The sequence below is a fragment of the Prunus persica genome, chromosome G3, assembly GCF_000346465.2.
Source record: "Prunus persica cultivar Lovell chromosome G3, Prunus_persica_NCBIv2, whole genome shotgun sequence".
NCBI lineage: Eukaryota > Viridiplantae > Streptophyta > Magnoliopsida > Rosales > Rosaceae > Prunus > Prunus persica.
In genome coordinates this window covers 1956884-2083893 of record NC_034011.1, presented here as the reverse complement: position 1 = coordinate 2083893, position 127010 = coordinate 1956884, and the positions used below count along the sequence as shown (strand labels likewise).

The following is a 127010-nucleotide window of genomic DNA, read 5'->3' as shown; positions in this document are numbered from 1 at the left end:
ACAATGGGTTTAAAATAAACTTCTTTTATAAAAATAGCTCCCAAAATCTTACAACTTTACAATAAATAAATACAACTCTATTACTCTCATCTAATTCAACCTCAACTGGTTTAGTCATTGTCTTGCCCACTAATTCATCTGAAAAATTAAATAGGGTGAGGGATGAGCAACCACAGCTTAGTAGGGACATGAGACCTTACCACAGTAGATTGATATAACTAAATTAAGTGACATGCAATCACACAACCAAATATCACATTAATAATAATAATAATAATAATAATAATAATAATAATAATAATAATAATAATAATAATGCATGAATGCTCTTCAAATATAATCCCGTTAATTCATATAACTGGACAAGCAGACCTGCACGTCCCATACCATGCTTATACCACTTGGTCCCGAATGCCCATTTATATGAACTAACACCCATTTCAACTATCCCGTAATTCCCCTTTTGTTAGTCATCTTGTCTAACTCCCTTTCACCAGTCCCGAATCACCCAATAAAAATCATGTGTACTGTGGGATCCCTGAAACCTGGTACATGCCAAGAGTTAGACTCAACTACACAAAAGATCCTTCCCATTACCCTCTTTTCCATACTTTCTTTATCAACCCAAGAATTCCAGCCATCACCAATAACATATAATCATATCACGCATAATATAGTGCTCACAAAATTTAATTAGATCAATCCCCATAAAGGCTCCCAAGAAATCCCTACCTCGATTCCAAAGCATTTCTCCAAGTTAAGAAAATACAAGCCAAGTCCTATATCTCTTCCAAAAATTTCATGCAATGTTAAATGCTTTCAAAACCAAAGGAAACATCCTATTTATACAAGTACCAAGTCGGCAGGACGTGATTTCCTATTGAATGGTTTATCGGCGGTTGATACAAACTTACTGTCCAAGTAATAGTTATCAATGTAGTTGCAGATAAGGAAGAATGTTTTTGTGACTCTTCCAATCCCTCTAATCCTATTCTTATCTTCTTGGTGAGTTGATAGCCTTGATACTCAATAGGTTTTGTACTTTGACACGTATTAACAAGATCTATTTTAAAACAAATACATATATATAATAGGATAAGTATATATGTAATATGATGATATTAATATTTATTAGAGCAGTATATAAAACAATATATATATATATTTATATATTTAACCAAGATAATTATATATTAAAAATACAGGGTTTCACATCAAGTCCTCCAAGAAAATCACAAACTCGATCGACTTCAATCTCTTTCTAACGAGCCACATCAATAGAACAACTAAGTTCATTTGGATGCAGACAATTAATCTCCTGTCATATCGCATGGAGTTTTTCATAAAACACTTTTACAGATTTACCATTATGACATGTAAGTATGGACTGCCGTCAGAGTTGAAACAACTGAGAACTATTCTGAGTCACAATATAGGTCTTCCTAGCAGCCTCCCATATATCAAAAGCAGTAGTACCATGTTTGAACAAGGCACAAATGGGTTTAGTCATGGAATTGAGAAGCCATGACTGCACCGAGCTGTAACATCACACATCGACTAACGGAGAAGGGGTGATGTACCTTATATGTACATGCCTACTTCCATCTAGCATGGGGCCTTTTGGGAGCTTATTGGCTTCGAAGTCATGGGAAATCCAAAGTTAAGCGAGTTGAGGCTAGAGCAATCCCAGGATGAGTGACCCACTGGGAAGTTGCTCTTGAGTTCCTAAAAACAAAACCGTGATGGCATAGAGGGGGGCCCAAAACGGACAATATCGTGCTACGGCGAAGCCGATCTCGAGATGTAACAATTTGGTATCAGAGCCACTCTGTCGTGTGGTGCGAGTGTGCTGATGAGGACGTCAAGCTCCTAAGGGGGGTGGATTGTAACATCCCACATCAACCAACGGAGAAGGGGTGATGTACCTTATATGTACATGCCCGCCTCCATCTAGCATGAGGCCTTTTGGGAGCTCACTGGCTTCGGAGTCATGGGAACTCCAAAGTTAAGCTAGTTGAGGCTACAGCAGATGGGTGACCCACTAGGAAGTTGCTCGTGAGTTCCCAAAAATAAAACCGTGATGACAGAAAGGGGGCCCAAAGCAGACAATATCGTGCTACGACTGAGCCAATCCCAGAATGTGACAGAAGCAGTTATCTTTTTCCCATTCGACATAGGTAGCGGAGTTTGGAGACGGAGCTGTCTTTTTTCCATTAATTCAATCTACTTCGTTTCAGAAGAACTAGAACGCGCCACAAGTTTGGAATCATCACCTATGATAGCAGTGGAAACACAACGCGAAGTAGATACGACAAACACGACACAGGCACAGGCACAGGCACGGGCACAAGAGAAAACCCTTAAAAAAATTAAGGCATACAGTAGAACACGAGTGGGCACAATACATAGGTTACCAGAAACTCGGCTATGATACCAAGTCAAACAATATGGGTATAATATTTTCATGTTGTATTTCATTCTCCAAAATGAGGTATTTAATACAAGGATGTAACCCTAGTATGGTCAAACTAGGAAATAAGATAAAATACTAATTATACAATATCTGTACAAAAAGAAAGAAATAGAGTCCTAATTAGTTTAGGATCTCGCTAACAAAACTTGCTTTTTCTTTTTCTTTTCTTTTTTAAAATGGAAATGTGGGGATATTATGCCACCTGCATTTTTTTTAGTAAATTTGGATATTGTTACCAAGCACCGCTGGCCATGACTTTTTCTAGTGTATGGACATGGTACATTAAACATTGTATTTCAATAATAAAAACCGTCTAGTTTTTAGATGTTCCTACAAAAATAATCTATGCAAATCATCACTTGAATCCAAAATCATTTAACCATTCAATTAGATGGTTGTTATTATAGTCTTTTCTTGAATTACCGTGTTAGTCTATTTTGTTTGTCCAAATTAGATGTCTTAATTTTCAATTTGCCTCATTTTTTGCAAGGATGATTTAAGAATGAACACTTGAAAAATAGATATTTTGGAACATTGAAAAAAAAATTGTACAGAACCCTAAAAGGTGTCCCTCAAATAAAATTATTTTAGGAATCCCTAGATAAAAGGGGATACATATATAGGGAGCGGATCTGTGGCACTATATTTTTGACACAAAATTTCAACCATTAGATTATAATGAATTAAATGATTGAGATTATATTTCATTAATTACTTAAATTAAATTAAATCTCTAATGCCAAGTAAATTTCACTTTTATTCATTAGTTATGATAATCATGAAAATCACTCAATTATCTTTCCTCCTTTTGTTTTCTTATCATTTTCTCACTTCTCAATTAATATCCTGGGAAACCTCACAATTACCTTCCCCTTGTCATTGACATCTACACCAACCGAGCATTCTCCCACGACATAGAAAAACGGTCTCAATAAGCCTACCAATATTGAAGAGAAAATATGATATTAGTATTTAACCAAAAAAGAAAAAGCCCACATTTGTTGCAATATTTCTTCTCTAAGGTTTGGTTGGTCTAACTCTGTGTTGCTCTCTCTCTCTCTCTCTCTCTCTCTCTCTCTCTCTCTCTCTCTCTCTCTCTCTCTCTCTCTCTCTCTCTCTCTCTCTCTCTCTCTCTGTTTTTTTTTTCTAACATCTTAATGGCTTACAAGATTTAGCTTTTATTCAATATGATTAATAATAATATTAAAAAATATATGGAAAAGACAGTTTACCTTTAGGCCCCGTTTGATTCATAGGAAAGAAGGCTTGGGAATGGGAATTCAATTGCTTTCCCATGTTTGGTAAGTCCAGACATGGGAAATGGTTGCCTGGCACATGGGAAAGTAGGGGGGAAAGTGAAGCCCTCCTCTTAACTTGGGTTTTGTTTTCCTTCCTCATGGGAAAGTTTGGAAAAATGAGCCAACATTCAATGCACAATTTTCATGACTATTTTGTCCCTATGAACAATTTATAATTACAACGTATCATTAAATGCATTTTTTTTATTTGATTTAATATGGGTATAATTGAAAAATTATACAAACTTTATTTTTCATTCCTACTCAAAACAAACATGAGAAAGGAAATAAAGTGAAATCTCCCGGTTATTTTCTCGACATTACTAAACATGGGAAAGGAATCTTTCATTCTCATTCTTTGGGAAATGACATGGGAAATTATTTCCCCTCAAATCCATTCCGTGAACCAAATGGGGCCTTAGAAGAAAGAGGAGGATGATGGAAAAGTCATTACCTGAAGAATTGTAGAGGATAGAGAACGACGAAATAGGAAGATTTGATCAAACAATAATTGAGAATAGAGAAATAAGAAAGAAAAAGTCAATTAATAATTATTTTTAATATATATATTTTAAAAATATATAATTAATTTAGTTAATCTTAGCCATTCAATCCATTTCAATCTAATGATTGAAAATTTATGTCAACAATATAGTGAAACGGATCCGTACATTACTAAAAGGATATTAATTAAGATATTCTCAAATTTAAGCTTGTCAACTATGAGCTGAGGTTTGCATGTTCGGGCAGTTTTGGATTTAAATTTGGTGAGAGAATATTATTCTGTGTATTTATAAATTAGCGTCCAATAATGTCTACAAAATAACATACTAATAGTCTACTTTTCTTTATGCGAAGAGTCATTCAAGTCAGCGAGTAACATGCGTCAAGGCCTTGTGCTTGTCGTCAATTCATTGCGTCTTTTTCTACTCTGGGAAAGGCCTATATATGCCAATCCTTAATTCTTTTTTTGGTCGAAATCCTTAGTCCTTTGTCATTGACCTGCATGAGATCGTTTGAAAACCACCTTCTAGATTCTAGAGTGTAAATTTTTTTAGAAAATAGAAACTTCATGTTATATTTACGGAAGTTCATCCTATATTCGGTGGAAATTATTCTATTCTATTTCAGTAAAACTTAACTCATTCCACAGCTTTAAAGAAGAAAAAAAAAAGGGCTCATTCCGCTTAAGCAACTTTCAAAAATAAAAACCAGCTAAACCATTCGCAGATAATAAACGAGGCACTTATGAAAATTTTTGATTCCGCTTTTGAAAAGTACTTGTCAAATTCTCCTTCTTTTTCTTCTTACTTCTTGTTTTTACATTCAATCTAACTTTCTTTATGTTTTGGGACAAAAGCCAACTTGTTTTATTAATTGAAGAAAGTTGCTCCTTTTCAATTTAGGGCATGCGCGCGTCCGAAAGTAATTAGCCAAGTGCCTTGCACTTCCCTAATAAATCAAAATGTTAATAACGTTTTTAACGTTGGAGGTAACATATACAAGGACTTTCTCGGTTACGAAGTGCAACTGTGCAGAGTTCTATTTGTGGCCGTCAGAATACTTTTACGCTGTAGATTTGAAACTTGATTGAGAGAACTCGTTTTCACATCGTGGTAAATATCAAAACTTTTCAGTCTTTTTGTCAGAGCCAAAATTTCCAGCGCTTACACCTCCAATCCACTAAGCTCTATTTATTTTTTTCACCATAACACCTTCTCTTCCCTATGATTTCATCCGATGCTCTCATCATTTGCTATACGTGACTCTGCATATGCAATACGTCATTTCCCTTCTTGTCTACATTGATTTTCTATTTCTTTTTATAGGGATATCCTCGCCGCCGATTTGGGTTTGGCTTTTACTTGGTCTTCGTATAAACTTGGCTCATTTTTGTTTCGTTTTCAGTTCGGTGAGGTGTTGTAGTGCTGGGTAGGATTTTTTTATATGACCTTGGGTGATCTGTTATTTACCTGATGTTTACAATTACTGACTATATTTCATTTGCAGATGGGGGATACTGAAGCTAACTATGATCTCCTGATATGATTCGAAGAGTCATGCCTTCTTTGGATGATTTGCAAAGTCTGTATATAGGATATCTTCAAAAGTTTGGAAAAGATATGAACAGAGAAATGATTGAAATAGATGATCCCAAGACTCCATTACAAGACAAAGGAATTTAAGCTACAACAATAATTGATGTTGTGGGTACAACTTACAAGTACAAAATTTCAGCTTCATAAGAAATAAGAAATTATATATTTTCTAGTAGAACTTTACTTGCCTCTTGAGATACCAAGGAACCATCAATAAGCTCAAAAGCAAGTTTAGACAATCTTCCACACTCAGTTATTTCCCCTCCACCCTCTTCCACAACTACGTCAGATTTTGCAGCTCTTGTCCATCTCTTTAATATATATTTATTTGGCAAATACTCAATTTGTTTCATTTTCATGTATGTCAACACATGCCTGCACAAGATTTCTTCAAATTCAAATTTCTTACATATACATGAAGAATAGTTTGCAACTTTGTCAACCATGACTTCTCGCACCTTTACCATCTTTTTTCCTCTCCATTACCTTATAAAAGCATAAATTGTCATCCACTTTCGCAAGTTGAAGTACACATGCCAAACATTTCCACAACTCTTTTTGAAACTTGTAGACATCACAGTCATTTGCTTCTCCATTATCAATGGAGATTCAACATAGGCTGCTCATTAATATCAACAGCAATTATCTCTTCATGACGTTGCTGGGCAAGCGTCCTATTAAACTGTAGTATGAAATATATAGCTTGAAAAATGCATGAACACCCTCTACTCATTGGCTACTCGACATTCCTGCTAAAAAAAATATCTTTCACATATATTGACACCCATCTTGAACGTATTCTATAGATTGAAGATAGCCACTCATCATCATTTAGTTTACCTTTGTGGACCACATCCATCCACTTTGACTCAAATTCTTCCTTTGTGTATGATTTCCACACACAACTTTGAAGTTCTCTATTTTCATCCTAAAAAATGCAAGTGTTTATCTTTTGAGAAAATTTATCCAAAATGTGCCAAATGCAATATCTATGAAACACACCTGGAAAAGCTTGTGAAATAGCATTTCCATGGCTGAATCCTGATCTGTGGGTGGACCAGTAGGCATAGCTTTCTTAAATTGCTCAAACAACCAAAGAAAAGACTTAGTGGTCTCATTGCACAAGGACCCACAACCAAAAAGAATAGTTTGACCATGGTTATTAACCCCTACCAATGGGGCAAATACCATACCATATCGATTAGTATTGTATGTGGTATCAAATACAATCAACATAAAACTTATAGGCTCTTTTAGATGTTGGATCAGCCCAAAAACAATGTTTAAGCCTATCATCATCGTCAGCCTCTATCAGAAAAAAGAATGATTTATTTTTTGCTTGCTCAACAATAAAATGCTCACGCAACATCTCTGCATCATGCCCCTTCATCTTTCTCTCCAATTGTCTTTTGTAGTTATATAAATCTTTCTTTGTATATCCAATCTGCTTGCATTTCAAGAAGACTAAATTGTTGATGTGTTGTTCCTTCTTTTGTCTTCAGAACCGCAATCTTAACCTTACACCCACTTCGTACTACACCTCACCACCTTTCACTTCCATTAGAAACTTCTTTGGAATATACTCCGTCTTTGTAGCACACATATTCTTTTCTTAAGATCTCATTAGCAGTTTTACTCCTTTGCTGACAATAACTTCAAACACTAAATCCCGCTTGTTTTGCATAGTTGTTATAGAAGTTATAGGCATCCTCAAGTGATTCAAACTCTTGACCAATTTTTGGTACATGCTGGTTTTCTACTTGAGGATTGAAAACTAATTCTGAATTATTTTCATTATTATCTTCCATAAATTCATATGTCTCGAGTCCTTATGGGCTTTCCATCTCTAAATTTTCATCTATTAAAGCAAAAAATAACAAAAATATTGGTCAATGGGATATTGGTAAACAATAGCAAAGAACACTGCAGCAATGCTTAAACCAAAAGCCAAACTCGTAAGTACATATCAAACCTAAATTAGATAAACTTTCAACCAAAAAACAAAATAGAATAACTTAGCCAAAACTATACAAAACAAAGACCATCGCTTTCTGTTTTTCCGATTCCAACCTTTGTGATTTTCAACGAAACCCAAATCTTTTTAGTAAACAATCACATACCATAAGAAAATCAGAAAACGTTGTATAAACAAAATGGAAATACCCATATATCATAAAGCAAAAAAATAATAATAAGAAGAAGAGATAAAAAAATTTCTAACCTGGAGGAGCAGCTATGATATTGCCAGGGATGAAAGCACACGGAAGAGAAGGTGTTCAAAAGAAGAAATAAAAATATTATAACCTAGAGGAGCAGCTATGATATTGCCAGGGATGAAAGCACAATGAAGAGAAGGTGTTGTGGTGGAAGAAAGAAATAGAGGTTAATGGATTGGAGGTGTAAGCGCGGGAAATTTTGGCTATGACGGAAAGACTGAAAAACTTTGAAATTTACCGCGATGAGAAAATGAGTTTCCTCAGTCAAGTTTTAAACCTGTAGCGTAAAAGTAATCTAACGGTCACAAATAGAACTCCGCATCGACTCTGCACAGTTTCACTTCGTAATGGAAAAAGTCCCAGATATACATATGCTGAAAGTGATCTTTGTCATATGCCGAAAATGATCTTTTAACACTAAGCTCAAAGAAATTAGTTTATTGGAAAAAAAGAAAGAGTAATTACATGTTTTGACCTTCTTTTAAAAAAAAAACAAAACAAAAAACAAGCAATAATTAATTCAAGAAAGTTGCTCTTTTCTACTTTTACTTGGTTTTGCATATATATATATATATAGATATATATATAAATATAATAACTGTACACAAAAATTTTCCTATGCGGATGTTTGGACGTTTGGACGTTATTATCATGTGAACGCCATGTATTTTTTATTATCCCTCCCTACTTTTCCTTGCTGCCTTTAAATGCTTGGCACTCAACAATACTATTCTCATTAGCATCGCTTCAATACATGTAGAGATATGTTGGCGTGACTTGTGGATATTGACTTACTTTCCTTACACACCAAGAATTCCTATTATAATTGTAATTGATTTACTTTAAATCCTGATTTCCTACTGTAAATAGATTTAGGAATTTATTATTTACTTGCCTATTCAGGTTTCATTGTATTATAAATATGACCTCCTACAAGGAGAAGAATACACAAAAAATTCTCACAAACAAATATTCTCTCATAGTTTTCATATTTTAGCATGGTATCAGAGCGGCAATCTTGGAATTGCTGACTCTAGTTTCAAACCCCCGCCGTCGCTATGGGGGTTGATGATTTTTTCAACCCTCATGGAAGTAGCACCACCGACTCCTTATCTCATTCTCAACCAACCATCATTAAGTTGAGTGCCCAGATGGCTCCGCTCCTACATATACAAACTTTGACCCCGAACCCAATCCAGAATCAGGATCCTCTTGTGACGACCCCGACCCCAACCCCGACTATGACGACAACGACCCCGACCCCGACTTCGAAAACGACCCCGACCCCCACTTCGATAATGGCCCCAACCCCGAATTTGTCTCTGATTCAGACCCCAATCCCGATTTCGACTCCGACTCCGGCCCCGACTCAGGCTCAGATTCCGATCCAAATTTCTACTCAACCTGAATCATATGCATCTTCCGCTACACAGATTATGACTTTTAGACTAACGACCCCGACACGTGGACCAGATTGCTCATATTGTGGTGATCCGAGACACACTTGTGAGACTTGTTTTAAATCGCATGGCTACCCCGATTGGTGGGCTACTCTTACAGATTTAGGACAATGCACCAGTAATGGTACTAGTTATGGATTCCATACTTCCAATAAGATTAATTCCAGGAGCTGGATAATTGATTCCGGTGTAACTGATCATATGACGTTTGATCCTGATGATTTTCTGAATACTACACAACCTCGACGAACCTGTATTGCAAATGCCAATGGTGTTACTTATCCTGTGACAGGGGCTGGCACTGTTACACTCTCATCCTCTCTCACACTGTCTAATACTTTACTTGTTCCATCTTTATCCACTAAATTGTTGCCAGTTAGTCAGCTTACTGAACAATTGAATTGTTGTGTACTTATTTACCCGAGTTTTTGTTTGCTTCAGGATATTCACACTAAGGAGATTCTTGGTCGTGGTACTAAGAAAGAAGGGCTATATTATGTCGATGACTTCAGTCCCGGCGTGGCTAACAGTGTGACACATCCCTTTGATAGCAAACAAAAGCAAATCTAGTTGTGGCACCGTCGATTGGGACATCCGTCTTTTAGTTATATGAAGCATCTTATACCAAATTTATTCTTAGGTTTCAAGGACTCCGACTTCACATGTAATACTTGTATTTTGGCCAAAAGTCATGGTGTGCCCTACCCGTTGAGTACGAACAAGTGTACTACTCCATTTACGTTAATTCACTCTGATGTTTGGGGACCTTCGCCTATCACTACTCCTTCTGGTATTCGATGGTTTGTCACATTCATTCGATGATTGTACACGGATGACATGACATTATTTGCTGAAGAATAAAAACAAAGTGTTTTTCAGTTTTCAGTCCTTCCACAAATAGATGAAAACTCAGTTTAATGCTCAAATCCAAATTCTTCGCTCAGACAATGGTGGAGAATTTGTCAATCATGACTTTCAGACTTACTTCCAACAACATGGAATTATCCATGAAACGACTTGTCCTCAGACACCGCAACAAAATGGTGTTGCTGAACCAAAGAATCGACATCTTCTTGAAACCGCCCGAGCACTTCTGATTGGCACTCATGTTCCTCGCCATCACTGGGATGACGCTATTGTCACCGTAGTTCACCTGATCAACCGCATGCCTTCTTGTGTATTGACCTTTAAAACTCCCTTACAGGTGCTTGCGCAACACAGACCTCTGCCCTCTATTTTGGTACTCGCACCCCGAATCCTTAGATGTGTGACTTTCGTTCATCTCCACAAAAATATACGTAGCAAACTTGATCCCTGTGCGCTTCGTTGTGTTTTTGTGAGTTATGCCACTCATCAGAAGGGTTACCGCTATTATCACCCTCCTACTCATCGAACCTATATCACTTTGGATGTGACCTTTCTGGAATCTGAGTTGTTCTTCCATGACCCATCATCCAATTCTACACTTCAGGGAGAGATATGAAGTGAAAAGCAGAATTGGAGCAACTTGGAAAATAAAGAAATTCTCCTCTGTACAGAAATGATTGATATCCTAAGTCTGGAGCACGAGATTACTCTATGTTGAAAAGCGACCAATGGCCCATTCATAGCGATCAATTGCCTGACCCACCTGATCCATGCGAAGATATTTCTGATCCGAGTCTCACACCTACAAACAATACAGAACAACAACAAGAAGACCCCCCTCTAACTCAACAGTACCAACAAACCAATCTCCTGAGAATATCCTTGAGGTAACTACTCCTACTAGACTTGTGCATTTAGATGATAAAACTATTGGATATCAATTACCTTTCAGGCAAAATCGTGGGAAGCCACTAAACCGTTATTCACCTGATATTGGCAAGACATCCAAGTATCCAATTACAAATCATGTATCTACTGAGAAGCTGTCTGAACCACTCAAGGCTTTTGTACATCAGTTGTCTGCTATCCATATTCCAACCAAGGTCTCTGAAGCATTGAAAGATCCTAAGTGGGTCCAAGTTATAAAAGAGGAGATGAAACCTTTTGAGAAAAATCAAACTTGGACATTGGAGACTATACCCTGAGGAAAAAAGACTATCGGATGTAGATAGGTGTTTACTATAAAACACAATGCAGATGGATCTATCGAGCGATACAAGGCAAGACTTGTTGCAAAAAGGTACACACAGACCTATGGTATAGACTATGAAGAAACTTTTGCTCTAGTTGCAAAGTTAAACACCGTCAGAGTCTTATTGTCCCTTGAAGCTAATTTGGATTGGCCACTACACCAGTTTGATGTAAAGAATGCTTTTCTACATGGCGAACTCACGGAGGAGGTGTACATGGACATTCCTCCTGGATATAATACTACTCAGATTGTAACAGTTTGCAGGTTACGAAAAGCATTGTATGGATTGAAACAGTCACCACGTGCATGGTTTGGACGGTTCACCATGGCAATGAAGAACAATGGTTTCAAACAGTGCAACTCAGATCATACTCTGTTCTTGAAACATCGAAAAGGGAAGGTAATAACATTAATAATCTATGTTGATGATATGATTATTACTGGGAATGATAAACAGGAAATATCACAGCTACCAGACTATCTAGCTACGGAGTTTGAGATTAAGGATTTAGGTGGACTCAAATATTTCTTGGGAATTGAGGTGGCTCGATCGCAGCAAGGCATATTTCTCTCTCAAAAAAAAATATGTCTTGGATTTGTTGACAGACACAGGAATGCTAGATTGTAAACCTGCGGACACTCCTATTGTTCAGAATCATCATCTTGGAGAATATCCGGATCAAGTTCCAACTAACAAAGAAAGATACCAAAGGTTAGTGGGAAGATTGATCTATTTGTCACATACTCGACCAGACATTGCTTATGCGGTGAGCGTTGTCAGTCAATTTATGCACTCTCCAAGTGAAGACCACATGAATGCAGTTCTTCGGATACTTAGATATTTGAAGTCTGCACCTGGAAAAGGACTTATGTTCTCAAAATATGGTCATCTAAATATTGATGGTTATTCAGATGCAGATTGGGCAGGTAATGTAACAGATAGAAAATCCACATCGGGTTACTTCACATTCGTGGGAGGTAATTTGGTGACACGGAGGAGCAAGAAACAGAATGTAGTAGCTTTATCCAGTGCAGAAGCCGAGTTCAGAGGCATGACTAAAGGGATTTGTGAACTTCTTTGGTTAAGAAAGTTGCTTGCTGAACTTGGGTATAAACCTACATCCACAATGAATCTCTTTTGTGACAACAAGGCTGCTATAGCCATTGCACAGAATCCGGTTCAGCATGATCGTACTAAACATGTTGAGGTGGATCGACACTTCATCAAACAGAAGCTTGAGGCTAAAGTGTTTCAGTTTCCTTTTGTGAAATCCGAGGATCAATTGGCGAATATTTTGACAAAGGCGATTTCCAGTAAAGCATTCCACAATTCACTGGATCAGTTGGGCATTGGCGACATCTATGCACTAACGTGAGGGGGAGTGTTGGTGTGACTTGTGGATATTGACTTACTTTCCTTACACACCAAGAATTCCTATTATAATTGTAATTGATTTACTTTAAATCCTGATTTCCTACTGTAAATAGATTTAGGAATTTATTATTTACTTGCCCATTCAGGTTTCGTTGTATTATAAATATGACCTCCTACAAAAAGAAGAATACACAGAAAATTCCCACAAAACAAATATTCTCTCATAGTTTTCATATTTTAGCAAGATACTTGTTCAAAAATCAATTACAAGCCAAGTTGATGCACAACCATTGAATTTGTCCTTGTATATGCAACATGCTGCTTGCTCATTCTTCTGAGATGCCACTGGCCACAGATATATAGTTTTGTTCTTATCCCAAATGTCACTTGAGAAGCAGAGCTTCTCTTATTTCTGTTTTCTTTCTATTTTGGCATAATAGTTTCCTTGCATTGTTGACATAATATTTATATTTTACTTGAGTTGCAACTCTGAATTCTCAATTCTGTTTTCTTCACTCTGATTCTTTGAGAAATTGGATTTCTTGCAGTTTGGTGGAGTGCTAAGATATTTGCAATTTGATTAAGGATGGTAACGACGGGCCTTGATTGTCTTTTTTTATTTTTTTTAAAGATCTTTTTGTAACCAGAAATTGTATAGCCTTCAGTTTGATTTCTTGTACAGAAAGCAAGAGATGTTCAAATATTGTAAATTTAACCTTACCATGAAACTGCATGTGTAGGTTGGAAAGTGTACATTGCTATATATTTTGAGATTTTAAATGGACACATAAATTTAAAATAAAATATTATAAAATAAAAAAGCATCGACCAAAAAAACGAAACAAAAATAAAAAAAACAAAAGGGTTCAGTTTATGCAGCACAGGGAGACTTGAACTTTGTACCAAGAGAGGTGGAATTAAAGCCTTGATGTAGAAAACAAAGATGAAGTGGGAGAGGCGTAGGGGACCTTTCCAATTCCACTACTTTTATGCCCTTCTCCTTCATCTCTTTCGCCCTTCCTATCATCTTTCCCCCTCCATTCTCATCAATCTGCCTCATCCACCATCTATCATCATTTAAATGAAATTACTCTTTAAATATAGGGAGTTGATTTTCTCACTCCTCTTTTATCCACTTACATACCCTTTGTTGGAAGTTGTATGTTCTCACTTCACTTTTGTCCACTTCACACTCCCATAATGTTATAGTAAAAAGTATTAAAAAACGAAAGGCAGTGTAAGTGGACAAAAGGGGAGTGGAAAAATCAACACCCTATACATAGAAATGTACATACTAGTATAATTGAATTTTATCATGTATGAATGGTTTAAGTAGTCATATATTCAAATACTCGCAACATCATGAGTTGATATAAAACTATTTATACCATTTCAACTGACCGTCTTTTATACTTTTAACGGAAGCAACACTCAAAATCAATGACTAAGATGTTACAAATGCCAGTGTATTCATCTAAATTTACTTAAGACTTTTTCTCTTTTTCTTTTTCTTGGATTTGTTGAGAGGTTATGAGCTTTGATGGTGACTGTAATTAGAACAAAATGTCACGTAAAATAAATGAAGGGGTTGTGTTTTGAAATCAAGACAATAAATTATAATATACCCTTTGAACCCCTTCTTTTTTAAAAAAAAAAAAAAAAACCTATTTATTCTTTTAAAATGAAGGGGCTGTGTTTTGAATTATTATTATTACTATTATTTTGGTCAAGAACCTTTATTTATTTGCATGAATTTATGCCCAGATAGGTTGGGCCAAATTTCTTGCCTTGGTTAGTCTGGGCTGAACCGCCCACCCAATTAGCCATTGTTGGCAGATCCAAATTGCCCATCCCTTTGTCTGCTCTTGATTGATTCTCTCTCTTCTGACTTCATAGTAGTGTTTGTAGGTGGAAGAATGATAGGGTTAGTTGCGAGGCCTCATCCAGGAATTTTACTAGGGGTTGCTTTAAGCAAAAAATTTAGTCCACCCCTACCGGGAGCGCGGGAGACTTTTTTCCTATTATGTGTGTAGCATGATTTACAATTTTTTAAAAATAATTTCCTATCACGCGTGTAGCGAAACTCAAAATTTAACAAATAAATCCTAAATCTTAAATCTTAACAATAACAATTTAAATTTAAATATAAATAAAAATAAAGAGACAAACTTACTATGATTGAAGAACCCATTGAAAATATGTTGATACAATTTTAGAGAGGAAGAGAGTCACTTCTTTTTTGGTTCTCTTGTGCTTTTAGGTTTTTTTTTTTTTTTTTTTTTTTTTTTTTTAAGTTTGGCTTGGCTTGCTTCCTAGTTGGAGGCTTGTTTTTTTTGGGTTAGATGGTTGGAGATTTTTGTTCTATTATTTTCGTTGGTTTTTTTGGGCTTAGTGGATTCCTTATCCATTCCTTGTGTGTAAAGATGGCTAAGTGGGTAGCCTTCTTTTTATATAGAGTGATAGGTTGACTTATGTATAGAGGGGTAGAATGGTTTCTAAAATTCCTAAGTTAGACTGCAACTTTAAGCCTATTTACTAAAGCAGGAATGGGCTGGAGTGTAGATCAATCCTTGGTTAGTTGTATTGGAATGGACGAATTCTAACCTTCGATGTATTGTGGGAGACTAATTTTAGCACCGCTCGTGTTAGGTACATGTATGCTTTGTTGTTTGATCCTATTTTATCACTATAAACATATTATTAGTTTTGTGTTTGTTAGAGTTTTCTCGGTTGTAAAAACTATGCAAAAATAGACACATTCTTGTTAATAAAAGCATACAATGCGGGAATGCCAAATATCGGCATCGATTATTACATAAAAACCAAATTATGCAACATTACCCTCAAATATACCTAATAATAATAATAATATCATCCCTTTACTATGCTAAGTTACCTAATTTTATGCATTAATTTTCCTAGTATCACAAATTTAGCACCGCTCGTGTTAGGTACATGTCATACTTTGTTGTTTGACCTTATTTGATCACTATAAACATTTGATTAGTCTTGTGTTTGTTGGAGTTTTCTCAGTTGTAAAAACTATGCAAAAATGGACACATTCTTGTTGATAAAAGCACACAATGCGGGAATGCCAAATATCGGCATTGATTATTATATTCTTGTTAGAGTTTTCTCGGTTGTAAAAATTTACAAAAATAGACACATTCTTGTTGATAAAAGCACAAAATAGAGTTTTCTCGGTTTAAATTGCTCACAATGTTAATTATCCCATTATGTGAACCAATTTGTTTCACAACTGTCCTTTTTTTTTTTACAGCAAAAATTAGTACCTGTTTTATGGTTGGTTGGAAAATGGGCATTGCCTTGTTGATGGACGCACCAAGGTTAACTAGTGGAGTGGAAATTCATGAAAATGAAGTAGCAACATCAATGGCTACTTTTACTTTGGATGCATGCATGTGCAGTGCTACCCACTCTCTAAGGATGTACTGATGAACCAATTCAATTTCATACCGTCTTTGGATTTGGAAAGAAGCTTCTCCTTTCCGTACTGCTAAAAGCTCGAGGTCAAGTTATTTGACAGGTTTATTGATTTGGACTTGTGTCAAATGTTATTTCAATAAATGATCAACTACATCGTCTTGGGTTCGAGTTCTAGTATCCGTGTTGTGTGTGTGAGTTTAATATGCTATCGCCCCTTTCAATAGGAAAGGACCTCAAAAAAAAAAAAATGATCAACTACATCATTATAATACAATGAATCTTTGTAGAATTCATTATACATTATATTATGATGATCCGAATCGTCTATTCATTAAGTATTTTCTCATATTAGTTCATGACGTGTGTGGCACTCTTTCTTTCTCTGGGATTTGTCCCATAAGGTTGTCCTAGGAAGGTTTTAACGAGGCCACTATATCATGTTGCTTTTTGTACGTCTGTGATTTTATGAATGAATTCTCCTTCTCAAAATATATTATTTATGCAAAAATTCACTTGAATTCGATTTAATCACTCAATTAAATGGTTGTTATTTTAATGTTTTCTTGAAGCATTGTTTTTGGAGTAATGCTATTTAGACACATAAAATTGACCAAATTAGCTGACCACCTTATGTGACAGCTAATGTGGTCATGTCATGTCAATTAATGAATATTATTATGTGGATTTTATTTTTATTTCTTTATTTTTTAATAATTATTAAAAACAAAGATAAAAGTGAAATTATAAAAAATAAATAATAAAACAAAACAAAACAAAAAGTTGGACTTTTTTTGTCTCCGGCACACCCTTCTTCCTCCATCAAGTTTACCTATCCCCATCAAAACCAGAGAAGAGATATAGATATACTCTAACACTCCCTTCTTCCTAATCAAATTTACCTATCCCTTCAAAATCAGGGAAGAGATATGGATATACTAGAGAAGAGATCGAATTCAAGAAAAACAACAAAATTACAAAAAGAGAGAACCCAATCAAAACCAGAGGATTTTGATTTTGAATTTGAATTTTGGTGGTCAATTTTGTGTATCTAAATAGCATTACTCTTGTTTTTGTCTATTTTACTGATCACAATTGAATGTCTTAATAATTTTTAATTTAACTAACTATATGAATGAACATTTGAAAACATACAGTTCGGTTTGTTGAAATAAAATCTATAGGCCATGTTTGGTAGGGCTCACTAGATAGGACTGTGCTAAATTAGACCTGAAGCCCATGTTTGGTTAGAAAGGGGACTAATTTAAACGGGATTATATAGCCCAATAGTAAAAAATACCCTTCACTCATTCTCCTTATACAGAGACACTGAAAATCGCAAAATAAGCCTTCGCTATATTGAACACGCCTCTCGATGTGGTTCGCGACTCCGCATCTACGACTCCACCTCTCCTTCGTTCAACATCGACTCATCTTCTTCGAATCTTGACCCAGGCAAGTTTTTCTTCTCTTTCCCTTTAGAACCTCTCTTATTCCCTTCTTCCACCTCTTTGAATTTTGCAATTGTCCTCAACAATGTTGACCTAAACCTTTGAATCTCTCCTTCCTTTTCTCTGTTATTTTCTTCTTCTCTTCTCTAATTTTCGTAGATACCATATCTACTGTAGCAATATGTATATACTTGATGTTAATTGGCCATTAATTTGTAATTAGGTATTTAAGAAAACCTAGAAATTCATAAGTAGACTAGACTTTTGGCATGAATCCTGAGTTTATTGAACTTACTGGTTCATGTGAGATGATGCATCCTTGTGGTTCAGTTTTTCTTGGTTGGTGATTTAGTGCTAAAAGATCACACATAGGAAGATTTGTAGTTTTGGAGTTTGCCAAATTTTTTTTCTTGGTTGATGATTTGGTGATTCAATTTGTACTGCATCTATTTATCCTTTGCCTGTTGGTTTCAATACCTTGCTTCTGTTGGGTTTTGATAGTGAACTATTTTTGCTTCTGTTGGTAGCATTTTAAAGTAATCTAGTTCTGATGATTTTCCTAAATATCTATTACAAATGGTTGTATTAGCTCTGTAGAAATTGCAATTTTTGTTCTAGTTATCAAACAAGTGTTAGATATTCAAAATTATGAATCCCGTAAGTAATTATCTATTTTGCAGAAGGATTTAAAATTCACGAGTGTATTTTTTCTAGTGTGATAGTTTTATTTGGGTTTGTATAGGCATATACTTATTTTCTGTTGTTGTAGGCTGTTGTATTCACTGACATTAGTCTTGAGAAAGCCATTGAATTCAATGATTAATTATTGTCGTAATCATCAACCTCCAATCGCCTTCATTAAAACTGAAGCTAGAGGCCTCTTTGGTTTTCTTCTTTTTTCGTTGGCCATGTCAAAGCAAAGTCATGCTCTTTTTTTTTCTTTTTCTTTTGGAGAAAGATTTGTAGTTTTGGAGTTTGCAATTGTCGGTGATTGATTGTATCTGTCATTTGACAAAGCAATTTGCGTCCTATGTTTTCTCTCCCGGATCCCACCATTTCTTGTAATAAGCTTCTTGCTAAACCAGACTTTCCAGCCTTGCCCATTGCCTCTAACAAAGTATTGTACACAACCAAATTAGGCTGCACACCAATACCAGCCATTTCCTGCAAGACGTACCTAATGCCATCATAGTCCCCAACTTCACCAAACATCTTACCCAAGATAGAAAATGCAATGGGGTCTGGTTTCCACCCACTAGCTCTCCCTCTCTCATATAAACTAAGAACCTCCTCAACCTTTCCCAATTTGGCATTGGTTTAGGCCTCTCAAATAAGAAAATGTAATAAATAACATGGTGTTAATCAGCAGCAGCAGCATCTTTTGGCCAGCTGTGAAATAATCCTACAACTTTTTTCTTCATATTTGTTGTGATATTAGGCACAGTTGTTGATAATTTTTGGTCCATTTGAGGTGAATTTTCCATACTTTGCAAATGGTATTAATTATGGCTTTGCATTAATTGTTATGTTTCTATTTGCATATGAAACTATTTGTTTTCAATTTGGGGTTATTTCACTTTCAGTAAGATTGATTAAGTGCAATAATTCTTTTCTTTTTTGATTAATAGATATGGATCAAAGACGAATGTTTTTTTATTAATAAATAAAATTGAAGAGACAGAAAATGTGATAGAAGGTGATATGGTTGGCACCATTGGAGCATCAGATGAATGGACTACTTGGAGGAATGACTTGGCTTTCCAAATGTATAATGAGTGGCAAGGAAATGCGAATAACTAGCCAACTCTTGTTATTTATGTTTGAGTTCTTAAGGTGTTTTCTTTTTTATGTGATTGTAATTTGTATTTCAGGCATGATAATTTAGCCTTAACAATGTATTGATTGTGGTATTGTAGTCAATTTATCAATTTGTTTGTTGATTTTATTTCTCCTTTTGTTTTTAAGGTTATGTGATGTACTAGAGAAGAGTCATGCTTTGAAACAATGTTATATTTTCTTTGTAAATTCCAATTATTGATTGTGGTATTATTTTATTTGTGTTGATTATTCTTAGGGATGGAAAGTGAAGGTAACAGTCAAAACTTTGAACAAGGAAAGAAAGGAACTAGGCTGTCATGGTCCAAGTTTGAGAAATATGCATATATGAAATGTACATGCCAATTTGGTTTGGAGGAAAAGAAATGTATATGTCAATTTGGTAATTCTAAAAGCAAAAAAACTTACATTTAATTATTTAAAAATTATTTTTTTTAAATATAAATTTTTTTTTTAGTCCGACACAACACCAAATATAGGTCTTCACTATTTTTATAATCCAGCTTCTTAGTCCGACGCAGCACCAAACGTAGTCAGTACTTAATCCAGCTTAGTCTAATCTAAGCTAATCTAAAACAATTCCAAAATTTAATCTAGTTTATAACAATCCGTCATACCAAACGACCCCATAATGTACTCCGCAACATGAATCACCAAAAAGGTTATACCCTTACACGTGCACACACGAGGCACACGCCACAGTCCTCGAGGCCCAATTTCCTAAAGCAAGAATCTACAGCACATTGACTTTGTTCTAATAGTCCAATAAACAGTGGTAGGCAAGAGCAGGCTACCAATAAACAGTGGTAGTCTAATAGTGTCATTTATGCAAGAATATACTCAAATACTTTGTCATCTGACCATTTTTCCGCCGTCCAATACCAAAACATCTTCCAGGTTTTGAGGGCTTTTATTGTCTTTTTGGTCCGCATAGGAGAGTAGTTGGCTAGCTAGTCTTGCTAGAAATTTCCCTCGTCTTGAGCCTATTGGCTGCTTATAAATTGCCTCCCTCTCTTCCTTATGCTCACAAAAATATCAAACCATATAGCAATCAAATAATCAGACATGGAGAGAGGAGAGTTCAAGGTGACCATGATCAAGCAGGAAGTGGTGGCTGCTGCCTTGCCATTGCAAGAGCACTGGCTGCCACTCTCCAACCTTGACTTGCTTCTGCCTCCTGTGGACGTGGGGGTGTTTTTCTGCTACAAAAATGAGCAGAGCATGAGCTTCTGGTCTATGGTTGGGGTTCTGAGAAAGGCCATGGCCCAAGCTTTGGTCACTTTCTATGCCTTCTCAGGTGAGGTGGTGCAAAACTCTGTTGGGGAGCCTGAGATCTTGTGCAACAACCGTGGTGTCGATTTTTTTGAAGCCTTTGCAGATGTTGAGCTTAAGGACCTTAACCTTTATGACCCCGATGAGAGCATAGAGGGCAAATTGGTTCCCAAGAAGAAGCATGGGGTGTTGGCTGTCCAGGTATCTGTCAGACTGTCTCTCTAGATAGGTCATGTTATGTCGACATAGATAAAATCTGGACCAGCTAGAACTTGACTTTGGGAACCTTAGTTATATCGAATGCCACGAGAAAAACTTGACTCATTAATTGCAAACACAAAACCTTATTTTAAATCATATTTACGTTATAACAAAATATCCTAACATTATGGAAACAAAATGAATTGCAGGCAACTGAGCTCAAGTGTGGAGGAATGGTGGTGGCATGCTCGTTTGATCATCGCATAGCAGACGCCTACTCGACCAACATGTTTCTGGTCTCATGGGCTGAGATGGCTCAGTCGAAATCACTCTCTCTGCTACCAACTTTTCGTCGTTCTTTGCTCAACCCTCGTCGTCCTGGTCACATTGATCCATCCCTAAACGAAATGTACGTGCCCATCACAGCTCTGCCACCTCCCAAAAACGACACTGATGTTGACCAAGACCATCTCATCAGTCGCATTTACTACGTCACAGCAGAGCAACTTGATAATCTGCAAGCCCTTGCAAGCTCCAATGGGTTCAAAAGGACCAAGCTCGAGTCGTTTTGTGCATTCTTGTGGAAGATGGTGGCTAAATCTGACACTAAAATTGGTTGTGCCCAAAAATTATGCAAAATGGGCATTGTTGTTGATGGACGAACGAGATTAAATGAGCGAGGAAATTACCAAAGTCACCAAGCCTCACATATGGCTACATACTTTGGAAATGTGCTATCCATTCCATTTGGTGAGGAAAAAGTGGAAGACCTAGTTGAAAAGTCGTTGAACTGGGTAGCTGAGGAAGTCCACGATTTTTTGAAATGTGCTGTAACAAAGGAGCATTTTTTGGGGTTAATAGATTGGGTTGAGGCTCATAGACCGGTGCCAGCCTTGGCCAAGATATACAGCAGTGGAAGTGAAGAAGGGCCCGCTTTTGTCGTGTCATCGGGGCAAAGATTTCCTGTTTCGAAGGTGGATTTCGGGTGGGGACTGCCGGTTTTCGGGTCATACCATTTCCCGTGGGGCGGCAATGCCGGGTATGTGATGCCAATGCCGAGTCCGGCTAGGAAAGGTGACTGGATTGTGTACATGCACATCTTCAAAGGGCAGTTGGAGTTAATAGAGAAGGAGGCTGCTCATGTGTTCAGACCCTTGACTTTTGATTATCTTAGTCAAATTTGAATATTAGTGTTACCACATCCATTACCTATGTCATTATCTTTAATATTATCTTGTTTGTATCAAAAACATGCAAGCATATGGTTCATATCATATGTTAGCAAATTATTATATATCCAAGTGTTTCGCCTATTTACTATTTAACTGAGTGTTCATTGGTCATATCAATCTCATTCTCCTTTTCGTACAACTCAAATAATCCATGTATAACTGTGACGACCCAAAAAATAAGCAATGAAAAAAAGCCAAAAACAAAGTTAGGGATGGAGAAGAAAAATAATCAAACATCTGTAAAGTTTTAGAAGAAAAAGGAGGAGGTGGGAAAGTCATTACTTGAAGAATTCTAGAGAATAGAGAACGACGAAATAGGAAGATAAAACATTGATTGAGGATAGAGAAATAAGAAAGAGAAAGTGAATTAATAATTATTTTTAATATATATTTTTCTTAAAAAAAAATATATAATTAGTTTAGTTAATCTTAGTCATTCAATCCATTTCAATCTAATGGTTGAAAATTTGTGTTAAAAATATAATGCCATGAATCCATACATTACTAAGAGGATATTAGTTAAGATATTCTCAAATTAGGTTTGCATGTTCGGGCAATTTTGGATTTAAGCTTGGTGAGAGAATATTATTAGCGTCCAATAATGTCCACAAAATAACATACTTAAAGGTCTACTTTTCTTTATGCAAAGAGTCATTCAAGTCAGCAAGTGACATGCGTCAAGGCCTTGTGCTTGTCGTCAATTCATTGCGTCTTTTTCTACTCTGGGAAAGACGTATGCCAATCCTTAATCCCTTTTTTTTCCGTCGAAATCCTTAATCCTTTGTCATTGACCTCCATGAGATCGAGTGAAATTTGAAAACCACCTTCTAGATTCTAGAGTGTAGAGTTTTTTGATGTTAAATTTACGGAAGTTCATTCTATATTTGGTGAAAATTATTCTATCTTATTTCGTTAAAACTTAACTCGTTCTACAGCTTTTAAGAAAATAAATTGACTCATTCTACTTAAGCAACTTCCAAGAAAAAACCAACTAAACTATTCGCAGATAATAAACAACAAACTTAAGAAAATTCTTGATTCCACTTTTAGAAAGTACTTGTCAAATTCTCCTTCTTTTTCTTCTTACTTGTTGCTTTTACATTCAATCTAACTTTTTTTTATCCCCCCATTTCATCCAAAAAATAAAATAAAAGTTGCTCCTGTTCAATTTACGGCAAGCACGCGTCCGAAAGTAAGAAGCCAAGTGCCTTGCACTTCCCTAATAAATCAAAATGTTAATAACGTTTTTAACGCGGCTCAAAGAAAGAGCAATGACTTGTTTTGACATATTTGCAATCATTATTTCAAGAAAGTTGTTTTTGTTTTTACTTTTATTTAGTTTTGCATGTGCATGCACCCAAACCTAATTGGCAGTCCGTTGACCTAGTCCACGGGGACAGGGGCCCTGTCCATATTTGTGTACACTGTACACAGTCCAAATACACTTTCATACGTGTTGAATTTTTTTTCCTCCAACTCATCTCCATCCTTATCACCCTTCCACAATCATGACATTTCTTCATTGACCAAAAAAAATCACGACATTTCTTTCGGGCTTTATACAAATAGGTACTCATTCTAACATAAAATATTATACAAAAATTTTTATAAAATCTATTTGAAGAGAAAATTCTAAAATAAACCACTTGTCATTTTCTAATGACTTATTTGTTCATATGCCCTCTGTGGTTTCCAAACAGTCTCAATTTGCCTGCTGTAGGAGTCTTTTTATATTTTTTGGGCCTCAACACCTACTAATATTTTAAGGGCACGTTTACGTATCAGTAATGGGTATGAGAGGAAAGGGAATGATTTCTATTCCTGACTTCCCCTGCTTTTACTTGCAATCAGAAATGAAAAAAATAAGTGGGTCCCACCTGAAAATCTATAATCACATCCCCTCATAACTAGGTATCAAATCAACTAAGGGGAAGTAGTCGATACAATTCTCATTCCTGTTTTCTCTTAGTAACTTCCAAAAATACCATTACCACTTTACCATAATTTCAAAATACCCCAAACCCTAAAAAAAATAAAAACTCACGCGAAGAAGTTCCAAGACGCTCCAACCCTAAAAATAAAAAAATAAAAACTCATTTCCAAGAAGTTCTATGTATTTAATGTATGAAGATTATGCAGGTTATTATTATTTGATTGTTTACTAGTTACGTAGGTGAAACATATATATATTTATTGTGGTTTATTTTTTCGTTTGAAATTGGCTCTGGACAAAAGTGCTATTAACATTATCATTGAACTGAGCTCTTGTTATTCATCTTGTTTAGCATATTGATTCCTCATGTTTGCACCTCCTTACTGGTTTGCTGCAGAATTAGTTTGGTCTTCTTAGCCAATTTGAGAATTATATATGTGCTGTGCTGAAACTGTGAAGGGCATTTTAGTAATCAAATTAATTTGGATTCTGATTCATGAAAATTAGTAAACAATAACAATAGAAATCAACCTCATTCCTTTGCTAATTCCATATGTTTAGTAAACAGTTTAATGGGAATGATTCTTCCTATAACGATTCAGTAGTTCTTCAATTCCTAAATTCTCTGATTCCTTACTTTCTCTATTACTGATACGTAAACATGCCCTAAATGACTCATCTCCCCCCTCAACTTCCATTCTGTGACCAAGGTTGCCTTATTCCGTTAGTTTTTAGATAAAAATAATTAAATCAGCTGACGTGGCATAGATAATTTTAAAATAAATATTTTTTCTTTGAAGAAATTATTTTAAATGTTTTTTAAAAATTGACTTTTTAAAAAAACTTAAAAACCTAGCAGCCCCTCCCAACTCCTTTCTCTTTCCGATCTCTGCTACTTGCCACAACAGTCGGCCTCGGAGTCAACGTTAACTGCCATCCTTTATCCTCTGCGTCACCTTCCCCTCCTCCATCGTCATCGGGATCATCTCTCTCCTTCTCACTGGCTCTCTCCTCTTCATTCCTCGTTCTCTTTGCAATCACTCCTTCTCCGTCATCATCACCCACACACCCCTTCCTCTTTTCCGTTTCAATCACTCATCATTCATCACCCACATGGTAGGTGTTGATTTCTCTCCCTTTTTATTTTTAATTTTATTGAGTTATTTATTGGGGAGTTCTATAAATTTTTGGATATGGTGGACTTTGGCTTGGCTTCGGTTCTGTGGAAGAACAATAGTACAGTTTGGGGGAGATATTTCTCTGGCGTCACTCTCTCCTCCAGATCTGAGTTGCAGGGGAAGAGAGGAGAGATGAGAGAGATAGCATGAGAGTAGATGGGGAAATGAGAGAGAGATAGTCGTTGAGAATAGAGAGAAGATGAGGGGTTTAATGGTACCATCGAGCTTGGGGGTTGGGAGGGGCTGCTGGGTATTGTTAAAAAGTTATTCCTAATTTATTAATTTTTATTTTATATATTTTTAAATATTTTAAATAATTTCAAGTATTTTTTTATTTTTAATAGTTAAATTTATCAAAATACCCATACCACGTCAGCTGATTTAACGATTTATATGAAAACTAACGAAATGGGTAATCTTGGTCACATAATGGAAGTTCAAGGGGGGGTGGAGATTGAGTCATTTCAATCGTCATAGGGCAAACTGAGACTATTTGGAACCCACATAGGACATTTCAACAAATAAGCCTTTTCTAATTGGTTCTTAGAAAATTTTAACATACAAAGAACTAATTAAAAAAATGACAAGTGGTTAGTTTTGAGTTTTTCTCTTCAAATAGACTCTATATGAGTTTTTTTATAATATGTCATCTTAAATTGGGCTTATTTATAAGAACCTACTTCAACCCTACTTGTTGTAAATTCTTTTTTATTTATTTATTTATTTTTATTTGGTTCTTACAAAATCTATGCCTATCCTCAAATTGATAGCTCCATTAGCAGAGTAAAAAAAAACCAAATACTTATAAAGAAATGAAAAAAAGAGTGTGATAATTCTTTTGTTGGTCGAAAAAAGTTTGATAATTGATAAAAACCAAATTAGCGAAAGGCAATCCTAAAAGCAAATTGGCCACCTTTTTTATTTCTACAAAGCAAAACCACACCCGTTTCTACTTTTTCTTTGGAGAATCTACCTCGAGAGGAAATGTAAAGATGCCTCATCACGCACCACCCTCACTAAGCTTGAAAAAGGGAGAGAACTACAAGCATGAATGAGAGATTTTCAAGTTGAAAAAAAATCGACCAACTCTTGCTAGAGAAAAAAATGGCATATGGGAGAGTCTGGAATTTTAAAGGGATGAAATTGAAGAAACGTGTGAAAGTATATTTATGTATATCAGTCTTGATCTCTTGGACTACAGGGGTCCAAGAGATTTGTGGTCACTCACCGTTGAATGTAAATTCAACGGTTCACTCACTCTTGCACTCATTTTAAGAAACTTTTTTGAACTATTGGATTAATATCCAACGGTGGGTGACCACAATCTCTTGAACTCCTGTGGTCCAAGAGATCGGAACTGTTATATATATATATATTTACCCAAAATAAATTGCATTAAAATTATAAAATGGGCTAAGGCCCCTTCAGTAAGTTCTCAAAAAGACCTCTAAACTTTTTTTCAAAAAAGAAAAAAAAAAGGTGATTTTAGCATAACTTTTCTGAATGCTAATCAAACTTTTTTTTTTTACTAGAAGCTCAAAGGGATTGCTTTATTTATTTTTTTAAAAAAAACACAAGAAGGGTGATTAGGTACAGTGACAAAATTTGAAAAGTACAGAAAGAGAATATGGAACAAAGTGGATTTTTTTGTTATTATTTGGCCGTCACATCACAACCTATGGATCTGAATGAAGGCTATATATTCGTAGGCATCTGAAACATAGGAGACTTTGTGTTATTGAAGGTTAAACTAATAGCATCATCACCAACCCTTTAATTATGGTGTATTAGCTGTGCTCAACAAATAATTATTGGATTTGGAAGAAGCACACGAAGTAGTTCACCTTCACCATATAGGTTTTTTTTTTTTTTTTTTTTTTTTCTATTTGGGTTTTTTTTTGTCCAAATTAAAAATTCATCCAATAAACCATTTTAAGTATTAATAATTAATAGCCAACGAGGTTTAACTCAGTAAAAAATGATCTTAATTTGCATATTAGTGGTCTCATATTCGAACCGTGTGTGAAAAAATTTGATCCCCTTCTAATTTAGACTAACACTTGTATTTAAAAAAAATAGTAATAACCAATATGATAAAATTAAAGGGACTTAGGAGGGGCCAAGTAGTTTACCTATGATCAGCCAACCACTATTACCACAGTTGGCATGACATTAGAAAGACCAAACCCATAAATTACATCACATAATCTACTTATTTAAATTCGCCTACTTAATTAAAAAAATTAATTAAATAAATAAATAAAATATACCCAAAAAAAAAGGGGTCCCTAATAATGTTGGGTTGCTACTGTGGCTGTGGATGGCCAACAGAACGGATTAAATATATACATCAGCTTAACAACTCTAGACTTTTGACTACATAATATTTTGTGTCACTAAATTAGGTCAATGCTAACTCCTTGAGGAGCAAAACCTACCTCTATAAAGATAAGAATTTTATATCTTGATTAGATTAATATAGAGATTAGTATAAGGAGAAGATACTAATTAAGCAGCTTTCACTGGTACTATTCTATGCTCATGATTGCTATGGCTTGTGGTCACTGTCATCAACCGCCAAATGGAAGAAACTTTCAATTATTAATAATAATAATAATCATAAGTATATTCTATTGACTAAATATATAGTTTCATGAAAATGCTTAGTATGAAATTACACTTTAGCCCCTGCATAACATTAGTCGTTTTGTTTGGTACTTCATTATCAAAACCTTACCATGTAGATCTTAATGTTTGCACGTTGTTTCAATTTTGGTTTCGCTTATGAAGGGAATTAAGAAACTAATTGAATTTTTAGCAGACAAGGGAGGGAGAGAGAGAGAGAGAGAGAGAGAGAGAGAGAGAGGCCCACAACGCAACAGTGGGCCCATGTAGCTTATCTATTTGTTATTCTTAATTAACTTAATCCAAATTAAACGAAGCTTCCCAGGTTTTCCATTCATAGTTGTTATCGACGGCTTAAACAACTTCAAGTTTGGTCTGAACTCGTCACTGTGGTTAGGTACTCCTAAAACTATGATTTTCATAGGGAGTTGCTCATCAACTTGGTGACAACAACCCCGCGACAGGGATTTGCTCATCAACTTAAATAGCTAAATTATATTCAATTCGAATTCGCAATCTGCCAACCGAACATGTTAGATATCATTTTTTCGTGTTTCTTATAATTCAGCACTCATATAAAACAATAGAACTTCATAACTTTTTTTTTAAAAAAATTCAGAAATTTGTGGTGCACCTGGGTGAGCTTCACCTATCCGGTATTACACCGCGGTGCAGAGACTTGGAATTAAACCTGAAAAATCTTATGCAAATCTAGGCAGTTGTATGTTAATGTAGCACATTGTCAAATAAGAGTTTGATGTTACTGGATTGAAGAGCAAGACCAACTTTACAAGAACTTGAACAACCAAAATTCCTCGAAGGCTTATAATGCAATGAACACTTATTTCCAACTCTTATTATTGAAACACAACCAAAAACATACACATCAGTTAGCTACAAGCACTCTATCTTCAACTCCTGTTATCCATGAACAAAATGTACAATACCCCCATTAGGGGTAGAGGTCTATGAGGTGAAAGACCCTAACTGCCACCATCTGGTTTTTCTTCAAGGAGGCTTATACTCACATCGAGGCTAAACTCATCCAATCTTTTTAACCGTCGCATCATTTAGGATCAAGATAACTTTAGCTCGATGTCACAGATTAATCCGAGGTATTTAGCAGTGCAGTATAACTAAGCCTCGTCATAAAGGAATTTTGTCAGGCAGAAATAGGTACCGGAACCGTGAATCAAATGGCAGAATGCCACAGTTGCGCGAACCAAGCAGACTTTGTCGCCGCTGTGATATGCACTGTTCAACAAAGGTGGCTTGGTGGGGTGGAAGGTAATGTGATATCCATACAGCCAAATTTGAATCATCAACAATGCCCTTGGCAAAGCAGTGCAGCATTTTTGGCACCAACAACCTCCCCTTGCTGCTAACCCCAACTGAAGCTCTAACGAAATCACGCTGTGCTTCCTGAAGCTCGTCCCTCACATTTTTAGCAGTGTAGATCCTTACCTGTGTTTATTTATTCCATGTCAAAACATGTAAAATACCGCTCAACTTCCAAATGGAAATAAAAATTAAATGATCCTTCAGGAGATAGCTGAAGTGTAGATATTACCGCTGGTGAAGAGTACATTCCACAGCTTAATGCAAAGGTTATGAGTGGTTCATACGCATCAATTGCAGATTTCCGTTGCTCATCTGATACCTTCAGCTTGTGAAGGGCAAGAAGCAAAGCCTGATAATTTATCACTAGAATTGTCAGTCAGGGAATGAAGTATATTACGGTAATAAATTCAAAGTTAGTTGGATGAGATTGTTAGGCAAAGTTCATACAATTTGTGGTCTATGGAGTGGTGGTTTCATCTTCAGAATTACATACTCAATGGCAGCCGCGCTGAAAGAATGACCGCCAACAGTGTAAGCAGCCTGTAAAAGTACAAGACCAATTAATACAGTCTAAGCATGAAAGCCAGTAATTCTTTGTTGAGAAGTAGATTTGAAATAACAATCTTTTACATAATAGTTTCATTGACGTCCAGAACTTGAGAAATGCAAAACTATAGAAAGAATAATTTAAGAAATCAGACCTTTTGCATCAAAGAGAAAAGCTTCAAGTCACTTCTAGGGACTCCATAAGCTAAGTAAGCCTGTTTACAGGAAGACATATTCAACTCCACAATTTTGCATGCATGCTTTGCAAAGTTGACCAATGCGACATATACTACACATGTTAGAAAATAAAGGAAACTTACATGCATAATTAGTGCATTGTATAAGTTAATCCAGAAAGCAAGCTTCTCATTGCAACTCAAATGGATAGGATTTACTTTCGCCAGTTGCTCGACCAGTATTCTGTTATCACAATAATTATTCCGAAACAAAAAAACAAAGAAACAAAGAAATTTTTTTCAGAACAGCTCTATATTCAAACAACAATTTAACAATTCCCAGAAAAAGGTAAGCGTTAATAAAGTTCAAAAATTGTTTATACAGTTATACTTGTCTGACCTATCTACAATCAGAGGCTTAGATGCCTACATCAAGTGTGTTGCAATAGAACCTTAATTGACACTGAAATTGACAGAATATTAACTGCAGCAAATGCAAGTAAGCTATTTAGGAATTATGAATCAACATCTTTATGACTTCATATCTACATATAAATTTTTTTGAGAATCACGTGGGATCTATCAATAACTTGGGGATTGCTTCGAATTAATACTTTACTCAACCAGGAAGGGGGAAATGGCCAATATGAGCTAAAGGTAAAGCCTGCAAATTTCCTAGAACATTTTGATATAATGACCATTTGAAGTATATTTTATATTTTTCACAATAGCAGTTTCTTGATAATTTCATATAGTTTGCCAAAGAGAGAGTACAAATTCAAAACAAGAGCTTAATAAAATTTTACCTGAACCTCCTCAGTGCTCCTGCAGCATATTCTAATTGCTTCTTCCCAACTGACATCCAAGAAACTTCATTTGCTAATCCATAGTTCCCAATGTCAGCCCAACTCAGTTTCCCTCGAACTCTGTAGGGATCACAGGCATTCTCTGAGGCCAATACTTCAGAGTTACTCTGTATATCAACCTGTGGGCTCTGCACCCATGATGAAATCATTGACCGTTCAGATGATGACCACCATGAGGAATTGGAAAGATGCCCGCGTGGTGACAATGAAGAGGAGTAGCTCTCTTGTGCAGGAGATTTTGATGGTATAGCTGAATCAGCCAAAGATATGAATATATTTTTCATGCATCTGACCATATCCTCTGACAGTTGATTTGGATGATCCCAGAGGCCCTTGGAGGGCATCCCTTTAGGAATTTTCCTGTACTCAGCAAGTTGAAAAGATTTGGGATCCATCTTCCAAGACATTTTCATATCATGGCAACTTGCAACCGAGTCCTCTGCATACTGATAATCATAATAAAATGTTATGCCATGGGTTTACCATTTAAGCTCTTCAAACATTAAATACTATCTGAACATTAAACACTAACAGATACCTCAGTTGCCGACTGTCTAGAAGATGCTTGGCCGCTAAGTTCTGATGGTTGATCCTTGGTCTCCTGGCATGAGCCATCTTCAGAGGAATGATGTATTTCAGGACTGGAATGATCTGAAGACCTCAAAGAAGATGAAATCTGGATGAAGTAAAAAGGAAGTTCATTACGCTGCAAGCCATTTGGCAAAGACAAGATGTTATGTCAACACTTTACTACTAAAAAAAATAAAAAATAAAAAGTATTCAGTTAAAACCTGAAATAATAGCTGCTAATGGATGTTCGATCATCCAGAAAAAAATCCTATAAGCTGCTCATGGGGTTTTTTTAAAAAATAAAACTCCCTCGTGCTCAAAAAGACTAGTATGTGAATGAGTTCACCTTTTAAAGCATCATTTCGGGAGTTGGAATAATTCCACATTTTACTTTTTGATATCATTTTATCATCTAAACTTGAATATAAAACTTTTGACTTGATTAAAACATAAATGTTACTTTGAAACTTAAGCAGCTGGTTTCAACTTAGAACTTTATCTGAATTGAAGTATCTTACACGCAAACTTCATGACATTAACTAAGGATATTTTCAATTCTAAGGAGGAAAAAAAAAAATCTTGCAAAGTAAACAACATGATATCTGCAAAGCAAGTAGAAGGTATACGTTCATAAGCTCAAAGAATAATAGCAATGCCATCAACATCAGCAACCTCCTTACTCTTTTTCTTTGAAGACATTGGACAATCTTGGAACAATTTAAGAAGAAATCGAAAGGTGTCCAAAACAAGGAGGGAAAGAATAACAGCAGAAAATATACCGGTAGTTTCATAATGTCAGAGGAGTTAGGAGACGTTGACTGAGGAGATGGATGCCTCAGACGATATTCTGCAAGCCTTCGTTCATTTCTTTCTTGACTAAGTTGGAAATGCAAAGCAACCAACTCCTGTTCAAGTTTTGAAACTGTAACCTCAAGTGCAGAAATATTGCTTAGGAGCTCTTGAGCCTGTACAAGTGGGACAAAAGACTACATCACAATCTAAAATCCCAATTTGAAACCTGGCCAATGGTTAAAATGGGAATAGGGATGGGATATCGAAAAGAGGAGTTAAGGAAATCATTCAAGCTCAGAAGAAAACAAACACTTAGGTTTCCCCATTTCATGTAACTGTAGCTCTAAGAAAAAGTTAATCATAAAAGTGACAAGTTATACTCTATCAAACGGTGTAGATCCCACATCATTCACAAACCATGCCCTAGCATGGTATATGAGTTTGATGTTGCCTCTTTCCAATAGCCTATGCTTTCAGGACTGGCCTGAGAGAATTATAGTTGGTATCAAAGCCATTACTAGGCTGCATCAATTTGCACGGAGTGGAGCATTAACCAACCAACAAGGTTCTGTTGTTCTGTACAAAAGGGCCCGACATAGTGTGGCGAACATAGAATCCAACTAAGTCCTGGTTCAGGAAATGAGTTTGATTTTGCCTCTTCCCAATTATTTGGGCTTCTGTGAGAGGCTTGGATACGTTACATTTGGAAACATCTTAGATTCTTTCATGTCATCATTCCACAGTTGATTTATTATAGTTAGCTTTCATTTAACTTCTATAGCAATGGCGTATATAGCATGCCTCATAAAGCAGTTAAATTTTCTGGAGGGATTCCTGGGCTAACTAGTGATCAACCCAACCAATAAATAGTTTAGAATAAGCGATTACACAGAATTACCCTTCCCACTCTACCTAAATGCAACAACAAAGGGGAAAGACAAGAAATACTAGTGACAAGATCAAAGAGCTTGAACAATAGATATATCCTCTACAAAGAAATGTAGCATATAGAAGTAATGTAGCGTGCGTTAAGGAAATGTAGAGCTTCAACAATATATCCTCAAAATTTCCCTCCCCATGTCAATAGTATGTAGAAGAAATGTAGTTGGCATTGAATTACCCTGAACTCCATGATTGAAATGTCTCATAGAAGGTTAGTTTTAGGACTTTCACTAGAATGTTCAGCTGATGATTTATGAAAAGGTGAAGTTAAATAAAGAAAATATAAATTAACAAACAGGACAAAAAGGAAAACATACATAGTAAGGAAGGCCTGACCAACTGGAGCATTTAATAGCATTTTGTTCAATTGCATTTTCCAGAATAGCATGTAGCTCTAGTTCTTCTCGCAGCTGTTGTTGCAACCTTTGTACCTATAACAGAAGCAATTACATTGGTGAATTGTAATTTGTGACTATGAAAAGGATGTCCTTTTAAAAGGTTAAATATTGGCTCTTTGACATTACGGAAGATATTTAAACAATTAGATGTGCCCTAGCTGCGACATTCCTATCCAGAAATCATATTCATATTTTTTAATTCCTATCTGCAAAATTCTGTCATGATATCATCAGTGTAATCCATCAATTCAACAATTAGATACACCGAATTCAAACTTTCGGGCATCTTCCAAGTCCAAATTTGGCATGACATTGCAGAGGACCTTCACAAGTTACCAACAATTCTCAGTGGCTTGACACTTGGGGAGATCCACTTTCTATGGAAATTCTTTTAGCATGCCATTAGAACTATGACGTTACCTATAGGTTAACCTAAACTAGGAATTTAGCAAGAGTTGAAGAAATGTTATCTACTGCAGTAAAACAGAAATCCCTGGAGATGGAAATAGACATAGAGAACAAGCCTACTAAAATCCACGTCCATATGGATAATTAAGCATCCAGGACACAATCGGAAATTTTATACATTCTCTCACTGGTTGATAATGTTATACATCTATCTCCTAAGTCACAAGTCTTACTGAAAGTCAAAAGCAATTTTTCGATACCTACTCTGCTCCCAACACTTTTGCACTGAACCCCATAGAAGATGCATAAAGAATAGTTGTACAGAGACACAATTAGTTGTTTTTTGCTTCTTGGTACGAAGAAAACTTACATCCTGTTCAAGCTGAAATCTGTAAGGGTAAGTATCAATGTCTTTAGTGCACGATCCAAATCTTCCAATACCTTCAACAGGATTGCTCACCTAAAGAGAAAAACAAGCAGTGAAATATTTGAAGCAATTGACCTCAACCATGGAGCCCAAAAGGAAAAGGAGGAGAAAGTGAAGACAAAAGAAAACTATCTAAATAGCATAAATTCAACTAAATATAATTTCCAAAAATGTCTCTATTTGCTGAAACACAAATCAAGTTTACCCGCATGGAAGATAAGTCCACCAGTTCTTACCTGTGAAATTGTGTTATCACTCTGAAGTTCTTTCACAGAATCTAACTGAATTTCTGAATTACATGTGATGCTAGAATGCGAATATTTGCAAAGAGAAACACTTCTGTAAAATGCAACCAAAGAAAAAATAAGAAAGCATTATTAAAGAAATAGCTTAGAGATCCACTCCATATATGAAACAAAAAACAAAAAACAAAAAATGAAAGGTAGAGTAACTACAAAGAACAAGAATAAACTTACTGGTTCAAGCCAGTTTGCACAAATGGTGAGTCACACATCCTGCGATCATAGACTTTGGCGTTTATCACATAAGGCTCATCCTGCAATCACCCAAAACAGATTGGCTTCTGGTACTAGAAGCTATATGCACGTACATACAAACAAGCATCCCCAATCCTGCAAATCCACTTCAAATGTAAAACATCTGGCTCTTTTGCATTTTCAAAAATGAGGAATTTCAAGACTGTTTTCTGGTAGAGTATCTGAGTGTAGCTTGGAGGCATGCCTAAGTGAGATGTATAATTTTTTTTAAAAAAACACTGTACACCTGTGAGCCATATAAAGACAAACAAACTCATGAATGCACAGCTACCAGTCATTTTCAACACAACCACACAAATATTATCAGGACAGATTTATTAGCCTAAATTTCGGTTTCGAATTAAGACAGAACCAACCAAAACCCTGAAAGATTATGAAAAAATGGGAAAATTTGGCAAACAACCTTCTGCACTTCCATCATACAGCAATCAATTACAATTTACATTTCATGAAATTCAGAGCTGCTAAAAAAGCAGTTATTTACAGAGATCATGAGAATATGATATCTCCGACAAGAAACAGGCAGAATGATTAGATTAGAGTAAAGGGGCAGTTGATAGGACACGAAATGCAAAATATAAAAAAATGCTAAAGAACAGAAGTGGGGCACTCGCTAACCCTTGTGCAAGTCAAAAGTCGCTTCCATTTTGAGTTAATAAGACGGCAATCTCAAACCTACCCTCTGAAAGTTTTCTAAAGTTCATTTGGAGAGAGGAAGTGGTTGCTTTTTGCCCCATTTCTTTCCTTTCTATGGTATTAAAGAAAAAAAATTCTTTTTGATTGATGCCCCTGCCCATACCCCGTTTCTTTCCTTAAAAAAATTCTTTTTCATTTCACACATATCTTAATCTGACTGAGAAGGGTACTGGTTGTATCACTGTGTTTTCAAAAGTGCAAGTCAAAAAAGGCAAAGGGGTTTGCTTTGCAAAAGCTTCCGAACTATAGGATATGATGAACTAAATTACTCAAAACAAAGAAGCAGCAGAAGATACAATTCCAGAGGACGGATCTCAGTGGTCCCTGTTGCCCAAAAGACCCCTCCTTTCATTTTTGACACTGATCACAATCTGACCCATGAAAAATTAAAAGATCCCTCTTTTTCTGAATGTTCAACAAGACAAGAAGTAAAACAAAACAGGACCATGCAGGACCGTTTTTCAGCTGCTAACCTCTCTTTGATTCAATTGGGTTTTGAAGATAGCTAGCTAGCTATATATTTTTTAGGGGAAAATGAAAAAAAAAAAAAAAAGGCTCCAGAAATGAAAAGGGGTTGTTACTTGTTAGCTCAAAAATAAGTAGAAAAGCAGAAAAGGAGCATACATATAGCCTAGAGGAAGATTCACCAACTAGCAAAAGATCCTCTGCTTCTTGAGAGAAATGCACAAAGACCCTGAATCTGAAAAGACCCCAACTTCAACTCAAAAGCTTCTCTCTCGGGATCCCTCTCTAAAACGCCAACGAGGTAGAATGCCACAGTGTTGCATCAACCATATTCTCCCTCCAGAAATTCAAATCTTGTACACCTCAAAAGTGACAAAGATGCGGCTAAGCAGCCAAGACTTTGATTATAAGCAGGATTTCGTGTAAACAAAGAAACAAAAAGTTTGGAGAATATGGCACTACCTCCAAACAGCTAAACACTAAAATAGTACCTGCCCTTTGACTAACAGTGACAACATATCCAATAAAATAGATAGGATAATGGGCTTCTTGTTTCTTGTTTGCTCTTGTTTTTCTGTCTGTTTATGCACAGAGCCTAGTGCAGCCAAAGAGAGATATTGGGTTCAAATTTGGTCATGGAAAAAATGGTTTTGCATAGAGAGAGAAACACACACACAAATAACTAGATATTTTCAGAAGAGTGTTTGAAATTTGAAATTAGGAGAAAAAAAAATCCCATTTGCCAGAAAACCATGCTGATTATGTTACATGGGTATTTGAGCTCTCGAGTGAAATTGCACTCTCCATCTCCATCTGGTCTAGAGATGCGTGAAGTAACGCATTTATTTGATACTTCGGTACAGTAACAGACCTACAATTAACACAGCACGAGGAATATAATATAAGGCACGGGCATATTGGGTAATTTAAATGTTCCCGTTTTAAAGCTTTTGTGTTTGACTTGGGGATATTTGACTTAACTTACCATCTATAATCATATTCTTTATTTTTAAGTTAAAATTTTACTAAAAATATACAAAAATTATTTTAAGAGCTCTCTATAAAATTTGAATTCTAATCATACTCTGTAATTTAGGAAGTCATAAATACTATAGTTATTTTTTAATTCAATATGATTGGTCCATCTTTACAAAAAATAATATATATAAAAATTTAACATTAATTAAAAATTTAAAAACTACGCATAAAACAAAGCAGCATTATATTATGAATAATGCTACTCTTACCATATTTGTATACCACATTCTTATATCATCTTATGTGGCAGCTAAGGTGGACAGCCACATCAATTAAAATTATTTAATATTTTCTCTTCTTTTATGATTTATTTTAGTATTTTTTTTTCTAATTGTCTTAATTAAAATACACTTCATTGATTTAATTGATGTGGCATATAATATGTGGACATGCCACATCATATGGTATAAAAATATGGGGTAAAAATGTGATAAGTGTAGCATTACTCTTAAATTATAGGGAGTCACTATGAGTATTTTCTCTCCCCTCAGATTTAGGAGCTCCTAGAGGTCTCCCTATTTTAGGAAGATGCTCATTGTGGATGCTCTTATTTACCAAAATAGATAAATTGACTTAAACAATTTTTTTTTTTATACAAGCGACATTAGGGGAGGGAAAATTGAATCTAGGACATCGGGTGCATGGATAAATGTTCATAAGCACTTGAGCTACAAAACCCTTGTCAGCTTCTTTTTGTTTAGGTTTTTTTTTTTTTATATAAAAATGATATTATACTTTAATCTAATATAAATTACAGGAATGGGGTTTTGAACTCGGATGCAGAGTGGGAAACATATTCGCTCTAGTCAACTTGACTAAACCTATATATGCTCTTTTTGTTTAATTTTAATTTTGTGTGAGTTGAGTTTTGTTTTTTAATGAAGATTTTTTTATCAGTTTTAATTTCTAGAAATTCTTAGAAATAAAATTGAACACTTTAAAGTTTGGAAATTAGGGGTTCAAGGCAACAACGATAGTTTTGTGTGTCCATAAAATAACCCTTGGGCTATTATCTTCAAGGCAATCATTGGTCTGCAACAGAATGGCCCGTTGATACTTTTTTTATTTTTATTTCCTGAAAATCACTGCATGAAGCCCAGAGAGAGGCATAAGACCAAACAACCTAGGCCCGTTGAGCCTTTAGTCACTCACTGATCCATGAAATTTCCGTTCTAGTTGTTTATGCAACTGCTAGCTCCTTCTCTTCCAAATGCTTTTCAGACTCCAGACATATGCATCTCATGCAATATGTACATTGCTGGTTATACATACGCTTAAGTGGTGGAGCGTGAAATTATCATTTGTTCTTATCAATTCATATGTGGCGTTAATTTTTATGATGAGTACATGTTTATATTAGGTGTACAACACATTTACTTGATAGAAAGAAACAAACATGTGTGATTAGTTTTTGACAGATGCCTCTCATGCAATGTGCACAAGGTTGGCTTCACAAACGCTTGAGTGGAATTATCTTTTATTCTTACTAATTTATATGTGGTGTTAATTTTTATGAGTTTCCTACATGTATATATATTATAAGTGATTGGCGACGCAAACGCTTGAGTGGTGGCAACATAGACAATGCTTCACATTGTCAATGCCACCATTTTCCTTGGCGAACTCCCAAGAAACTTTTGTTAGACCAGAACTTATTTAAGTTGGTAAGAACATTTTACAGATTGAGTTGCTGACATAAATCACATATATGTCCTACCAACATACACACACTAAAGGTGAGAAAACATAAACATAAAAGATGTTCTGGCTTTTTCCACCCAAAGAAAAAAAAAAACAAAAGATGTTCTGGTTTTGATCCTGTCCAAAATTTACTCATCTTTTTCAGAATCTTACATGAACTCTGTCTTTGCTCGAGTTCTGGGAAGTCCTTCCTCATCGATAGCTCCTCGAGTGTAGTCCAAGTTCATCCATGAAACTGAAGTTTGAGGCTCAATATCTGGTGCTTCATCAATGATCCAATCATCCATTGGATCAATTTCCTCAGCCACAATGCCAGTCTTCACGCCCGAGCAAAACTGCTGCAGGTGCAAATTATAGTGAACAAATGCGAGATCTTTCAGCCGTTGTTGCTCGATAGGATTCCTTCCATTTGTAACCAGCTTCTCAGCCAGAGTCCTTTTGAGCCCATATTTTGAAGCGCCATCACAGTTTTGGCTCAGAATTCGAATGGCAAACCGCTGCAGTTCAGGACATTGGTGTCCATAACAAGACCACCATATAGCTGCAGTCAATTTAACATAAAAACTTAGTTTCAAATCTTGGTTTTTGACTGACCTCAAAACTACTGGCTTAGTGCCTAATTGTAACAGAATAAGAAAACATACAACAGAACTTCCCTTATTCATTTGTTTATATTGATATCTTCGTTTACCTGGAGGAATGTTTCTTCCTTGATTTCTGTCTCTCCCCTCTTGAAAACTCCCTTTAGCAAGTCTATACTTACTGAATTGACGCGATATTAAGACTTGAGTTTGATAATGCTGCACCATTTGTACAAGAGAGTACAGAAGGGCAAATGCAACCTCAGGATCACCATTGAAATCCTTTGTATAGAAGAGACTTGGATTAAGATAATAAGCAGCCCCATGGAGAGGACTATGGAGATGATTGTCCCAAATCTCATCAATAACTATCCAGAAAGGCATGTACTTGGATTTTTCGTTTTTAAATTCTTCTTGAATGGTCTCCTTCACTTGATCCATGGTTTCATATATGTACCCCACAAGTGGCTTGTCAGCCTTAAAGATCAGATCAAGAATGCGGATGAGTGGCATAGCTGCTTTCAAGACCATCCGAGCTCCAGTCCAGAAAGAGTGATCCTCCACCAAATCTGCAACCCTCTTGCCCTCTGCTCTTGAGGCCCAGGGTGACATGTTCCACTCAGATGAGGAGAACATGTCTTTCAGATTCTGCTTTTCTGATAAAATATTCTTTAAAGTCATAACCGGCATTGCTGACCTTATCTTGGAGGGCTGAATTAGGTCCCTACCAAGGTTATGTTTCTTCAAAAGCTTCAAAACTGTTGAATGTCCATGAATGAACTTTGTAATAACCTTGGCCTTATCTAATATCCTTTTAACAGAGCCCATCATGCCAATCTTCTCTAATATCAGCTCAATGCAGTGAGATGCACTCACTCCCCAAAATACACCTTTGAACCTATTGTTGAAGTCCTCCTCCCCAATACCAGCCCAGCCTGTTGTAGAATCTGCCACTACCTGGACCACATTTTCTACCCCCACATCCTTCATAATTTCCTCCAAAAGTGAATATATGGCATCAATATCGAAGGATGAAATATCATGGGTGCAAAGATAAATTGCGCCTTCAGGGCAATTCACCAAAAAGTTAACAAGCTTTCGTCCCTTTTCATCGATCCAACTGTCCAACAAGATGCTGCACCCAGTGGTAGCCCATGATTTTCTAATCTTTGTCACATATTCTGTAACCTCCTTTACTTCATCCTCAAGTATCCAACCTCTGAGCTCTTCATAGCTGGGGATCTTGAACTCCCCCAGACCAGGACCAAGGGTAGAATGTATCATGTTTTTGAAGCTAGGTGAATTTGCAGCAGCAAATTCTAATCCTGTTTCATATAAGAATCTCCCGATGCACTTCCCGGCTTTCCTTGATGCTGTATCATCTATTGTTTCCTCATTGCCACCTCTTTTTGAGCCTCTACTTCCATTGGAAACAAAGACATTTCCTGTTTCACCATCTTCCAACGAAAATTCCATCTCTTCTTGTTCTTGGCTTCCATTCTGAGAGCCAGAAGTCTGAGAAGTTTGAGGCTTATTATGCTTAATGCCATTCGAGCTAGGACTGCTATTCATCCTCCGGGGAAGATCAGGGAAATGCAGCTCCATATGTTCCATGCCAAATGTTTCTCTTTTTCTCTCCATCAACCGGTTTCTCATCAGCTCCCTCACATCAGCAGGAGTAGTTGGACATGGCACTACATCCCCCCGGATTCCTCCTACATGGCACTTCAAACGGAATGAACCACTCACCACCTTACCGCAGTAGTTGCACGCCACTCTACCCTTTTTTCTATCAACAACGGTACAATGCTCATAAACGTTGATGGCTTCACTACCGCTACCATCCATTTTTCTTTTCAAATAAAACCCCCCAATTTCACCTCAAGATCTTTATGTCCAATGTGTACATCTAGTGTTTCAGCAAGCTAGGCCTGCAAATTCACCTCAAACACTACTAAATCATATAATCAGTATGTATACATCATAAACATAATGCATGTAACTGATATGAGTTTGTGATCACAAAGCAAATAATTAGACTAACAAAAAAAAAGGGATTCAAACAGAAAAATTATTCCTTTTGCCCACCACTTAGCCACCACAAGAAGAGGAAAGAAAGAAAAAAAAAAACCCATCTTTTTCTGGCTCATAAGGGAAAAAAGAACCATCTTTTGGGCCTTCTTTGTTATTTATTTTCTCATTCTCTCACAGAGAACCAAAACACTAAGAACTGGAACCAAAAATAATTTTGTTATGTAGAATGCCGTACATGGTATCATGGTAAGCAATAAGCATCAACAAAAATGGCACTCAACAGTCACACATACATGCACACACAAACAAATAAATTTTGAAAAAAAAAATAACAAAAACAAAAAGAAGAACAGAGGAAGAGAGCCAAGAGACATTGGTATACATACCTTGACGAAGTTAAGAGTGAAGATGGAGCTGCCATGACTGTGATCAGGAAGAGAGATTAGATTAGAGAGCAAAAGGGTAGAAGAAAGCCAGAGTCTTGATCAGGTGTGGCCTAGCTTGCAGGGGCAGTTATGAAGAGTCAAGAGGATCAAAAGGGTGGTGCACAGTCTATGACACGCGCTCTCTGTATCAGTCGCCTCGTCGTCTCGTCTCTCCTCTCTCTCATGCATTTTTTAGCCCAGTAGTGTTTGTGATTTCTCAGCCCCACGCGCAGATGTAATGTGCCTGTGACACAACGCTCCACCCAAAATTGAATTGGTTCTTTTTTTGGTCTCAAGAAATTCGAATTGGTTTGAGAGCATTGCTTTGTACAATTTTTTCTTGTGCTTTGAATTTGTAATTAGCAATATGGAATTTTTTTTTCAATTAGGAGTTTATCAAGCAAACCAAATTGTAGCCTATTCAGTTTGTCCTCCTCATTAGAGAAAATGAGAAGGATGATACTCGAATTCTTATTGTAAGTGGTGTGGAGTTGGTGTTTATATTAATTGAACTCTAGAATTTTTCTTACTTTTCTTTTGATTAGTTTTTCCTTCTTTCATTACAATGCATAAAATTTGCATGTATTCTACATTATTTAATTAGATTTTCATTGTTTGATGTTAAGTATATCAAAGTAAGTGTGCACATTAGATGCATGTAATACGCGTGAAATTTGATGTCAAATGATGAATCTCACATATTAGTGCCAAATATACCACTATTATTATGTAAGTTAGACGCATGTAAGACACATAAATTCAATATATGTTTAGTAGTCAGTTAAACACATATATTGTATACGTTATGTGCATGTAATACACGTGGAATCTACTGTCAGATAATGGATCTGATGATACTAGATGTGTTATGTTAGCATGCGATATACCATTGTTAATGTGTACGTTAAGTGCATGTAATACGCGTGGAATGTATCCAGCCAAACAACAATAAATTATTACTTTAGACTTCGGATTTTGATGCTGAGCTCTAACTCTTTTTAATATGATTTTCTTTTAATTAATGTGGACCCTAAATCTTTAGTTAACAAAAAAGGAATTGAATTCAATTTTGGAAACCCTCCTCAATACAAGAAGTGTATTGCCACCAACATGAAACACGAGCCCTTCCATAACTCTCCCTTCTCCATCTCCTCAATTTGTATCCCCAAACGTTCCTTCTCGAATAACCAGAGATTCATCCCAAAACTGTTTTTCCAGTTCTTCCATCGATCGCACCACGTCGTAAGCTTTCTGCCCAAGCAAATAAAGGGTTACATGAGCTAGAATGCCCAAAACCCTAGCTGCCGCTCAGAAAACCCTAACCCCTCACTCCTTGCAAGAGACATGTTCTTACTTTCATTACAATGTTTAAATTTTCATTATAATGTACAAAATTTCCATGTATTCTACTTTATTTAATTAGATTTTCATTGTTTGATGTTAAGGGCATCCACAATAGGCTCTCTAAACCACCTTCTTAGACTAATTTTAGGAAGGAATTGAAAAAATACAACTCTAACCATGCTCCCAGTCCACCTCCTAAAATAAGGAGACCTCTAGGAGCTCCTAAATCTAAGGACAGATAAAGAACTCCTAGAGATGGACCAATCATATTGAATTAAAAAATATTTATAGTATTTATGACTCCCCAAACTAGGGAGTATAATTGTAGTTCAAATTTTATAAATAGTTCCTAAAATAACTTTTGTGTGTTTTTAGCTAAAATTTAACTACAAAATATGGAGCATGATTGTAAATGCAGTATACCAAAGTTAGTGTGCATATTAAATGCATGTAATACGCGTGAAATTTGGTATAAGATGATGAATCTTGCCAAGTATACCACAATTATTAGGCTTTTTATCACAAAACGTCCCTGACGTTTACGAAACTATCAGATTGCATCCTTAAAGTTTTTTTGTATCACTCATGGTCCCTAACGTTAATATAGGTGCTCTTAAATAATCATTCTGTCAAGAAAATATTAAATCCAGGGATATAATCGTCAAATCAATCCAAAATTATAAAATGTATATATTTTATTTCCTTCCCTTCTCTCTTTCTTTCTTCTTCTTCTTTCTCTCTTTCTTTTCTTCTTTTTTCTCCCTGCCAGATTCCTTATCTCTTCTCTCTCTGTTTGTCATTTTTTCCCCTATCCATAGTCACTCTCTCCTTTTTCTTCTTTCAATCGTGTGCATTCAATACCAAAATGAAAAAAATGCAACTTATAGAGAATCACATATCGATCTCTTATTCTTGTAACTTTTCTATCTAAACAAAACCCCTCAACCAACAAGAAAAAGCCTCTATACATACATATATTTTTTTCATTCATTCAGTCTCTTTATCATATGTAGAAGGCATGTCTTTCAACTCGTGCTTGTAGATTTTGGAGGTGTTCTTGGAGCTAATCCAACTGCCTCAGAGCTTTTCATTAACCAGAGCCGCTTGCATGATTCCACAAACATTCTGTTCAAAGACAAAAAAGAAAGGATTGATGTTAAGTAAATATGCACGATCTAGTAAAACAAAGAAAAATTTAAATCCCCAGGCATATATATTTGGCCGAAAATTTTCTCATACAACATGTTGTCATATTATGAATAAGAATCAAACCATTAATGTTTGAGTGTGAGGTCTTAGTTCACAGAAAAAAGAGAGAGTGACAAAGGATAGGGGGAAAATAAGAGAAACGGAGAGAGAATAGATAAGGAATTTGGCGGAGAGAAAGAAGAAGAAGAAGAAAGAAAGAAAGAGAGAAGGGAAGGAAATACAATATATATATATATATTATAATTTTGGATTGATTTGACGATTATATCCCTGGATTTAACAGTTTTTAAACAAAGGGACTATTTAAGAGCACCCATATTAACGTTAGGGACCATGAGTGATACAAAAAAACTTTAAGGATGCAATCTAATAATTTTGTAAACGTCAGGGACGTTTTATGATAAAAAGCCCAATTATTATGTAAGGTAGACATATGTAAGACACGTAAGTCCAATATGTGTTTTGTGTTTAGTAGTCAGTTAAACACATATATTGTATACGTTAGGCGATGTAATAAGTGTGGAATCTAATGTCAGATAATGAATCCTATGATACGATTTGTTATATTAACATGCGATATCATTGTTACTATATATAAGGGCGGCCCTGGCATGATGCAAGTGGCGCCACTACACAGAGCCCTCTATATTTTAGGGCCCCAAATTTTTTTTACTTTATATTAATATTATACAAACTTTATATATACTCAAGCGTACAACACATTGACACAAAAGTGTATTTGATGGAGATGGTTTCTAGTGCATATCCCTTAGTACAAGGCCCATGTTTTTGTCTTAGTGATGTTATTTTGTTCGTAAAAAATAAAGGGGAAAGATCCAACTAAACTAACAACAGTATATATCACATCCATATGATTTCTCCTTTAAAAAAAAAAAGTACTTTCTTCCACTCAAAACAAAAATTCATGCCTTCTTTTTTTTCTTGAACTCTTATTTTTTTACCAAATATTTATGAATATGATTTGTGATTGTTATTACATGCTAATTGATGATGAAATTTAGTTATAAAAAAATTGTTTTATGACATTAAGTAATGGCAATTTTATTTTTTTAGTATTTTCATATTAGATTATGTAAAGGCTCCAGTTAAAATTTCGCACAGAACCCTCAAAATCTCAAAACCAACTTTAACTGTATACGTTAAATACATGTAATACGCGTGAAATGTATCCAGCCAAACAACAATAAATTATGACTTTCGACTTCGTATTTGATGCTGAGCTCTAACTCTTTTTCACTGATGTGCACCCAAACTCTGCGGTTAACAAAAAGGAATTGAATTTTCAATTAAATCAGTTTTAGGAAACCCCTCAATACAAGCCCGCATTTTTAGAAACCCTCAGTTTTGATGTCAATTTGTGCTATCATAGAGAGGTGAAGAGTCAAATATTCAATAATTAACACCAAGGCTTCGTGGATTGGGAATTTGGGATTATTTTTTTTTTGTAAATGGGCTTTTCGATTTGGTTTGAGGTTTCAAACCATTCGGATTCTGGATCGGTTTTTGTCCTAATGCAATTCTGGTTTGACATGCTTTAAGATTAAATACTAAAAGAAAAAACAATTGTGTTGTATTTTTGTTAGGTGTAATGTAATTAGCTCACAGAAGAAAAAAAAAATCTAATAAATAAAGCAAACAAAGAATTTCAACTTCAAATTTAGACGTTTAATGTTAACTTTAGATTTAATTATATGCCAAAAACTATTTAGTTTAACGACATTTAGTCTTCACTTTGTTCGAGTCAGTAGAGTTTTAAGAAGTGTGAAGGCGGTGGCTAACACAAATCCAGAACAATTGACAACAATTTGGTTTCAATACTTGAGTTATTTGCTTTGATGTCAATTTTCGCCATCACTTTGGAAGAGAGTGAAGAGTCAAATTATTGAAAACCAAGGCTTCATTGCTGTATGTTGATGATTAAAACAGTTTCTTCTAGTTTTCAGACCCTGCTAGCTGCATCTCCAAATCACATTGATACGCATGGTTTCAATAAATAATTACCCCATGTTTTTTTTATCAGAAAAGATACTTCTAATTACCCCATGTTAACATATGGATTCTTAAACAAAAAGATGAAGGACAATTCAGACAAAAGTTTATGGAAAATAGAATTGCTGATTTCCTCTTTCATTAAACTACTATTAGCTGTCAAGAGAGAGAGATACAAATCAAGCAATCTCAATTCAATTTCTAGTTTTACCTACAAAACCTTGGAAGTTCTATACAAGATACAAACAATGGACTTTGGAGTAGTGCTGGAAAGGTAGAAGTTATTGCTGAGGATTTTCAACAACACCCTCATCTGGTTTCTCTTCAAGACGTTGCTTTTTGGTGCATGCTGGTGGCTCAGATTCACTGCTATCAGTAGCTTTATGCTTCAATGATTGAGGTGATGATGAGTCAGACTCAGCAGGTTGCGTCGGCGATACACCAGCTGATGATGAAGGTTGTTGTTCAGGCTCTTGGATGGAATTAGTCGTCAGCGATGACAAGGCTTGTGGAGAAAGTAAGGCGCTGCCAGCTTTCTGTTGCTCCTCCAAGATCTTCTGCAAGTACTTTGCATGATCTTCTATGCGTAGCTGAAGGGCCCTTTGAACCTATGCATGGATATAGAATAGAACCATAAAAGATTGAAACCAAAAGTTGTTAATGGGGCTCAAAACCTGAATTACCATGAAACAGAAAATGCAGCCAAAAGCAAAAAGAAGGAAGATACAAAAACAAACAATCTCACCTCAAGCTGCTCATGCAGTTGCTTCTGAACTTCCATTTGCATGCGCAGAGCCTCGGTGATTTGAATGCTCCTAAGACAAGAAAGATAACGGTTCACAAAACAAAACAACAGTAAACAGCATTTATTGACAACGATGAAATATATCAAAAGAAATATTCACCCTTTTCTTCTTCCGTCACTTTCGCTGCTGCTTGAAGCTGCTTTCTTTTCTTCAGAACTAGAGGCCGCCTTATCTAAAGAGAGAAAGGGAAAAGTGCAAGTCAACAATTTGTCAGACCATTCAACTACCATAGTCCATAATACTAAAGCACATCTAATCTTCTATCCATCATGTCAAACAAGCTGCAAAAAGATGATAGTGGGATGACCATAAGCATGTTTCTAATTTCATCATCTCTTCCTTACCTTCTCTTTTCTCTGGCATATACTTGGCAAGTCGGTATTTCTGCAGATGCCATGAAAATAACAATATGTAGTCAAATAGCTTGAAGTAACACAAGATTTAGTCTCAAATCACCAAATAAATTAAAGATGAATACCTGTAAGTGGCTTTTCACATGATAAATGGTTAAGCCCTCAACATTCATGACCTTTAATACACCTTTTGGAGTAGCCTCTACAATTCAAAGTAAACTGATGAGCGTTTTATAAAAAAATTTACTAATGTTGGCATCTTTCCTAATGGTTCACTTGATTAACTGAGAAATTTGTGAATTGATAAATAGACTAACTTATAGAACTAGGACTCTGACTGAAAGGGGACTAAACCCCATTACAATAGAACAGAGGTTGTTGTATTTACTTTCAGCACCATCAAGCTTGTTAACAGCCTCTACAAAACGCTCATGGAGCTCAGGTGTCCATCGCATTCGTGGTCTATGTGCAGGCGAAGGTCCAGGAGAGGGGTGACTTGAAAGAGCATCAACAGGTAGTGTTGTCAAGCGACAACTCTTACTATATGTCAATCCTATGGCCGGTTTTGGTGAGGCTTGAGGAATTTCATATATTTCCTGTACAAACAACATATTCAAACGCAAAGTACTAGTAAGTATATGACAAGCAACATATCCCCAAGAAATTCGAAATTGGCTAAAAAAGAAATCATTTGTAATTGCTTCATTCTTCTAAGGATTGTATTGATATGCAAAGTGAGAGCAAACAAATTATTTTTTGGAAGGCCAAACATTTGGTTCTCACACCACTCTGGATTTTATAACATAATATGTCAAAGCTTACACTTTATGTGGTTGAAAATACAAACCAGTAATATCTTGAATTCTTTTTTTATGCAAATCACATTTGATCAAAATGTAACTAAAGATGACCACATTGTACTTACGTCAAGCCCGGGATTTTCTCCATTGTCCGTGATAGCCATGTCAAGTTGATCTGACAAAAACTGTAACTCTAATTGCTCTGTAAGTGCTAGAGTGTCACTTCCACAACTAATACCATGAAAGCTACCATGAGAGCCATCTCCATGCAAATTAAGAAAGTCTTTCATGAGATCCTCTGATTGTTCGTCATCATATTGATTGCTCATATTGTCACTTAAGAGAAATGGCGATTTGGAATCAACAGCAGAAATGGACTGGCTGTATGTTGGAGGATGTGGAAGAAATGGCAAATTTCCAAGCTGCCGAGAGGTTTCAGAACTCGATGAAGATGACTGATACAAACTGGTACAGAAAACAGAAGACCGCGAAAATGTGTTCTGGGAATGTTGAACACTAGATCCTCGAATATTTGTAGGAGAACCAAGAGATTCTGCCCGTATGAAAGGTGACAGGCGTGCAGATGAGCATTCACTGGCCGCTAAACTCCTGCCTTCTGATTTACTACCCAAAAAATCATGCATCTGGGATTTGGGAGTACAATATGATTGTGTCACTTCTTTGGTAGTCTCACTTTGAGGTACAGAGATTATATCATGGCGACTCATTATTGTAGATGGAAGCCCAACCTTCATCAATCTATCAAGTAGATGGTGCAATATACCACAATTTGGTAGCGGACTTGTACGGGTTGAAATCTATATATCTAGACTGAGATAGAATGAATTAGAATCAAAGCTTCAAATGAGTGAAATCCATATATGGTTGCATAACAACGAAGACCAGACAAGCAAAGTTTGAGTTTCATTTAAGTTCAAATTCCACCCAAGGAATCAGCAGAACCAAGAAGCTACATTTCAACTACAAAAGTTTTCTTCAACACAACCTACAGGCTAATATTTCCCACACCATATGCTTATTTCACTAATGACAGACCCCGAACCAATAATTCGGTTACATTTAAATCGAGGGAGAAATTAGACCACCAACTTAGAGGCCAAAGGAACTAACTCAAATCTAACCCACCAGTAAGTTGTGTAAGGACACACATTGAGCATGGTCTTCTCAGGTGAAAGACCATCTTCTAAGGTAGAAGATCTGCAGAAAAGACCACCAAAACAGGTGATCAGCATTGTGGCATCTAATAGCAATTTGAAAAAATATATATAACCAAATAGAATCAATCCAGTCACTGATTGACACGCTAACCAAGTAAAAGCAGAAAACCATTCATGAATACTTCACAATCATCTGATAGGTAATGTACATAGCATAGAGTAGATGACTAACTGTAAATGGATCACCACAAAAGTGAGTCAAAATTATCCTAAAAGGCTACTTAGACACTCCCATTTACATTGTTCTACAACTCAATAGTTTTTTAAAAGAATATTCCCCCATTTATACTCACAATTTAAACATATCAGACTATTTGTGCCACAACTTCATTTTTTGCTAAATGCCCCCCATATGATTCTTAAGGTCACAAAACTTTCAAGCCAAAAAAGTTTTAATTCTTTTTTCCTTCTTGGGTCGTCAAGATTTTCTGCCTTTTCCTAATGAGAAGAAGCATTCCGCCGTAACTTGAACCCTTCTATTGTTCAATCCTTATATGCAGGATTTAATCACAAATTTTGGGTGCAATACCAAAAGACATTACCGATAAACCAGCTCACTTTATACAACAAACATTAGATTTTAACAGTTCACACTTATACCTTTATCAAAACGAGACATACAGACAAAATTTAATTGCTACAAAAATCACATTGACCATAAACACAAAAGTTTCGCATTCATTAGTCAAAAAAAGGTTTGCAACTTTATTTCTTCAATAAATAAATTTTAAAAAACAATGGTATAGGGTTCAACAATTACTCGGTCAGAATTTTTCCAACCTTCACCTAAGAGTCAAAGAACGTTTAAACAGCACATGGAACCCTTTAGTCACTTGAACAAGGTTAAAAAAACAGTCAAACAGAATAAAGCCCTTTTACCTAAACCAATAGGACGATTCACACAGCAATCATATCTTTCCAAAATAGGCAAGTCTTCAATCTATTACTAATTTTGAAAATCACCTTCAAGATTAATTTGTGTATTAGAAGCTCTACACTCATAGCTTCATTGAGTTGTTGATGTGAACTGGTTTCTCATTTATTTTTAATTGAGATTCCATCAAAAAATTAAATTTTTTAAGAAAACTTGTTCAAATTCAAAGAAAGAAGAAGACTAGAGCATGGCAACAGCTGCTAGCAATTTGAAAATATTCCTTCATATTATAAATAATTGCACAAAAAACCATCTGATTCCCCACAGAGAAAGAAAAAAAAATCACTGATTTGGGAAAAAGCTACCAAATTGATAAAAGTGTGGTGACAATAACTGAAAAAAATCTAACTTGATAAATAAAACATATATAGAGATATAAATATACCGGAAAGAGAAAAAAGATGAAATCTTAGCTTAATCAAGAGAAAGAGAGAGAGAGAGAGAGAGAGAGAGAGAGAGAGAGAGAGATGAGATTTAGAAAAATACTGACCTGAGAAAGAGATCTTGTACTCTGAAAGAATTCTGAGACAGAATAAATGAAATGCTGACTCACAGAGACAGGTATAAATAAATATCTCACAAAGCAAACCCAACCAACAGAACGTTGTAGTAAAACAACGTTATAAGAACTAAAATCTTATAAAATCTTGGCTCATGGGCAATTGGGTTTGCAAAGGTTGAAGCTTTGTAGTTGGCGTCTTTGCTCTTTGCTCTTCGCTCTTTGGCTGCGCGCAAATGATTGAGTTTTGAGCATGTGAAGACAAGATGATGAAGAAGATGGTGTCTTTCTTCACGCGCTCTTTTGGTGGAGGTAAGTGCACGCGCCAATGGGAGGTGCCGAGGTGGGTAGAGCCTCTTCATTTGTCGGATGTGTCAAGTGGTGATTTGTGCCGCTAGCAATTTTGATGTCGTCACCTTTGGTTTATTCCATTTTTGTAATTATTACAGAAAGCACTAATAATCTTTAATTAGAGTACCATAATCATTTCTATGACGTATTACTTTTTTTTTTGCTTTGACAAATTTCTATGCGTATATAATCCTACTTTCCTATCTTATTGGCGCATGCGGACCCTACTTATCCATGTCATTGAATGTCAATTTCGTATCACATGTTATACGTGAATAAACGACTATCAATTGTTAATAAATACGATTAATCTTACGTGTATAAACAAAATTTTGGCATTGAATTCTCAAAAGTAAGGAACAGATTTGAATAAATAATAGGCATATGCATGTGATGATTTAAAACGCTCACTTGTGATTTGAAACATTTCTACTATTGGTGTATGAAAAATTAAATCTTATAATTTACAACGATCAAGCATTTTTTTTTAATTATAAATCATTTAGTGCTTATTTATTAAATTTGGTCAAATCAATATCACTAATATCTAAGAATTCATCCACCTGGCTAGTTAGTCCAAAAGGCATATACTTTGACTATACAGAAATGAACCATTTCTTGATTGTGGGGGGCTTAATCTACCATGTTGTTGGATAAGGAATACACCTCTACAAGCAAGTGAAGATTTTGGTTTGCTTGTATATCTTTATAAATTCATATACAATACTCTTTGTATAATACCTTATATTGTTCTTAAAGACATAACGTATTGAGAAAATCATCATTTAGAGCTCAAATTTTATGTTTCTCCTGTGTTGATTTTAAGTTTTAAATATCCCAAAATTTGATACTTAAAACATGAGATCAAAGCTCTAAATTTGAGTATCCAAAGCTAGCCATAGCCAGCTTACAAGAAAAAAAAAAAAAACTAGGGTTACATACACTTTAGTGTAACTTGTGAGAACAAGAAAAAAAATGATGGATTTATAAATTATAGTACTTTGTGTGTGTGTGTGATATTAAGGAACTAATTTCAGGTAGACCCTATAAAAATGTCACAATAGATCCTCTCAGCTAAGAAGGCAAATGTTAAAATAATGTGATTAAGAACTTGAAAAAACAGCAACTATGATTTAATTAAAGATAAGGAAAGTGGGCCTCTTAGGCATCTCAGATGAATTTTCTTGGTTCTTCAGCCCCCCATCCATGGTCTCTACCATTTCAATCATTCTCTCGTCACCTCATCCACCCACTAGGGTTTCACCCTTACAATTTGCAGCTGTCAATCAAAGGGTTATTTATTTTTATGCATTGTTTTTATACTTGACGTATGGTATAGGAATTTTGAGATAAAAGTATAGCTAGGCAGGCTAATAGATACCAAAATGATCACAACTTTGTGTTTCCATTTCCAAAATTGTTACTATAACTCCAATAATAATTTATTCCTAGCCTTAGCTACAACTTAGTTAAATAATACAAATACGTGGAGTACAATGCATAAAATAGACTCGACATGTTCTTTTTCTTCTTCTTCTTTTTGTGAGTATCTTGTTGCTAGTTTCTAATTAGTCATCTCCTAATTTTGTGTGTGTTAAAACTTATGATTTCATGGTGTCGTAACGTGTTTGGGGTTTAAGAACTTAGTATTTAAAATACATTGAGAGATACTTTAATTGAAATTATAAAATTCTATCGTCTTTTTATCAAAAATAAAAATGAAAATGCTAAAATGATGTATTTTTAGATTCTTATATTAGAAAATTAAATGATTCTAAAGGGACCTTTGGTTTTTTTGTAGCTTTACTAGAAAATGAATCAACATGTTCTAATACGGTTAAGAGTCTTCTAGATTACACCTCCACCACTTCAACAATTAATGGACCAAATCGCCAGTCTAAACCAAGTGCCAATATTTAAACAACAATCGGTACCTCTCTTTATCTAACACACAATTTTGCTTTTAAATAAAGAAAGAGACCAAGCGTAATCCTGTTTTATTACGACGTTATTTAATAGAGACGACACTCATACATGTTTTGGTGAATTTTAAATTTATTAAAAATATAGTGCATAATGTGGTATAGTAATATGATTCCCTTAACATATCCGTCGTTTTATAATGACAATGTGATATGATACTGGACTACAACCTATATTAACAAACGTACATAAATAATTTATACAACGTAACTGTATTTCAGTATGTAAATCAAATCACAAACAGAACACAGACAATTTTATGCGACTATCATAGTAATTGATGTTATATATATCCCAATCAACTCTCTGCAAAACTAGTGTTATAGTCAAAACCATTTATAGCATTCAAATAATTAACCCTAAAAACCACCAATAAAAACAAGTTGCTTGAATTGGTTCATTCAGATTCCACTATCTATAATTACTCTAACCAATTAGGCAAAAGTACATCATTTGACAGAATGCATGAATAGACTTTACATTTTGGATGTTGCAATTATTTTTAAATTTTTCTTTCCAACGTCACTGGTAGTCCCCACTGTGTGCAGTACTGAGTGGTACAGATTAGTCAAATATGATCTAACAACGTGGTTATCACACATATAAACCGAATATCAATTAAACTTTAGACTATATTCCCAATATTAAAGAACGGATGGTATTTTTCTTCAGTTTATTATAAAATATCTGAAATTTGAATCTCTTTTGGTTTGATATGACAATCGCATGAATGATGCTTGAAGCGAGAATAGCCCTTGATACGCATTATTGGTACACATGAAATTACTCAATGTTGTTTTGATATTCTCGTTGATCATGACTTCCATGGGGGCAAACTGTCCCACAAAATGTCTCAAAGAAGCTGAGGTAGGGTAGGCAATAAAGTGACTTGTGTGCTTCATCTTGTTTTCAAACAAAGTTCTCGTGTTGCATATCTTCTTTTTATAACAAAAATAAAAATAAAAATTTATAAATTCTTCACTGTATATGACGATGCGTTCAAAAAGAAAATCAATAGTACTTCGAGTTTTTCTTATGTCTTGTGAGTCCCTAACATTATTAGCATTAGACTGATGCGATGCCATGGATATATCAAACTTAAGAGCCACTACATCCGCAAGATTGGTGAGATATATAACAATGTTGTAAATAATTAGTTGTGGAGCCCACATGTTCCCTAGGCTTTGCCGATAAAAGGGTTCATCCCTTCATTATTCAATACACATAGAAATGAGAATAAGAAACTCAGTTTCTCTACTTTCTCTCTCTCTCTCTCAATTTCCTCTCCAAATTCTCCAGTTTTATAACACGTTATCAGCACGATTTCTCTACCTCCAAAATTCAGAGCCTCAACGCTCTCTCTCTCTTTCTCTGCCAAGCCTCAAACCTTAACAACCGACCTCTGCTTTGTTTCCCAGCATGTAGATCACAATAAAACAAGCAAGCAAGCAACCATGGGTTTGTAAATCACAGATCCAGATTTGTAAAACCAATCACTCTTCACTGGATACATAAAAGCGGTAACAAATTACCTACCCAACAGCGTCTCTCTCACACCGATCATCTTCCCCACCAACTGGCCTGAGCCTTAACATAAGAAAAATAAAAGAGCTCTCATTTCAGATCAGAATTATCAATCCAAAGCAGAGAAAAGGGCTACGGCAGATAAGTTCTCATACTTTTCTTTATCCTAATTGTTTATCACATTATTATATCTATAATATTATATAATCATAATAGAAGGCTAGCGGCAGGTTGAAGAAGTGAACCTAAGCTTCGAAGATGTCTGGCCATGGAAACAAAATATCAGACCAGTTTCCGGCAGGTATCGGCCGGCTACACCAGCTCACAGTCCTCAACTTCGCCGACCAACCTCTCCAGCCTCATGTACCTCGACCTCCGAAACAACAAAATCTCAGGGGAGCTGCCCCGAGACTTCGGCCTGAGTAGAAACACTCTTCTTCTTCTTCCTCCACCTACTCCTCCGAACACAACCACCACAACCATCACCAGAGCAACAGCAACAGCTCGAGACCACGACCATGGGTTCGGACCCCATAGCCAGCACCAGAGCAACAGCTCGAGCTCTGCCGCCGCCTCCGCCGAGGGTCATGTTTCAGAGCCTGACTGGTAAGCCTCTGCAGGGACTGACCATGATTGATCTGAACGACCTCGGGTGGCTCGTTTGACCAGAACTTGAAGGAGCTGGCTCAGAGAAATCCAGTCCCAGTCCCACCAACTCCAGCAGCTGTGCCTGCAGCTGGAGACCATGCCCTGAACCTGAACATGCAAGCAACAATGGAGAGACAAGCTTTCGGGCTTAGCAACATAGTGAAGAAGCAGCAGAGCTTCTAATGGCCTCATCTCTTGCCTCTGCCGCTGGGGTGTTTTCCGGCCAGAATCCCCACCAGGAACACGCCGTGGTTGCGGACGTAGTGGAGCGGCACCGGTGTGTTCTCCCTCACCGGGTTTGCTTTTGTTACTGTTGGTAGCAGTAAGTACGAAGGCTTCGCAGTTGCGGCAGCAGCAACAGCAGACGGAGGCTGAGGGCTGACGGAGAGTCTGGCCTTCCACCACTAGCTGTGCTTTGTGGTGTGGACGTGCAGTGGGTTTGCATTCTGAGGTGATGAGATGTTGAAGCAGAGAGATAGCAGCTGAAGCAAGAAGCAGCAAATTGGTATGAGGAGATGGCGGCTAGCCCCTCCCACTGACTCTGAAACTCGTCGTCTCTCTCTCCTAACAATAGGAGAGTGGAGTGAGCGTGGGGAGTGAGGCAGACCATCGGCTTCACCTGGGGCCCCGCCGGATTCTCCATCTACATAATCAACCAGCCTCATGTCCAAGTCATTTTCTTCATGGAAAAGGTTTTTGCAATGGCCGCCAGCCATGACAAGGCAACTTGGTCGTTGCTGTCTTTGGAGGCCTGCCAGAAAATCGAATAAATAAAAAAATAAAAAAAAAGAAAAAAAATAAAAAAAAAAGCAAGAGAGAGGCAGAAGATGAGAAGTAGTGGAAGAAGAAATTTGGTGCCGTCTGACTGGGTTAAAGAAATTGAGTGAGTGGGTGAGGTTGTAGTACAAACGTGGTGGGACTATTTGCGTCCCATGGATAAGCACAGATTGGCTGGCTTTTGAGGAAAATATTGTTAACAAATCTCACGCGGAGCTCCATAAAAGCACAGCAGCTCAGGCACACGAGATGCTGTCGGGTGGAAAGAAGAAAAGACAAGGAGAGGGTGAAAGAGAAAGCAACAGGCAAAAGTGGCCAACTTGATTTTTGCATTGTGGGCGGCATTATTGGTGCTGGGCAACTTGATTTTTGCATTGTGGGCGGCATTATTGGTGCTGGCCAACTTGCTTCAGGCATAAGTTTTGAAGTTTTCTTTAAAGCCCCATTGATTGTGCCGCTATCGAAATTACACATGCACACTAAATGATTGCCAGGCTTTACTGATTGACAGCCACCCACTTGGTCTCTTGGTTTTGGAATCTTAACGTGAACTTCGGTCGGGGTAAATATGACTTCTACTTTATAAATTGATTTAATATAATATCATACTATTTGATTGTGGTGTTGATATGAACCCACAAATAATTGCCTTTACTTTATCGCAAATTTACTTTCACTTAAAGCATGATGTGGAATTAACCCTCATACTTTATATTTCCTTTTATTTAAAGTATGGTGTGGGTTTATCGTCCATCCAATAATTTATTTACCAGCAATTTATTTTATGGATTAAATGTACTGTATGATGAGTTTTTACAGTATGCAGATCAGGACCAGAAGTTCCTTGATCCTCATCATACAATTATATCAGGACTTGAAAATCCTTGATGATGATATTAAAATGAGAGATGGCAGTCTCTCCGGTACTATATTTGTAAACATGTGATCGGACTTAAGGGTCCTTGATCCCTGACATGTAAATAAGGACCTAGAGTTCCTTAATGATGTAACAGTACCGTATTGGTTCATAGTGCCGTACACATGGATGATAACTATACTGGCAAATGTACTGTACACATGAATAGTGCCGTATACATGAATAGTGATGTATGCATAAATATTTACCATTTTGGGTAAACTATCACTATTCAAAAAGGGAACCTGCAGTTCCTTAAACTCATGGATGAGCAATTAAATGAGATGCCAGAAGTTCCTCATGATATGGACAATTATGTCAGGGCTTGAAGTCCAGAAATATGTACAGAAAATTGTAAATATGTCCATACCATTTGAACAGGGGCGAAAAAAATTCTGAGTTTGTGTTTAGCCCAGGCCAAAAGTTCCGGGTTCCCATACGTTGAAATATGAAATTTGGGAGAGTCGATGTGGTTATTTGAATCTATAAGGCACAAGGTTCCAAACCGTCATTTTGAAAAGACGTAAAAACCACAGGTGCAAGTTTAAGAATGTGCGCAATTATTATTACAGGAACATACAACTGATAGATTTTTCCACCTGCAATGAAGGTGCAGGTCCTGTAAAAATCTATAAAAATACATTATGTTCTGGAAGCCTCTGAAGGAAATTCCGAAACTTCACGCGGCCTCCATTAATGTTTGTCGGCACTTTCGGCGTTTTCAAGTATTATTTTCAAAGCCGATCTTGCTTTACGGATTTCACGAAGCTACTTTTTCAAAAGTAACCCGAGACTCTCGCAATTTTCCTATGGTTAATTTGAAATTCACCAGTTCTACCTATTCCTTTTATTTGTGTATAAATGTGTTACTAACGAAATTTTCTTTGCAGAAGATATCCAGTTTTCTCCATATCTAGTAAATGCGATATCTACTTGTTTTTCTTATCAGTGAGCACTTAATGTGCCCGAGAAGCAAGACTATCTCTGATCATCCATTCAGGAAGCGAGACTATCTCTGATCACGTTTCCCCCACATCAGGGAACTGTGAAGGCAACCTTATGCTCTAATCCCCGGAAGTTCTTCTAAACTAGAAGAAATGAGAGCTTGTAGTTTGCTCCCACCAGCTTCCTTCCCTGATTGCTTACCTTACCTTGCAATCAATATCACAATCTTTTTGCATTTTTTTTTCTCTTTTTATAACTCTCTGTTCATAAGAGATCTTATTTCTTTAGAATGAACATCTGAAGAAAGAATCCATGAAGTGATCCTAACTCTGAGGGTTATTTGTTTTTGATAGAGAAAAGAATTGTGACTTTTGCTTTTGCAGGATATAACAAGATCATCAAGTACTACATTTACTGGGCCGATACGAGCTTGAATGATACTTGAGAAAAGTTTCTCCCACCTAAGATGTAAGCAATACTTGTGTTGTTTTATGCTTATATACTTATTTGATATTTTATCTTGAAAGGTAACCAAATAGGGAGATAAGTCCGTTCCAAAAGAATGGCTTGTATGTATCCATGAATTATTAACGCAAATTTTACAGATTGTAAGTTGGATACATTGATAATACACTGCACAGATTAAAGTCCCATAAGAACAGAATATGGGTATAGCAGTGATCAATATGATGCACGCCTGTTGCGTAGCAAATGATGTGGATTGAAGTCCCGAAAGGACAATCCTTTGACATGTCAATATTGATATTATGCACGCCTAATGCGTAGCAAATTATATGGGTTAAAGTCCCGTAATATGGGTTAAAGTCCCAGAAATTAATTGACATGTATGTATTAATCTGTGGCATGCCTGCAGCATGACAGATATATGGGTTCTAAATGTTCCAACTCCCTAAATGGAGATTATCCACGCCCTACTACTAAATAACGCTCCAATGGAGGTTATAATCCACATTCTCACATAATAAAAGCCCCATGAAGTGGCTTGGGTACCCAAAAGCAAAGAAATGCTTATAAATGATGCATGCGCATGCAAACGAGAATGGTGGGATCATGAATTGATGAATGACAATTTTTGGTTTTAGAGTAGCTACTCAAATCATCAATGGGCTGTGTTGATTGGAACCACGTTCAATTATTAAATGTCGACAATATCATTGGCCAAAATGGAAAGAGGTAATTCCATTATAGATGAGAATGAACGTGAAAGAACAAACCCACAGTACGAACCCCAACACATGTTAATACTGAGATTTATACTTGGGTGTTCGGAATAAAAGGGAATATACCTACTTTGTATGACACACTGTTTTCTGGCAGAAACAAGGAATGTTGGGTTTTTCTCCATATTTACAGATTCAATTGTGCCCCCCCTTATTACACAATTATGGAGACCAACATATTATCTTTAAGGGTTATTAAATGCACAGAGCATATCGCCAGAAGCGATTCCCTAAAGATGTATAAATAGCTGGGTTAAAGCTATATAATGTGTCATAAAGTTTAATCCCTTTAAACAAAATCCTTGAAAGGATTGAAATTGCATGAAGCAAGTCCCTAAAGGACATGTGCTTGAAGCACAAAGTTTGTACTCAATATTAATATGCATAAATTACCTCAGTGAGTACATTGATTATAATGTGTTTGCAACACATTAAAACTTCTGCAGAATTCACGAAATATTTGTCTCGACTTAAGGATTGAGCATTATGCCAACGAGATTCTTGCTTATACTCAGAGAGTCTTATCCGTTGGTCCTTCAATGTTTTTCCGGAAGTATACTAGACCAGATAGAGCTCAGCTCCACATTGTACTCTTTTTCCTTCATCCAGGTTTTTATCCCATTGGGTTTTTCCTGGTAAGGTTTTAACGAGGCAGTGTCGCTCAAGGGTTTAGGGTATACTATGAAAATTTTTATGGTCGCATACTGGAAAAGCTAGTCATGAAATTTTTTCAGGGGGAGATATTCACAAAAGGGAGCGTGGTTTTAATAAAGACCTCCATACACTGTACTCTTTTTCCTTCATCCAGGTTTTTTTTATCCCACTGGGTTTTTCCTGGTAAGGTTTTAACGTGGCAGTGTCGCTCAAGATTGACTCACAGAAGCAGTGTCAACTACAATATTCAGAAAGGTGATCAACAGCATGACTTAAAGATATTTTGCCAAGCATCAGGGGGAGCGTGCTATCAATACAGATCTTCAAACACTGTACTCTTTTTCCTTCGTCCAGGTTTTTATCCCATTGGGTTTTTCCTGGCAAGGTTTTAACGAGGCAGTGTCGCACGCGCGTCAATATACACAGAATTTTATGTTACACATGATTATGTACTCTTTTTCCCTTTGACCAGTTTTTGTCCCACTGGGTTTTTACTGGCAAGGTTTTTAACGAGGCATATTCCATATCATTTGTGGTCTCCAAGGGGGAGTGTTGTAAATAATTAGTTGTGGAGCCCACATGTTCCCTAGGCTTTGCCGATAAAAGGGTTCATCCCTTCATTATTCAATACACATAGAAATGAGAATAAGAAACTCAGTTTCTCTACTTTCTCTCTCTCTCTCTCAATTTCCTCTCCAAATTCTCCAGTTTTATAACAAACAAGATTTTTTGATAGTGAAGGAACAAAAGGTTTGAAGGGGATGAGGAAGTTCGTTTAGAATAGTGTTGCCTCATGGAGGTTGGAAATGGCCATTGGACCAGCAAAGTCATTGTCTCCTAACTTTTGCTCTGGATGTATGGTCACTTGTGATGAAGGGTCGCAATCTAAAACCTTCTGGTACTGGTATGCATGCTTCCTGAGCCTACATTTAGGCAAATCAAATGTGCTTGGCCCCAGATGGGTCCAAAATTATTTACTGATTTAAGAAGCAAATGATTCTTTTTTATTGACAGCAACAATCCCAACCAAGACAGATTCCTACTAACCTATCAAATGCCCTTCTTTATTATTGATTTGTGCTCTCAGATTTGAGCATTGGAGGAAAGGAAGAAGAAGGCTGGGAAGTGTAACAGAAATTCAAAGCAAGATAGTGAGTGAGTTGTGATTTCTATCAGCTCAGAAGAGTTCAAAACCCAAGTAAACAATAATATTGTAGGCACATTTAATAACTTACACAAATTTTAGTTATCATAGTATATAGAATTTCGAAATTTATTTTGGTGTTTCTAGCATTCCACCAAGTTAGGGAATCATTACTTATAACACTTGTGGTAGAAAGCAGAGACCATTCATCAAAAGATTCAAATTGAAAGCCACTTGACGTTTTATGATATCCGTCATCTTATTACACATATGGAAAATGGAAGTACTACTTGGATTGGAGCTTCCTTTTACAATAAACAAATTCAACAGTGCCGTGAGTAAACTTTGGTTTCCATGTTCCACCAATGTAGTTGACGATCAAATGTTCATCTTGAACTTTAAACATGAGATTACGTGTCAAGAACATTTCAGCAAATGAGATTTTTTCGAGTGTTTAAAATTCATAATTTTTTTAAAATAATTAAATTTATATGTGAATTTTATTAACACAATAAATTAATATTTTAAAACTTGAATAAGGCAATTTACACTAAAAATGTTAAAAATAAAAGGCTTAAATGTCGAAATGGTCCCTGTGTTCTACCTTATCGGCCAATTTAGCCCCTGTGTTATTAATTTGGCCAATTTAGTCCCTGTGTTTGTATATGTTAACAAATTTGATCATTTATGTTAAAATTATGTTAAAATCTATAAATAAATAAAAATATTTAAAATTAATTTAAAAATCTGTAATTAATTATAAAGATTTAAACTCAAATAATAATAATGCTAAAATGATTAAAAGCCACACAACCTCAACCTCAAATGGTCTCGATTCCTGTAGGAAAAAAAGGGTTCTTAGTTGAATTGATGCCTACTCTTTTCTTGCTGCAATTTTTCTTCTCTCTTATGTTTAAGATTTTCTCATACTCTACCCTTCATCTCTCTCTCCTCTTCGATCCATTGGCCTGAATATCGTTGACTTTTGCTGCAGCGAGGATGATCAATTGGCGGTAGAGCCATCAAGGTTACGGTGACCGGCTATGAAGATCTTCGTGATTTGTCAGAGAGGAAGCCGAGAGAGAGAGAGAGAGAGAGAGAGAGAGAGAGAGAGAGTTGTTGTGGTTGGGTGGGGTTGGAATGGTGGTGAGGGTGGCTATGGTTTGGGGTTGGAGTGGTGGTGGTGAGGGTAGCTGGGTTTGGGAGGTGGTTGAGGTGTGTGCGCGAAATTGGGGAAGGTGAAATTTAAAAAAAAAAAAATTTCCATTTTCAGATTGAATTTAAAATTTTATAATCAATTACAGTTTTTATTTTAATTAATTTTAAATATTAAATATTTTATATTTTGAAGAGAATGGACCACATTGACTAACATATACAAACACAAGGACCAAATTGGCCAAATTGATAACACAGGGACTAAATTGGCCTATGAGATAAAACACAAGTACTATTTTAACATTTAAGCCAAAATAAAATGAAGGTACAGATTTCAAGGTGTAGCAAAATATATTATTAAAAATGCCTAACGTATGAAGTAATGTGAAAGACAAACGGTCATAAGAATGTAGTCCAAAAGTCAAAAGAGAGATAAAGAGATAGTTGGGTTAGAAGGAAGCGGGAAGCCGAGGAAGTCGTCAAACCCCACAACACCAGAAAATCAAACTATCGTTGATGAATGAAAGATTCATTCTTTAGTCAATTTTCATGTTAATTTTGTGTTTTGTTAATTACCCAAATCGTTTCTCTCTCAGAATCTCAGACAAAAATTTAAAACTTGAGGAAATCTTGAATTTTAGCTCATTCAGAGCAGAAAGTCACTTCCTCAAGATTCTGACTTTCATTACTTTCTCATTTCCCAATTGCCAATTCCCAATCCCAGCGACAACAGGGGGAAGATCTTTCTTTCTAAAATTGCAGGTTAGTTTTTCATAACAGCTGTTTTTTCATTTTCTTTTATTTAATCTTGTTCCATAACTTTGGGATTATTTGGATCCTTTATGTATACAGTATTTGGTGAATGGGCATCCATTTATTGACTTTACAGTTCTTTCTCAATACCCCATCTTGCAAAGTAATCAATTTTTTTTTTCAAAGAAAGAAAGAAAGAAAATCAGAAGGTAAGGGATAATCTACAGAGGAAAGTTAGAGTTGAGCTTCAGAAATTTGTTTAAGATGCATTTATGTAATAATTCCTCATATTTGGGATTCACAAACTTTAGTGTGTTGGAAAGAATAGAGTTTATGTGTTCCCAAATATTGGGGTTGGTAAGTACTAAGTAGTAATTTAAGTCAAAACCTTGTGCAATCGGAACATTGGAGTGTCTTACTTTATGCATTAATGTTAGCACATTGTCTTTGTGTCCTGCTTCAACATCACCAGCATGTCCCGTGTTTCTGTCTAGTCAGCTTAGTCTATTTAGTTCTGTTCACAATTTCTTTCTCTATGTAAATATTGTCCACACTGTCTCAATATGTGGCCTATGAATAAGTGACTGAGAAGATGTAAACTTTTTTGTAGACTTCATGGGAAACTATCCTTTCTGATATCATTGTATGGTACTAAGAATTCTGTGTAATTAGGTAAAATATTCTTGTCGTCTCAGACCTGTAGATGGGAGATGGAAGCCCGGAATACACTGTTGATGAGGCTCTTGTGGCCATGGGGTTTGGAAAGTTTCAAATTCTTGTGCTTGCTTATGCTGGCATGGGTTGGGTCTCAGAAGCAATGGAGATGATGCTACTCTCGTTTGTTGGACCAGCGGTTCAGTCTGCTTGGGGTCTTTCTTCTCAACAAGAAAGTTTCATAACCAGTGTGGTTTTTGCTGGAATGCTAGTTGGAGCGTACTCATGGGGCATAGTTTCTGATAAACACGGACGTAGGTGGGCCATTTTTTGTTTTCGTATTTTTCTTCTCTTTGGTTAATTCAAACAGTCTGAACCTTTATGGGATCCTGTCTAATATGTTGGGGCCAAAAAGGTGGCTACTAATATCATGTGTTTATCATTTTATTTGATTTAATTCAGGCTCTTCTCTTAATGTCAAGATGCCTTAGATGATTCTATAGACATGTTTCAATTGACTACATAAAGTCATTATGCAACATGGTTCGAAACTGTAATTTCAATAGCTGCGTGGTTGCTCATTATCAGACAACTTTTGATTATAAGAGAGAGAAATTTTGGATTCATCACATAGTGATGATTGAATATTTTTCTTTTTAATTTTCAATTTTTGTGTCGATTTTGGTCTCTGAATTTGGTATGATCTTTTGATTATGGTTATTTTCCCTAAATCCTCAATCTACTGAAAAAGAAAATGCTAATTTTTAGGCATGTGATATCCAGTTGAGCTATATTACTCGAACCATAACTTTAAATGACAGGGTTTTGTTCTGCTAGTACTGATCACTCCTGCTTGGATTTGTTATTTGTAGCATCTGCTTGCCATTTCTGATGTTCTAGTTTTTCTGTCCATGCACCTGCACATTGTAGTAACTGTAGTTTTCCTTTTCTATTCTTAATTGGATACGTATTTGATTTTTTATTCCTTTTATAGGGTTCACTGTGATCTTGAATGCACCCATTTTTCTGACTTAATGATTCTACTGGTTCTTTTTTTTTTGTCGGTACACTTCTATTCTTTCAGGAAAGGTTTCCTCATTACAGCCACAATTACTTCTGGAGCTGGTTTTCTGAGTGCTCTTTCGCCTAATTATACATCCTTGATCCTTCTTCGTTGTTTGGTCGGTGTTGGTTTGGGAGGTGGCCCTGTACTCTCATCCTGGTTTCTGGAGTTCATTCCTGCTCCTAACAGAGGCACCTGGATGGTTGTTTTTTCAGCTTTTTGGACTCTTGGAACAATTCTCGAGGCTTCACTTGCATGGGTATGCTTTTGAGTACTTTAGTTATATTCGTTTGTGTTTAAGCCAACTTTTCTAGATTTGATTTCCCGGATTTGTGTTTTTCTTATGTTTTGATCTTTCAATACTGGAATTAAAGGAACTTTGGCATCAATACTGTTACTAACTAGGCTTTAACAATTGTGTTAAGTAAATACAATGAACATAACAAACGTTAGTAGTAACTTCTATTGTCATTCCATAAATAGTGGATAATAAGCCAGTTGAACATTGGGTTAGCAGATTTCCTTTTCATTTCTTTGGGTGAATAGCTATTGTAAATATATCTAATTGCATAACAAGTTGACAAACAGATAGCTTTCCCTGTTTTGGGGCTGTAATGCCAATATGTAATAAGAATTTAAGATTGGTGCCTTCATATATTTATGTTGTGTTCTTTGCAGTTTGTCATGCCAACGCTGGGCTGGAGGTGGCTACTTGGACTGTCTTCACTCCCTTCATCGCTTCTCCTTGTATTCTATTGGTTAGCACCTGAATCACCCAGGTATTTATGCTTAAAAGGAAGAACAACTGAGGCAATCAATATTTTGGAGAGAGTAGCAAGACTGAATGGAACAAAACTCCCTTCTGGAAATCTTGTTTCTGATTTAAAAATTGAGTTATCTGAAAAGAGTACTCTATCAGAAGATGCACGTTTGATCTCACCAACAGAAAATGAAGATACATCATCTAAGGAGATGGATTCTTCTGATATGGGGGGCATCTCTTCACTGTCAATGCTTCTTTCCCCAAAATTAGTCAGATCTACCTTGCTCTTATGGGTAGTATTCTTTGGGAATGCTTTTTCATATTATGGCCTGGTGCTTCTGACCACTGAGTTGACCAATGGACATAGTAAATGTACGCCAGATACATTACGGTCAGACAAATTGCAGGATACTGGCTATAGAGATGTTTTCATCGCTAGTTTTGCAGGTAAATTTATCTAATTATTTCAGTGTTTGTAATTATGTAATTATTTATTTATGGAAAAAGTGTTATCCTATTGCTAGAAAATGGTTTAGTGACATTTAACTTTGTTTGAAATGAAGAGTTACCTGGGCTCCTCATATCTGCTGCCACGGTCGATAGACTGGGTCGTAAGCTTTCAATGTCAGCCATGTTCTTCTTGTGTTGCATTTTTCTACTCCCCTTAGTAATTCAACAGTCTCAGGGCTTGACCACTAGCCTTCTTTTTGGAGCTCGCATATGCATCACAGCAACCTTCACAATAGTCTATATATATGCCCCAGAGGTAAATTGTGAATGCATTTATCATTTTAAAAGGCAGTGGACATGAAAGTATTTTTCAAGTGTGCAAATCCATGCTTTTCTTCAATGCATGATTGCCTGAGATTTTTTGTTTTTTGGGTTTCTTTATCATACAATTTTTTATTTGAAGTTAGGCATCTTTAACTATCAGAAGCGTTTTTGAATAGAATGAGTTTTCTTTCTTCCATTTTATTATTATTTATAAATAGTACTAAAGCTGGTGCTTAACTAGTTGTAGTTCTGGAATTAGAGCCTGCCAACTAAACTCTCAATCCAACATGGGGATAAATAAATTTCTAGGTTTAGAAATACCCTTACATGAGATTTATGTTCAAAAGGCATGGTGCTGAAACCAAGTTCAAACATCACACAAATTGCAAAAAATGAATCTAAAATGATTATATGGCTTTGGTTGACATGAAAACACATCAAATGTGGAAGATATCTAGAGCTCGTTTTCCCATTTTTAATTGAATGTTAACTAGTTTAACTAAAATTTTCAGTTGTTATATTCTTTTATGGTGGAGACAATTATGGGAGTGCTTATTGCTAAGGGAAATGTACTTTGAATCTAAACCACCTGGGTTCCAATTTTCATATGTTGGTATATGCGTCGTGTGTGTGTCACTGTCAACTTCTTGCATATAACCTCTAATTTCTCCACCATATTTAAATAATCTACATAACTGCAGTGGTAAAGCAAAATGCACTCACTGCTTAGAATAAGAAAAAAACATGGTTGATCTAAGAAAAACCTTGCTTGTGGATTCGCATTCTCGGTCTTCTGTTTGTATGGATTTGTGTGCTTATCCAAGAAAATCAATTTGAACTAGTACCAAGTACTTAATCTCTAAATCTTTTGTTTGAACTGTAGATATACCCAACCTCAGTCCGAACAACCGGCGTCGGAGTTGCAAGTGCAATGGGAAGAATTGGTGGAATGATATGTCCTCTGGTGGCAGTAGGTTTGGTACATGGATGCCATCAGACAGCATCCATTCTGCTCTTTGAGATTGTAATTTTTCTTTCCGGGGTATGCGTTTTGCTCTTCCCATTTGAAACCAAGGGACGTGAATTGAGCGATACTGTATCATCTAACTCAAACAACCAAGGCCAGTAAATACATTTTTATGAATATCCCACATACAGTAGAGGGGGCTTTGCCCCCAGTCTTTATACACTGTCCATTTGATAAACATGAAGGACAACCAGAATTAGGAAGGGCTTCACTTGTTCATTATATCAAATGCAGCTTGTGAAAATTAAGCAGCTCAAGTAGTGTTTTATTATTTCCTTTGAACAAACTCTGTTCCTGAAGATCTTAAACTTATTTTAATGCATTTCTAAGTTAAAACTGAAAGGTAGAGTACAAGGATGTCAATTTTCATTAACTTTTGTGTTTCAGTTAGAATGCTGAAATGTTTTTTCAGTTACAGTTTGTTGGTTCTCATGAGACCAAAAAAGAAAAAACATTTTGTCAGACCCTTGAGGTCAAAATCAGAGAGCACCATTTGTGTCCTTGGTTGCATCAATGAGTGTTTGTCCAATATTTTTAACAAGGCATCAAATACTTTGTTACCTATGAGCTGGGATCAAATTGACATTCATTAGAGAATTGAGATTCTTTATATTTTTTATTTATGTAATACCATTACCAGCCATATTGAGGGATGGGAGAATCCAACTTAGAACTTTGGTGTAGAGGTAAATACTATTAAGAGAAGGGAAAGACAACATTTACAGGATATTACAAGAGGCTTGGAGAACTCCCTGCTTATTTGTGGCACATGGTTACACAGCTTTATGACATCTGCTGGGAGAATTGCTTTAGCACAGATCACGTGACCTGGTTAGCCAAGTTCTTCTCCATGTACACTCCAGGACAGCTCTCCATGTACTGCTACCACATCATAAGGACCACTTGGGAACTACCCGAACATTTAGAAGGTCTCACAAGCTTTTTTCTTTTTGTTTATAAACAAGTTGGGTGAACACACACAAAGAGGGAAAATAATGAAGTGAGGTTGCCTAGAAGTTCATGCTGTGTAAATTGAGTACTATAGAGATTCTTGGGACACACCTTTTCTCTCATGTTAACCCACATAGCACAATAAATTGAAAAAAATAGTTGTGTTAAGCGATTAACAGTGATGAATGAGCGTAGGTCAATCTTGTTAAACAAGTGCTAGTCCCAACAACTATATGCGCGTAGGGAATAGAACCCATGACCACTTACAAATAAGGCTCCATGTTAGACAATCATTAGCTCTAAAAAGTCTAAGTTGTTAGCGAATGAATCAACAATAAACATTCATCCTTGACGGGTTAAGACAATTCAGTTTGGTTCAAGTCATCAAAGATCTATATGAATTACAATATGAACCAAACCAAACTATCTTAATTGGCCGAGAATGTGTAAGGGCTTAAGCTTGGATAAAGTCACATTTTCCATCAAACATATGGATAGATAGGTCGCATGGGAAAATGTTTGACGGAAAATGTTTGATGGCTTAAGCTTGGATAAAGTCACATTTTCATGACCGCTATCAAACATATGGATGTGTGTTGTGGACCAAAAAATCTAAGGTTGGACCCAAATAAATTCTAGGCCCATTGCGATGCCTTATTAAGAAGCGACCCGATTTGAAACACGTGAAAGTTCGTCATACACGCTCGCACGAGTCACGATCCACGTGCCATGCTAAATAAATATGTAATCCGTCACGCTAAGAGTTGAAATGAGCCAATAAAATGCACTAGCTCTACGAGCCCAAGCTAATTACCTCGTCAAGCGTCATATCCCTCTTCAAAGTGATAAAATTCAAGCACGCCAATCGACATGCAATGCCAAGCAGAAAATCCTTATTTTGCACATAGCCACACTACAAGCTTAAGTGGGCCCAAGCCACGCAAATGCCTGGGTCTTGCTGATGCTGAGTAGGTTGTGGTATGAATGGTAATGAGCTTTCATAAGGCCCATTGATGAGCAGAGAAATGGAAGTTTTGGGCTGCTTGGGGCCAAATATGTGGGTAAGCATAAAGGAGAGAAAAAAGAGAGCCTAATACTTCAGAAAATTAGCCCATCACTTTAATAAAAATAGTCTATCACTTTAGGGAGTTAGCCCATTCCCTTAGTGGGCTAACCCATCACCTTAGGAAGGCCCAAGCAACCAAGAAAATTAGATGCAGGTCTCCAGCACATGGCTGGAGACAAAGACACGATAAAAGCTAAAGTTGCCCATGTATGTAAGCTGCTGGGAGACTCCAGCACGTGGGCAAAGCAAACCTCAAGGCAGAACATTCAAAAAACCAGAGGAGATTAGCATGCGCATGAGAAAAGGCATCATTTAGACCAATGTTGTTACCTATCTCCTTTCTTTACCAGATCTTGCCATGAAATAGGGGAAGAAAGAAAGAGAGGTGATAACCAAAAATGAGAGATTATTATTGGAGCAGCTGCGGGAAGACTTCTGAACCCCCAAAATCTGGTCTCTGTGTATTGGGCAGATGAGAATTTCACAAAACAAGGATGGATCGAAGGGAGAGAAGAGAAATGAAATAGGAGACTTGGTAAAATTAGAGAGAACCCATTAGGGTTTCTTGTAAAGGAGGAGCTTTCAGCGGCTATAAAAGGAGGTACCTCTTACCCATTAAACACAACCATATAGGGGTGGGCACTTAAACCGGCGAACAGGAAATCCGAGCCTAACCGCACCGAATCAAACCGGAAAAAAATCGAGTTGACCAAAAAGTCAACAATCGGTCAAAAATCGAACCGGACCGGTTTCGAATTCGGTTTCATGTTGTCAAAAACTGAACTGAGCCGAACCGAACCGGTCAAATTAAAAAAATATATAATTCCAATATATATTTATATTTAATGCTATATTTTTAATTTCACTAAAAAAATCTAATATTTATCTAAGTTCAATGTCAAAATATCTCTCTTTTCTAACTTTAATATTTATTTATTTTATATGAAATTGAATAATTTGTTAATTTTCAAGTAAAAAAAAAATATTTCAGTTGAGAATTGTATTAAAAAATAATTTTTATAATTCGGTTCAAACCAAACCGAAATTGAAATCGGACCCAAATTGTTTCAAACCGAACCAGACAGTTTTTGAAATTTTTTTTATTAAAATCGAACCGAATCAAACCGGATGAATAGTACCGAATCGGTTCTAATTTGAGGCAAAAACTGGTCCAAACCGAACCGTGCCCACCCCTACAACCACATATCCTTAGAGCAAGCATCATCTCTCATTCATGAAACCTTGCAATTTCGAGCCCTATTCCTCCATTTCCTCTCATTTTCTCTTATGGTAAGCCAGTCCAGAGCTTAACGGAGCTTTCATCAAGCTGCCGGAAACTACTCAACACACCCATTGTTCTTCCTCCATCTCTCTCTTTTCAACGAACACTTTTAGAATCCCCTTCCCCTTGCCTTAAAACCCCTGTTTCTCATAGGAACTCACAGCTCTCTCTCTCTCTCTCTCTCTCTCTCTCTCTCTCTCTTTAATGTTAAACCCATGACTGCTTTGCTTCCATGCCACAAGCTTCTCATGCCAAGTTAAAAATCTATCTGTAAGCAATTGTTGGTTTCATTGGTGAAGGAGACCAATGTGTTTTTAAGGCTCAGCTACTCTTTCGAAACACTCTTGGAGTTTGATCATTGAACTCAGACCCAGAGACAATTTTCACACACTTGACTCTTTATAGCAGCCCAGACCCATAGTAACTGCCAGTACGAAAAAGCCCATGCAATGTGTAATTCTTTTTCCTATCTAGCACCATTCTTTTACTAGAAATCTCTCAAATATTTATGTCGAGGATATGCAATGGTTATTTGTACATTTCAAAGTCAATATCAGAAATTGATCATTTGGTCTATGGTAGCCATTGCACGAGTGGGTCAGCCTATGTACACAAAAGTGTAGTGTTGCAGATGTCAAAGACTGAATCAAGAATAAAAAAAGAAGTAACTTACAGCCCAAACTATTTACTGTTTTATTTATTTATTTTGGGTTTTTAAAATGAGGAATTTCTTTCGGGTTGAGATAAAGGGTTAAAAACTATTGTCAGTAATTTATTATTTAAACTTCTTTTTAATGACCAAACAGTCCCCAGAGAAGTGAAAGTCGCTCAGTGCTCATTACATTTGCATATTTCTCTTTCCGGGTACCCACTGTTCTTTTGGAACTCACCGGAACGCACCATAAATTTACCATTGTAGTGACTTCCAAGCCCAACTTTTCTTTTCCAAAATTCCAATTAATATTAAATAAATAAAGAAAACCCAACAATATAAAACGGAAATGAAATTTGCTTTATTTTATGATGGGATACAAAAAAGAAAAAAAATAGAGAAGGCAAAGCGAGAAACTTCTTGTTTCTGCAGGATAAATATGGAGTACGTTATAAATATATAAGAGATATAATTGTTAATAATGTTATGAGGAGAGAGAGATAGGTACATATACACATATAGTAGATACACTCTGCCTCTGCTTAGATTCTCGTGCGCGGTGTCTCTTTGAAAATTGAAGATCTTTACTTCAGATTCATGGCGGCAAACCAACCGCAGGCTCCAGATCATATCTCTGGTACGTCAATACCATCAAACCCATATCGCAAATAACCTTCCTTTTTGTTTTTTGTTTTTTAAAAAATTCTGCTTGCTTCTTCTATATCCCTTGTCATGATTTTTGATGATTTTTGTTATCTGTGTTGTGATGTTAATCTTTTCCTCTGATGGGTTTCTTTTGTTTGTTTGTATTTTGCTTTGATCCTATGTAAAGTCAATGAATTGGATAAAATTTTCATTTACTTGTGAAATTACTTGAACAAGTTTCTGTATTTATTGGGGAAGTTGGGGCTTTAGCGTTTTTTAGTTTGAATTTTGGCATCCATGGTTGGCTTTGTCTGTAGAACTGTGCCCTGATCTGGGTTGCAGGCACGCTTAGGAGTATCTAAACATTGGAGATCTAGTATCTGGTATTGTTAGATGACAGAATTATTGCAAGCTTTGGTTGTTTCATTTTCTGTTTTCTTGTTTGGATTTTGTGTTTGAGAGGTCATTGCTTATTGATATGTCGGGTCATATGATTGGGTTACTTCGAGATCAGTCATCATTTAGTCCGAATGCTTGATATATGTATAATTGTATATGTATTAAGTTATGTTTGCTGCATGTATGTATGTGCATATAGTGAAGATGCAGTTTTGATGATTATGTTTGGTTTGTAGGAGTCATTTGGATATTCATTTTTAGAATTGCTGTCAACAAAAAGCATGCACTAGACTATAGAGTGGTTGTGCAATCAATTAATATGTCATGCGTGTAGTTATTTGCAGACTCAGTTTTTGTTTTTAAGAAGCCTCTGTTCGATATTGCACGAAATGCCAACTTTCCTGAACTAGAATTATATAGGTAGAGCATCACGCTTTTTCTAATTTCTCGTTGTTGTAGTCTTTATAGGTGTATTGTCATGTTCTGGTTTACTGGGGACTGGGGAGAGGCAGATAGAAAAGGAAAGATATTTTCTCCGGAGTAGTAGGAGGTGGATGAATTGGAAGAGTTAATATCAGACTAGCTTAAGATGAAAGAACTAAGGGAGGTAATGAGGCTTTTGAGGTCAATACTTTTTTTCTTTTTTTTCCTTTTCCTTTTAAAATTTGTGGGAAATTTTACTTCACTTCTTTTTTCAATATGGGTTATCACTAGAAGCTCTCTGGATAACTTATACAGTTTGGCATCTTGGTTCATTGTGTATCCATAAACAATTCCATGAATGTCATTGTTTATAGTTTGAGAGGTTAGGGTCATATCTATGGCAGCTTTTCAGTTTTCTGAAGTTGAGACCTTTATATCTATCAAGGCTTTTTTCTTCTAAAGAATTCTATTACTGGTGGCCAGCTCGAAATTTTGTATGTTTTATAACTAGATTTTGAACCTATTGATGTAGACATGACTGAAATATATTCATGTACTTCTATTTATCATGTGTGCATAGGTGTGCACGCGTGGATATGTGCGCACATATTCATAGCTTCAAGTTTTCCTATCACCGAATTTTGCTTTGGTTGGTCAATAATTTGTACTGCCTGTGTTTCTAAGACTCTACTAAGTCACTGAGCATACTGATCATGGATGCAGAAGAGAAACCTGCTGAACCAGATAACATGAAGGAGCAGGTAGTTGCGAATCCAGTACAATGCTCTTCTGATCCATTGCAATTGAAGTTAGTTTGTTTTCTTTACTCCCTCTTGTGCATGACAGTTTTCTGTTTGTTTATCTGTTATCAGCCCCATGTAGCAAAAATTGAGAGGTCAGTTTCTCCTAATCCTTCTCCAGATGCAGCCACAATTGGTCATCCAAGGGATGCAGCAGGTCAATCGGGTCCTTTTGGTTCAGGTGGAGATCACACTGTTATCCCACCTAATGTCTATGCCCCTCAGGCCCAGACCTTCTACTATAGAGGTTAGTCTTTTGTTCCTCTGGGTCTGGATGCGCAGCCATGGAAATGGGGGCCATTCACAGCTGTACAAAGTCTGAAAATAAACTTCACTGTTTGTTGGCCTTCTCAACATACATTGATTCAGCTCCATCAGGGAGGAACTTTTTTTCCTATTACCAATCAAAATCTGGTTTACATTAATTTGTGAGGTTGGAATATATATAAATTTCAAAATCTGTGCATTTTTAGCTGACCTAGGAAGTCAGGGTTCATAATTGGCTTCTTTAACTTAAGTTTTAAGGCAATGATAGTTTTTGACTCGTATAAGGAAAAGAATTGTTGTTATATTCTTTATTTAGTTGTGTTTTATGTTTCTGTCACTTATAGAATGTAAGTATAGATATAATGTTATCATCTGTGATGTAGGTTATGAAAATGGAACTGGTGAGTGGGATGAATATCCTCCATACCTCAACACTGAAGGGTTGGAGATTAGTTCTCCTGTGAGTGTATTTTGTTTCTTCTTCAATTCATATATCAACATTTCTGTTAATTTATTGTAATTTGATTTGATATTTAATCTTGATTAGGGTGTCTACAATGAGAATCCTTCTCTAGTCTTTCATTCTGGATATGGCTACAATCCTCAAATGCCCTACGGGCCTTACTCCCCGGTCACAACACCTATGCCGTCTGTAGGTGGTGATGCACAGTTATATTCCCCCCAGCAATTTCCATTTTCGGGACCACCTTATTATCAGCAGCTTGGTCCTCATAGCATGCCATATATTACTTCACCAACTACAGTTTCACAGCCAGAGCTCACCACCTTAGTTAGCATTGACCAACAAGGTGACAATATGCTTTTTGGACCAAGGCCTGGTTATCATCCACCAGTGGGATCTTTTGGTAGAGGCAATTTTCCAGGAAATCCGGGTAGTCATGGTTTTCATGATTTGCAGCAGGGATTTGATGGATTAAGATCTGGAGGACTTTGGTCAGATTGGTCAAAACCCTCAGACAGGCACAGGTCTTTGACTCCCTTATCGCCATCAGTATCTCCACAGCCACTTGGCCCGCTTGGGTCATTTGGGCAGAACGTTGGAATGGTTTGTTCTTGTACCTGTGTATATCTTCTGATGATGTTCTTTTGAAATCTTGTTGGTCTTTTCTTCATTCTTCTTGCAACAATTGTTTGGGATATTATTTGGAGGAAGTTAGATTTGGTATATTAGGTAGAACTTGTATATTATCCTGGGTGCTTTTGCCCAAAATATTCTTTGCAATCTGTCGTTAATCACATGCGTGTCATGTGATGAAATTTGACTGTATCCTTGTGCTTATTCACAAAAGCAAACCAGAATGTTGGAGCAAGTGCTTTAGAACTAGGAAACCCAAGGAGCACAAAACTAACTTTTTTAATGGCTGTCATGCTCCTCTAGGTGTCATAGCCAATAATTGTATTAGTATTGCACGCAACCTAGGCATATGACCTGATCAAGCCGATTAGAGTGGAGTTGAATTGATTGATTTGGCTGAAGATGTGCTTTACCATGATAGGTCTGCTGTTTAAATATATCCTTGGCCTAAAGCTCTGAATATTTTGTTCTCAAAGAAGTATGGTAAGGGGTTTACTGTGACTTCCTCCCAAGACTTCAAGTTTAGAAGTGATTAGAACTTCTTAAAACTTAATGATAGCCTTTTTTCCTATTTTCCAGGCTCTCAGTGTACAGCTGACCGATCTTTATCTTTCACATTTTTCATATAGAAGTGTTTGAAAGCTTGTATGAATAAAATATTATTCTCTCTCTGTGTCCCTCCCTCCTCTTCCCTCCTTTTAACAGTTCCTAAAGCTACTTTCGACTTCATTATCACATCTGCTATTGCTGACCCTTATGTTAAGTTGTTTACCTTGTTTTTCTTCTTATTTATGAACCCAGATTTTGTATTTGTGTAAATCCATGGTAATTGAGATATTATAGTTTGCCAGACACCATAACTAGATCTTCATCGTTAGTAGTTCTATTCTTGCAAGGAAAATTTATTGTTTATACTGTAAACCATGATTCCCAGTCAGTCATGGGATACATAAATGGAATTGAGGAATGCAATATAGTTTATTGATCTAGGCATGGATTGTTTGAATTGAATAACTATGGGTATCTATCTACCAACAGTGGAGCTCAGGTGTAACCCTTAGGTCATGGTCGTCTTCCATCTTTGGTGTCATGCAACTTTGGCTTATCTTTTATGAATGCATATCTTGGCAATGATGCCAGCCTATAAATGCTTGTGATATAGTTGATTGTCACTGACATCATCTGAAACTTGATGAATCTAATTAGACTCATGCGTTTTAGTATTAATGCTGATTAATGAATTTTCTTCAGGCTTCTCAACAACAAAGGTCATTGTATGGGTTTGGATCTGGTTCAAACTCTTATAACAGAGGCTACATACCCAGTGGTTTTAATCAGGCCTCTAGCCTTGGAAATGCATCTTTTTCTAGTTTTGGAGCTAACAGTCGGGGCTTTCTATCATTAGAGAATAGCAAGCGGCATGTGAGGGGCAGTGGTCCCATATGCAGTTGCAATGCCCCCCTTGATATTCTTTGTGAGCAGAACCGGGGACCAAGGGCCTCAAAGCCAAAGAGTCAAATCATGGCTGATAGCTCTGTGGAGAATACCAAACATAACACTACTGCAACCAAGGTCCATGATGAATCATACAACAAGCCAGATTTTGTAACAGAGTACAACGATGCTAAGTTCTTCATTATCAAGTCTTACAGTGAAGATAATGTCCACAAGAGCATCAAATATGGTGTCTGGGCCAGCACACCAAATGGGAACAGAAAGTTAGATGCAGCTTATCGTGAAGTTAAGGAGAAGCATGATGGCTGCCCAATTTTCCTCTTCTTTTCGGTAAATATATGGTCTTTTTGATGAATACATGTTCGCAATATAATTAATGTATGCCATATGATTTCTTCTTTTTTCTTTTTCCGTAATTGTTTCCATTCTTTCTATTCCACCATTGCTGTCCAGTTTTTCCTTATATGGTTATACTTAATAATACTCAGGTTAATGCTAGTGCTCAGTTCTGTGGGGTGGCTGAAATGGTTGGACCTGTGGATTTTGACAAGAGTCTGGATTACTGGCAGCAAGACAAATGGAGTGGCCAGTTCCCTGTCAAGTGGCATATGATTAAAGATGTCCCCAATAGTCAGTTTCGGCACATCATTCTTGAAAATAACGACAACAAGCCTGTAACTAACAGTCGAGACACTCAAGAGGTGACAATTTGTGAAAAGCCTGTTTTTATTATATAGGAATTAATATTGCACACAGTTCTTATTTTTAACAATAGCCATAACCAGACGGAAACTAAATATTTAGTTTGTTTACCTGAATACTTATAGTAGCTTGACTGAGCTTTTGACTATCGAACTAATTGCAGTTGCTGCCAATATGTATGGACTATTAAGTGGTGGATTAGGTAGATGTTTATCTTTAGTGGGAAAGGCCTTGGTTTTTTCTCATTCTCTCAAATCCCTCCGAAAGTTCTGTCTGAGATGTGCCACATATGCTTTTTGTGTAAATTCTAAGGTTCTAGAGTCTGAATTTTCATGTTGTTTTCTCCCTTCTTTTTTCTTATCTAATTATGCTCAGATACTGATTCTCAGGTCTTATAAACCAGGAGCCTCTTATTTTGAATCATTTGCAGCTCTTCTTGTTCTATGTTAAGGAGATTACATTATAAATTTGATGAAAAAAATTTGGAGTTGTAGATTAGGAATCTCTAAGCACACAGTATTTCGGCAAGTGTTGTAATTTTGTTTACAATGCCCTTTTTGCTCCCATATGTGCAGGTAAAATTGGAGCATGGGATTGAGATGTTGAACATCTTCAAGAACTATGAAACAGATATGTCGATTCTAGATGATTTTGATTTTTATGAAGACCGGCAGAAAGCAATGCAAGAGCGGAAGGCAAGACAGCAAGCCAGCCTGATTGCTGTAGGTGTAGTTGGAGAAAAGGAGCCCAGAAATACTGTTCAAATACCCAGTGATTTTATTAAGCACATGTCAAAGAGTTTTGCTCAAGTTGTCCGCTTGGATGAGGGTAGTAAAGAAGCTAATCTTTCTGAAAGAGCTAGTCCTGCTTCTGACGGCTCCATTGGCACCAGGGTAAAACTTGAAGATGCGATCCCAGTACCCGTGTCTTCTGCTCAGACCAGTTAGGAAGAGATGAACGCTCGGATTGTATGTGACAGACTTAAATACTACTTTCAGTTTTTGATTAACTTGTGATTAGGTTGCTGATGTCTCTGTATTCATAAGGAGTGCATCAGTATCTGAATGAAAAGGGGTTTTACCGGTTCTACGAAGCTGATGGCGGGCTTCATGTATTATATGCGTCGTGGGTGCTACTTTTCAATGGTAGTCATTAGTATCATAAGACTTGCATTTTGAGTGAGTAGTTTTCTTGAAAAAATTGGATAATGTTTTTGCTTTTATAAGGTTCCCCATCTTTGCAGGCAGTTTAATAAGAAGTATGCAGCAAAAAGACCTTGATGGAAAAACCTCATATTATGCTTGTTCACCATTTGATTCATTGATTTATTTCATCAGTAGCAAGCAATGCTGCCCCCATGCCTTGTCATCTTCCATTGCCCTTTAATTCATGCTTTTGTAGAATATTGCTTCATGGGTTCCAAATGGTACTTTTCTTTTAAAAGAACTAGACAGAACAAGAATTAACTAACAAGCCATGACCCAGTTTTTCTGTTCCTTGAAGTAGGCCTTTCAGCATAATCTCTGTTCCCAAAATACATAACATGATGCATGTGATTGGAACATAACTCAGTTCATGATCCCATGATCATGCTTTTTCTTTGAAGAGGAGTTTCTGTTTCAAACTTCTCTCTTCTTTTTCTGGTTTGTGTGTAAATGTGTTAACTGTAAACTGTATAGAGGTGGAAGTGCATGTGTACAGCTGCTGCTGTCGTTTTCCTTTTTTGTTTGAATCTTCGAGAATTTAATTCATGCATATCTTCCTATCTTATCCACCAAGACACCGAAAATGCAATCCCATTTGTGGCTTCTAAATATAGGTGACAATGTTGCTTGTCACATCAAGTTTGTGGGCTTTTGTGCTTCAGGATCAAGACCCATCTCTTGAGAATTAGTCAAATACTTTAGAAAACATGTGTACAAGATGAATGGTGAGGCTGTGTATTAAGACTTAAAATTCCAAGTTATTAAGGAAAGGGCTATCTTAAATATAATTTATTCAAGAAAAAAAAAGAAAAAAGAAAAAGCCCCTGCACGTTTGTTGAATGACATTGAGATAGCAGTTTACCAAAACAACCACCGCACATTTTGTTTTCATACAAGCGATGTTCCGGGACGACTGAATGCATGAACTCGAAATATAAGGGGAGATGTAATTCATCAATTGAGCTACAAATTTCTTTTAGAAAAAAGAAAAAGAAAAATTAGATGGGGCTTTTCAGTTTATCGCTTGCACTGCATGACATATAAAAGAATGCCACGTGTCAGACAATATGAATCTGAAAAGACTACATTACCCCTGTTATCCAGATATGAAGATGATAGTACTCCTCCTCACAGTAAGATACGTTGTAGCTGAGCACAGCGGATTATATCCCGCCAACAGTCCCATCGGCGACTTCGATGCCTTTGAGTTCTTCGCGAAGCGGCATAGTATATAACACAGAAAACAGAGGGGCACAATTTCAGAGCTGCTCATGAGCCTCTATAACTATGCGATTAGCGAACAAGAGAATAGCAAAGAAACAACAGAGATGGTGAAAATCGTGGATTTGAGGAGAGTTCACGGCATGTTCCAAGGATCATCGGAGGAATTTTGGCGGGAAAATGTTTATGGCGGTTTGGCGACTCTTGTCGCTCTTCTTTTCGTCTTGGCTTGGCACTGTGCCAAGAGGTTCGTCTTTAGGAAATCCTCTTCCTCCAAGTCTTCTCCAGTTGGTGTCTCAAATTCTGATCCAACCAGTTCTGGGTTCAGGTCAAGTTTCTTAATTTTCCTCCTGGGGTTTGTTTATGCTCAATTGGGTTCGTCTTGGTTTTCTCTAATTTTGTGCTTTATGGTTTAAATATGAGATTTTGCTAATTGGGTTTTATTTTCAGTTTTGTTGTCTTACATTTCCTTTTGGGTTTTATCTCTACTCAATTGGGTTTGTATTAATTTTTCTACAATTTGGTAATCGGGTTCAATTGATTTTAAGATATCTGATAATTGAGTTTTGATCAGCTGTTACCTCAAATTTCGTTGCGTTTTTCATGCTCTTTCTCCAGTTTTGGTAAAAAAACTAGTATAAGTTTGGGGTGATTGATGTTGAGTTTCTAGAAACCAAATTTTGTGGGATCAACTTGTGATTGTATTACTCAAGTATTTGTTCTGTTATTTCTGCAGCATCTCGGAAATGGTCACAGATGCAGATTTGAAGTTTCTAATTGAAAATTTGGAGGAAAAGACCCGTGAAAATGAGAAATGGGACAATGTCATAGAGAAAAGAAATGATCTTCTATCCTACTATGCTAAATGCTGCAAACCTAAGGTCGTTCATACGGGTGTTGTTTTTCTGACAAGTTAAATCTGATTCTTGTGTCTTGTTGTTTCATGAGTTCATAACCCCAAATTTGCTTGAGGCATCTACTCTTGGTCTATTATCTGTTGCTAGCACAACTACTTGTTTCCCTGTTTTACTCTACTGGTTCCAGAGAATAAAGGCTATGGAATTGAGTTAATGCATATTTGTTTTTGCTTTCAGGATGGCCCTGTGAAATACTTGAGCTCAACAATATTTGAGAATTGCTCTCCTGAGAAGCTGAGAGACTTCTACATGGACAATGATTACAGAAAGCAATGGGACAAGATGCTGATTGAGCATGAGCAGTTACAGGTGGACAAAAACAAGGGGGTTGAAGTTGGTCGGTCAATAAAAAAGTTTCCATTGTTGACAGCCAGAGAATATGTATTAGCTTGGAGGTTGTGGGAGGGGAAAGATAATACATTCTACTGTTTTATCAAGGTAACTGATTCCAACAAAATCGTTCACATTCAAATTACTTCTAGGCAATTTTGAGCCGTGCATAGTTTTTATTTTCCATGTTCTGGTGCTCCAAATGTTGTCTAGTGAATTCATTTATGCAGTTATGCATATCTCTCTCTCTCTCTCTCTCACTCTCTCTCTCTAATCCTTTACTGTTCTTTACCTTGTGACAGGAATAATCTATTATAATCTATTAAACAGGGATTGCTTTAGGAATATTCTTGAAAGAAAAGTTTATAGTACATAACATCAGAAAATACCCTTTATTTGCTTGTAATTCCCAGCACTAACATAATACCCTTTATTTGCTTGTAATTCCCTGCACTAGCATAATGCCCTTTGGTTTGTTTAGGGATTAAGTTTTTGCCTTTGATGCGTTTGATCCTTTAAGAACTTCTGCCTCTCTTTATGAGTTACCCAATATGTTTTCCAATTTTTGGTGATTGCAGGAATGTGAACATCCTTTGGCACCACTCCAGAAGAAGTATGTGCGTGTTAGTATTTTCAGATCTGGTTGGCAAATCAGAAAAGGCAAGCTCCCAACGAATCCCTCTTCATTTGTTTCCTTTCTCTCTACCTTATGAAAATAATTTTCTTTGTCTTTACAATTACTTACAATTTGTCAGTTTGTCCAGTTTGGGCTGCTTTTATTACTCGTACTGTACTACTGTGAACAATAAGGCCTATTCCAAATAAAACATATGCTTCATTAAGCTTTATCCTATTCAGCATGATGCAGGAAATATTCCAATAAGGATCATATTAGTTTTGCTTCATGTACTGGTGATGGATGAAGGAATAATTTTCTTCTGCTTTAGCGTGACTTGCACTTTTCAGACCAAAAAGAAAGGAACCACTTACACTTGGTTAAAAGGCTTGTTTGGCTGACATTCTGGCAGACTGCATTATATCTGTAAAAGTGGTACTTGATGTCTTAAAATGAGTAAAAGAAACTGTTTATAATTTTGTGATTTTTAATCATCTCCTACAGTGCCTGGTAGAAATGCCTGTGAAATCAAAATGTTTCACCAAGAAGATGCTGGTTTAAATGTGGAGATGGCAAAATTAGCTTTTTCCAGGGGCATATGGAGTTATGTATGTAAGATGGATACTGCACTTCGCAGATATTCCACAATCAGCAATCATCAGTTAAGTTCTGGTGCTACTGCTGTCACTTTGATTAAAAAGGTCAGGACAATTCTCTTCAATATAGTAATATTGTTTAACTGTTTATATATGTTGCTTGTCATGTTACATTTCTTGATAGCAATTGATATCATTTATCAGGGTACTTGGCTAGTTTGTCATGTATTAATTTCGGTTGAGAGTTAGTTGTGGTTGATGAATTGTCTTGGTGTATGTAATAAACAAGTTTCACTTGATGGTTAGTTGTCTGGGAACAGCTGTGTGTAGGCATCATGTTTCCTAAATCTTGGCTTTATTGTGCTGTTTAGTAAGGGTTTCATGCCTTCTAAATTAATGGTTCTAAACAACCGTGTGCATTTTGAGTGTTGACTAAATTTGGGTTTGGTTGACCTAGACAGGGTTCTATTACATCCGGAGCCCATATTAGTACAAGTTTGTAGCATTGTGCAGTCGAGATGAAAGCATCATTTGAATGGTTGTGTTAACTCAATTACTACCCTCATGCGTGTGTCTGGTGTTTTATATTGCTGAAATGATACTTACCATCATCTTACACGGATCATTAGCATGCTTCCTGGTCATAGAAACAACTAGAAGGATTCAAAGGAACTGTCTGGTTCATATCTATAGTTTAGGACAATTCATGCCTGGGTTTTTTAGTTCCAGAGATTATAACATATCTAATCTTCTACATACTTCATATGCATGCTGTTTTTGTTGTTGATTGTTATTCTCCTCCACACAGGTTCCCCCTGGATTGGAAGCCACAGATAGCATGACTTCTCAAGAAAACTCTGCAGCAACTTCTGTTCACAGACCAATCGCTGGTGGGGGGAGGAAATTGTCAAGAACACCATCAAAGAAATTGCTTGCCAATGGCTTGCTGATTCTTGGGGGTGTGGTCTGCTTGTCTCGTGGTCACTCTAGCCTAGGTGCTAAAGTTGCCATGGCGTACATCTTAACCAAACTGAGTAAGCGTGGTGCGTCTTCAAGTGAAAGCAGCCCAAGTTCAGGTGCATGACCTCGTTGGCATCACAACTAATTTGGAAGGCCATGTAAAGTTTTGTTGTATAAATTATAGACACGGCCCATCTACCAAGAAGACCGACCACTACACTACTTTTGCAAAAATGAGAAATGGAGGAAAGGGTAGGGGGTTAGTTCCTCCTTAATGATTTTCTGTACATCACGCCTTCCAAATTTCGTACATATCTGCTACCCTTTTACCAGAATAACATTCTGAAGCCTAGCAATTGGATTTCACACTGATAAAGAGGAAAGGCTTATTGATTCTGGTGCACTTTTTAAGTTTTAGTCCTGGAAACTAGTCGTTATATGAACTCTTGTGGGTTACAGAGTGTAATGGTGTGTGTGGCTGCAGTTGGGCAGAAGAATTCATTACTCCTGTATGATAACTCAGACTTCCTGCAATGAACTCAAAGCTGCTTTAGAAGTTCTCAGAACCACTGGCATGGGTAAGGCGTTTGGACCATGATGTTTATATGTATGTGAGTACCGTACTTACATCCTTCATTTTGTGTATTAATTATTACCTTGAGGATATGCGTTGATATCCTAATAATGTAAAATTGTTCTAGACTATTTCTTCTTGGTGAATTACACTTATCCACTGGAAATTAGACCCGGCACCTCACCAGTCAGGCAATTGGCTCAAAGTGCATAGACTTTGTAATCGATGCCCTCTCTACACGAAGGAACTCGACCTTAGATAATAGAAAGGGCTATTGTTTGCTGGCAGCATAACACTAACAGATGCCCCATCTGCTTGCAATTTCATCAAAGGAAGGTCGTTTCATTTTATCATTTTATGGCCAAATCTGCATATGGTACTCATTATGTTAGGAATGGTTCGGTACCTTAGTCTCCTTGGTTTTCCTCTTCTTTCTTTGTACCTCAAAAGCTACTACTTAGAACGTTCAAAGTCAAAAAGTCTATGTTTATCGATAAGTTTAGAGTTCAGCCCAAATCTGGTCCTCACTCTAGTTGATCTGATTTAATATTGTGTTCTGAGAGCATTGACATCATTATTTCTGTGTGCAACAAAACTTTCTTGTTGCCGTCAAAACTCACTCCCACCTCTCATGGAATCGAAAAGAATGCGCGCATAATTTATTTTGGAAAAGGATTAGAAAATTTGGTTCTCTCCCACCCGCATACGAAATTTCACATCTGCATATTTCTGCTTTTATGCTGAACAAATCATCTTTGGACATAATAATTTCTTCAATGGAGAGGGATCGTGACCGGCATAGCTTCCTTCTTTTTTTTAATTTTTTTATTAATTTATAAAATCAACGTTAAAGGGGATTCGAAACCTGGGATATTCGAACATTGGAAAAGCAAAAAATTACAGGAGAGTAAGAATTAGTTGGTTTGGCCTCCGTCATTTAAACACACAAATTAGGTACCATTTATTTTTTGGGAAAGGAATTAGGTACCACTTTAGTAAAACTGATAATATTTACTTATTGTGGAAGCTATTGCAATTTTCTTCATTTGACCAAATTCTATGTGGCTATATATACGGTTTACATTTTTCGCATTGGTTAGATATAAGGTCGTTTTTATGCGGAATTGCTCACATTTTAGTCACATGACCATTTGCTATGAGAAGAAATTCATGTGTATAACCGCCTCCTGACAACAGCTAATAAGATAAAGTTGGTTGTGAAAGGATAGTTGTATACAGAGATTGTATATAAAAAAGGTGAATATATATTTATTCTTTTTGGGAGAGGGGTGTATATAACAGTTGTACACAAAAATGAAACAGGCAGCAAAAGGGTATGATGGGTAAAAATCCAGCTGGGCATTTGAAAAACAGTTGAAAGAGGCGGAAAAACGTTGGGTCTCTCGGGAGGCTCTCATTTGGTCCTCACGTTTCGCTGAGACTGTTGCAAATGCTGTCTTTCTTAACGATTTTTAACTGTACATTGTTAATGCTAATACATCTTCTTTCCTCTTCCTCTCTAATTTTAGCCAACTCATATCATCTCTCTCAGAAAACCAACCCAAGAAACACCCCACTAACAACAACATTCACCAACAAAAAACATACAAGAAAACACAAAACAAGAAAATATAAAGTTTAGAATGCCTGCTCTTTTTTTTACCTTAATCAATCAATCAACATCTTCACCCAAAAATCCTCCTCTTCTTTTTCTGTTTCAAAACCCATAACCCACCACCCTTTTATTTTGATTTTTTTTTTTTAATTTATAAAATTTTGTTTTTGCTTTCTGGGTTTTGCTTCTCTTTTTGTGCTTTGAAAGGATGATCCACTTCCACAACATTCTGGTGTTGTGGGTTTTTTTATATGGGTTCTTCACAACTGGGGTTTATTCCAAGACCAATTCCCAAGATGGTAAGCATATCTGATTTTCTAGTCTAATGTATGTGTAATATGTGTAGTTTCTTGTGTTTAGATTTTAAATGTATAGCTTCAATCTTTTTATGACGGTTCAATTTGATCCTGAGAGAGAATATCTATATAAATTAAGATTACTGGGAGGTAAGGTATATCTATGAGGAAGTGAGATTACACATTTTACGATCCAATGATAATTTCTTGTTAAATAAAAAAATTTATTTGAACCATATATCAATCCTGCTTTTTTAATTTTATTTTTATATAAAGTAGATGACTGGAATTACAACATTATCAGGCGAAATTTTCATCTGTGAGAGATGTTCCTCATATAATCAATTGAAAAAAAAGAAAAAAAGAAAAAAGGAAAGCTCTCAACCCTTGGCAAAATTTCAGAAATGCCAAGTCAGTTTGTTAACAATTTTCATAATGGCTTCTAGCTAGGCATCTACTGTCCTGATTTTGAGCTTCCTTGAAACATTTCTAATTTGTAATTCTCAGGCCTGTCACCTTTACATGTCCTTAAATGGTCTTATGAAGATAAACAGAAATCAACAAATTGGAACATTCTATTCAAATACTCAGTTTAATGTCAGAAGTTTCATTTGAATATTTGTTTTTTCTTTGTCTATACCACTGTATTACAAGTTTCATCAGAATTTTTTCTCGTCTGTTAAGGCAGTTTTTGAGCACCTTCATGACACGAGTTTCATTTGAATGTTTACTTATTTTTCTGTACCACTGTACCATCTACATCATATTTCCATTTTCCTCCATGAAAAAGATAAGTACTTAAATATTCTGATGTTTTACTGTGCCTTGCAGTCTCTTCCCTTAATGTGATGTATAACAGCATAAACTCTCGTTCGAAACTAAGTGGTTGGAAATCAAGTGGAGGTGACCCTTGCGGCGATTCCTGGAAAGGGATAAAATGCTCAGGCTCATCTGTAACTGAAATGTATTTCTCATTTCTTACATACATATATACTTGCATTATCCCAATTTATGGTGAAGAGAGCGAACAGTTCCATTATTTACAAGATATATGCCTAAAATGTACAAGTTCAACCTGTTTTCTAAATTTTATGCAGAGATCTTTCTGACCTTGGGCTCAGTGGATCAATGGGCTACCAGCTTGCAAGCTTAACGTCTGTCACTCGCTTGTAAGGACCAGTTCATTAGAATAGGCTTTTCTTTTTTTATACATATTTTTGTTTTCAAAGCTCATAATCTGAAGGATATGCATTTGTTCGTCATAGTACAGTGATTTAAGCAAGAACAACCTCAATGGCGATATACCGTACCAACTGCCTCCTAATGCAAAGTACATGTAAGTCTGCAGACAAATACTTCGATGAATTTAATACGTGTGAGGCCATAAACTCTTGTTTATTTCCTGCAGATTGACAGTTTATTATTTCGTCTTGCTATACTTATTTGTTACAATGACTTTATCCAACAATCAGACCTCAGTTTATTTCCATCATTGTCAATACTAATCTAATTCCGTTGATCTGCAGAGATCTTTCTCAAAATGGCTTCACAAATACTGTGCCATATTCAATATCTCAGATGTCTGACCTTGAAACTCTGTAAGTAGAACTTGTTCTTGTGTTAGCATAATCTTGTAAGGAGCCACTCCCATTTCTCACAAATTTGTGGGTAAATGCAGAAATCTTGGTCGTAACAAGCTCAATGGACAGTTGACTGATATGTTTGGGAAACTTACTAAACTCAAAGTGCTGTAAGTTATTCTAACTTTGCATTAAAGGTTGTACTCTTCGTTTTTTTTTTGGTTGGTGTTTTTCACTATTGTACATTTTCTTTTCAAGAAGCTAGGGTATTTGAGTCTAGCTAGCACCAAGGTTTCATGTGTGTTTTTTATGTCGCTTACTGTAATACAAACTTAAACTCCTCTTGAACTTTTGTAAATGGCTTCTACTGTCCATTACCCCTCATTGGGCTCTTAAGCTTTGGAAATACTATTCGTACCCTGATTGCCATGAAAGAATGTGACCAGTGGTAATGCCATTTTTGAATTAGATAGCTATTCTTGTATTTAGATATGACATAGATATGTGCTGTACTTGAAGGATTATTGATTAACTCATATATCATGAAATGGCTTGCAGGGATTTATCGTACAACTCAATGACTGGCAACTTGCCTCAGAGTTTTGGAAAGCTCTCAAGCCTGAAAAAATTGTAAGAATCAATAAAATTTAAAGCTGCATGTGTGTCCAAGGTTGCTGATTGCTAAGTCCTCTATGTCTCCATGCAGGAATCTGCAGAACAATCAATTTACTGGTCAAATCACTCTACTTGTGTACACTCCCGTTGAGGACCTGTAAGTATACTTGAGCTAGATTTTGTTCTATAAATGATAGTTCTGTATGTACCCGTTAGAGTTAGTAGTTGTTTTCACTCAACGAATTCATTATCATGTTGGCAGGAATATTGAAAACAACCGCTTTTCTGGCTGGATCCCTAACGAGTTGAAGGGTATAAACATAAAGTGAGTATCCTTTTCAAAGATCAATGTCAAGGATGAAGCTCTTAATGATTTGCTTCTGACTTTTTTTATTATCTAACTGAAGGTCTGGAGGAAATTCTTGGTCGTCTGGACCATCTCCACCTTCTCCCCCTGGTGCACGCCGTAATAGAGGAGGAGGGTCTTCCTCACAGAGTGGTGGGGGGAAGTCTTCTGTAGCCACCGGATTAACCATAGCTGGGATAGCTCTGGCCGTATTGTTGGTGCTTGCAATTATAATTGCCCTTTTTTCAAGAAGAAGACGTTCTTCTACTTCACACCTCCTTGATGATGACAGGCTTAGCCATCGTAAATCCTTTGGTGCCTCCTATTCATCTAAGGAATTATCTAGAGAACTGAATTCTTCATTCAGAAATAAAGGTAATTTCTTCATTCAGAAATTTTTTTGATGGAAAATTTTGTTAGAATTGTCTTCGAAATATCTTTGATTATGAGTTTCTGATAAAGTTTGTTATATTCTTATTTGGATTTTCTTTGCTAATTTATTTGGATTTTAAGCTGTTCTAATGAAATTCTGCAACACTCACATAGAATTTAACTACTGTAAATCTGCTAGCAATGTAACTCAATGTGTATGTGATGAGCTTTCCACCTGATATTATTTCTTGGCCCCCAAGTCTAGGTTCCTGCCCCATTGGTCATGTAGTCAAAATAATGTATCAACTGGCTTTTTAATATCTGTCACTTTACAAATGTTTATTAACTTTCTACTAACTAGATGATATGCCAGTGACAGATCCTGGAGCCGTTTCAATTGACATAAAGCCTGTTTCAAAATCTCCATCAATTGGTTTTAAGTCACTTTCTGGACGTTTGCAATCCTTTGCCAGAAGAAGCACCTCTGTAAAAGCTACGAATTACGCTTTGGCAGATTTGCAGGTTGCTACTGCTAACTTTGCACCCGCTCGCCTTCTTGGACAGGGTACCATTGGACGTGTCTATAGGGCTAAATATGATGATGGGAAGGTATAATTTTCGACTACTATATAGTTGCTACTCACCACCAAATCTTCTACTGGTTCATGTTATAATTTGTGTTTAAACATAAGTCCTAGCATAAAACTTCATTTGGAATTACTGATGTGAATATCTTTATCAACCGGAGTTAGAGATAGGCCTATCTTATTATTAAGAGGTGTCTCTCAATTTTTATTCACAGTTCTTATGCCATATGCATGTCAGGTTTTGGCTGTGAAAAAGATTGACTCCTCACTGTTTCAAGGCTCAGCGCCACAAGAATTTTCTGACATTGTTGTAAATATCTCCAAGATTCGCAATGCCAACATCGCCGAACTTGTTGGTTATTGTTCAGAACACGGGCATAACATGTTAATTTACGAGTACTTCAGGAATGGCTCGCTTCATGAATTCTTACACATGTCAGATGACTACAGTAATCCCCTAACTTGGAACACAAGAGTCAGAATTGCTTTAGGCACTGCCCGGGCTGTTGAGTAAGTGACTATAAATCCTACTCCTGAAATTGCTCATACATTTTTCTATCAACCTCATTAGCCAATATGTTTAGTGATCTGAATCGAGCAAATCAACGGTTTTGATTTACCAGGGTTTCTTGTGGTCATTGAAATCAACTCTCTGTGAACTGTTTTCAGGTACCTCCATGAAGGCTGCTCTCCATCCACAGTTCACAAGAACATCAAATCATCTAATATTTTGCTTGACATCGAACTCAATCCTCGTCTCTGCGATTATGGCTTGGCAATCTTCCATCAGGTTAATTGCATTCTCTTAAAACTCAGTGAATCATTGTGTTTATAGGATCAATTTCTTATATGTTCTTTTCAAGATAACAACCTGAACGGTGCAATGTATTCTTTTCAGCGAACTAGCCAAAACCTTGGGATGGGATACAATGCTCCAGAATGCACAAAGCCATCAGCCTATACAGCAAAGAGTGATGTTTACAGTTTTGGGGTAGTCATGTTGGAGTTATTGACAGGTCGTATGCCGGTTGACAGGTGAGTTACATTGGCGTCTCTCTCTGCCTTTTATTCACAAACCTTGTCAATGTCTTGCCAGTCTTAACCATTATTTTTGTTTCCTTTCGTTAGTTCAAAACCACCTGTGGAGCAGTGCCTTGTCCGGTGGGCAACCCCACAGCTCCATGATCTCGATGCCTTGTCAGAAATGGTGGATCCTGCTCTCCGTGGACTCTACCCTCCCAAGTCAGTCTCACGGTTTGCTGACATCATTGCCCTCTGTGTTCAGGTGATTTCTACACACCCAAAAATACACACACATACCTACCTATATAGGAAAATGTAGCATTTATAGGGGCTCTGGTTAGGCTTGGCTTTGGGCATCTAGAACTGTAAGAGTGCTGCTATTTGTACCACATTTATTAACAGTCTCTCTGCAACAGAGAGGCTGTCAGCAAGTTACTCAATAAATGTGGTACAAATAACATCATTCGAACGGTATTATCAACAATTCCATAAGAATTATAAATAAATTATAAAAAAAAAAAAAAGGCTGTTTCTGCAAGTATTGGTTCACCTATGCATTTACGCTTTTATATTGAGTACTGGGAAATGACAGAAGATTGTCCTTGACTGACATTTTCATTCCTTAATTTGTATCTACAGCGGGAGCCTGAATTCCGGCCACCTATGTCAGAGGTGGTGCAACAGTTAGTGCGGTTAGTTCAGCGCTCTAGTATGAACATGAGAGAGGATCTTGGTCTTGGGGCGTCTCGTCACTCGAGTGCCATGAGCAGCGCGAAAGAGGATCTTGCAGCTTCTCGCAGGTTGACCGACTTTTGATGGTGATTTGCATTTTGATCAATATCATGTAAGCAAGCATATGGGAGACACAGATTGAGTCATTCCATTAAATGTTTTTCTCTGTCTCTCCCAAAGCTGCCCAATATTTGTTAATAGACTTACTTCAAAATTAATCTCATGAAGCCTGGGCCCTAAAGTTGTTCAAGGCAGTTTAGCTAGTTCATTATTGGAGAAGCAGATTTGAGAAAGAGGAAAAAAAATGGTTATTGGAAATTGTTCACGGGAGACTACAAAGCCAACCTCAGGTAAAGTGTATATTTCAACATGATGCATTTTGGGGGATGGTTAGGAATAGTTTGTAAACTTGGTTTTGTCCCCCAACTGAGTCTTGGTTTTGTTCATTGCTCAAATTGATGAATGTTGATATCAACTTTACACAAGTTTCAAAAATTGCTTAATTTGCAGATATCTAGCTAGCTTGAGGAATCAAACATTGAGATTGAGTTATAATTTCCAATTTAATTTGGCTTTTGTTGGTGTTTATACCCAGTTTTGGTAAACGGACCAAAAATAGTCTAAAGGGCTAAAAGAATATTTTAAAGATAGGGTCAGGCCCAGTAACGTTGTCGTTTCTATAAAAATCATCTTTTTCTAACGGGCTTTTTGAGTAAATCAATGAGAAGGCCCAAATTGCAAAAATCATATCATTGTTTTGCACTACAGGTTAAGAAATCGGTAAACGTGTTTTCTAGGGCCACGTGGAAGGCTGAAAGGGATTATCACATTTAATACGACTTGACCTCCTTCTCTCTTAGCAAGAAAACAAACCGTATTGAAGCCTCACAAAGAAAACTGACGGTTCTTGCCAGAAGCCTTCCATCATTCCCTCTATGAACTGGTTAAGATCAACAAGCCAGCAGCTGACCTCGAACCATAAGCCAAAGGTCTTATCGCAGTTTCCATCATTATAGGCTCCTTCCGCCTCTATAAATAATAAAGGTCTACTTAAGAAGAAGGGGACTCTCTCTCCAAAACTAGACGTAACGTCTCAAAAAACACCTGAAAATCTTCAAAATAACAATATGCTCACTCTCTAGATAACTAGTTGACAACTCCTTCGTTTATCTCTCGTAGCTCTGCCATATCCATGGTATGATTTTCTTATAAGAAGTAATCTGTTTCAATTCATGTAATCATTTGGCTGGATCGAGAAATCTCCAGTCTCCTTACCTTTACTTTGTAGTTTGGATTTAAAGATAATTGATGGATTAATTGAAGAAGTTTTTGTTATTTAGTTTGCGCTCAAATTAAATATAAGTTGCAGAAAATCTATGCAAGTAAAGTTCACTTAATTATCTAAAAATTAATCACGGATCATTTTAATAAATAAAATTGGATTCCCGCCTTCTTTCCTTTAAAAAGTCCAGAAGAACTAACGTTCGGGCCCGAAAGGGAACAGGGGCCCAAATAAAACAGTAAAAGACAAAAGGGATAAGAAGTTGAGTTGGGCTCGAATCGCACCACTGGGCCCGAATTAACTATTAGCCCAGCCTAAGGACAAAATAATATTGAAATAGTTGATAAAACCCAGATAGGGTCTTACCAACCACGAACTTGGTTTCTTTCTCTCTTACTTGTCCAGGTACTGCTCATACTTGCCGGTTGACACTCATGAAGGGAAGAATATTGAAGTCCTCTTAATTGAGTCATAGAAAAGAATCAATCCAGGCCAGTACCCTCCCCCCCCCCCCCCCCCCCCGGAGCACAATGGCTTGAGAAGAAGTCCAAAAGAGAAACGCAAATTCCTTCAACATTAATCATTCACAAGTATCTACACCAGATCTATTGGGCTGGTTATATACCCAATAGTGGCACGCCTACGCAACACCATGAATCAGAGCCGAGAAAAGTTTACAGATAGGGCCTCGACCAAGCCCGTTCGCTTTTGGCAAACTGATTAAACTTTCAATTTTGTCCATAAATTGAAGAAATCCTCTCTGCGAGCCAAGAGACACCATCCGATCGGGGCATTGGTGTTGATCCAATGATCCCCTTCATTCCTCAGAGCAGAGCCGACCCTCGCGGATGGTGAAAAGGAACAGAGGATGAAAAAAAGTACCAACATTTGGATTGTACTTAGAAAGCCAGGAAAAGCTATAAATTTTCTGTCAAAAATGAGTACTGTATTTGTGTCTTTGGTGGTTGTATCGTGCTTGTACTCAAAACTACGTGGTTTCGAGTTGAATTGATCGTTTTTGTATAGAGTTTTATATCAGAAGATAATTGAATCAAAATATATATAAAAACGAAAGGCATAATACAAGCACCCAACTCAAATTTTGGTCCTAGTTGAGTGCTGACGTTGATTTTTGACATTACAAACCTAGTATGTGGCCCTTAGCATTAGCACTAGCCCTCACCCATACGTCACCCCCACATGTGAGTCATTATGTCTCTTTAACAATGTACAAATATTATGGGGTCACACGCACTATTAAACGGTTTAAATTTAAGATTATTGATCTGTAAATTAAGGTCAAAATTATTGTAAACCTTAACGTATTAATGTGAATCCTTGTCACGTTGTAGTTGAAATGACAGAAGCAAAGACAAGTCCATATACTGAAAGAGAAATTTGATCGCAAAATTTGATTAAAACCAAATGGTCCCAAGCCAAGATAAAGCTAGCAGCTGTACGTACCAATAAGACCAACCCCACCGTTAATTTTTGCTCTTGATTTTCAAACTGAAGTGGTTACTTGGTGGGAACTTGAATGATTCTTTTGGTGGTTACACGTTTTTGGTACACTTTTTCTCAGGCTTCCCATTTGGGCTATAGCTTTTTTTTTTTCCCACTGTGATCTAGTCGTGCAAGTTTGAAAATATGTAGGCAATTATTTTTTGTTAGTTTTCTTGGTGCAATATTGTTGACTTGCTGATCTGTACGCTTTTAGTGACGGGCTTGATATTTTTATGAGATATTTAGTTATATATTCATTCTTAACACTAGTGATATAAATAAATAAATTCTACATCATTTAATTTTCGTAAACAAACCTACAAAACGACAGCTAACCCTATTGAATTTATTGAGATTCACTATTATACCAAATATAGGGGCTCAAATTACAAAATTGCCATCAATTTCTTAAAACAAGCCCAACTTCAAAACCTCATAAAAAAAACCCAAAACACTTAATAAGGCATCAAAGTAATTTATTGAGTGTTTTGGGTTTTATTATGAGGCTTTGAGGTTGTGCTTATTTTAAGAAATCGATGACCGTTTTGTAATTTATAAGAAGTTCAAAGCCTCTTTGTTATGTTGTAAATTGAATTTGAACGTGTTTCTAAAATTCATTTCATATATGATTTTTTTTATAATTTAGATTTTTATATAGAGTATAATAGTAAAATTTTCTTTTGGGTAATGATTTCCCTACTCCAATTTTATCCACTTACACTCCTTTTTTAATTATAAAATAGAGTATAAGTAGATAAAATTAGAGTGGGGAAATCACCACTCTTTCTTTTTATATTAGTTGACCACATCATACGTACGTGTGCCAGCTTTTAGCTTGCAAAAATTTACACAAACGCATGGAGACGGAGACACGCAAGATTGGAAAATCCAAAATGATTTGGTTTGTAGGAAATGGACTCTACTCCCTATCCCCGAAGACCCAAGACAAGGAGAAATTCAAAACGTTTATTAAAAGGAGAAATTCAAAACGTTTATTAAAAGGAGAAATTCAAAGCGTTTATTAAAAAAATAAATTCAGCTTTCTTGTCCCCACACACCTAACCCAATCCCTTAATATATTCGGCTTTCATTATTATAAGTTACTTATGAATTAGGAGTTGAAAGTTTTAGTCACCCAATAGGAGGTTCACTACTTGAACAAACTGTGCGTTGATATTGTTCAATTCCATGCCTCGGGGTTCACTAATTATTATAGAATTTTTCTATTTAAACTCCGTATTTTATTTATTTATTTATTTTATATTTTAAGTTCATTCTAACTTTTATTTCAAATATTCATAATTTTTAAGAATACTCAACTATCTTTTTAAACTATCTTTAAACGCACAACCATCAGAAAAAATAAATAAATAAAAAACTCATCAGCATCACATCTCACACTCTGTTATCTTGTCTTTCACCACTCTAAGTTCACATTAACTTCACATTAGAGTTTGTGAAGAGAATATAATAGTGTAGTAAGTTTCTTGGATTGAAAGAAAAGAGTAATTTGACAATAGGGTGTAGAAGAGTAATCTGGCAAATAATTAAGAGATGAAGATCACCAGTTTATCAAATCAAGCCATACACGTAATTAACGGATCTGTGGTGGCTTGTCCGTGGCCTGCACTTTTAGGCCACACCGCGTCTGTCTGTCCTTATTAGGGGTCAATGGCCCCAAATGGCGACGACGTGTAAAAATGCCGTTCCCGGCAGTGTCTGTGTAGTGTTTATTTTATATTATACACAGAGCTGTTTAATGCTGACTTTTCGTTGAAAGAAACTATAGCTGATCAGCTTAATTTACCAAAAGACCAAAAACAATCACATCACATGCCTATATTGACCTCATATTGTCTCTATTGTTATTTGTCTATAAAGTTCTCCTCCATTCATCTCTCTATAACCAAATTCTCTAGTCTTCTTTGCAAATTGCACTTGCAGGGTTTCTCTCTCTCTCTCTCTCTCTCTCTCTCTCTCTCTCTCTCTCTCTCTGTCTCTCTGTGCGCGTATTAACCATACATATACAACATACACACACAAATATATCTGAGCTAGCTAGCTGGCCAACCCCACCTCTCTTTCGTTCTTAGCTATATAACCAAACTCTACAATAAGGTTTCTGCAGCTTCTTCTTTGCAAACTGCAAACTGCATGTACGGGGTCTCACTCTCTCTCTCTCTCTATCTCTCTCTCTCTCTCACACACACACACACAAATATCCGTACACACTATATATACAACAATTGAGACATTTACAAAATATGGAAAGCTAGGGGATCCTATGATTAATCTGCACTATATATAAGATTTTCTTGAATATGCACTTATATATGTATATATATTCACCTAGCTACATAGCACATCTTTATGGTGTATTGTTACTTATACATTGCATATGCATGAAACAGGTTCTTACTGAGAAGATATATATATACCTTGATATATAATTAATAAGAAAGAGATATTGAAGAATGTGGAAGCTTAAGGTTGCAGATGGAGGAAATGACCCTTACATCTACAGCACAAACGACTTTGTGGGGAGGCAGATATTTGAGTTTGATCCTGAGGCAGGAACTCCCGAAGAGCGAGCTGAGGTGGAAGAAGCTCGTCTTAATTTTTACAATAATCGCTATCAGGTCAAGCCTAGCGGTGACCTCCTATGGCGTATGCAGGTATTTATCCATTTAATATTTCATTACTACTCGGTAATATTCTCTTGTTAGACTTATGTCGTCAAACTGTAAATTTGAGTTTAGCAAGAGAACGTGAGTGTGTGTGTGGGTATAAAATATGATAGGTTTGTCTTGGTTTTTATTATTATATAAATCCAAGGGGTTTCAAACTTGATATCATATCCTACCATAAATAAATAAATAAATAAATAAAAAATAAAGAAAATTCAACTAGACAGATAGTTAGCTTCGAACCTGTCAACTTTTGAATTCCTTTTCTTCTTTTTAGCACTCATAAGTTTGTTCTACAATCAGCATAATGAATTAACTTGCTTTTTCTCTAATACCAATCATAAATTTGTGGTATTAGAGTTCTATCAGAGGTCCTAGGTTCGATTCCCCCCTTCTTAAGTATCACTGATATATTTGTGGACTAATACCAAATTAGAATTTTATAATCAGCATCATGAATTTATTTACTTTTTTCTCTAATTCCACTCTTAATACTCTGTTCACTAAACTGCAGTTCCTAAAAGAGAATAACTTCAAGCAGACAATTCCCCCAGTAAAGGTTGAGGATGGCGAGGAAATCACATATGAAAAGGCCACAGCCTCACTGAGAAGATCTGTTCACTTCTTTTCAGCCTTGCAGGCAAGTGATGGCCATTGGCCTGCTGAAAATGCTGGCCCATTGTTCTTCCTTCCTCCTTTGGTGAGTATATAAATTCTAATTTCTTTATAATTACAGTTACTTATTAGAGATTTAGTGAGATTTTTTTTTACTAATTTTCCGTTTTTAATTCCACAAAAAAAATAAAAAAAATGCAGGTCATGTGTACATACATTACAGGGCATCTTAATACTGTATTCCCAGCAGAGCATCGCAAAGAAATTCTGCGTTACATATACTATCATCAGGTACATACTTATTTGGTATATTTGTTCACACAAATAGGATCAAATTTTAAATTCAATTTCCACTCATTGTGCATATTTTGTGTTAAACTAGTATATAAAGAATGGTAATGTATTTTCAGAATCAAGATGGTGGTTGGGGATTACATATTGAAGGCCATAGCACCATGTTCTGCACAGCCCTGAGCTACATTTGTATGCGCATTCTCGGAGAAGGACCTGATGGAGGCCAGAACAATGCTTGTGCCAGAGCAAGGAAATGGATTCTTGATCACGGTAGTGTCACACACATGCCCTCTTGGGGAAAGACCTGGCTTTCGGTACGTATGGCCTTGTTGAATGGAAAAAATATGAGTAATAGTTGCATTTATTAGGCTTCAATTAATATGAGTATGTTGCTTTTGTTGTAGATACTTGGCGTGTTTGAGTGGTCTGGAAGCAACCCAATGCCGCCGGAGTTTTGGATGCTGCCTTCATTTCTTCCTATGCATCCAGGTTAGCACACCTGCAGATTGAAGAACTCTGCAAACTCAAGGAGTGTCCTTGTGATTTAGTTAGAAGTCTTAATTTTTAACCTCTTTTATCTTGAAAATGCAGCAAAAATGTGGTGCTATTGTAGGATGGTTTACATGCCTATGTCATATTTATATGGGAAGAGGTTTGTTGGCCCAATCACACCTCTCATTCTGCAATTAAGGGAAGAACTATATGCTCAACCTTACGATGCAATTAATTGGAAGGGAGTGCGCCATCTTTGTGCGAAAGTGAGTTTAACTTTAATTAAATTACTTAATCAGTTTATATTTCTTGTTTAAGTACAGAACCTGATTACAGGTATTTAATTGCAGGAGGATATCTACTACCCACACCCTTGGATACAGGACATCATGTGGGATAGTCTCTACATATGTACAGAGCCTCTTCTTACTCGCTGGCCGTTTAACAAGTTGGTCAGAGAAAAAGCTCTTCAAGTTACAATGAAGCATATTCATTATGAAGATGAAAACAGCAGATATATTACCATTGGATGTGTGGAAAAGGTAATGTGGATAAGGATACTGATGTACCTTATAGGAGACTGGAGAAAAATATTAACTTTTCAGATTCTCATCATGTTATTTGCATTACTTGAACAGGTTTTATGTATGCTTGCTTGTTGGGCTGAAGATCCAAATGGAGACTATTTTAAGAAGCATCTTGCTAGGATCCCAGATTATTTATGGGTTGCTGAAGATGGGATGAAGATGCAGGTTAGTACACATAGCATCCCAGATTATTTATGCTGTTGTAACATTTATGCGTATGATTTTAAGCAGAGTTTTTCTCCTTTGGTCATTAAAGTGTAACTCACCTAAAAGAAGAGGAAAACCTTAGAAGTTTACATACTTATTGTTTGATTGATATATGCAGAGTTTTGGAAGTCAGCAGTGGGATACTGGTTTTGCCATTCAAGCTTTGCTTGCTAGCAATCTTACTGATGAAATTGGACCTACGCTCGCTAGAGGACATGACTTCATCAAGAAATCTCAGGTTCAATTTTAACTATAGTTTACCTATAAATGTGTGTCCATTAATTTGTTCAGACTAATGAATCCTTTGCGCTCAAACTGTACAGGTCAAGGACAATCCATCTGGTGACTTCAAAAGCATGCACCGCCACATTTCTAAAGGATCATGGACTTTCTCTGATCAAGACCATGGATGGCAAGTTTCTGATTGCACCGCAGAGGGTTTAAAGGTAACTAAATTTTCTCAAATGCTTCAATTTGACTTATCCACCGTCTGTTTATCTCCATGTTTCTCACAATCTCCTACACTGCAGTGTTGCCTGTTGTTCTCGACGATGCGACCAGATATAGTTGGTGAAAAAATGGAACCTCAGAGGTTATACGATTCTGTCAATGTCCTACTTTCCCTACAGGTGAGAACTTGCCTGCAGAAAGGATTGTGTCTAAAGTATTCTTATCCTGCACCCCCTAGTCATAGATATGGATTTAAAAGCTTGTGCTTTCCCTGCAGCAATTTGATCTATATTTGTTTCACATGATTCTTTAACCCTAGAGTTGCCACTCCTAATTGTTGCTTTAGTTTGAAGAATTTAATTAACTTTTAGCACTTCAACCCTTCTCTTTTCAAGTGCATTGCTCTTTTATATCTAAGTACTCATTAACTAAGCACCATTTTTCGGATCATTGCAGAGTAAGAATGGTGGTTTAGCAGCCTGGGAACCAGCAGGAGCAGCAGAGTGGTTAGAAGTAAGAATTCTAACAAATTGAAGCCACGTTCTTGTGCAAATCTGTCAGATGAACAGAAATTAATGCTCTTAAAATAATCATTAGCAGATACTTACTACATATTTTCCTCTTTTATTTCCCTCAGATGTTAAATCCCACAGAATTCTTTGCGGACATTGTGGTCGAGCACGAATATGTTGAATGCACTTCATCTGCAATTCAGTCTTTAGTTCTGTTTAAGAAGTTGTATCCTGGGCACAGGAAAAAAGAGATTGATAATTTCATTACCAATGCTACAGAGTACCTTGAAAACATACAAATGCCAGATGGTTCATGGTATGGAAATTGGGGAGTTTGCTTTACATATGGTAGCTGGTTTGCCCTTGGAGGGTTAGCAGCGGCCGGAAAGACTTTCAATAATTGTTTGACTGTGCGCAAAGGCGTTAACTTTCTACTCACGACACAAAGAGAGAACGGTGGCTGGGGAGAGAGCTATCTTTCATGTCCAAAAAAGGTAAGATGTTGGAGGTGGATTGCGTTTTAAGCAAGCTTCAAATTTCTTAAACCATCCCATTGTCTTACATGAAAATATTTCTCTCTTGGCGGTTGATACAGGAGTACGTTCCTCTCGAAGAAAACCGATCGAATTTAGTACACACTGCATGGGCTATGATGGGTCTGATTCAAGCTGGACAGGCAGAAAGAGATCCTGCACCTCTTCATCGTGCAGCAAAGTTGATTATCAATTCTCAAATGGAAAATGGGGATTTTCCCCAACAGGTATCTTTCTTAGCACAACATTACTTGCATTGCAATCTTAATTTTTACTTGTAACTTTTTTCTAACCATTAATCACTGAACTATGGCAGGAAATCACAGGAGTGTTCATGAAGAACTGCATGCTACATTATGCAGCTTACAGAAATATCTACCCTCTGTGGGCTCTTGCAGAGTACCGCAAGTGGGTTCCATTGCCTTCGGAAGCCTAAATCGCTAACAGTATTGTGTAGCTTATCCAACATAAAGGATTAAACATATATATATAAGAGCCAATTGTTGAAAATCATTTTTATGGGGGTTCAGCTTGATGCTTAGTGAGAATGAATTTGTACAAAATACAAATTTTTCAATAAATTTACGAGGAATTACGAGTACTTGTGTGCAATCAAATGCAATTCAATTTCTTGTTCAAATCCAATGAGATTACTTGTGTACAATCCAATGAGAGAGAGGATCTTGCAGCTTCTCATTGGTTGAGTCAATTAGGTCATTAAAAATTAAACCTTATACATTTGTAGAAGCATGGCCAAGATATGACCTAGCTTTTTCAAGAATTTGAGCCTAACTGTACTGTTATTTTTAGATATTACATGCATGTACATTTATTAAGTTTATTGGGGAACTCCTGAACAATTAGCCAATAATCTTTCAAAAATGCTAGTCATTATACCACATTACCTCTCTAATAAAGGTGGGCCGGCTTCATCGATCTCTCTAACAAAGTGATATGCAAATGTGGTATGCCTAGCATTACTCATAATCTTTTAGTCTAATGACATTCACACGAGCGAAAATTGATGATTAATTAAACAAATTATAAAGAATTGAGGATAATTAGCATAATTAAAGCATGGTCCTTGAATAAATTGGTATGAACCTTAGCTTCGCAAAGGTCAAACCAGCTAGAGAAAGGAATCATATCATAAATATACGTAGGTGTAGGATAGGAATATGAGTGGTAGAATACTTTGTGCTTGGTTTATATATGTCCACATTGGTGGGCTAATACAATAAATTCACTAAAAAACACTCCAAAAGTTGTTAGTATTTGATTTGTCTTTAATGAAGTTTCCAGCGTTAATACTCCAAAACTTGTTAGTATTTGTCTTTAATGTGCTACTAAGTGCATGTGGTATCCTATCAACACTTTCTTTTTGGGTTTTCAGCCTTTTGCTTTTTAAATCAAGTCGAGAGAGAAAAATCTTTTATAAAATAAAATTTTGTTGTTTTTAATTTTTAGCTTTCACCTATATGATTTCATATAGTCTTTCACATGTCTTCATTCCTCTCATCTTCCGGATATTTTTCTTTCTCACATACACAATCACGGTGGCATGAGGGTTTGAATCTTAAACTATTAGTCTGCAAGTTAATGCTATTTTTCATTGAATTTAGACCCCGTTGACATATATTTTGTTCCTTAATATTAAAAAATGTGTCAAATTCGATTTCCAAGAAATTATTAAACATGGTATCTAAGGTAAAGATATTATTGGGAAAATCACACCGACATCAACATATATATATTGTATTTAATATACCAGTTCAAATATTATTCCACCTTGGTCCTACATGCTTAGAAAACGTAGACTTCTTTTATACCCTAGATTATTGTTCGCTTTGTTTTGGTATGAGATTCAGAGATCGTGTTCTTTGTTTAAAAAATCCCTGCATACTTTTCATGTGGTTTCCTATTTTAATGTATATATGCCTCAGTAATCGCGGGAAACTTTGATTAGGTGCCCGTTGCCCTCATGCCATTATTAGTAACTCTGTTCATATCTTTTTATTATAAAAGAGCGATAGTATTTCATTGATAAAATAATAAAAAACACGTACAAAGCAACTAATGTAGATACAACTTGTTCCATTAAAAATATTTAGATAGCTTTCTCCCAGCCGGAGAATCTTTTTTCCAAATTTATGTGCATATTCAAATGTTGTTATGATAATTTGAGTTCATTAATGTGATGTATCAACTAATGTTAGTTTGAACATCCCATCCATGTGTCTAGTTTTCAGCTTGCTAAGAATTAATTCTTGAAGAAAAAAAGAGTGAAGTGAATACAAAGGAAGAAGCTTTTCCCTATTAGAGATTTAATTATGTTGGTGAATTGTTAGTCAATAAGGGTTACGTGTAATCTTTCAATAAAAATCTTTATACCTAACATCTCCGCTAACTTAAAGTTCAACGCCATAATAATTTAATTGTAGAGATTCTATGATATGACTTACAATGTGATATCACTACAAACTCAAGTCAATGGCCAAAGAAAGAGACAAATTCAGATCATGCATATCCCCCAAAACCATATGAACACGCAATTTTTATTTGCTTTCATTTTTAATTACTCTGTATTATACAAAAATCTTTCATAAAGATCCTAAGTCTAAAAATTAAAATAGAATAATGCCTTAAGTCTTATTGTATATAGAAGTTTTTGAAAGTTCTCCGTATTGCTACTAGGACTGGGATGCTTAAGTTATTGGGAAAATTTTTACCCATGTCTGTCATAATATTGCATTTTCTTTATCCGTTTTAAAAGAAGGAATGCAAAATAAAAATTTTGAAATGCCAATTACAACTCTCATTATTCTTACAATAAAAATGAAAAAAACAACTCCCATTAAAAATACTCGTGCATTTAATCTTTGATACGCGATATTATAATTTTGTGTCGCGTGGAAGCGACACTCATATTCAATCATTTTTGGGTGGATGGTGGTTGGTGGAAGAAACGCACCCTACATTAGAGGAGGGCTGACTTCACGACAATCGGAAACAATAAGAAAATGTTCTTACCAAAAAATAAAATCTATATATATAAAGCAAAAGACAGAGAATGGTGAAACATTCAAAATACCAGAAAATGCCCTTGGTTAATGCAAACATTAAGAATTAAAATTATTAATTAAATGAGGATAATATGGTAAATTTACAATTTTTCATATTAAAAAAATTAAAATTAAAAGAAAATTCAGATAATGGATCCTATTTTTATGGAACACAACTATCCATTATCTTTTTTAATTTTAAAATAAATTTAAATTTTTTTAAAAAAAACCTCTCGCAGGCGCAGAAGCACGTGCAAAGAGGCTGGTATATAATAAGAACTACCTGACATAGAGAGTGGATGCTTGTTTAATTTCTCTAGATCTATAAATGTTATATATATATGTACAAATTTAGGAAGGTGATATGTATTATTCCTCTATCGAAGCATATTAAAGAATGATTAGTTGCTGATCACGAAAAACTACTCTCGCATTATACAAACACACACATATATATAAACTAGGTAGCTGGCCGACCCCACCTCTCTTTCATTCTTAGCTATATAACCAACCTCTACATTAAGGTTTTTGCAGCTTCTCACGTACAGGGTCTCTCTCTCTCTCTCTCTCTCTCTCTCTCTCTCTCTCTCTCTCTCTCTCTCTCTCAATATCCATAGATACATACATTGCATGCATGAAACAGGTTCTTAGGTAGAACAGCAGTGGCAGCTATATATAGAATAATAATAAGAAAGAGATATTGAAGATGTGGAAGCTTAAGGTTGCAGATGGTGGGAATGACCCTTACATCTACAGCACAAACAACTTTGTGGGGAGGCAGATATTTGAGTTTGATCCTGAGGCAGGAACTCCCGAAGAGCGAGCCGAGGTGGAAGAAGCTCGTCTTAATTTCTACAATAATCGCCATCAGGTCAAGCCTAGCGGTGACCTCCTGTGGCGTATGCAGGTGTTTATCCACTTAATTTCATTAACTTATAGTGTTGTTTTCTTAGAATTTTACGTTGTCAAACTGTAATTTTAGATCACACATGCATATAAAAATTAGTTTGACTAATGATTTAAATTCAAAGTCTGATTTCAAACGATATTGTTTATCTTATTTTTGGGTTATATTTTTTTGTGATTATCTTACTGACCGCCTTTACAATCAACATATAAACGTGAGTTGTATTAGAAAATTGGTCAGTAAAAGTAAATGTTGATCGGTTGCTATTTTAAGAAGTTTTGAGCAGATAGACAAACTGATGATTATGAGGGTTTATCAGAAAAATAAATAAATAAATAAAGATGATGGCGGAGAATTGACCTAAACCAAGGAATTGTTGAAGCTGATAGTGGCGTGTGTGTGGGGATATAAAAATTTAAATTTTCATAAGAGGTTTGCATGATGCTCGTGTTCCATGAATCCACCATAAGAGACTCTAACATCCATCCCAACACTATCCTTCACGTCAACAGGTTAGACAAGAGACAACAAGAGTGTGAATAGCGTTAAACCTTTTTAATTTTGATCTGTTTGTCTTGGTTTTTTAAATTTATTTTAATAATATAAAGACGGGAATTCAAACTTAGAACCTCTTCAAATAAAATGCAAAAAGGAATATTAGTAGACTAGTAATTGTTGAAAAATACACGAGTCCCACATCGGAAACTTAACAAAATAGAAAGTCCAATCTAATAAATGGTTCTACTCCTAATAACATCGAGACCTTTTGTATAAAATCTCACACATGCTAAATAGGTGGTTAAGTTGGGGACAATATCGATGTTGCTAGTAGTGGGCCAATCTCTGTCTTGTTTTTAGCACTTATATAAGTTTTCATTTCCTTTCTTTTGATGGGTAAAACCATTTGATATGAGGAAAGTGGTAATAAGAGAAAAATAAAAACAAAGGAATGATTACATAATAATAAATTTTTGGGAGTGTCAACATCTCCCTAGTATTCAAATCTTGTAGTTCCATCCAAGGTCCTAGGTTCAATTCCCCCTTTCTTAAATATCACTGATATATTTGTGGACTAATACCAAATTAGAATTTTATAATCAGCATCATGAATTTTATTTACTTTTTTCTCTAATTCCACTCTTAATACTCTGTTCACTACACTGCAGTTCCTAAAAGAGAATAACTTCAAGCAGACAATTCCCCCAGTAAAGGTTGAGGATGGCGAGGAAATCACATATGAAAAGGCCACAGCCTCACTGAGAAGATCTGTTCACTTCTTTTCAGCCTTGCAGGCAAGTGATGGCCATTGGCCTGCTGAAAATGCTGGCCCATTGTTTTTCCTTCCTCCTTTGGTGAGTATAAAATTTCTAATTTCCTTATAATTACAGTTATTTTTAGAGCTTTAGTTAGATTTTTTACTAAAATATGAATGTTTTGGAGCTTTTTACTAATTTTCCCTTTTTAATTCCAATTTTTTTTTGCAGGTCATGTGTACATACATTACAGGGCATCTTAATACTGTATTCCCAGCAGAGCATCGCAAAGAAATTCTGCGTTACATATACTACCATCAGGTACATACTTATTTACTTGGTTCATACAAATGGGATCAATTTTTAAATTTAATTTCCACTCATTGTGCATATTTTGTGTTAAACTAGTATATAAAGAATGGTAATGTATTTTCAGAATCAAGATGGTGGTTGGGGATTACATATTGAAGGACACAGCACCATGTTCTGCACAGCCCTGAGCTACATTTGTATGCGTATTCTCGGAGAAGGACCTGATGGAGGCCAGGACAATGCTTGTGCCAGAGTAAGGAAATGGATTCTTGATCATGGTAGTGTCACACACATGCCCTCTTGGGGAAAGACTTGGCTTTCGGTACGCATGAAAAAAAGTTATGAACACTAATTGAATTATTAGGCTTCAATTGTTGTGCTTAACCGTATATGAAGATGAATTAATGTTGCTTAACTTGTTGCAGATACTTGGTGTCTTTGAGTGGTCTGGAAGCAACCCAATGCCCCCAGAGTTTTGGGTTCTGCCTTCATTTCTTCCTATGCATCCAGGTTAGCACAATTAATCCAAGTATTTCCACCTTCCCCATGTTGATTGATTTAGTTTTTACTTGTAGTCTTCATTTTTAACCTCTTTTATCTTGGAAATGCAGCAAAAATGTGGTGCTATTGTAGGATGGTTTACATGCCTATGTCATATTTATATGGGAAAAGGTTTGTTGGCCCAATCACACCTCTGATTCTGCAGTTAAGGGAAGAACTTTATGCTCAACCTTACAATGAAATTAATTGGAAGGGAGTTCGCCATCACTGCGCAAAAGTGAGTTAAACTTAGTTAAATGAATTAATCAGTTTATGATTCTTGTTTAAGTACAGAACCTGATTACAGTAATTTAATTGCAGGAGGATATCTACTACCCTCACCCTTGGATACAGGACATCATGTGGGATAGTCTCTACATATGTACAGAGCCTCTTCTTACTCGCTGGCCGTTTAACAAGTTGGTCAGAGAAAAAGCTCTTCAAGTAACAATGAAGCATATTCATTACGAAGATGAAAACAGCAGATATATTACCATTGGATGTGTGGAAAAGGTAATGTGGATAAGGATACTGATGTACCTTATAGGAGACTAGAGAAAAATATTAACTTTTCAGATTCTCATCATGTTATTTGCATTACTTGAACAGGTTTTATGTATGCTTGCTTGTTGGGCTGAAGATCCAAATGGAGACTATTTTAAGAAGCATCTTGCTAGGATCCCAGATTATTTATGGGTTGCTGAAGATGGGATGAAGATGCAGGTTGGTATATATAGCATCCCAAATTATTTATGGAATGTTGTAAACTTCTTTATTTTTTTGTATATTCACAAATGCTTTTAATTTTAAGGAGTAACTCACCTAGAAGTTGACATGTTTATTGTTTGATTGATATATGAAGAGTTTTGGTAGTCAAGAGTGGGATACTGGGTTTGCAATTCAAGCTTTGCTTGCTAGCAATCTCACTGATGAAATTGGACCTACGCTGGCTAGAGGACATGACTTCATCAAGAAATCTCAGGTTCAATTTTAACTAGAGTCAACTAAATTATCATTTTTTAATGTAAATGTGTAACCATTCATTTGTTCAGACTAATGAATCCTTTGTATTCAAACTGTACAGGTCAAGGACAATCCATCTGGTGACTTCAAAAGCATGTACCGCCATATTTCCAAGGGATCATGGACTTTCTCTGATCAAGACCATGGATGGCAAGTTTCTGATTGCACTGCAGAGGGTTTAAAGGTAATGAGCGCTTCAATTGAGATATCCACCCTGTTGGTTAATTATCTCCAGGTTTCTCACAATAGCCCCCTCTACAGTGTTGCCTGCTGTTCTCGATGATGCGACCAGATATAGTTGGTGAAAAAATGGAACCTGAGCGATTATATGATTCTATCAATGTCCTACTTTCCCTTCAGGTAACAGCTAATGTGTCTTCAAGTACTCTTATCTTGCATCTTAAGTCATAAATATGAGTTTGAGTAGCATGTGGTTTCCCTGCAGTAAGCAAATTGGGTCTTCTATGTTTCTGTACTCAACTCATGAATAAAAATGCTTTATTTTACAACTCATTGCAGAGTAAAAATGGTGGTTTGGCAGCCTGGGAACCAGCAGGAGCTGCAGATTGGTTAGAAGTAAGCATTTTTACAAATTGGAGTCAGATTGGTTAGAAGTATGAAGTTAATGTTTGAAATATCCATTAGCAGATACTTACTCTATATTCTAGCAGATACTTACTCTATATTCTCCCTCTCCTTTTTGTTTCCTCTAGATGTTAAATCCCACTGAATTCTTCGCGGACATTGTGGTTGAGCATGAATATGTTGAATGCACTTCATCTGCAATTCAGGCTTTGGTTCTGTTTAAGAAGTTGTATCCTGGGCACAGAAAGAAAGAGATTGATCATTTCATTACCAATGCTACGCAGTACCTTGAAAGTATACAAATGCCAGATGGTTCATGGTATGTTTAGATAATCAGATATGTAAATATATATATGGAAAAGAACTTAGTTGAGGAACATTTTGCACAGGTATGGAAATTGGGGAGTTTGCTTCACATATGGTTCCTGGTTTGCCCTTGGAGGGTTAGCAGCTGCCGGCAAGACTTTCATTAATTGTTTAGCCATGCGCAAAGGGGTTAACTTTCTACTCAAAACACAGAGAGAGAACGGTGGTTGGGGAGAGAGCTACCTTTCATGTCCCAAAAAGGTAAAATGAGGGAGGTGAACATATTTTTAAGCTTCAAGTTTCTTAAACAATCCCATTGTCTTACATTAAAATATTTGTCCCGTGGTGGGTGATACAGGAGTACGTTCCGCTCGAAGGAAACCGATCAAATTTAGTACACACTGGATGGGCTATGATGGGTCTGATTCATGCTGGACAGGCAGACAGAGACCCTGCACCTCTTCATCGTGCGGCGAAGTTGATTATCAATTCTCAAATGGAAAATGGGGATTTTCCCCAACAGGTATCTTTCTTAGCATAACATGACTTGCATTACAATCTGCTTAATTTTTACTTGTAAATTTTTCTAACCATTAATCACTGAACTATGGCAGGAAATTACGGGAGTGTTCATGAAGAACTGCATGCTACATTATGCAGCTTACAGAAATATCTACCCTCTGTGGGCTCTTGCAGAGTACCGCAAGTGGGTCTCATTGCCTTCCCAAGCCTAAATGTTGTATTGTGCAGCTCATCCAACTTAAAGGATGCAACATATATATAAAAGCCAATTGTTGGAATTCCTTTTTATGAGTCTCAGCTTGATGCCTAGTGAGAATATCTGTGTATACACAATGTGTCAATAAATCAATGAGAAAGTTAGATGACCTATACAATTCAATTTTAATTAAAGAAAAATATATTTGTTTCGTACACTAAATTATGCTTTTCTTAGTCGATGGCTACAATTACAACATTAACGAGCGAAAAGACGTGTGAGATGTTCTTAAAATGATCAATTGAAAAGAAGCAAGAAAGTCCACAACCCTTGGTAACCTTCCAGAAATGCACCAGTCAATTGAAGGGCCTTTAACCCTGCTAATGACTCTACTTCGGGGCCACAAACCCTTGTTTATTTGGACAACTGCTTTGATGCAGAAGATCCTTGTTGATGTCAAGAATGGTGTATTGGACTTTGGTGGCATTTGTTGTCAAGACTGATTTTCCTTGGTTGTGGATGCCAATTGTTACTCTAGTGGCATTTGGATTTTGTGGGACAATATGTTGTGAAAAACACTCCAAGACTTTGTTGTTGATGGACTATAGAACTATCAGACATAAGCCATGCAAAGATAAAGCACACACAAACCGAAAAGTAAAGAAGCAAACAAAGAACACAAGAATTTAAAGAGATTCAACATTGTGCTTATGTCCTCTTGGTGATCCCTGAGAAATTCACTAATATGAAAGAACCCATTTGGTTACAATGAAGAACCCCATTTGCTCTCTCACAAACCCTAGCTCTCTTTTCTCTCACTCTTGGCTCAAATCCAATTTGATGCCTTAGTTTTCTCACGTTATAATAACCTAGCGTTAAAGTGCCTATTTATATGTCATAGAGTGTCAATCTATCCCCATTCACCAAGGATCCATGTTGGATTCGCGCCTTCAGCTAGAGCGGAAATCATGAATTCTCGCTTTGTCGCTCGAGAGCGAGCAGGTTTCGCTCGAGCGCCAGTGCCTAGGCAAGAAACCACCATTTTGCCACTCGGGCGGCAGAGCCCAGTCAAAACGACTATAGCTCTTTTGACCGTCTATTTCCTTCACTCCTTCCACAACTTTAGGTGAGCCAACTTCAACACAACCATCACATGCAGAAGCATGAACTTCCAGATGGCGTTGTTCAGCAAGGAGTAAGAGAGCCTCAACATCGGCATATGTAATAGGGGTTTCACGGGCTTGAGCAAACACAACAATAGACTCATATAAGGGCCCAACATTATTCATAATGATAGCAAGAAGATCGGAGTCAGGAATAGGAGAACCATATCACATATTTCCCAAACCCTTCTTCTTCAAGTCAACTATGCTAAAACATTGCAATCAGTTCCTAGAATCACACTCCCAAATTTTATTTCCCCTACCAAAACAAAAATTATCAAATTCAAATCCCCAGTCCAATAAACCGTATAAGAACGAATTTGAGTTAAAACTCTGTAGTAAAAGAACGAACATATCTTTAAACAGAGTTACCCAAATAGACATAGACACATTGTCACCATGATTCATACCCTTCTTACCACTTCTCACACTCCCCACAATCTCTGGGTCGAAGCTGCCCTCACTACTTTCCATTTTATCAACCTCCTACCTACTCATAATCTTCAATGGGACACCCATACAATCATCTCTTCCAACATCCTCCCTCCTACTCTCATCTTTGAGTGTTGGGGGGTTCTTGTTTCCCTTACCTTAAACCATATACTGAAAATAAACTCACTAACCGCACCTTTGAATGTGTTTTCCTTGGATACAGTTCTCACCACAAAGGTTACCGTTGTTTACATCCCTCCATGGGTTGTGTTTACACGTCCCGTCATGTTTTATTTAACGAAATGCATTTTCCATTTGAGCATTTACAGGTATCATCTTCTTCAGAGTATGTGGATACTAAATTCCATCCAATTCTGTCCTCCTCCGCACCTGGGCCCTAATCGATAACTCCTGCTCCAGACTCAGACACTCAAGCTTACGACACCTCCTTGGTATGCACCTTTCCAGCTGCTGCAGTCACAAGCAATGACCCCACACCCCCTAGTCCACTCAACGACACTTCTTTCGCTTCAGCCTAGCCATTGCTACAAATTTATTCCCGACGCCCTCGCATACACCTCTCTCTGCTTGCGTCTGCCTCTGTTCTAGTAGCTCCGAACCCCCCAGTTCCATCAGCTTTGCAATCTCCCACTCCTGCCCCTGTTCCTCGCATGCGTACGCGCCTTTAGGATGGCATTCAAAAACCCAAGCTTCATACAGACGACATTGTTAAATACCATATTCCTCGTGCCTTATTAACTGTTTTTGATCATACTGAACCTACTTGTTTTTCAGAGGCCACTAAGTATTCTGAATGGCGTGACGCCATGACTGAAAAGATCAATGCACTCCTCAAAAATCATACATGGTCTTTGGTTCCTTCCTCTCATTCTCAGAACTTGATTGGGTGCAAGTGGGTTTTTCGGATTCAGTGTCACTCCGACGGCTACATTGAATGCTACAAAGCTCGTCTAGTTGTCAAGGGTTTTCATCAACATCTGGGCATAGACTATGATGAAACCTTCAGTCCTATTGTCAAGCCTGCCACCATTCACACTGTTCTCAGTCTTGCAGTTTCTCATGATTGGTCCCTGCGTCAACTTGATGTCAAAAATGTATTTCTCCGTGGGTTTCTTCAAGAAGATGTCTACACGGCTCAACCCCCTGGTTTCATTGATACCACTCATCCTTCTTATGTTGCAAGCTCCACAAAGTATTCTATGGCCTCAAATAACCACCTCGTGCTTGGTTCCATTGCATCAGTACTTTCCTTCTCTCTATGGGCTTTACAAGGAGCCAAGCTGACTCTTCATTATTTATTTTTCAACAGGCTTCCTATACCATCTTTCTTCTTCTATATGTCGACGACATCATGATAACTGGCAGTGATTCCACTCGTCTCCAACAATTCATTTCTCTTTTAGGTGGCCATTTTGACATCAAAGACCTTGGTCCACTCAACTATTTCTTGGGTTTACAGGTTCTTCATAAGGATGGTACTCTCCACATCAATCAACTCAAATATGAATATGATCTTTTATAGAAAGCCAATCTTCTCAACTCCAAACCTGCATCTACTCCATTAGCTGCCAAGGTTCTCCTATCTGTCTCTGATGGTGCTCTTATCTCCAACCCAATCGAGTACCGAGAGCTTGTTGGCAGTTTACAGTATCTCACTCTTACTCACCTTGACATATCTTTTGTCGTCAACACTGTTGCTCAGTTCATAAGTGCCCCTCGCACCTCTCACCTTGTTGCCGCCAAACGGATACTTAGGTACATCAAGGGCACTATTGATCTCGGCCTCACGCTCACTTCTCAAACTGCCACAGCTCGGCTCTCTGCCTACTTTGATGCGAACTGGGCTGGGTGTCCTGATTCTCGTCGGTCGACCAGTAGATATGTGATTACTCTTGGCGCTAACCTCATCTCATGGTATTCCAAGAAATAGCCCACAGTCTCGCGCTCTAGTACAGAATCGGAATATCATGCCCTCTATCATGCTTTGCTGAAACCACTTGGCTCTGCTCCCTTCTTCATGAATTGGGTGTTCATATTTGATTCCCGGTCCAACTCTTTTGTGACAATCTTAGCACTACGTACATGGCTGCCAATCCAGTTTTCCATGCCCGCACACGTCACATTGAGTTGGATTATCACTTTTTCAGTGAAAAGGTTGCTCCTGGAAGTCATCAAGTTTGCTTTGTTCCTTCTGTCAACCAACCTGCGGACCTGTTCACCAAAGCCCTTCATAAACCACGCCATCAGCATATGTCTTCCAAACTTGTGCATCCTGTGACGCCCAATTTGTGGGCGGGTGTTAATGCAGCTTTCCTTTCCTAGCACACACGGAAGTCAATTTCACAATCTCTTCCTAGCAATTAGCCTTTCCTGCTGTAAATCGGATTGTATTCATGTCTATATTATTTCCTACCTTAAGTAGATATCCTGTATTAGTATAAATAGGGACTTTGTGTAATCAGTTTAATACAAGGAAATACATTCTTTACACTGCATGTGTGTCCGAGGTTCCTGGTTGCTAAGTCCTCTATGTCTCCATGCAGGAATCTGCAGAACAATCAATTTACTAGTCAAATCACTCTACTTGTATACACTCCTGTTGACTTGTAAGTATACTTGAGCTAGATTTTGTTCTATAAATGAACGATTTTGATCCCTAATGAGTTGAAGGGTATAAACATAAAGTGAGTATCCTTTTCAAAGATCAATGTCAAGGATGAAGCTCTTGCTAAAATATGAAAACTATGAGAGAATATTTATTTGTGGGAATTTTCTGTATATTCTTCTCCTTGTAGGAGGTCATATTTATAATACAACGAAACCTGAATGGGCAAGTAAATAATAAATTCCTAAATCTATTTGTAGTAGGAAATCAGGAATTAAAGTAAATCAATTACAATTATAATAGGAATTCTTGGTGTGTAAGGAAAGTAAGTCAATATCCACAAGTCACGCCAACACTCCCCCTCACGTTGGTGCATAGATGTCGCCAATGCCCAACTGATCTAGTGAATTGTGGAATGCTTTACTGGAAATCGCCTTTGTCAAAATATCCGCCAATTGATACTCGGATTTCACAAAAGGAAACTGAAACACTTTAGCCTCAAGCTTTTGTTTGATGAAGTGTCGATCCACCTCAACATGTTTAGTACGATCATGCTGAACCGGATTCTGTGCAATGGCTATAGCAGCCTTGTTGTCACAAAAGAGATTCATTGTGGATGTAGGTTTATACCCAAGTTCAGTAAGCAATTTTCTTAACCAAAGAAGTTCACAAATCCCTTTAGTCATGCCTCTGAACTCGGCTTCTGCACTGGATAAAGCTACTACATTCTGTTTCTTGCTTCTCCATGTCACCAAATTACCTCCCACGAATGTGAAGTAACCCGATGTGGATTTTCTGTCTGTTACATTACCTGCCCAATCTGCATCTGAATAACCATCAATATTTAGATGACCATGCTTTGAGAACATAAGTCCTTTTCCAGGTGCAGACTTCAAATATCTAAGTATCCGAAGAACTGCATTCATATGGTCTTCACTTGGAGAGTGCATAAATTGACTGACAACGCTCACCGCATAAGCAATGTCTGGTCGAGTATGTGACAAATAGATCAATCTTCCCACTAACCTTTGGTATCTTTCTTTGTTAGTTGGAACTTGATCCGGATATTCTCCAAGATGATGATTCTGAACAATAGGAGTGTCCGCAGGTTTACAATCTAGCATTCCTGTGTCTGTCAACAAGTCTAAGACATATTTCCTTTGAGAGAGAAATATGCCCTGCTGCGATCGAGCCACCTCAATTCCCAAGAAATACTTGAGTCCACCTAGATCCTTCATCTCAAACTCCGTAGCCAGATAGTCTTGTAGCTGTGATATTTCCTGTTTATCATTCCCAGTAATAATCATATCATCAACATAGATTATTAATGCTGTTACCTTCCCTTTTCGATGTTTCAAGAACAGAGTATGATCTGAGTTGCACTGTTTGAAACCATTGTTCTTCATTGCCATGGTGAACCGTCCAAACCATGCACGTGGTGACTGTTTCAATCCATACAATGCTTTTCGTAACCTACAAACTGTTCCAGTCTGAGTGGTATTATATCCAGGAGGAATGTCCATGTACACCTCCTCCATGAGTTCGCCATGTAGAAAAGCATTCTTTACATCAAACTGGTGTAGTGGCCAATCCAAATTAGCTGCAAGGGATAATAAGACTCTGACGGTGTTTAACTTTGCAACTGGAGCAAAAGTTTCTTCATAGTCTATACCATAGGTCTGTGTGTACCCTTTTGCCACAAGTCTTGCCTTGTATCGCTCGATAGATCCATCTGCATTGTGTTTTATAGTAAACACCCATCTACATCCGATAGTCTTTTTTTCTCGGGGTATAGTCTCCAATGTCCAAGTCTGATTTTTCTCAAGGGCTTTCATCTCCTCTTTTATAGCTTGGACCCACTTAGGATCTTTCAATGCTTCAGAGACCTTGGTTGGAATATGGATAGCAGAGAACTGATGCACAAAAGCCTTGAGTGGTTCAGACAGCTTCTCAGTGGATACATGATTTGCAATTGGATACTTGGATGTCTTGCCAATATCAGGTGAATAACGGTTTGGTGGCTTCCCACGATTTTGCCTGAAAGGTAATTGATATCCAATAGTTTTATCATCTAAATGCACAAGTCTAGTAGGAGTAGTTACCTCAAGGATATTCTCAGGAGGTTGGTCTGTTGGTACTGTTGAGTTAGAGGGGGGGTCTTCATCTTGTTGTTCTGTATTGTCTGTAGGTGTGAGACTCGGATCAGAAATATCTTCGCATGGATCAGGTGGGTCAGGCAATTGATCGCTATGAATGGGCAATTGGTCGCTTTTTGACAGAGAGTAATCTCGTGCTCCAGACTCGGAATGATCAATCATTTCTGTATAAAGGAGAATTTCTTTATTTTCCAAGTTGCTCCAATTCTGCTCTTCACTTCGTATCTCCCCCTGAAGTGTAGAATTGGATGATGGGTCATGGAAGAACAGCTCAGATTCCAGAAAGGTCACATCCAAAGTGACATAGGTTCGTTGGGTAGGAGGGTGATAACAGCGGTAGCCTTTCTGATGAGTGGCATAACCCATAAAAACACAACGAAGCGCACATGGATCAAGTTTGCTACGTTGACTTTTGTGGAGATGAACGAAAGCCACACATCCAAAGATTCGGGGTGTGAGTACCAAAACAGAAGGCAGAGGTCTGTGTTGTGCAAGCGTCTGCAAGGGAGTTTTAAAAGTCAGTACACCAGAAGGCATGCGGTTGATCAGATGAACTGCGGTGACAATAGCATCATCCCAGTGATGGCGAGGAACATGAGCGCCAATCAGAAGTGCTCGGGCGGTTTCAAGAAGATGTCGATTCTTTCGTTCAGCAACACCATTTTGTTGTGGTGTCTGAGGACAAGTCGTCTCATGGATAATTCCATGTTGTTGGAAGTAAGTCTGAAAGTCATGATTGACAAATTCTCCACCATTGTCTGAGCGAAGAATCTGGATTTGAGCATTAAATTGAGTTTTCATCTGTTTGTGGAAGGACTGAAAACAGGAAAACACTTCGTTTTTATTCTTCAGCAAATAAAGCCATGTCATCCGTGTACAATCATCGATGAATGTGACAAACCATCGAACACCAGAAGGAGCAGTGATAGGAGAAGGTCCCCAGACATCAGAGTGAATTAACGTAAATGGAGTAATACACTTGTTCGTACTCAACGGGTAGGGCACACGGTGACTCTTGGCCAAAATACAAGTATCACATGTGAAGTCAGAGTCCTTGAAACCTGAGAATAAATCTGGTATAAGATGCTTCATATAACTAAAAGACGGATGTCCCAATCGACGGTGCCACAACCAGATTTGCTTTTGTTTGCTATCAAAGGGATGTGTCACGCTGTTAGCCATGCCGGGACTAAAGTCATCGAGATAATATAACCCCCCTCTCTTAGTACCACGACCAAGAATCTCCTTAGTGTGAATATCCTGAAGCAAACAAAAACTCGGGTAAATGAGTACACAACAATTCAATTGTTCAGTAAGCTGACTAACTGACAACAATTTAGTGGATAAAGATAGAACAAGTAAAGTATTAGACAGTGTAAGAGAGGATGAGAGTGCAACAGTGCCAGCCCCTGTCACAGGATAAGTAACACCATTGGCATTTGCAATACAGGTTCGTCGAGGTTGTGTAGTATTCAGAAAATCATCAGGATCAAACGTCATATGATCAGTTGCACCGGAATCAATTATCCAGCTCCTGGAATCAATCTTATCGGAAGTATGGAATCCATAACCAGTACCATTACTGGTCATATTGCATTGTCCTCGATCTATAAGAGTAGCCCACCAATTGGGGTAGCCATGCGATTTAAAACAAGTCTCACAAGTGTGTCTCGGATCACCACAATATGCGCAATCTAGTCCATGTGTCGGGGTCGTTAGTCTAGTAGTCATAATCTGTGCAGCGGAAGATGCATAGGATACAGGTTGAGTAGGAATTGGGATCGGAATCTGAGCCTGAGTCGGGGCCAGAGTCGGAGTCAAAATCGGGATCAGGGTCCGAATCAGAGACAAATTCGGGGTTGTGGTCATCATCGGAGTAGGGGTCGGGGTCGTCTTCGGAGTCGGGGTCGGGGTCGGGGTCGTCAAAAGAGGATCCTGAGTCTGGATCGGATTCAGGGTCAAAGTCTGCATCTGTAGGAGCGGAGCCATCTGGGCACTCAACTCAACGATAGTTGGTGGAGAATGAGAGAAGGAGTCGGTGGTGCTACCTCCATGAGGGTTGAAAAAATCATCAACCCCCATAGCAGCAGCGGGGGTTTGAAACTAGAGTCAGCAATTCCAAGATCGCCGCTCTGATACCATGCTAAAATATGAAAACTATGAGAGAATATTTATTTGTGGGAATTTTCTGTATATTCTTCTCCTTGTAGGAGGTCATATTTATAATACAACGAAACCTGAATGGGCAAGTAAATAATAAATTCCTAAATCTATTTGTAGTAGGAAATCAGGAATTAAAGTAAATCAATTACAATTATAATAGGAATTCTTGGTGTGTAAGGAAAGTAAGTCAATATCCACAAGTCACGCCAACAGCTCTTAATGATTTGCTTATGACTTTATTTATTATCTAATTGAAGGTCTGGAGGAAATTCTTGGTGGTAGTGGTGGATCCAAAAAGTTTTTAGGGAAGGGGCAAATTTAAAAGTCTAAAAGCTCCATAAAATTATTTAGACAATATCAAATACCCTTGAATTTAAACAATACTAATATCATTCATAATTTATAGAAAGAATAAAATTACAAATAAATCTTCGATGAACTCGCTTTTAATATCTAAAGTGGGAGAGAATATCTCCTATTCTCAAATATCTAAAGAGATCTCATCAACTTGCTTTTAATTTGTTTTGCTATGTTTGGAATTTCTTCAGTCTAAAGTGACAATATTTCAAAAGATGAGGTATGGAGGAGGGTAGGCGTTTTTGGTCCCTTAAAATGAGGCATAAGCTTTGAGACACTGAGGTGTAAACTTTTTGAACTTGAATTATTTTTAAAAGGAATATATAAAAAGATATGTTACTCATCTATTTAACACTACAAAATGAAGATGACATAACTATTAAAAAGAAAAAATAGAGATGCCAGTTTTTTTTAAAAAATTTAGAAAAGAGATGGCCTATTAATGACATTTTCTTTGCAAATTTATTTGTATTTTAAGCTGTTCTAATGAAATTCTGCAACACTCTTAACATAGAATAGAATTGAACTACTGTAAATCTGCTTGCAATGTAACTAAATGTGTATGTGAGAGCTTTCCACCTGATATTATTTCTTGCCTCCCAAGTCTAGGTTCCTGCCCCATTGGTCATGCAGTCAAAATAATGTATCAACTGGGTTTTTAATATCTGTCACTTTACAAATGTTTATTAACTTTCTACTAACTAGATGATATGCCGGTGACAGATCCTTGAGCCGTTTCAATTGACATAAATCCTGTTTCAAAATCTACATCAAATGGTTTTAAGTTGCTTTCTGGACGTTTCCTTTGCCAAAAGAAGCACCTCTGTAAAAGCTACGAATTACGCTTTGGCAGATTTGCAGGTTGCTACTGCTAACTTTGCACCCGCTCGCCTTCTTGGTCAGGGTTCCATTGGACGTGTCTATAGGGCTAAATATGATGATGGGAAGGTATAGTTTTCGATTACTCTATAGTTGCTACTTAATTACCACCAAATCTTCTACTGGTTCATTTTATAATTTGTGTTTAAACGTAAGTCCTAGCATAAAAATTCATTTGGAATTACTGATGTGGATATCTTTATCAACTGTTAGAGATAGTCCTATCTTATTATTAAGAGGTGCCTCTCGATTTTTACTCACAGTTCTTATGCCGCGGATGCAGGAATTGCCACTCGTGGGGTCACAAAAATAGTGACGGCGACGGAGACGACTGTTGGTGAACGGCAGCTAGCACCCTTGGCGGCGATGTCAAGGGATGAGATATTGGTGGTGGACAGGGACGGATCCAGGAATTGCAAATCGGGCGGGCTAAATTTACCTTAAGTACAAATGTATTAAGAAAATTTGGTGAGTTTTTGTGGATTTTGGTTGTTTTTGTATATTTTTAGGCTTGAACAATAGATTGTACAAACTGAAAACTAGAGGTGACCCACAGGAGTGGCTTTTTTTTTTTTTTTTTTTTTTTTGTGTGGATAAATTATAAGCCCTTGTTGTTATATTTTTATTTTATATAAGCAATCTTTTTTCAATATATTTTTTTCATCATATTTAGAACTTTTTGTTATTATACGACATTTGAAATAGAAAAAATGATGGAATTATTATTAATATTGTTGAAATATTTAAAAGGGTTTGAAAGGAAACAAAAAAAAAAAAAAAAAAATATTTATTATATTTCCCCTCTCTGTTTTTTATTATATTTTCCCCTCTCTCTCTTTTTAATAACTCCCTCTCTTTTTTATTCTTTTTTCCTCTTTCTCTCTCTCTCTCCCTCCTCCCGTCTCCCGTCTCCCTCTCTTTTTTCTTTTTCCTTCTTCCTTTTTCCCCTCTCTGTTTTTATTCTTTTTCCTTCTTCCTCTCTTCTTCTTTTCTTTCTTCTCTGTCCTCCGTCTGCTCCATCTCTCTTCCCTCTCTCTCTTTCTTCTTGCTCCAGCTGCCACCACCGAAGCTTCTTCTTCTTCTCCATGGGGTCACTTCCATGGCTGCCAAGGGCAAAAACCAGTCCCTACCACTAAACTCCAGATCTGCCATGGGGTCGTTTGACCCCATTGACCCCATGGTGGATCCGCCCCTCATATATGCATGTCAGGTTGTGGCTGTGAAAAAGATTGACTCCTCACTGTTTCAAGGCTCAGCGACACAAGAATTTTCTGACATTGTTGTAAATATCTCCAAGATTCGCAATGCCAACATCACCGAACTTGTTGGTTATTGTTCAGAACACGGGCATAACATGTTAATTTACGAGTACTTCAGTAATGGCTCGCTTCATGAATTCTTACACATGTCAGATGACTACAGTAATCCCCTAACTTGGAACACAAGAGTCAGAATTGCTTTAGGCACTGCCCGGGCTGTTGAGTAAGTGACTATAAATCCTACTCTGCTCATACATTTTTCTATCAACCTCATTAGCCAATATGTTTAGTCATCTGAATCGAGCAAATCAACGATTTTGATTTACCAGGGTTTCTTGCGGTCATTGAAATCAACTCTTTGTGAACTGTTTTCAGGTACCTCCATGAAGGCTGCTCTCCATCCACAGTTCACAAGAAAATCAAATGAACTAAACAATGCACCAAAAATTGTTAAACGTAGTTGTCATATTAATTGCTCCTATTTTTCCTTCAAGCTTGAATTATAAATATAGTCTATCGCTTCTTTTTATATTAAAAAAATTACTAATAATTTGAGGCCAGACAATAAATGAACTAAATAATGCACCAAAAATTGTTAAACGTAGTTGTCATATTAATTGCTCCTATTTTTCCTTTACGCTTGAATTATAAATATAATCTATCCCTTCTTTTTATATAAAAAAAATTACTAACAGACAGTAAATGAACTAAATAATGCACCAAAAATTGTTAAACGTAGTTGTCCTATTAATTGCTCCTATTTTTCCTTTAAGCTTGAATTATAAATATGATAATCGCTTATTTTTATAAAAAAAAACAATTACTAATAATTTGAGGCCAGACAATAAATGAACTAAATAATGCACCAAAAATTGTTAAATGTAGTTGTCATATTAATTGCTCCTATTTTTCCTTTAAGCTTGAATTATAAATATAATCTATCGCTTCTTTTTATAAAAAAACAAAAAACAAAAAAACTTTCACTTTTAGAAAAAGCCAGAGCTTTTTCAAAAAAGATAGAAAAATCTCTTAACTCCCAAACCAAAGACATGCAAATGTAAAGGATTCCTTAAAAAATTCAAAAATAAATAACGGCAATTTTGTCCATTTTGGCTTCTTTTAAAAAATTTCTCTCTCCTTTGGCCCTTTCCAAAGTCTCTCTAGCCATACAGTAAATGAACTAAATAATGCACCAAAAATTGTTAAACGTAGTTGTCGTATTAATTGCTCATATTTTTCCTTTAAGCTTGAATTATAAATATGATAATCGCCTCTTTTTATAAAAAAAATAATTACAAATAATTTGAGGCCAGACAATAAATGAACTAAATAATGCACCAAAAATTGTTAAACATAGTTGTCATATTAATTGCTCCTATTTGTCCTTTAAGCTTGAATTATAAATATAATCTATCCCTTCTTTTTTATAAAAAACAATTACTAATAATTTGAGGCAGGACAATAAATAAACTAAATAATGCACCAAAAATTGTTAAACGTAGTTGTCATATTAATTGCTCCTACTTTTCCTTTAAGCTTGAATTATAAATACAATTTATCGCTTCTTTTTATAAAAAAGAATTACTAAGCTTTTTTTTTTCCCACTGTGATCTAGTTGTGCACTTGCTGATCTGTACTGTAATTGTTAAATTCAGAGAGACGGGCCAGCGGCCCACTATTAACAATACCGATATTGTCCCCAACTTAACCACCTACAAAGCCCAGTAGGTGTGGGGTTTTATCACAAAAGTCCTCAGTGTTATTAATAGTAGAACTATTTATTATATTTTGCATTTTATTTAGTCAAGTTTCCGATGTGAGACTCATATTCTTCAACCCGCCCCCTCAAGTGGGACCACCACTTAGTGGGCAACACGTGGAGCCAAGTCCACATCGGAGTCAATCATTCAAGCCCAACATGTGAGCACCACATTGAGTAAAGGGTAGGGGTAAACATTCGAGCCTAACATGTGAACACCACATATTGGGTAAGGATAGAGGCCCAATTCAGGCCCAATCAATCAACCCGCTCTAATACAATGTTAAATTCATAGAGACGGGCCAGCGGCCCACTACTAACAATACTGATATTATCCCCAACTTAACCACCTACAAAGCCCAGTAGGTGTGGGATTTTATCACAAAAGTCCTCGGTGTTATTAGTAGTAGAACTATTCATTATATTTTATATTTTATTTAGTCAAGTTTCTGATGTGGGACTCATATTCTTCAACATGCCCCCTCACGTGGGACTACCACATAGTGGACCACACGTGGAGCCAAGTCCACATCGGAGTCAATCATTCAAGCCCAACATGTGAGCATCACGTATTAGGTAAAAGGTAGGGGTAAACATTTAAGCCCAACATGTGAACACCACATATTGGGTAAGGGTAGATGCCCAATTTCCATGTTAAAATAAAGTAGGGCAAATATTCAGTTATGCTAAGATACGCTCATATTATTATTCTTCTCCAATATGGAGGTATTTATACAAGTACAAAGATGTGTTAACCCTAAATAAAATAGGAAATATATCTAAATTACAATAGGAAGTAGATCTCTATTACAATAGGACTAAATAATAATTAGTAAGTAACCAAAATTCTAATGAAATAAGGAACCAAAATCCTAACTAAGTAAGGACTCGCCAACACTCCCCCTCAAGTTGGGCAAAGATATTTCGCACGCCCAACTTGACAAGCGAGTCACAGAACACCATATTTGAGAAGCACCAATTGTAGGGAAGGTCTTTTCGTCAACCATGAGTGAAACAAGTGACAAACTAAAGCATAGTTCGCAGTGAAAACACAAGAGCAAACATTAAAAAATAGGGCACATAATAGAACACAGAAACCATGTGAGTACGGCAATAGGTAAGACAGAACACAGAAACCCTGTGAGCACGACAATGCCTTACACAGAAACCCTGTGAGTACGACAGTAGGTAAGGCAGAACACAGAAACCCTGTGAGCCCCTGTAACACAGAAACCCTGTGAGCACGGAGGTAGGTAAGGCAAAAAAAAACCCTAAAAAAATAGGGTAAGGCAAGGCAAAGAAAGTCAAGAGCAAAGGCAAGGTCAACGGGCTTGACCACAACGGAAACACACCAGCAAAGGTATGAGCAACAATACTGGCACCATAACAGGCAGAAGCAGCAATACTGGTACCAACAACAGCAATACAAGGCACTGGCACTAGCAAGAGCAACAACGCAGGGACATAACAGGCATCATCAAGAGTAATCAACATTATCCCCAGTAAGAGTCATAATAGGCATGATTAATAACATTGTCCCCAGCAAGAGTCATAATAGGTAGGAGCAATAACATTGTCCCCAGCAAGAGACATAACAGGGATGAGCAACGGTACTGGCACCAGCAAAGGACATAGTAGTCAGCAGCAATAACAATGACAAATACTTCCATTATTGCACAGACAACTTATCTTCACTCCCCCTCTCCCCCTGAAGAGAAGGGGTCATCGAAACCATAAGATAAGTGGCACTTAAGAAACAGAAGCTGACTGACACTCAGATGTAGAAGAATCAGCCATGGCAAATAAGTAGCTGAATTGCAGCGGAATATATGAGCAGCGATGTCACTCCCCATCAAATCCGATGATGTATGAGAGTTGAGATTTGAAGAAAGCAACATCGAATAAAGTTGCAACACCCAAATAAAGTTGCATCTATCTCCCCCATCAAATCTGACACTGGTAAAGGGTCGAGATTTGGAAGAAGAGAAATTAAATAATAGTAAAGAGACTCAAACATGCCAGTCTCGTGGCAGAAACAAATGCAAGAGGGAAAGGTGGTAGCATACGGCTGTCCCATGAAAAAAAAACTTCAGAAAATAAGAACAGTAAGGAAGGAAACCCAGCAAATCATGAACAGAGACAAAGACAAAGATAAGGTGCTCAAATGGGAATTAGAGCAAAGGACACAGAAACAAGGAAACCCTTCATGTGTGGAATAGGAATAGATAGAGTGCCCATCAAAGGGAACCAAAATTATATAAGGGAACTGTGAAAGCGAGAGATAATGCAGTGAAAGAACAACAAAATGGAAAAGGTTAGTAAAAGAAATATGAGAAATAGAGAGGACCTGAAAAGAGTTCGGCTACATAGCAGGGGAAACTGCATCGGTAGATCAAAGAGGAAGAAACTAAAGATATTAAAAAAGTAAAGCATGGGAAATTGCATGTGACAATTTTTAAAAAGAAACTAGTGGAAGAAAGTGAGGTGCTAGAACCGAAAAAAAGAGAGGATAATGCTATGATTGAAGGAAAATAATGACAAAGGAAGGTGTCTGTGAGGAAATAGACAGACAGAGAAAGGGATGAATATTAGAAAGAGGCCAAAAGTAGAAAGAAATAAGCATAAGGGTAAAAGGGAAGGAGATAGAAAAATAAATAATAAACACCCAACAGGAAAGGCTAGAGTGACAAAGACGGAGAGATGGCGTGGGGAAAGAACACAACAAACACCAGCCATTGGGCATAGATAAACAAAAGAGATAAACATAAATAAAAGAGAGCTAAATAGAGCAAAGAGAGAAACAGATAAAGGGTGCTCAAAACTGAGATGGGGAAAGGCAACTCAAGAGAGCAGCCAAAGAAGACAGAGACCGACAGAACAGTCAAAGGAAAGGCTCAGCGAGCGGTGACGAGGCTCGCGGAGGAAAGCAACGGCTCAGTGAGCAGTGACGAGGCTCATGGAGTAAAGAGACCTGTTATGAAGTTTCAAATATAGAGAAGTTGGGACAACAAAAAAGACCATCTGGCATACAAAGATGAAAAATAAAAAATAAAAAATTGAAAAGTAGCAAAGAAGCATGTGAAGGCTAGGGGCGGTGAAAACACGTATAAGAAGATTGAACAAAAGAAGATGACTATACAAGATGAAGACCCATGATGGGTTAAGTATGAGGAGTGCTAACGACTCTCAATTTGGCAGAGGTTATCACAGGTTAGGAACCTGGCTCTGATACCATGTTAAAACAAAGTATGGCAAATATTCAGTTATGCTAAGATACACTCATATTATTATTCTTCTCCAATATGGAGGTATTTATACAAGTATAAAGATGTGTTAACCCAAAATAAAATAGGAAATATATCTAAATTACAATATGAAGTAAATCTCTATTACAAAAGGACTAAATAATAATTGGTAAGTAACCAAAATTCTAATGAAATAAGGAACCAAAATCCTAACTAAGTAAGGACTCACCAACAATAATAACCCGATCCTAAATTATTATTTAATTATTAAATTATTCTAGTAAAAGACAATTTTACTTCAAGAATATTTTAATGGGTTTAAAAGTTAACTTTTTGTTTGGGAAAGAATTTAGGAATTTTAGTAGTAACATTATGTAGAGTACGTTGAGATGAGTTCGTAGACACGTAATAGGCTCAAATCGGAGTTATAACGAAGAAGTTATGATCTACAGAAGTCCAGTGGCATAACCGTAAATATTTCAAACATCAATTTTTTAAAACCCATATTTTTATTCTCTCTCTCTCTCTCTCTCTCTCTCTCCTGTGCGCAAAACCCCCTATTGCTGTCACTATTCATCTGGTGGCTTTTTGGGTCACCACCGTCGCATCCGGCCACCATTTTGGGTGGCATCGATCCCACAAGAACCATCATCATCTCCTCTCTCCATCTTGATCCTTCACCGCTCCCGCTGCCCCAGCCACCAGCCACCGCCGACGAAAAGGGCGAAAAATCAAACAGTTTAACCCATAACTTCCTGAAATTTGTTCGGGTGATTCCGGCTACCAATTTCTTCGATCTAGGTATGCATTTTCATCCTCTCAATGTGTTATAGCTAATGGTTGGGATGACTATGATCAATTTCTGCGTTTTGAAACTCAAATTATTGCTTCAAGTTTCAGCCAGTTTCGGCTCGTGTTTCCGGCAAGTTCTGATCACTTTTTGGCCATGGTCCAAGAGCAAAAGTTGCCCAACGAAATTACGATGGACACCCACGAGCTGGGCCACTTTGTGGATAGTCTTTGAGTCCTAAAATGATGCCCATGTCATCTCGAGCACGACTATATACTAAAAATTGAATTTGGTTATCGTTTGACTGTCGATCAGATATCGCATATTGGGCGTTATTCGGGTTCGATATGTTCAGACTGTTGGATTGACTCCATTTTCATATATGTTGATCTAGGCATCTCTAGAATCGTGTCGGGATTCGCAGATTGTGAATCGGAGACCCGGATGCGCCAATTCAATGATTTAAAGGTTGTGGTAAACGATAACCGTTCGATCGCGAGTGATCTGACTGTTCATTTTGAACCAAACTTGAATAAAATGTATGGTCAACCTTGTTGAACCCGTAGGAACTGTCAGATCCGAAACCAAATGTCGCATGTTGACCAAGTTTGGGCAGTTTGACCCCTTGATTGACCGTGAGTCTTCTGAGGTAGTTCTACCCTTCAAGAAGTACTAGAAGAAGTACTAGAACGACCTTGTAAACAAGTCTTGACTATTATTTGAGTTATTTTGATTATGTTGGAATTATGAGATTGTTTTATAGTATCTTATGGAATTCTTGGACATTATTTTGATAATTGAAGTTATGGAATAGATGAGCATGAAATTCTTGATTGGTGGGTTATGAATGTGAGTCGTGGGTCTCGGCTATATTTATTAAGAAATGAGTAGACGTTTGTTTTTAAGTGTACTTCGCTATTTTAATATGGAATTTCTTGCATAAGTGAGTTTTGATTAAAATTTAATTCAATTTGGGTTAATAAGGATATGGGATCACTAAGGGTTAATATTTTTACATAATTTAGTATTATTATTAAAGTATATGACTGAGTGATATTGGATTATTTAAATGTAGTTGAGAACTGATTTTTTTAGAAAGTTGATAGAAGATTTGGAAAATGGATTTGTGAAATAAGGGAAAGTTTATGATAAGTTTCGGAATATGATTTTCAAACCCCCCACAGGAATACCCCCCAGTTGCCTTTGAAACAGTTTTGTCATTTATGACTATGCGTCACGAGTTTCGG

The 127010-nt window shown here is 36.7% G+C and overlaps 11 protein-coding genes across 27 annotated transcripts; 8 read left to right on the top strand and 3 right to left on the bottom strand.

Annotated features, from left to right (window-relative positions):
• On the top strand, nt 20794-22569 carry LOC109947834 (shikimate O-hydroxycinnamoyltransferase). The gene is made up of 2 exons (XM_020559031.1): nt 20794-21244; nt 21454-22569. The coding sequence occupies exons 1-2, from the start codon at nt 20837-20839 to the stop codon at nt 22426-22428; spliced, it is 1383 nt and encodes a 460-aa protein (XP_020414620.1). The 5' UTR covers nt 20794-20836; the 3' UTR covers nt 22429-22569.
• Nucleotides 28936-36765, bottom strand: LOC18783265. Of its 4 annotated transcripts, none has more exons than XM_020561001.1 (13): nt 36556-36765; nt 35155-35310; nt 34915-35017; nt 34622-34711; nt 33763-33876; nt 32491-32676; nt 31680-31847; nt 31082-31587; nt 30420-30519; nt 30255-30314; nt 30001-30093; nt 29783-29902; nt 28936-29676 (listed from the first exon to the last, which is right to left on the bottom strand). In XM_020561001.1, exons 2-13 carry the CDS (start codon nt 35190-35192, stop codon nt 29359-29361), a joined length of 1896 nt encoding a protein of 631 aa, XP_020416590.1. In that variant the 5' UTR covers nt 35193-35310; nt 36556-36765; the 3' UTR covers nt 28936-29358. The 4 variants fall into 4 exon arrangements, with proteins under 4 accessions (XP_020416590.1, XP_020416591.1, XP_007214853.2 ...); XM_020561002.1 differs by lacking the exon at nt 36556-36765 and adding an exon at nt 35639-35796; XM_007214791.2 differs by lacking the exon at nt 36556-36765 and having other exon boundaries at nt 35155-35539.
• LOC109948200 lies at nt 39073-42303 on the bottom strand. 3 transcript variants are annotated; one of them, XM_020560474.1, is made up of 3 exons: nt 42137-42303; nt 39827-41670; nt 39073-39676 (listed from the first exon to the last, which is right to left on the bottom strand). In XM_020560474.1, the coding sequence occupies exons 2-3, from the start codon at nt 41562-41564 to the stop codon at nt 39285-39287; spliced, it is 2130 nt and encodes a 709-aa protein (XP_020416063.1). In that variant the 5' UTR covers nt 41565-41670; nt 42137-42303; the 3' UTR covers nt 39073-39284. The 3 variants fall into 3 exon arrangements, with proteins under 3 accessions (XP_020416063.1, XP_020416064.1, XP_020416062.1); XM_020560475.1 differs by having other exon boundaries at nt 39827-41667; XM_020560473.1 differs by having other exon boundaries at nt 39827-42303.
• Nucleotides 46833-51605, bottom strand: LOC18781980 (myb family transcription factor PHL6). 6 transcript variants are annotated; one of them, XM_020560303.1, is made up of 9 exons: nt 51360-51605; nt 49844-49915; nt 48823-49528; nt 48286-48493; nt 48023-48099; nt 47889-47928; nt 47644-47716; nt 47484-47553; nt 46833-47346 (listed from the first exon to the last, which is right to left on the bottom strand). In XM_020560303.1, exons 3-9 carry the CDS (start codon nt 49450-49452, stop codon nt 47020-47022), a joined length of 1425 nt encoding a protein of 474 aa, XP_020415892.1. In that variant the 5' UTR covers nt 49453-49528; nt 49844-49915; nt 51360-51605; the 3' UTR covers nt 46833-47019. The 6 variants fall into 6 exon arrangements, with proteins under 6 accessions (XP_020415892.1, XP_020415893.1, XP_020415890.1 ...); XM_020560304.1 differs by having other exon boundaries at nt 48823-49523; XM_020560301.1 differs by having other exon boundaries at nt 48823-49915.
• On the top strand, nt 63079-68085 carry LOC18783805 (organic cation/carnitine transporter 7). Of its 2 annotated transcripts, none has more exons than XM_020560967.1 (6): nt 63079-63471; nt 64135-64434; nt 65201-65438; nt 65858-66389; nt 66506-66708; nt 67600-68085. In XM_020560967.1, exons 2-6 carry the CDS (start codon nt 64166-64168, stop codon nt 67843-67845), a joined length of 1488 nt encoding a protein of 495 aa, XP_020416556.1. In that variant the 5' UTR covers nt 63079-63471; nt 64135-64165; the 3' UTR covers nt 67846-68085. The 2 variants fall into 2 exon arrangements, with proteins under 2 accessions (XP_020416556.1, XP_007215272.1); XM_007215210.2 differs by having other exon boundaries at nt 63108-63471; nt 64158-64434.
• Nucleotides 72057-78814, top strand: LOC18783877. Of its 5 annotated transcripts, none has more exons than XM_020560611.1 (9): nt 72058-72331; nt 73207-73345; nt 73885-73922; nt 74034-74208; nt 74612-74688; nt 74776-75294; nt 76576-77109; nt 77268-77480; nt 78057-78814. In XM_020560611.1, the coding sequence occupies exons 3-9, from the start codon at nt 73911-73913 to the stop codon at nt 78426-78428; spliced, it is 1902 nt and encodes a 633-aa protein (XP_020416200.1). In that variant the 5' UTR covers nt 72058-72331; nt 73207-73345; nt 73885-73910; the 3' UTR covers nt 78429-78814. The 5 variants fall into 5 exon arrangements, with proteins under 5 accessions (XP_007217166.1, XP_020416200.1, XP_020416199.1 ...); XM_020560610.1 differs by having other exon boundaries at nt 73198-73345; XM_007217104.2 differs by lacking the exon at nt 73207-73345 and having other exon boundaries at nt 72057-72331; nt 73846-73922.
• LOC18784332 lies at nt 79845-84095 on the top strand. The gene is made up of 6 exons (XM_020560612.1): nt 79845-80235; nt 80644-80788; nt 81002-81262; nt 81733-81814; nt 82275-82471; nt 83175-84095. Exons 1-6 carry the CDS (start codon nt 79958-79960, stop codon nt 83448-83450), a joined length of 1239 nt encoding a protein of 412 aa, XP_020416201.1. The 5' UTR covers nt 79845-79957; the 3' UTR covers nt 83451-84095.
• Nucleotides 85253-91620, top strand: LOC18781702 (protein STRUBBELIG-RECEPTOR FAMILY 5). 2 transcript variants are annotated; one of them, XM_020560416.1, is made up of 16 exons: nt 85253-85814; nt 86643-86775; nt 86909-86980; nt 87082-87147; nt 87338-87409; nt 87490-87561; nt 87950-88021; nt 88098-88163; nt 88269-88331; nt 88414-88727; nt 89104-89333; nt 89550-89821; nt 89981-90101; nt 90210-90346; nt 90440-90596; nt 90974-91620. In XM_020560416.1, the coding sequence occupies exons 1-16, from the start codon at nt 85724-85726 to the stop codon at nt 91148-91150; spliced, it is 2115 nt and encodes a 704-aa protein (XP_020416005.1). In that variant the 5' UTR covers nt 85253-85723; the 3' UTR covers nt 91151-91620. The 2 variants fall into 2 exon arrangements, with proteins under 2 accessions (XP_020416005.1, XP_007217699.2); XM_007217637.2 differs by having other exon boundaries at nt 89098-89333.
• Nucleotides 95777-100840, top strand: LOC18781703 (beta-amyrin synthase). Its single transcript, XM_007214915.2, has 16 exons — nt 95777-96007; nt 96263-96526; nt 97053-97238; nt 97355-97444; nt 97564-97761; nt 97852-97936; nt 98039-98205; nt 98290-98481; nt 98578-98691; nt 98852-98971; nt 99057-99179; nt 99264-99362; nt 99640-99696; nt 99821-100189; nt 100291-100455; nt 100545-100840. Exons 2-16 carry the CDS (start codon nt 96326-96328, stop codon nt 100662-100664), a joined length of 2286 nt encoding a protein of 761 aa, XP_007214977.1. The 5' UTR covers nt 95777-96007; nt 96263-96325; the 3' UTR covers nt 100665-100840.
• Nucleotides 103854-109128, top strand: LOC18784434 (beta-amyrin synthase). Its single transcript, XM_007214916.2, has 16 exons — nt 103854-104197; nt 105364-105549; nt 105682-105771; nt 105887-106084; nt 106188-106272; nt 106374-106540; nt 106624-106815; nt 106912-107025; nt 107165-107284; nt 107387-107509; nt 107587-107685; nt 107845-107901; nt 108039-108229; nt 108300-108477; nt 108575-108739; nt 108831-109128. The coding sequence occupies exons 1-16, from the start codon at nt 103997-103999 to the stop codon at nt 108948-108950; spliced, it is 2286 nt and encodes a 761-aa protein (XP_007214978.1). The 5' UTR covers nt 103854-103996; the 3' UTR covers nt 108951-109128.
• On the top strand, nt 119638-120968 carry LOC109948190 (protein STRUBBELIG-RECEPTOR FAMILY 5-like). Its single transcript, XM_020560417.1, has 2 exons — nt 119638-120192; nt 120345-120968. Exons 1-2 carry the CDS (start codon nt 119810-119812, stop codon nt 120394-120396), a joined length of 435 nt encoding a protein of 144 aa, XP_020416006.1. The 5' UTR covers nt 119638-119809; the 3' UTR covers nt 120397-120968.

Excerpts from the sequence above, each read along its gene's own strand:
- LOC18781703 (XM_007214915.2), top strand. The coding sequence starts at position 96,326 with ATGTGGAAGCTTAAGGTTGCAGATGGAGGAAATGACCCTTACATCTAC. Across the intron at positions 98,692-98,851 it reads AAGATGGGATGAAGATGCAG|AGTTTTGGAAGTCAGCAGTG; the intron begins GTTAGTACACAT and ends TGATATATGCAG. Across the intron at positions 99,697-99,820 it reads GAGCAGCAGAGTGGTTAGAA|ATGTTAAATCCCACAGAATT; the intron begins GTAAGAATTCTA and ends TATTTCCCTCAG.
- LOC109947834 (XM_020559031.1), top strand. The coding sequence starts at position 20,837 with ATGGAGAGAGGAGAGTTCAAGGTGACCATGATCAAGCAGGAAGTGGTG. Across the intron at positions 21,245-21,453 it reads ATGGGGTGTTGGCTGTCCAG|GCAACTGAGCTCAAGTGTGG; the intron begins GTATCTGTCAGA and ends AATGAATTGCAG.
- LOC18784434 (XM_007214916.2), top strand. The coding sequence starts at position 103,997 with ATGTGGAAGCTTAAGGTTGCAGATGGTGGGAATGACCCTTACATCTAC. Across the intron at positions 107,510-107,586 it reads GCACTGCAGAGGGTTTAAAG|TGTTGCCTGCTGTTCTCGAT; the intron begins GTAATGAGCGCT and ends CCCCCTCTACAG. Across the intron at positions 108,740-108,830 it reads ATGGGGATTTTCCCCAACAG|GAAATTACGGGAGTGTTCAT; the intron begins GTATCTTTCTTA and ends GAACTATGGCAG.
- LOC18783805 (XM_020560967.1), top strand. The coding sequence starts at position 64,166 with ATGGGAGATGGAAGCCCGGAATACACTGTTGATGAGGCTCTTGTGGCC. Across the intron at positions 65,439-65,857 it reads TCGAGGCTTCACTTGCATGG|TTTGTCATGCCAACGCTGGG; the intron begins GTATGCTTTTGA and ends TGTTCTTTGCAG. Across the intron at positions 66,390-66,505 it reads TTTCATCGCTAGTTTTGCAG|AGTTACCTGGGCTCCTCATA; the intron begins GTAAATTTATCT and ends TTTGAAATGAAG.
- LOC18783265 (XM_020561001.1), bottom strand. The coding sequence starts at position 35,192 with ATGTGTGACTCACCATTTGTGCAAACTGGCTTGAACCA. Across the intron at positions 34,712-34,914 it reads GTGATAACACAATTTCACAG|GTGAGCAATCCTGTTGAAGG; the intron begins GTAAGAACTGGT and ends TTTTCTCTTTAG. Across the intron at positions 30,520-31,081 it reads GGAGCACTGAGGAGGTTCAG|AATACTGGTCGAGCAACTGG; the intron begins GTAAAATTTTAT and ends TTGTGATAACAG.
- LOC109948190 (XM_020560417.1), top strand. The coding sequence starts at position 119,810 with ATGGCTGCCAAGGGCAAAAACCAGTCCCTACCACTAAACTCCAGATCT. Across the intron at positions 120,193-120,344 it reads GGCACTGCCCGGGCTGTTGA|GTACCTCCATGAAGGCTGCT; the intron begins GTAAGTGACTAT and ends AACTGTTTTCAG.
- LOC18781702 (XM_007217637.2), top strand. The coding sequence starts at position 85,724 with ATGATCCACTTCCACAACATTCTGGTGTTGTGGGTTTTTTTATATGGG. Across the intron at positions 86,776-86,908 it reads GGCTCATCTGTAACTGAAAT|AGATCTTTCTGACCTTGGGC; the intron begins GTATTTCTCATT and ends AATTTTATGCAG. Across the intron at positions 89,822-89,980 it reads GGCACTGCCCGGGCTGTTGA|GTACCTCCATGAAGGCTGCT; the intron begins GTAAGTGACTAT and ends AACTGTTTTCAG.
- LOC109948200 (XM_020560473.1), bottom strand. The coding sequence starts at position 41,564 with ATGGATGGTAGCGGTAGTGAAGCCATCAACGTTTATGAGCATTGTACC. Across the intron at positions 39,677-39,826 it reads AGGAAGAAACATTCCTCCAG|CTATATGGTGGTCTTGTTAT; the intron begins GTAAACGAAGAT and ends AATTGACTGCAG.
- LOC18781980 (XM_020560301.1), bottom strand. The coding sequence starts at position 49,452 with ATGAAGGTTGGGCTTCCATCTACAATAATGAGTCGCCATGATATAATC. Across the intron at positions 48,100-48,285 it reads CAAGCTTGATGGTGCTGAAA|AGGCTACTCCAAAAGGTGTA; the intron begins GTAAATACAACA and ends TTTGAATTGTAG. Across the intron at positions 47,554-47,643 it reads AGTGACGGAAGAAGAAAAGG|GAGCATTCAAATCACCGAGG; the intron begins GTGAATATTTCT and ends TTCTTGTCTTAG.
- LOC18784332 (XM_020560612.1), top strand. The coding sequence starts at position 79,958 with ATGAGCCTCTATAACTATGCGATTAGCGAACAAGAGAATAGCAAAGAA. Across the intron at positions 80,789-81,001 it reads CTAAATGCTGCAAACCTAAG|GATGGCCCTGTGAAATACTT; the intron begins GTCGTTCATACG and ends TTTTGCTTTCAG. Across the intron at positions 81,815-82,274 it reads TGGTTGGCAAATCAGAAAAG|TGCCTGGTAGAAATGCCTGT; the intron begins GCAAGCTCCCAA and ends CATCTCCTACAG.
- LOC18783877 (XM_007217104.2), top strand. The coding sequence starts at position 72,292 with ATGGCGGCAAACCAACCGCAGGCTCCAGATCATATCTCTG. Across the intron at positions 72,332-73,845 it reads GGCTCCAGATCATATCTCTG|ACTCTACTAAGTCACTGAGC; the intron begins GTACGTCAATAC and ends TGTGTTTCTAAG. Across the intron at positions 74,209-74,611 it reads CCAGACCTTCTACTATAGAG|GTTATGAAAATGGAACTGGT; the intron begins GTTAGTCTTTTG and ends TCTGTGATGTAG.